At 37.4% G+C, this 144,179-nt stretch overlaps 3 protein-coding genes across 14 annotated transcripts; 2 read left to right on the top strand and 1 right to left on the bottom strand.

Annotated features, from left to right (window-relative positions):
• The first annotated feature begins 30,622 nt into the window (after positions 1-30,622).
• Positions 30,623-76,514, top strand: WDR17 (WD repeat domain 17). 7 transcript variants are annotated; one of them, XM_068137046.1, is made up of 30 exons: positions 30,623-30,674; positions 43,810-43,938; positions 45,016-45,199; positions 46,998-47,228; positions 48,381-48,632; positions 49,344-49,466; positions 49,810-49,997; positions 51,245-51,413; positions 52,618-52,709; positions 53,829-53,911; positions 54,780-54,866; positions 55,557-55,721; positions 57,214-57,416; positions 57,553-57,702; positions 57,794-57,924; positions 58,966-59,091; positions 60,360-60,515; positions 60,786-60,850; positions 61,235-61,367; positions 62,213-62,304; positions 63,141-63,240; positions 64,389-64,528; positions 65,729-65,749; positions 66,703-66,814; positions 67,770-67,911; positions 68,000-68,102; positions 68,822-68,923; positions 71,678-71,773; positions 71,945-72,128; positions 73,779-76,514. In XM_068137046.1, exons 2-30 carry the CDS (start codon positions 43,816-43,818, stop codon positions 73,896-73,898), a joined length of 3,873 nt encoding a protein of 1,290 aa, XP_067993147.1. In that variant the 5' UTR covers positions 30,623-30,674; positions 43,810-43,815; the 3' UTR covers positions 73,899-76,514. The 7 variants fall into 7 exon arrangements, with proteins under 7 accessions (XP_067993147.1, XP_067993148.1, XP_067993150.1 ...); XM_068137047.1 differs by lacking the exon at positions 30,623-30,674 and adding an exon at positions 30,688-30,742; XM_068137049.1 differs by lacking the exon at positions 30,623-30,674 and adding an exon at positions 33,642-33,646.
• A 4,777-nt stretch (positions 76,515-81,291) lies between these two features.
• On the bottom strand, positions 81,292-119,520 carry ASB5 (ankyrin repeat and SOCS box containing 5). 6 transcript variants are annotated; one of them, XM_068137038.1, is made up of 10 exons: positions 119,431-119,508; positions 115,857-116,047; positions 115,290-115,365; positions 108,928-109,220; positions 89,138-89,217; positions 87,953-88,060; positions 86,394-86,544; positions 86,124-86,258; positions 84,228-84,419; positions 81,292-82,850 (listed from the first exon to the last, which is right to left on the bottom strand). In XM_068137038.1, exons 4-10 carry the CDS (start codon positions 109,121-109,123, stop codon positions 82,723-82,725), a joined length of 990 nt encoding a protein of 329 aa, XP_067993139.1. In that variant the 5' UTR covers positions 109,124-109,220; positions 115,290-115,365; positions 115,857-116,047; positions 119,431-119,508; the 3' UTR covers positions 81,292-82,722. The 6 variants fall into 6 exon arrangements, with proteins under 6 accessions (XP_067993139.1, XP_067993140.1, XP_067993144.1 ...); XM_068137039.1 differs by lacking the exons at positions 115,290-115,365; positions 115,857-116,047 and having other exon boundaries at positions 119,431-119,520; XM_068137043.1 differs by lacking the exons at positions 108,928-109,220; positions 115,290-115,365; positions 115,857-116,047 and adding an exon at positions 91,701-91,768 and having other exon boundaries at positions 119,431-119,518.
• Positions 119,238-128,224, top strand: SPCS3 (signal peptidase complex subunit 3). Its single transcript, XM_068137044.1, has 5 exons — positions 119,238-119,505; positions 123,420-123,495; positions 125,928-126,002; positions 127,180-127,295; positions 127,762-128,224. The coding sequence occupies exons 1-5, from the start codon at positions 119,363-119,365 to the stop codon at positions 127,892-127,894; spliced, it is 543 nt and encodes a 180-aa protein (XP_067993145.1). The 5' UTR covers positions 119,238-119,362; the 3' UTR covers positions 127,895-128,224.
• Positions 128,225-144,179: the final 15,955 nt, after the last annotated feature.

Genomic DNA, 144,179 nt, shown 5'->3' with positions numbered 1-144,179 from the left:
ACTTCTTTTATTTGCTAAACAGGACAGTTGTATTCTAGAGCAGTACTAGATCCATAAACCTACAATCTCCAACAGCATTCTCATAAATGCAGAAGATTCCTACAGACCTCTTTAAAATATTGCCTAGGTTGCCACTAATTTACCAGTTCAGGCCCCCTATGAAATCTTTGTAATCTCTAGGATCACAAGAAAATAAAGCATTTAAACCTGGTTGTGAACAACTTTTAAGAACATTTTAGTGCTTTTTGAGGTGATCTTATTGGCAACACAGCTGTTATGTGACAGTTCTTGTTTTAGAAATATTTATTGCCAAGGGAAAAAAAGTCTGAAGCAGCAGCACCACCTCTTATTTGCAGTTTCAGGGAAATTTCAACAAATTTACTGCATTATGGAAATCTGAAACCATTAAAATAGTAACTAACAAAATTATTTTAAATAAAAGTTAATAGCCCTGTCTTCATTATCCACACTAGATGCAAGAAATTATGCTAGTTAAGAAAATGAAAGGGGAAAAAAGTCTACTTCTGCAAACACTGCAGTAGGCAGACAGGGAAAAGGCAGGTTATTTATAGCTTTGGTTATAGCACACTGGGATAGGGTTTATGAAAAAGGACTTCTGTCAACTACTTCTTCAAAATTATTTAGTATTTATAGAGGCAGAAATCTCCTACAGAGGGCTTTGTAGAGATTACAGAGATGCTTCAGGTGACAAAATACTAGGCCACAGAAATAATACCAATAACATTCAGTTATAAATAGCACTGAACTTTACTCTGACACACTCAGCACTGTTTTTATACTACTCTGATCTTATTGATTTCAGTAGGACAAGTCATGACTGACCTGGAGCAAATCAGATTTCATTTTACTCTCTGGACCACAGAGCAAAATACAGATATTCATTACCTTCAATTTCAAGTATAGAATTCAAATTTGAAAGCCAAGTCACCCTCAAAACAAAGTGAAATTAGCCACAATGAAAGTACCTCACTTTCCATTTCCCACAGAATAGTAGAAGTCTGTCACATACAAACTGCTGATCCAAGTACCACAGCCTTCAAATAAAATACCAATATTGTAGAATGCACATTTTGTAAAAGTATTCTGAGGCAAATGTATCAGGAAATGCACAGATCTTAGAAGATGAGAAGCCAAGCACACCAAATGACAATTAGAAATAAGTATTACTATGTAGAAAACATCTTTTCCTCTATTCAGTGCAGCACTGCATTTATCAGTCTTCTACTCACTGACCCTCTGAACTGATAACCTAGCAAGAAAATATTCCAGAGTGATATTTAAAAGTAAGAACAAACCAGAAGGCACAGGAATAAAACAGGAGATTATAATGAGAGGAAAAGTGAAAATAAGAAAATGTTATCAGGTTAGAAAAATCTACAACTTTCATGGTTATAAGTAGAAAATAATCTGGGCTATTAGCAGAATTAACCTTTCAATCTAAGCAATTCATGCACTGCTACTTTAAAAATCTGCCTAATCAATTAAGCCTAAAGATCTTCAAGCTCATTTAAAGTAAGAGTTCTGTCCCTAAAGGATCAACAAAGCTGGGGCACCCCAAACTAGAAAACAGCTTCCTGGGATGATAAACCTCTGTGCTGAATATGAATTTGCATGAGACCCATGCTACATGAACAGTCTAGTAGAGATTTTATTTAAAATCCACCACTTTGAACTCATCATCCACTAAGTCAAGGCAGAACTAAAATAACATGTTGTTTAATCAGAAGTTGTTGATCTTTCTTTTTTAGGCTTTCCTGGCTGTTAAGGGTGGGGAATTAAGAGTTTTACAATCCACAGCACATTTTCATCTTCAGCAAGGATTTGGATAAGAAAATCACAAAAAAACCCTTCTGTTAAACAGGATGAGAAGCAGTAGAACATTTAGAATATTTCTATAAATTTTTATTTTCTCTTTTGCAACCAGCCATCTCTTTTCCCTTAATTCAGCTACATAAAGCAGATACAGTCCAAAGGCTGTTCCTGGAATGGATAAGGCCTTCAGGCCAATGATACTGCTGCTAGAAGTCTAGTCAAGCACTAAAGACAGAAGGTTACCCTGCCATATGTTAAAAAGGAGATTTTCCTAATAGAAGGGGTTTGGAGATGGGTCAGAATTTGCTTATGATTTTTAATGAATATTTATATGTAGACAATATTTAAAGTAGAATATAATTATATTAAGGGGGGGAGGAATAACAAAATAAACAAATGTAGTGATATGGTTGCCACTCTTTAAAAAAATCATTAGACAGATTGAAGCAAGGAACAGGTTTTGTTTAACAGTATTGTCAAAACTCATGAGAGCATCTGTATTGAGAAGTCCCAGCAGATCATAGTGCTTTACCAGTTCCCCTTTAACACCACCATCACTGTTTAATGCCCATCAGCACCCAGAACCTTATCCATATGACTCTTGCAACAAAGCAACAGAACAAGAGTACACAGTCTCAGGCTGCACCAGGGGAGGTTTAGAGGAAGTTTTACACAGAAAGAGTGATTGCCCATTGGAATGGGCTGCCTGAGGAGGTGGTGGAGTCCCCATCACCGGATGTGTTCAGGAGGAGACTTGATAGGGTGCTTGGTGCCATGGTTTGGTTGACTAGGTGGTGTTGGATGATAGGTTGGACGTGATGATCTTGAAGGTCTCTTCCAACCTGGTGTAGTCTATTCTATTCTATTGTTTTATATGAGTTAATGTAGTGTGTATTTTAAGATGTCCTTATTACATACAGTCAGTAATGACAGAGAACAGAGCATAATCTGAAAGCTTCACCTTCTGACAAGAGACTGTCAGGCCTTTTTATTCGAAATTGGGAAATCTGGGCATTTGACACTCAGGCCATTTGTCCAGTGGAACTCTTAATCATGATTTCCAGTTCTCAGACTATCCACGTGAAAATTCAAAGCATAGATACAGTGTTAAAATGAAATAATAAATAAATTTCTAGTTCTGAATAGGTGCTATACATAAAAAAAAAAAATCTTCATCAAGGGTAAAAATAACTTAGCAAAACACACAAATAACTGAAATTTAGATTATACCTTTACAGAACTAGAACAGACCACAATGTGTTTGAAAGCCACACAAAATTCCAGATGTCCATATACCTAACAAACTACTTCTGCTCTCATTTAGATATATAACAAATTGCAATTGAAATAGAAAAGGGCACACCAAGTTTTTGATATTTATCCCAAAAAAAGGCAACTGGGACAATCACTGAAATGTAATTTAAGGTGTTTCTAGGAAACAATGGTGCTATTCAAAGGAGAATGAGGAAACATGTTTCTGTTAAACTTCAGAGTAGCAAAACCTTAAGAGTAATCATATTATGCTAATTAGTCACCACATCAGACTCCATGAGATATGACTGATAATGGAATACTTTACTCTTTCAGATATCCACTGAATCCAGTGAATTTAAAATATCAGAATACAGTGGACTCTGCTTCTAACAATGCTACAGGCAGTGCAGTGATGAAAAGAAATACTTAAAAAATGTAACATTTAAACAAAACAGTTTTGCCAGCATGGATCAGATATAAATAACACACACAAGACTCTTGGTATTCACAGATCTAAAAGAAATGGAGAATAAACTTTTGTTAGTATCCATGTCAGCCTAACTGGTCCAAGGCATTTGCCCAGTTATGTATTTAAAAAGAAAGTCATAGCTGTTGCATATTTACAATCAAAACCAGGCAAAACTATAACATACAGACAGACACCATAATAGGAACCACTGCATACTAAACCCATTTCTTCTTCCTTCTTTGTAACAGCATAAATATGTATCAGTATTTTCAAATAGTAAATGAATTGGTCTTACAATAAATATCTTTGTAGATTTCCTTCAGATTCAGAATGCAGCGGTAGTGGCAATTCCAAAATAGATGTACTTGGGAGGAAGAAAATTATTTTAGTTTGCCTGGCAGGCAGCATATAGTACATTAATAAAAAAAAAAATTCCATTTTACTTTTTGAATAAACTTAGTTGAGTGACTAGTTAAAATTAACATGCTTACATTCTTCCAAGGCAAGTAGTTTCTGAAATAGATTTTCCACTAAAAATATAATTCCAACTTAACTCACTGAATTTCACCAGAGATTATCTTTGCACTCTGGGGCAAAGTAAAATCTGCAAGCAAACACGCTAATTTTAAAGCTGTGTATTTTGACATATACTTACTCCTATTTATGTAGTGTGGAAAAGTACATAACATTTAAAAACATCTGTGGTGGGTTGAAGTTTCCCCCCCAGCATTAACTTTGCCAGACCAACTCAGTTAGAAGGAAATGAAAGCTGTATCTACAAGCAAAAACTACACTCTACAATGGAATGCAATGAATACTTACAAATATATACACTATTTACAATATTATACAGATATTTACAATTAGCAAAAAACACAAAACCCTCTTCCCCCAAGCAGAGACCAGGGATGATGTTTCACTGCCCCCCTCCCCCCTGTCCCACAAGAGAGAAAGGAGCAGAGAGAAAAGCAATGGTTTAGACTCAACTAAACAACGCAACCAAGGTCAGCCAAAATGCAGGTTAATCTCTCCCAAGCCAAGCAAGCAGAGATCAGAAAAGAAGAAAGAATTGTTTAGGTACAACCCATTTCATGGCAGATATTCCTCCAATGAATTTGTTTAGAATAATCTTTAGTTTTCATTTTTATACCCAATAGTGATTTATTTATATTTTTCTACTAAAAATCTATAAGTAAATTTTAAAGGCATAGCCTAAAACTACCACAACATCACACAGTGCAAACACCACTAAAAGAACTCCATTCTATTCCAAAAGCATCTCTTATATTTGCTGTCATTTGCCACTATGATTACTTTGTTTGCAGTACTGTTCTAGTGACAGGAATATTATTTTTCAAAAATCTCTGTTTAAAGAACTAAGAACTTAAGGTTCTAAAAAACTTCTAGTCTTTAAATAAAAGGAAAACCAGAAAGCATCCTTATTTTCAAAGTCACCTGAAAGCTGTTGTTATAGACTTTAACTGTTACATATTTAGAGTAATAAATACTGTTACCTTTAAAGCACCTAAGCAACTTTACAAAGACATGAGAGAACTAGGCACTCTGCAAAGTATTCCTGTTAATACGGGGAACACCTCAGAACTTGCCTACAAAGAGAGGGAAGATGATCTACTACAGTAAAAAAAAAAAAAAAACCAAAACAAAACAAAACCAACACACCACTAATCAAACAAACAAACAAAAAAAAAAGTCTGCCTCTGTAAGTCAAGGCAGGCTTTGTAGAATAAAACTGTAATGATTTTGATTCTTTTGTTGCTCAGACTCACAGATTACTTACTGCATAAACAATAGTGAGATTATGCTGTCAAAAGCACAGGCACATGCAGCCAAGAAAATCACAGAATCAACAAGTGGTTGGGTTGGAAGGGACCTTTAAAGGTCATCTAGTCCAACCCTAACACAGTTAGCAAGGACATCTTCAATTAGAATATGTGTGAAAACAAGCAAAGAGAGTAAGTTGTCCCAGCATATAAAATAAAACCACTGAAAATAGGTCTGGGAATAGAGTCTAAATCTCCCAGCATAAGCGAAGATAAACTTTGATTTTTCTGCTCTTTTAAAGATCTTACTGCAATGTATGTCTCGAAGATATTTAAAGACCAGTGAGGTATGCTCCTAGCTGTGGCAAGCATATCTTGTTTGTTCTAGGAAAAAAAAAAAAAAAAAAAAAAAACAACACCAAAAACCAGCAAGGTATGATTCAAGATAAATCATACATCAGAATTTTTAATCACGACTGGTGCATGTTCAGCATAGTAGGCTCTGCATACTCTGCAGAAAAATTACTCAGCAGCAAGTTCCACATTTGTCAGTCCAAGCAAGGGATACAACAAATAATTACAATCTTTAACATTGGTTGAGGAATAGAATAGAATAGACCAGACCAGACCGGAAGAGAACTTTCAGATCACTGAGTCCAACCTATCACCCAACACTATCTAATCAACTAAACCATGGCACCAAGCACCCCATCCAGTCTCTTCCTAAACACCTCCAGTGATGGTGACTCCACCAAGTCCCTGGGCAGCCCATTCCAATGGCAAATCACTCTTTCTGTGAAGAATTTCTTCCTAACATGCAGCCTAAACTTCCCCTCGTGCAGTTTGAGACTGTGTCCTCTTGTTCTGGTGCTGGTTGCCTGGGAGAAGAGACCAACCCCTTCCTGGCTACAACCACCCTTCAGGTAGTTGTAGACAGCAATAATGTCTCCCCTGAGCCCCCTCTTCTCCAGGCTAAGCAACCCCAGCTCCCTCAGCCTCTCCTCATAGGGCTGTGCTCCAAACCCCTCACCAACTTTGTTGCCCTTCTCTGGACACCTTCCAGCAACATCTTTCCTAAACTGAAGCGCCCAGAGCTAGACACAGCACTCAAGGTGTGGCCTAACCAGTGCTGAGTACAGGGGCACAATGACTTTCCTGCTCCTGCTGGCCACACTATTCTTGATACAGGCCAGGATGCCATTGGCCTTCTTGGCCACCTGGGCACACTGTTAGCTCATGTTCAGCATACTATCAACCAGTACCCCCAGGTCCCTTTCTGCTTGGCCGCTCTCCAGCCACTCTGACCCCAGCCTGAAAAAAAAAAAAAAAAACAAAGAAAACCCCAAAAAGACAAACTAACCCACTGCCTCAAGAGAAAAAAGCCTGGGATTTGCACTCAATAAACGGGATGCCATATTGAATTGCCTGTTGAAAACATGTTGAAATATTTCACCAACAGATGATGTTTGTTTGAGTGTTTGTTCTCTTGGAGTTGTTAAGGTATGCGGGCAGATGACAGGGCTCTGGCATGGGGTTTAGCTGTTTGAACACTACATAACTAAGGAACATGATATGAGAAATTGCCAGACATGTTGAATAACAGAGTGACAATCTGAAAAGAGCTGCAAATTGCACTGAGAATGGCCAGATTTTAGGGAGATTTGGGCAGGAATGAATGAACCTCATGGATAATTAAAAGAGAGAATAGGGAAGCTTTGGTGAGCAGGCTTTGTACTTAGGTACAAATGGGATTCATCAGGTAGAAATAATTATATGCCAGCTGTTAATTTTAGGGGATACAAGTGAGGATAAGGTGAGATCAGGATGGATCAATAAGGAACAAGACTAGCTAAGTGTAGAGGAGTCAGGGAATAAAAGAAACTTGAAATATGTAAGCAAGCTACTGGCCAGTATGCTTGTCTGACACATTTTCCTGTTTTTGGGCACTGTATGTGTTTATGTAGGTGTCCACAAAGTCTGGCTGTGTCTATAATATGTGTGTGTTCACTGTGGATTAACATGGCTACAGACTGCCTGGAAACAGAAAAGCTGCCACCTTGCATCTAGCAAAGTTAATTGGATTCAGCCACCTTTAAAATACGTCATGTTATTTTAAGTCTGAACTGGCTAACATAACATCTTCATAAGCTCAATTCACAATTTCCACATTACTAAATGAAGGGGGAAAATAATCAAAATACAATCTCATATTATCCATCAATTTGTGGGTATCTAGTTTGATCATCTAGTGATGCTGGACACCCATAAATCCTTGAGCCCTGATGGGATGCACCCATGAGTGCTGAAGGAGCTGCCTAATACTCTTGAGGACTGGAGGAAAGCCAATGACACAAGGAAGAAAAGAAGAATATGAGGAGTAGTCAGCACAGATTCACAAAGGGAAAATCACACTTGACCAACCCGATAGACTTCTTGCTGGGAAGATGAGGGAATGATCAGTAGGTGTTGCCTACTTTAAAGTTAGTAAAGCTTTTAACACTCTTTCGCATAACATCCTCATAGGTAAGCTCAAGAAGTGTGGGTTAGATGAGTGAGCAGCAAGATGGATTGAGAACTGGCTGATAACACGCTGAGGGTTATGATCAATACAAGACATGTAAAGTTATACTCAGCCCAGCAAAAGTGCAGCAGTCAAAATATCCAGGAAGGCAGTCCTCAAAAGCATGAAAAGGAAAATGACCAGCATGAGAAGAAGTCCCAGCAGAAGGCTGCCCTCTTTACAGCATACTTCCACCTGTATACTGATGTGTGGGAAACTCCTGGCTGATTCAGAACTGCTAATGGCCTGCAGCCTACGGCTTGCCTGGGATTCTTTTCCAGCAAAACTAGGATTCCATTTCATTCCAGCTCAAATCTCTAAAAATTCTGCAAATCTCTACCATTATCCTTTATCTACTACTCAAGTTTGTCACTTCTTGGAAAATTCAGCCTATTTTTTCCCCCTCCATTTGTGGGCTATCCTACAGTCACTGCACTTTAGTAACTTCTCACTGAATCATGTCTGCTTCACCTGCAGTTAGTTGTATACCCTGGGTCCTGTATATTGCAAACTCTTCAGAACACAAGATATGTCTATTAATTCCCTTCAATTTGTAAGAAAAAAATACATTTGCCTGAGACTTCACATTGATAAAAGCTAGGGAACAAAACTGGATGGTGTATTCAGTATGACAAGTCTTCTCTATATTTAAGCCTTCCCTTCCATTTACAATGTAAATGTAGATAATTTACAATACTCTAAAATTTGAAATTAATGCCTCAACCTCAGGTACAATACATTCTTTCTTAGTCTTTCCTCTTGGCATAGTTCTAAGCAGGTGTATATCTAAAGGTTTCTTTTAATAAAAATTAGGATTTTTGGTAATAAAATGCCAAAGAACAAACTGCAAACTGTTTGTTATTTAAGATACCCAAAGAATTAATTTTATGCTGGCATATACTGTAATTAGAAATAACTCTGCACATCATGATTAAACTAGTAGCTATGGAAACCAAAGCAGACTAGAATAAGTGTAAAAGGAGAATACTGAATAAGCCAATCATAAAACTCCTTTAATCTGTTTATTTTTAATCTTTTTCATAATGCAAATTAGAATAGTAAGGGTAGATATTACTTTATTTTTATTAATCTTTAAATGTTTACAAAGGACAGTAATCTTTCCAAAGTGATTCCTAGCAAAGGTATCAGATTTTGTTTTTACATCATAACTTCTCAGCACACACAATCTTAGGTGTTAAAAGCACAAAATTTTTAATAATCCATTTTGTCTTAATTATATATATTTATCCCTCTATAGAATTAGAGTGCTGTGGTTTCAAGAGTATAAAATCTCTCTTGTGCTTCATCCCTTTAAGCCATTCTGATAGCCATCTGCTGAACGTATTCCAGTTTAGCAATATCCTTGTGGGCAAGGGGGAAGGGATGGACATATCTTCATGCAGTATTTGATACAATCTCAAATCCTCAATGAGTGGGAAGAATCACTTCCCTTTCTGTGCTGGCTATACATACTGCGGCCACCAAGCTGGCAGATAGCATTCATGACAGTGCTGACTCATATTTAAATTTTCATTCCCCTCAAGTCCTTTACTAAATCACAGAAACATTCAGGTTGGAAAAAAACCTCAGGATCACCAAGTCCAACCAATAACCTTACTCTACAACCCCCTAAACCATATTCCCAAGCACCATGTCTAATGTGGTTCGTGGCCAGTCACCCACTAGCTTATGCTGTTGTATGTGGTTATGTGAGTCCAGCTGAAGGACTTCCTTCCAAATTTCACAAAATACCTTCTGGTCCATTCTACAGCTAGTTGAGGTCCCTTTGGATGATAGCCCCACGTGTAGCCCTATGTATAGATTGCCTCCCTCATTTCACCATCACACACAAATATAAGGGAACCTTCAATCCCATCCTTCAGGCCAATGATGAAAATGTTAAACAACATTTGCACCAGTACTAGACTCTAAAGAGCATCAGTTGTAAGCAGACACAATTGGGCTTCAAGATGTTCACCTCTGCTCTTTTGACACATACAACTTCTTTCCCACCCACACTATGTCCACCACTATATTATGCTGTGAGAAACTGTCAAAGACTTAAATCAAGGTAAATATCATCATTTACTTGTTCTCCCTTTGTCCACAGAGCCAGCTGTGTCATTACAGAATGTAATCAGGTTAGTCAGACATTATTTATCCTTGCAAAAGCTACGCTGGCTGGTCTCAACTTCCTAATTTACCTTCCTGTGCCTAGGAATGGCTAGTGACCAGAGGCCCACAAAGAGCCCTTTAAGATTTTCAAATCTTAAAATGGAAAAACATTAGGTATATTCACCATATTGAAGTTTCACAAACTGTACCTGCTTTCACAATGGGAAATTTTATGCCACTCTCTGCCAATATTTGATACATTATTGGGTCATTAATGTAAGAGACCTGTTCAGAAAACACACTTATCTCAGAAGAAAACTATGGCAGGGGACCTGGTGCAAATATATGCCATTCTTTGGGATGCGGAAAACAATGAATAAATATTTCAGATATAATGTTTAATATCAGTACTTTCAGACAAACTGTTTTCCAGTATGAAAGGCCAGAAAAGATTTTGTTGTTGATCAGGATCATGTTTTCAAATGGGAAAAAAACAAACCAAAACAAAAAAAAAAAAAAACACCACACCCACAAACATATAAACCGAATCACAGTATTTTTTCCTGACTGCAAAAAGTAATCAACGCAACTAAATACTGTACTTCCAAGTCTCTTTCAAAGAAAGCACTCAGTCCAAAAAGATTCAATCTCATGATTCTCAGTTAAGCCCTTTCCTGGTCTACTCCCTCTGCTGCCTCCCTCACCAGATGCAAATATTCATGAAACAAAAGATGCAGAGGAACAGTTTTAAGGACACAGACATTCCGCCACCTGCCGCCTCCCGCACCCACCGCCCACCCCCCCCCTTGCTACTTTTGCCTGAGTATTTTACTTCAAGAAGTGTTTCCTACCATTGTATCCCCTCTCCTTCATAGAAGCTAACCGCTGTGTGTCTCCTTGCTAAACAAGAGAAATCCAAGAGAACCAGAGATATGGAGAGGACTTTATCAACATTCACTTGAGTAAAGAAAATTGTCATATTCACCTCTAAATTAAAAACCTGTGTCCTGTGCAGTGACTACATTCAGCTTTTTTTTTTTTTTTCTTCTGCATTTTTAGTCACACCTTTATCAGTAGAAGTAGGCAATAATGCCCTTCTAACTTCTGGGGAAAAAAAAAAGGGGGGAGGGGGTCGGGGGGAGAGGGGGGGCAGAGTTACAAACATAAAATTAGTTTGGGGTTTGGTTTTTCAACTGTGTTTTTATAACTGAAAGAGAAAAGAATGTAGAAATCCATATCTAGATGAAACCATGCTGCTAAGTCATGCCTATTTCTCACAACCTATAAAAATTTTGCACTAGAGGTGAGGAGAAATCTCTAATGAATCTCTTTACTATGCCATTGGAATGATTATAGCTTTATACTTTGTTGAAACTTTACCTCTCAGAGCAAAGGGATGTTGCCAATTAATTTAAGTGGTTTGGGGAAAAGATGGAAATGTAACAGCTCTGGTAAAATGAATTAGTACTCAGGATAAAGAAATCATGTCTGGCTAGGATCCCTGTGAAATTTTACCTGACCTGTTAATGAAAATGCAAAGTCATAAACACACAAGCCAATAGCAAAATAGTCATTATTTTTTCTCACACTAGTATCAGTCTCTTCAATCATTTATGCTATCATCATCCTCTCTTTCTCCACATTAATAAATTCAATGACTGCACTAGAATTCTTATGCAGTATCAAAGCATATCTGGCAATACCCTCACTGGCTTCACTATTGGCAACAGGATTCTCACCAAAAGTCAAAATTGCTCAAAAATATGTCACAAAAAGGAAGGGGGGTGAAGGGGGTGGTGTCACACTTGATAGTGTTTCTTTTTTCAAAGATCAGGAAAATTCTGCATAATTCAGAAGCAATATTTTGGAACCATACTTCTTCAACATGCTCCCTCCTACTCACTACTAGCAGTACATTTTTACTTTCTTTAACAGAAAACTGATGACTGCAACTTTGTAGAACCTCTGTCTACCCACTCAACAACATCTGAAGCAACTTCTGGACTGCTTCATATGCCTAGAAAGACATATTCAATCATCTACCAGGACTAAATAAACATTTATCCTGGCAACAGTCCAGGTGAGCTAGTATGATGCCTCCAGCACCTACTAACCTGCAGCCAGTTTTGGGCCACAATAGCCAGTATCACCCGTAATATTTGTATCACCCTTACCATGGCTTTGTTTTTACTATGAACAGCTCTATGAGAAAACAAATTGCTAAATAAAGGAGCAGTAGTATTACATAGATGGCAGTTTAAAAACCTGTGCTCCAACACACAATAAACATCCATCCTATATGCAGAGCATGACGATGGTAATATATACATGGAACTGTGTTCAAGTTAAATGTGCCACACAAATCACTTCCACATTTTCAGATGTTTGTATGACGTGAATACAGACCACATACTGGCATTTTGCAATTTTCAGTGCATTCTGGCTGGCAGTGGCACAAACAGATCTACATGAAAGAAACCAGTTCAGAGGAGTCTAGTTTCAGAAGCTTTGCTTTTCTTGCAATACAAGGAAAGGATTTCAGAACAGGAAGAACTGTTATACAAGGTACTATTACATATTATTTTCTTTAGAAGAGCAGATTTTTGAGGGCTCTGACAGGGACAGAAATTTTTCACTCTTTCCTTGTGCAAGTATATAAACTATAAAAGCCCTAGCTCACAATACAACATTTCCAAATCAAACTGAAATCAGCAATACCTTTATTGAAAAATGAGGTTGCAACATTATAAGGAATCATCGCTAATTTATCAAAACTCTGTATCTTTACCCAGGTTGGTTACCAGTCATCACAGTCTGCATCACAACCTCATGCTGTACCACAATTAAAGTCATTATAATAAAAATTCCCTACATTTCCCTCATATAATTCTGTACCTTTTTATGCCAAGCATGACACCATAAAGCCTTCCTAAGCTTATATCTGTGTCTAAGTTTGCTGACTTGAAGAGCAATGGAAAAGAACAGAGGAAAATCTCAGAGGGACTGAGAATGAGAATCTGAGATGCTTCAAAAGACTTGCTAGGAAATCAAGGAAGCTGAAAAGAAGGACATAACAAGGACCCTCATAAGGTCTATCAAGAAACAATATCCCATTTCACAATATTGGGAGTATTTAGATAACCAAGCTCTGCTGCAAGCCAGCAGACACCTTAGCACACAATGCTTCAGTTTGCAGACCTAATAAAATAAAGACCAGCAAAACTTTTCAAAAAGGGCAGAAAATTATATAGGAAGTCACCCTTCAACAGCATGAATTTTATATCAATCCCTCCAGATCTTTTTCCCCTCTTGAAAAGCACAAGGCAATGTATAACAACTTGTAAAAACAAATGACAGACAGAACACATCTCTTAAGAAATCCTCTGAAAGCACTGTTTCAACTTAGAGGCAGAGATCAAGTGCCAGAGCCTTAGAAACTTCTGGTGGAGCCTAACTGGAAGAAGGATGAAAGTGATGAGTAGTAAATGTGATGTGATATACCATTTTTGCTCTCCTCTCCCCAGTTCCTTCCTCTCCTTCTCCACCTCTAAGCAGAGATAGATTATGCATACAGTTCCTAGATAGGGTTTAGTTTCCCCAACTTTTGGGGTTATGAGCAAATTCTGTTAGTGTTTTATTAAAAGTCTCCTGTATTTTAATTGAATTTGTTGTAATTAACAAAGACCTGACAGAAAGACTCTTTAAAAAAGCTTAAGCACAATTTCTTTTCTTTCAGAGATGGTTTTTTTCAAGGTGTATTTCTATAAAAAGAGGTCAGTCAACACAGTGCTCCTACCTCTCATACGCCTTCTGGATCCTTGCTTTACATTACCCTCACTTACCTAGCACTAGCTTTATATGTATTGGCTTCAATAGCAACTGCAAGCCGTTGTGAACCAAATCAGCTGTTATCAAGGAAAAAAAGAGTGGCTTGTTTTATGATGTAACAGTGACTTGACAAATTTGACTTCAAGAAATTCCTAAGATGCTGGCTTCTGTGTCCTCCCCCATGACGTGCTCTCTGTCAGACCTTAACTCATCCTTGAGTTCCCCACCTACAAGCAGGCAGGTGCATCCACTGGTGCATCCACACATCCACAGGTGTGTCCTGCTGGGGGAAAAACGCGATCCACCTGACTTCACTCTTTTTTTTTTTTTTTTTTTTTTTTTTTTTTTTTTTTTTAAATAAAGGGATTTCCACTCACTCTAAAAACGGATGATGTAGTCATTGCTTTTTCTGTACAGAACAGAGCTAACTACCACAGGCTACTGAAAAGGGAAAGATAGCATTAAATATTGTGAGGAAAAAGCAGGATGCCAAGACTAAAGCAGGATGCCAAGACTATTCCAGGTCATGCTCTCAACTTCCATTCTGTGCAACTGTTTTTAAATGCTTTCTAGTTAAAAATAGTGCTCTGCTCTCGATGAATTTTCATCGAAGGGAAGTTACAAGCAGCAGAGGATGGGAAACGGCGGCGCAGGGTTTACCGGAGCGCTCAGAATCCCGACCCGGAGCGCTGCTGCGCTCCCTCAGCCACCCGCGGCGGCAGCACACCGCCCCCTGCTGGGTTCCGGAGCGGAGCAGCTGGGACGCCCCGAGAAGCGGCGGTCTGAGCATCGGGAAGGGCTGGACACGGACTTGGTGTGGGCGACTTAAAATGTGCCATCAGTTGCCGTCAGAGAGTTTGTGTCACTAATGAGCAGCTCCTCGGAAAGACTCATTTTTGGCCAGATGCTGTTGTAAAAGCGGAGCTTGGCCTGAATTTGCTATTCATGCCTCCTTGCTGCTCTGCAAAGTACAAAGTGCTTCGGAGCATGGCTCCACGGGCAGCGCTCTGAGTTCACTGCATACATGGACGAGTCTCAAAACTGTAGAGGGACACCGCAAATAGCAACATTGCCACATTCCTGTGTTGGCAGTGATGGCTTTTGATTTCAACTTTGCACGGTGGTCATGGCAACAGAAGCAGCTCCTAGCTACTAACTTTCATTTTTTTAAAAAAATAATAAATCAAATAGATTTTTCTCTCTGCTCTTTTCTTAGTATGGCTTTGAAATAGCTGATAAATTGTATTATTAGTCATTACTATGCTGCAGAACCTTGTTCTCTACAACCTCATTGTCCTCTACAGCTACCTGAAAGGAGGTTGTAGAGAGGCTGGTGCTGGTCTCTTCTCACAGGTAATTAGTGACAGAACAAGAGGGAATAGGCTCAAGCTATGACTGGGTAGATTTAGACTGGACATCAGGAAAAAAAATCGCAGAAAGAGTGGTCAGGCATTGGAATGTGCTGCCCAGGGTGGTGGTTGAATCATCAGCCCTGGATGTATTTAAAGGTCGTTTGGATGTGGTGCTTGGGGTTATGCTTTAAGGGTGAACCTTTTAGAGTAGGGTTATAGGTTGGACATGGTGATCCTGAGGGTCCTTTCCAACCTGAATATTTCTGTGATTCTGTGACTGCAAAATTGTAAAGAAAGCCTTAAAGAAACACTCCCCTTTGGGCAACCATCAAGTCACGTTATTCAGCAGTGGCAAATGGAAGATGTCACTAGTATATGCTGAAATCCTAATGTAAGTTACCTCTGTGTTGTGCAATTAATGGACAAGCTTTAGTGAGTTACATAGCTGATTATACAGTCAGTCAGCAATACTACCAGTCTCCAGTATTTTACTGGACCAAGTACCATTGCTCAGAAAAATGCAACATTCTGTTATGCAGATAGCATAAGCAGCTTATAAAAAAAGCCAAACAAACCACAAACCCAACAAACAACAAAAAAACCCACCACCAACCAAACACACACACACAAAATAAAAAACAAAACCCCCCCAAAACTCCTAAGAAACAAAAAGCAGAAAACAAATAAATCTCCAAACGAATCGACAATTCTAATTGGTGCAGTGATTCCTCTGCAAACACCAACTCTGTATCACCATAATTTCCCAGTTAAATACTCCTGAAACAAGCACAACCTCATCCACAATGCCAACCTTGCTATTTGCTACATTTCTCAGTGGTGTTGAATGAAACCACCATCCTCAACAAACAGAGCTTGTAAAGTCAAGCTATGGGGGGACTTCTCAGCAACAAAGCAGAAGCTTTGTGCCTTCTGGAGACTAGTATTCTAAAAGCTGGAAGGTTAGTGATCAAAGAAAAAAAGTCACTTGGTTTATCATTTTCCACAACTGTCAGTAAAAATAGCACAGAATAAAAAATAATAAAGGGCGAGTAAGATATAAAAAGAAATTAGCAAGGAATTGAAAAACATTATCAACTACTTCATGTGAAATAATGAAAATTTAAATATCGCCCTAACTTGCCTCTTTTTCTTTTTCAGTTATGCAGAAAAGAGGATATTCTAATGAACTCAGAACTGACAAATCATCTGGTACAGAATAAGATTTGGCTTCTGTTGAAAGAAATGTAGTATTCTCTGACACTGCTTTATGAAATGTTCAATACTATGAAAGGTAAATTATTTTCCTGAAGAGTGCATTACTCATTTAGGCAAATCAAGCACATCTATGTCATTATTTAACAAACATAGCAGACCAAAGAGATGGTTTTGACTCTTTTCCAGTGTTGCATTATATTTTACGAATAATCTGTAATTTATTTTTAAAATAAAATCCTATTGTTGTCTTTCAAATTTTCTTCTATTTACACAAATATATTTTCTTGCTTAGAAATTCCAGAATGTAGGCACATTACCATGATTTTTTCCAACACTTCAATAATCTGAGCAAGACCCAGCCACAGAACATAGAACACAAATTTATAGCTATTTGGCTGCCAACTGTAAGGATTAGCAGTCTGTTTACAGCACAGAAGGCAAACCTATATACTATAGGCTACAGAAAACTACAGTCATCCTTGATCAGAAACACATGCTTTCTAATTGCTCCTAAAAGTAGATTTCCATTGGGCTAGGTCATGGGTTCATCCAGTTGAATCTGCTGATGAGTATTTAATACCAGGCTGGAGCAAAGGATGACGGGACTTGGAGTTCAAACTGTAACCTGAGATGCTTTCTGTTTCCAGGGCCTTATTCTGGCTTCTAGTTTGGCACGTTGGTTTCTTCCACTTTGCTGGCTCTGGGCTTAGATGATGCTGTTTTCCATTTGCTGGCTGCTTTGCTGATTGTTTTTTGCTGGCTTGGCCTGTTTTCTTGTTTGTGTGGCATTGTGCATTGCATTATTCCATTAAGCTCTCCTTATCTCAGCAGGGCTTTTTGTGCTACTTTTGCTCCCAGTCTGTGTGGGAGGCTTGCTTGTGTGAGGTGGCTGGTTTTGGAACTCAGACACTGGCTGGGTCAAAACCAGGATGCACTAACATATTTAAGGGGAAGAATTAGTATTCACCAGCATATTAAATTATTAACATTATAGAATCACTTATCCAAAAACTGATCAGGTGCTCAAAAAATGCATGACACAAGCTAGTGCAAAAAAATTATTTATTTTCTACTAAATGGCAGCAATAGGTAGGTTTTATTCTTTAAGCATTCCAGGTAAACTATCAATATTTAACAATACAAATTCCACCAGTGAAAAAACAAGACAATATTTTTATATGAAGCTGCTTTAATTTAAGGAGTTATTTGCCTGTCAGATGTTCAGTTTCTAGTTTTGATTTGCATTTCAGCAAAAACAGCTGCTTGCTTTTGTCAGTGCAGAAGATGGTAGAAACTTACAATGGGGCATCTACTTGGAAGGTATCTGATGAGAATTCACTGCCAAAGATCAATTCTTCTATTAACCCCCTTGACAGTAGACAGAAAGCCCCAGAACAAACCAAACTGAACAGCTTTCTAATTCCCACACAAATTCTTAATACTACCAGAGTTTTTCACTGCAACAGTTACACATTATCAACTGCTGGCTCTGAAGCATTGATACATACCATCATTTAATCCTAGTAGAATTTCAAGATAGTTATTAATAGAAATTAGTATACTGCTGATTTTAGTAAATTATGAAATAATGTACTTTTCAAAGGTAACAATTGTGTATTAACTCTAAAACTCACTGCTAAGTGACTGTGTATCATTTAATAGCTTGTACACATTCTATTTTGCTTCTGTTTATTTAATGGGATGAATATACACAGGCCCATAGTTAGGACAATCACATCTGCAGCTTTCCCAGGGGCAAGAGGGGCAAAGATTATTTGTCCTTGTTCCAATTAGGAGAGGAAATTAAAAGTAAATCAGTGCAGTTGTTCCTTTCAACACTCCATTTTATGCTGAAACTAGATGTATATTTTGAAACATCCACATCCATCTGAGGCTGGGTTTTCCAAGTCATTAAGATAAATTCAGTTTATGTTTTATTTTTTAATTTGGCCATTCATCCTGGAACCATAATTGTACTGAAGGCTACAAATATTAGAAATTATTACTCAAAACAGAAATATATAGATGCTGAAGTTATGGGATGCAATAGAAATATGCAGCTTAAAAGAAGTAAAAATGAAAACTCATGCTTGATGAATGAAGAATCATTTGTAGGCTGAAAGAAATTCACGTTCTTGGCCTAATATTAAATTCATGAAGTAATCATGATCTAATGTCAGTTAATTTTAATTAGTATCTCAAAATATTTTAAAACTTCCATCTATCCTCAGTAATATGTGAACTGTCATTTTCACTTGTACAGATGAATGACTTAAGACTGAGATTGTAGATGTGATTATGGAGACAGGGTACATAAGTTCTATGATTAACTGACTTTTGTTTCCTCATTTAAATAAAATATTTCAGATGAAAGCAACATTTCACTGAAAACCATAGAAGTCTAGAAGAGACATTTTCTTTTCTTGCAAAAGTTTTACAGAAAGGAATGAAGCTAGGCTTCCTATGCTTTTGAAGATTTCAGAGTTTTTATAAGAGCCAGTGGGAAGTTAAAAGATGATCTTTAACAAGGGTGATTAATGTGTCAGTCTGAACTGTCACCATGTATTTCTCTTTTGCCTCTTACTTAAGTAATTTAGAATCACATTCTTCAATAGTTTAGCACTACATCTGAAAACCCAAGAACTTATGATGACTACATAAAGGAAATTAATATAGCTAGATAATGTTCAGTATGCTTATACACAACTGAAACCATGCAAAAGATAGGAAATTAAACACACATTTACAGTAACTAGCTTGTGTCAAACAAGTTCTGAAAAAAAATCACCTTTTCTTTCCTCCACTTTGATTAAAATATAGAAAATTACGTGACAGATCAAAACAGTGATACCACCAGACACATTAGTCTAGATTATTAAAAATCTGAGCCACTGAAGCAGTTGTAAAAAATAGAGTTCATCAATTAGAGCTCAAAAATAGACAGCTGTTTCCCACAGCTTTGAAGTCAGCATGGAACAATGTATTTATTTACCACAATAATTCTGCTGTACTTTTCTAACAGTAGGTTTGATGTTTCAGTAAATTCTGAACTTTGACAGTACCTTCAAAACTGATCTTATCTCTCTGTTTCAAATATGTCCAAATAAAATCTTTCCCCCATGGAAATCAGTGGCAAAACTTTTGCTCGATAAAATGAAAGCCAAGATTCATTACCCCTGGCTCTTACTACCATAAAGTTCTTTAAAAGGCAGGTTTTATGAATGCATTGCTTCTATTAAAACAGTTACAGTACTCTTTTGATTTATGTGGATACCATAATTTTCCAGATTTGAAAACAACAAGATCTGTTCTGGAACTTGGTCCTGTTCCAGTTACATCCACTATGTTGCTTTCCTGGAAATCACTGATTTAGCCTCCAGAGATGAGTAAGCAAGCATGAACAAATTATACCTGCATGAAAGCACCTGACAAGAAATATGATATCCCATTTTATTCAATGAGAACTGAAGGATTTGAGTGGCACTGAGGTGGGGCCAAGGGCAAGGAAGAAAATGGAAAGAGATGTGAATTGTGTGAAATTGTTCTTTAATCTTCCATTCTTTTCATATGCAGGATTGATACTCATAACATCTTACTACAGACAAGAAGAGTGTGAGAATTCTGACTTTTTTAATTCTTCAGAATTAAAACCAGAACTGTCACAGCCTGACATCATGTTACTAGAGTATTGACTAATTTACCATCCCTCACTTGAAAGCTGTCAACTCTTAACTTGTGATCAAGAGATAATGGTAACAGAAGATGAAAGAAAAGCAGAGAGAAATTCTGACAAGAAGAAGCTACACTAAGGCAGATTTAAACATAGGAGAAAGCACAGTAAAGGAAGAGAACTAGAAGCAAATAATTAGCTGTGCAAATAGTCCTTGAAAGGCTACCCAAGGACAAAAGATGCAGATGAGGGACTGAAAGAAGTATGAACACAGAACAGGAGGGAAGGACAGAAGTTCATGGAACACGGTGAGAGCAGTAGAGATGATTTCACAAATTCACAAAGAAATCAGGCTGTAGTTCTACAGTCTAATGTACTAACAGTGGAAAGGATTACCTCAAAAACTAAGTTCCAGCATGAACAAAAAACCTGATTCCATACTATTTCCAGTCTCCTTCTCCCAAGGTAGTGAAGTACGCCCCTACATATGCCATACACTTTGTGGCATGCAGCACTATTGCATGGCCCCTTCCCACAGCACACAGCCCCAACACACATCCCTGTCCTACTGCACACCCCAGGTAGTTCCATAGCCATCAGCACTAGACAGAGAACTGTATTTGAACTCACACAATCCCACAGCACGTAGACCCACCCACAAACTGTTTGAGCATGACACAAAGACTTTCCTAGTCAAAGGGGTGATTTCAATCTTTGTGTCTCAAAGATGGCAGACCTGGGCCTAACTAGTGCTGTGACATACAGCTGCTGGAGACATGACCAAGGGGCACTCTCTGCAAACGAGTCTCTCATTTCCCAATACTAAAACATGCAGGTTTAGCCTTTACAAGCACACATAAAGAAGCACACAGAAATGGCCTTGCGTAAACATGTGCATGTTAAAAGTAAAGTTCCAAACACACAAAGGTGCCTCTGTGGCATTTTTTTATAGTGTCCAGATCTTTTCTGCTGAGTCTGACACTAGTTTAGAGCAAATGCTATCCTGCTCTGATGCCAGCCATGGCCTTGCTCAGCACCCTGAGGAGAGCTGTGGTGATGATCTCTAAGGGCAGCTGGCTGGCCTTCCACCCATCACAGAAGAGGATTTGCCCTTGGAGGCACACAGAGCAGCTTGTCCTCAGCAGTTCATCTACCATGATTTCTTTTCCTTCCAGTTACTTACACCACTGCTGAGACTCGCTTTACCTCACTGAGCATTACAACACCTCATCCTGGCCTGTGGCATCTCAGGTATGATGAGAATAATTACTTCAAGTTTAATTACAATTGTATGAAATAAAACATTTGAAAGAAAATATTATTACTATTTGTGAAATGAGACATGTTGTTAGTGGGATTGAATGATGGGACAGTTTATACCTGTCTCTGTCCTTATCTTTCCAAAGAATCATAGAATCATAGAATCAGTTAGGGTTGGAAGGGACCACAAGGATTATCTAGTTCCAACCCCCCTGCCATGGGCAGGGACACCTCACACTAGATCAGGCTGGCCAGAGCCTCATCCAGCCTGGTCTTAAACACCTCCAGGGATGGGGCTTCAACCACCTCCCTGGGCAACCAAGAAGGCTATAGAGGAGAAGAAGGAAGCAAGCAAGAGAGCAAATACAATGTACTCTTAAATCAGTAGGTCCATTGAGTACATTTTGTAACACTCAAGAGACAGAGATGTTGGTTCTCAGGTTTAACATCTTAGGTTTCTGCATTTGATATTTAATTATGGTTCTTGGGTTTAACATCTTAGGTTTCTGCATTTGATATTTAATTACGGAAGCTGCAGAAGACATTGTAACAAAGAGATAATGACTTCAATTAGAATCTCAATAGTTCAGTTGTAGGCCTTGGTTGTGGAGATTCATATATGGCCATCTGTTACCGCTATGAGACCTGAGCACATATCATGACATTAGTATCTACTATATATAACAAAAAGGCCTGTATGTACTGTTTGTAAGAGCTCTTTCCTATACATATGTGTAAAAACATCATGCTTTCATCAAATCTCTGTTCCAGTCTATAAAATTTATTTATTCTGGTCCTCTATAATAAAAGGAGTAACACATAATTACATTTGCCAGGTCTTTTGCTTTTTCCACCTTGAAGGAATTCTGTCAGGTCAGCTGGATCTGCATAATAACTGAAGAAGGAAACAAAATCAGCCTCAGCACTTTTTTGATTCTAAAATATTTTTTTTTACTAGCGTCAACAATAGGCCTCTAAAGTTGCTTGTTTGTTTGTTGTTAGACTAGAAATCCTACAAGCACTTACTGGAAAAAAATCAGAGAAAGGAGATATTTTTCATCAGGAGACGCTATTCCTTTATGATCCCAGTTAGAAAGGCACTGAGACACTGTAAGGTACCAGTTTAAATGCTCTTTATTATAGCTAACGATAAAAAGAATGAGAGAATAGTAGAGATAGTCTTACCTCCATTTAGATACTGGGAGCCTGAAGTTGCACATCAAATGAGCCTCTGATCAGCCTGCAGCATGCTGTGCAGAACCTGCTTGTAGAAAGGGTTACCCCATGTTGGTAATTTGAGCTACTATGGGATTTTCCTACAGGAAATAACTCTATTAATTTCTACTGATAAATGGGGAGTATTCCCAGGAGAAATTCTCGCTGCACTTTTAGGTAAAGACAAGGCCACTGAGGTTATACAACCACCAGTACCAAGTTGGAGCAGTGTCTTCTCTTACAGTGAGGTGGCTGAATTCATCCCAAGGCTATGGGACAAGTGCAGACATCTCAGGCCTGAGAGGCAGGTAGAAGCGCAGCGCAGCACAAGCCTGACAGCCAGATGGGGTGTACAGCACAGTACAGCACAGGCCTGACAGCCAGGCAGGATGTGCAGCACAGCAGCACAGCACAGCAGCACAGTCCTGGGCTTTTGTAGGCTCACTGCTCTCTGGGCAAACAGCTCTGCAGTATGTGATGGTCTTATGGTTAGGATCACTGCAGGAAGGTGGCATTACCTAGTCTAAAGGTCTGTTACCAATAAATACCTAGGGTGGGGATTCAAACAGCTCAAATTTAATTGTTTAAAATTCCTGTTATAATCAATAATCAATGCAGTCAATAGGTTCCAGCAAACAATTAATTTTACCCTAGACAGCCAGTCCTTAGTAAACTGAGCTACACTCCGTGAGGCTGTGAAATATCTTATGGGTATCCTGTGGGAAATTAATGGTAATAGCAGATAATATACCTACTGGTCCAGCACTTCAGTGCAAGCGCCTTAGTCTCAAAGTGAATCTCAGCCACATGACAGATTTTGTAACCAGACTCTCTACCAGACAGTTCAGAGTAGTGAGCATCCCATGTTGCTATAAAAAGAAGGTTTTTGAAAACTTCTGGTGATCATAAGCCAGGGAGTCTGTCACCTTGTACTTCCACAGATTCCACAGAAGCTCTGTGTTCAAAATCTACCCCATGAAAGTTACAAAGGACCTTTCTGATTTAGTCTGATCTCATTTGCAAATGTTTGACTCTGGCAGATACTCCATTTGCCAAAATTAATTCTAGGCTGTGGTGATGCTAAGTGGCAGTTCCTCCTCTTAAAATACCTTAGAAAAAGCTTTTTATTTTAATCACAGAAGAGACTGTATGCTTCTAATAAAACAACTGCATGAACTATGTGTAATGAATGAAACTTACACTGTTTTCTTTTGACACCTTTTAGTGAGCATTTCTCAGCAAGAATGCTGAAAAATAACCAATAGCCTGATTCCTACATTAAATTCTTCACTAGATGTAATTTGACAGTTAACAAGAGGTAGAAAGACATACAATCCCTGTCAGGTAGCAGGCTAATAGTATTATGGGAACACTGGTAGAAAAAAAAAAACCAAAAAACATTATTGGTGAGAAATTAAAATAAAATATTTGCTGACTCCCACCAGAGGAAAGTCACATTGTAAAAATAAAATGAAGTTACCAAATATATAAGTACCAATTGATTTTAGATATGATAGAAACAGAAAGTCCATTTTGGACCCAATTTAAAGTTCTTTTTCTACTATTTTTATTGTATTATTCATAGTTGTGGTAAATATATACTGCTTTAATAACAGGAAAAATACAGAGCTCTGGTAAGAAACAACTAGTTTCAGTTTACCTTTCAGCGGACTGAGAAAGAAGAAAACATTCTGTAGAAACCTAAGGCAATGAAAACTGTAACTATTGGTCTAGATAGGACTGTATATGGTGGGCATGGATGACAAGAAACTAACATATTCCACCACAATATTCATTTCTCAAGCTAAAAGTCACAGAGAAGTTAGATGTAGGATTTGTCCTTAGTAATATGGTAGAGCTAGACAGCTTGCATAGATGAGCTATTATGTATGCCTTAATCAAGAATTCTAGTAATTACTAAAAAGCATATTACTTTTCTAACTAGGAGAAAACACAACATAACAGAGACTACAGTTCTAAACATAATCTCAGAATCCACAGAAAATTATAACTTTATGGACTCAAATGTGAGTAGTCCTATCTAAAGAAAAGGTTTCTATCCTTCACATGTGAATGAGTAAATATGAAAACATTTTTCTGTTTTACATATTTAACTTTTTTTTCCTCTACTTGGTACTTCTTAGACAACATCTCTAACACTGCATCGTGTTTTGGTCCCCCAACACAAGAATGGAATCAATGAAATGGAGTAAGTTTAGCACACAACCACCAAGAGAAGGCCATGAGCAACTTGGTCTGACCTCATAGCTCACCGTGCTTTGAACAGGATGTTTGACTAGATTGTCTCAAAAGGACCCTTCTCATCTGAATAATCTTGTACTCTCTTAAGACCCTATGAACCTGCCCTGTGATCTACAGAGTTTCTCTTTTCCAGGAATAATCTTTAGGCATTCAAAAGAATGAAGCAGTATTACAAAATAAAAAGGAAACAATTATCATTTTAATTTATAGATTAGGTCTTAGGAAAAAAGACAAAGTAGGCTAGATGTCTTCAAGCTGGGAAAGGGATAGCTGAAAAGAAACATGATAGCATGAATGACACACAAATATTGAATAAAAAATTACTACTTCCTATCTATCATTAAAGAGAGGGCACATGGATTACCAGATGGATGTTTTTAAAGTAATGAATGCAGATGCTTTTGGAGAGCAAAAGCATAGAGAGCTGGATAAAAGCCAGGGGTACATATCAATTATGTGAATGTAACATTTAGTAGAAGACTGTCATAGTTTATAATTGCCAAAAGACATAACATCAAGAGGGAAAGAATACTTTTTTATTTCCTTATATCTTTTGCACCTACCTTTGCTAGAAGCTTTTGTTGGAGATGGAGTATAATGCTTGTGGACCTTTTTTTTATGGATCAAGTCCATAATTCATGATTGTCAAAAGGCATAGCATAATGAGCAAAAAGCCATATGACTTCATTCCTTACTCTCTCTGCACATACTCCTTGTACTAACCAATGCTGGACATGGAATGTAGTGCTTGTATTGCTGGTATGACCAAGTAGGACTGTTAAGGTTCTCAAGAAGAACATATAGGTTAAAATATGAGCAGGAATATAAAGAAATTGTGCAAGCAGCCAGGGATCAGCTTAGGAAAGATAAGGGCCAGACAGAATTAAATCTGGCTAGGGACATCAAGGGTAACAAGAAAAGGGTTTCTGTCTGTGACAAAAGGAAGAACAGGAAAAATGTGAGCCCTCTCTGGAAGGAGAGACCTGGTCACACAGGATATAGAGGAGGCTAAGGTACTCAACAACATTTCTGCCTTGGCCATCAATGGTAAGGGCTCTAACAACACCATCCAAGTTGCAGAAAGCAAGGACAGTGACTAGGAGAATGAAGATCATCCCACTGTAAGAGAAGACCAGGTTTGAGACTATCTAATGAACCTGAAGGTGCACGAGTCCATGTGACCAAATGAGATCCATCTATGGGCCCTGAGGGAACAGATGAAGTTGCACAGCTAATTTCCATTATATTTGAAAAGCTATGTCAGTCTGGTGAAGTTCCCACTGACTGGAAGATTGAGGAGATTGGACGTGGCACTTGGTGCTATGGTCAAGTCATGAGGTCTGTGTTGATAGGTTGGACTCAATGATCCTCGAGGTCTCTTCCAACCTTAGTTATACTGTGATACTGTGAAAAGAGGAAACATCATTCCCATTTTCAAAAGGAGAGATAAGAAAGACCTGGGGAACTGCAGGACAGTCAGTTTCACCTCAGTGCCTAATGGAGAAGATCCTCCTGAAGACTCTTCTATGGCACATGGAAAACAAGGGGGCAATTGGTGGCAACCAACATGGCTTCACCAAGGGCAAATTCTGCTTGACAAATTTGGTGGCTTTTTATGATAGGGATACAGCATCAGTGGATAAGGGAACATCAATGGGCATCATCTTCCTTGACTTGTGCAAAGAGTTCAATGCTGTCCCACATGACATCCTGGTCAATGAATTGGAAGGATATGAATTTGATGGATGGACCACTTGGTGGATAAGGAATTGGCTAGATGGCTGCTCTCAAAGCGTGGTGATCAATGGTTCAGTGCCCAAATACAAATCTATGATGAGTGGAGTCCCTCAGGAGTTGATACTGGGACCAGTGCTGTTTAACATCTTTGTCGGTAACTTGCACAGTGGGATTGAGTGCACCTTCAGCAAGTTTGGTGATGACACCAAGCTGTGTGATGTGGTTGACACGTTGGAGGGAAGGGATGCCATCCAGAGGGACACTGATAGTTTGGAGTGGTGGGCCCATGGCAACCTCATAAAGTTCAACATAGCAAAATGAAAGGTCCTGCACCTGGGTCAAGGCAATCCAAAGTACAAATACAGGGTGGGCTGAGAATGGATAGAAAGCAGCCCTGAAGAGGACTTGGGGGTGCTGGTTGATGAGACACTTCGATATAAGCTAGAAAGGTGCACTTGCAGCCCAAAAAACCAACCATATCCTGGTCTGCATTAAAAGATTTGTGCCCAGGAGGTCACACACAGAATCACACAGAATCAACAAGGTTGGAAAAGACCTCAAAGATCATCAAATCCAACCTGTTACCCAAGACCTCATGACTACTAAACCATGGCACCAAGTGCCACGTCCAATCCCCTCTTGAACACCTCCAGGGACGGTGACTCCACCACCTCCATGGGCAGCCCATTCCAATGCCTAGCAACTCTCTCTGTGAAGAACTTTCTCTTCACCTTAAGCCTAAACTTCCCCTGGTGCAGCTTGAGACTGTGTCCTCTTGTTCTGGTGCTGGGTGCCTGGGAGAAGAGACCAAACCCTTCCTGGCTACAATCACCCTTCAGGTAGTCGTAGACAGCAATAAGGTCTCCCCTGAACCTCCTCTTCTCCAGGCTAAACAATCCCAGCTCCCTCAGCCTCTCCTCGTAGGGCTTGTGCACAAGGCCTATCACCAGCCTCATTGCCCTTCTCTGGACACGTTCAAGAGTCTCAACGTCCTTCTTAAATTGAGGGGCCCAGAACTGGACACAGTACTCAAGGTGTGGCCTAACCAGTGCTGAGTACAGGGGCACAATGACTTCCCTCTTCTGATGCAGGCCAGGATGCCGTTGGCCTTCTTGACTGCCTGGGCAGACTGCTGGCTCATGTTCATCCAGCTGTCAACCAGTAGCCCCAGGTCCTTTTCTGCCTGGCCACTCTCCAGCCACTCTGACCCCAGCCTGTAGCACTGCATGGGGTTGTTGTGGCCAATGTGTAGAACCATGCACTTGGACTTGTTGAGTGGCATCATATTGGACTGTGCCTATCTGTCTAGCCTGTCAAGGTCCCTCTGCAAAGCCCTTCTACCCTCTAACAGATCAATACCTGCTCCCAGCTTGGTGTTGTCTGCAATTTATGGATGATGGATGCAATCCCCTCATCCAGATCATCAAAAAAGATATTGAATAGGATTGGGCCCAGCACTGATCCCTGGGGGACACCACTAGTGACTGGCCTCCAGCTGGATGTGGCACCATTCACCACCACTCTCTGGGCTCAGCCCTCCAGCCAGTTCCTAACCCAGCACAGACTGCTGCTGTCCAACTCATGAACTGACAGCTTGGCCAGGAGTTTGCTGTGGGGGACAGTGTCAAAGGCCTTGCTGAAGTCCAGGTAGACTACATCCACAGCCTTCCCCACATCCACCAGGCAGTCACCTGATCATAGAAGGAGATCAGGCTGGTCAGGCAGGACCTGCCCTTCCTAAATCCACACTTGGCTGGACCTGTTCCCTTGGCCATCCTGCAGGTGTGCTGTGATTGCCCCCAAGATGATCTGTTCCATAATTTTTCCTGGCACTGAGGTCAGGCTGACAGGCCTGTAGTTTGCAGGTTCCTCCATCCAGCCCTTCTTGTGGATGGGCACCACATTGGCCAGTTTCCAGTCATCTGGGACCTCTCCAGTGAGCCAGGACTGGTGGTAAATGATGGAGACCGGCTTGGCCAGCTCATCTGCCAGCTCTCTCAGAATCCTAGGATGGATCCCATCTGGTCCCATGGACTTGTGAGTATCCAAGTAGCTCATCAAGTCCCTGAGTACTTCCTCGTGGATTTCAGGGGGATTATACTGGTCCCTGACCCCATCTATCAGTTCAGAAGCCAGTTATCCTGAAGTCCTCCTGCCTTACTGTTGAAAATGGAGGCAAAGAAGGTATTTAGTACCTCAGTCTTTTCTTCATCTTTAGTTACAATGTTCCTCTCCAGGTCAAATAAAGAGTGGAGGCTCTTGCCCCTCTATTTAGCGTTAATACATTTATAAAAATGCTTTTTATTGTCTTTCACAGAAGTGGCCAGCTTAAGTTCTAACTGGGTTTTTGCCTCTAATTTTTATCCTACATGATCCAACAACATCCTTAAACATATCATGAGTTGCCTCCCCCACCTTGCCAAAGGCAATACATCCTCTTTTTTCCCCTTAATTCCTTCAAGAGATGCTTGCCCATCCAGGACAGTCACCTTCCCCAGCGGCTCCTCTTTCAGCACATGGGAATTGCCAGTTCCTGTGCCTTCAAGAGCTCCTGTTTGAAGTAGGTCCAACCATCCTGGACACCTTTGTTCTTAAGGGCTGCTACTCAGGGTACTCTCCAAATTAGTTTTTTATACAAATTGAAGTTTGCCCTCTGGAAGTCCAAAGTAAGGGTTCTGCTATTGCTCCTTCTTATTTCCCTGCATATTGAAAACTCCACTATCTCATGGTTGCTGCACCCTAGACAACCTTCCACATCTCTCACCAGCCCTACTCTATTTAAGAATAGCAGGTCAAGCAGAGCCTGACCCCTGGTAGGCTCACTTAAGAGCTGCATCAAGAAGGTGTCCTCCATACACTCTAAGAACCTTCTGGAGTGCTGGGAGTTGAGTTCCCAGCAGATGTCTGGCAGGTTAAAGTCACCCACAAGGAGAAGATCTGATGATCCTGAGACAGCCTCCAGTTGCTTATAGAATATTTCATCTGCCTCTTCATCCTGGTTGGGTGGTCTATAACAGACTCCAACCAGGATGTCAGTTTTGTTAGCCCTCCTTCCGATTTTAACCCACAGGCACTCAATCCTTTCATCCTCAACCTTATGTTCTGTGGTATCAGGAAATTCCCTAGTATACAGGGCCACCACTCCTCCTCTTCTCCCTTTCCTGTCTCTCCTAAAGAGCTTGTAACCATCCAGTGCAGTACTCCAACTGTGTGAATCATCCCACCATGTTTCTGCAATGGCAATTACATCATAGTTTTCCTGGTGAACCAAAACTTCACATTCCTCTTGTTTGTTACCCATACTGCATGCATTGGTGTACATGCACTTCAGCTGGGCTGCTGATTTCTCATCTAACTCTAGTTTATGTCCTTCCCCTCTCCAGAGAGACTGGTTTCCTCACCTACCCCCTTCAACCCTAGTTTAAAGCCCTTCCAATGAGCTCTGCCAACTCCAGTGCTAGAACCCTCTTGCCCTTTCTAGATAGATTCACCCCATCTAGGTCCAGCAGGTCAGGTGCGGTAAAAGTTGCCCCTTGATCAAAGAACCCAAAATTCCACTGCTGGCACCATCCCCTGAGCCATTTGTTGATGGCATGTGTTCTCCTGTTCCTTTCAGTGTAAATGTAAAGGGCTTCGTGGAGATATTTATGAATATGTATGTTTGATGTGTACATAAGCTCGTGTTGTTATGCAGCGCCTCTAGCAAATCTGCTGTGCGCCCAGCGCTGTTTTGCCTTTATTTCATAACAAGCTGTTTGTATTTAAAATTTAGCAGTGATCTCCTTTCTCACAGAAGGAAGCTTGGGAGCTGTCGAAAACCTCCCCTCTGCCAATTGCGGTTAATGGGTCGAAACCCGCACGGGAGAACAGACTTGGAGTCGGGTTTTGTCCCCTCAGTGTTCCCGGGGGCACGCTGATGCTGCCGTTAACGGGACCCTCCGGGGTTCGCTCCTCTAGCGCCCGCTCCGGCGGCCTCGTTACCAAGGGACGCGATGCCCGCTTCCGCCTGCAGGCCCCTCCCTCCAATGGGCGCGCGGTGGAGGCGGGCCGCCGGGTTGCCCGGGAGACGGGGTTGGTTAGTGGCAGCGGTGGCGGTCGCGCTGTCGTCGCTGCGAGCTGACAGGTGAGAACTGGCGGCTGTCGCCACTGGCAAGCAGCCCTGCACTCCGCAGCCGGGCCGAGCCAAGCCGGGTAGGGCAAGAGGTGTGCGTTACGCCGTGTATTGCATCGCCGTGTGTCGAGGGGCGGCTCGGTTTGGGGGGTTGGTTGAACCTGGTGGGTGCCCGATTGGCCTGCGGCGGCGATCCTGTGGGGTTCGGCCAGGCCGCGCCGCCCCGCCACGCTGCGGCCTGGGTACGGGGCGACTCGGGGGCTTTCGGGGCTTTGGGCAGTTATCTGAAGTATCCAGGAGCGGGCTGACGGCATTGTTGGGGTTTTGCACTGCTTTTGAGACTTTTCTACTGCATTCGTGTCTGTATCTGCGTGCTTGTGTGGAAATGTAAACTTGAAATCGAGTAAATACGTTGGCAGAAATATTTGGGAGAAGCCAACTGTGGAAAACGATTGCCTCCTTAGGGAGAGGGAAAGCTCTGGGCTTGTTTGTACTTCAGGTGCTTTTCCCAGCTGAGACAAGTGCGTGAGGGGTGGACGACGTATAGCTTAGAGAATGTAAAACAAACAAAAAAGTATTTATGTACAAAAGCAAACTATAGGGTAAGCAAAGTGTATGAAAATGAATTTAAGACATCAAATCTCAAAATGATGGAATGAGTATTTTTTAAAAATTCTGTTAAATAAACTCCTCTGAGCTCTTAAGAGATGCCTGAAAATGGTCATGCAACAATTTGAGAATGTTCTGAAAATGACCAGCATTAAATCTAAGTCTGAGATCTTTCAGTTATTTGGAATATTGTAGTAAAGATCATAATCCTGAATTTTAAAATCAATAAAGACCATAGTGCTTTTAAAAATTAGCTTAACCACTGAGTGATATCGAACAGAAATAGTCGGAAATTTCCTTTCAAGCACCAAAACTATTTGTTTCAAGAATATCTTTCTGATGGCCAAGTATTTGGTCTTTCAAAACCATCATGGGCTAGAAGTCCATTGTGTCTTTCTAACTAATTCTAGAGTTTAAATCCCTTCTTATGTTAGGAGTGCAGAACTTCCTGGTTTTGTATCTCCTTATAAAATTTTATCATGACATTATGCAGTGCCCTGCTATTTGTAAGCATTTGAGGGGAGGAATTCTGTTAATAAACTCATAGAGTAAACAATTATATGCTTTTCAAAGTTTAGCAGTGTTTTTCTTCTGAAGAGAATGGCGAGCCGTATTTCCCATTGTTTTAAGACAAGTTCAAGTTGCTAACCGTTGTGCTTCCTAATTTTTTTTAGTCTCAAAATAGGAGAAAATCACTTAGTTTATGTCACTTCTTTCCAGATTAAAGGCACAGCGGTATAGTTTACTGATACATTTTATGTTTTTTGTTAGCGAGTGTCTTGCAGAAGTTAGTCAAGCTTTGTTTTATCATTACTTATGTTTTGCCTGTCAGAACTGCTCAGAAGCTTCAGGTAACATTGTAGTAATCTTTGGCTAATTGTAATTCATATGGAGGCATGGTGATCTAAAGAACTTGCAAAGGTAATGTGGAGTATGAATGGAGAAATACAGATAATATCAAAATGTTAAAACACCATGGGAGCATTGTTTTACTTACTGATTTTTAATAGCTTATTAATTATTCTCCCTGACAAGGTATCTACTTCCATGTCTCTGTTTCAACAGAAGTGTCATTCTGTGCATTCTATTGCACTAAATCTCAGACTCCTTGAATAGCTCTGACTGTTTAAAGGATCCATAACACAATGCTAAACATCTGACTTGGCCATATGCTGTGAGGAAAATTTCCACATAGCAAAAACAATATACAAAAATCCTTGCTGAGTTTGACTAAGACAATTTAGCTCAGTGGGCCAGTATTTCATTTCTAACAGTTCTAATCTACTGAAGATGAAAACTTAGGGAAAGCTGTATTTCTTCTTTCTGCAGTTTGTGATTCAGAGCTCATGTGGAAAATAAGTTACTTCAGAAAATCCTGGTGAAGCTATTGTGTTATAACTCATAGATTTTGTTATATATGCAGAAGATACACAGCACAAGAGGATAAAGTAAATATCAATTTAACATTTGAATTAGAGCAACTGGAGATGAGAACTGAGAATTTACTGCAGGGTATAGCCAGTTCAGTAATATAGTGTTATTCAGCCTAGCAATGATGTATGTTAGCCACTGAGCTGTACTCTGGGTGCTAGACAAGGACAGAAGTTTTGTACAGTATTTTTCCCCCATTTAAGTTTTATAGTAACCATTCATTCTTGGATTGGTTGATGGGTTGGACGCGATGATCTTGAAGGTCTCTTCCAACCTGGTCTATCCTATCCTATCCTATCCTATCCTATCCTATCCTATCCTATCCTATCCTATCCTATCCTATCCTATCCTATCCTATCCTATCCTATCCTATCCTATCCTATTTATTCCTATATACCCCCTATTCCAACACAGATTGGAGATTCTGGGTTTGCTGGGATGGATGGAGATTTACTAGATTAGCAATATTGGCTTGTACAGTTTTGCTGACCTGTTTTTATGTTGTTGACAATATCACAGTCTAATTCTCAAGGCAGTTTCAAGTGTGAAAGCTCATCTCTTTCAGTTCTCTCTCTCATTTGGCAGTGTTTTCATTTATGTTGACCTTGACTGCGCCATTATCTCTGCTAAGACTTCTCTGATTTTTTCATTTGGGCTGCTTTGTTCAATTTTAGGTGTAAAGCTGTGGGTAATCAGACAAGTTGATAATTTGTAATTTCAAAAATACTCCACAGTGATGAATCTTTCTATTCAGTGTCCAGAGTCTAATTTAGTGTTTAATGATAGAGGATGCTCTTGGAAGCAGTGGAAAATTATTAATGTAATTTTTTTTTTTTCTTGGGCTGTATATTATAGGTCTTATACTGGTGAAGTTAATAATGCCTTTTCCCTAGTTAATGAAGTGGATATTTTTAATGCGTCTACTGATGAGAAGTCTGGTTCAGGTACACAAACCTTCATCTACTTTCCAGCCTGTGTGGCTAATATAAATTCAGATTCTTAGCCTGTATGATATCTCTGGTAATTACTTTCTCCTTACTTTGTTTTTTAAAACACTGTATTTGAAATCTTTAAATCCATCTCTCTTGAATATGCTAAACAAACATAATGCTGGTGTTAAGCTTCTTCCTGTTTTGAAAATAGCTTTCCTAACACATTGTACACCTCTTCTCATGGATTTATCCTGTTGATGGCTTATACTTTTCCCATGGTTTATCACATCCAATGTTGGATTTTGTGAGGGTTTTCTCCCTTCTTTTGAACTACCCTTTGTACTATAGTTGCATAGTTTGTACTCAGTTTCATGGTCAACTGAAACCCACCATCTCTACTTGCAGGTTTTTTTTTGAGTGATAGAGTTTATCTCATCCCTTCTATTCATATGTTTTAAGATGTCCTGTTTTGTTTCTATTTTGGACATTGTTGTTGGCATTTACTTGCACTGTTAGACAACCTGCTTGTGCTCTTACTTAGTAGCCTCTTCATTAATGAGGCATAAATCATCTAGTTTATTGATAACCTAAACCCTAATGTCTAGTTTTGACCTTCAGTATTTTCTTTTTCAACATTATTAAAGAGTCATTTGGGGGTTTTATGCCAGAGTTGATTAGCCTTATCTCTAAGTAGATCAAGCTGTAAAATCACTCTTTCAATTCTCTTAACTCCTTTTTCTACTTACTGCCTTTTGTTTGAAAACTGTAGTGGGAGACTGGTAATGATGGAATGAAAGAAAGTATGTCAGATCTTGGAGATCAATTTAATTTATAAATTCAGATGTCAGGAAAGAAAATTAAGATGACTTCAAGTGTGAGGTTACTGTTGAGAAGAGATCTGTAATCATTTTTTACTAATGTACAGTGTGGGGTTTTTTATACTTAACCTGCTGTCTATGAACATGCATGTGACTGTATCCCATTCAGTTTTTCAGAAAATGCAGTACAATCTTATTGCAGTTAAAGAGGCTTCTGGTTTTTGAGGTGCTTCTGGAGGGGTTTTCTTGGGGTTCTTCTTGCATTTGGCCCTCTAAGTGTCTGAATAGATCTATTAAATTGAATGCTTTGTAAAAATCCTTAGAACAGAAAATATTTTAGAAAGCTGTCTTGTAGACAAACTTTTCAAGAGCTGATCTATTTTTCTAATAAAATCAACTCTAGCTTTCCTTTGTCCAGCTTTAGTTAGTTTTCCAAATTTTGAAAATTAGTGTTAGCAGATGTGTGAGAGGGTACAGTTTGTATACGATGATATACAGCTGGATGTCATCCACACTTCAGCTAGTCAACCTCTCTTATTACAAATAGACATGGATGATGAATGGAAAAAGGACATCACCAAGATGTGAGGGATTTTAGTTATTACCTTGAGCTTTACAGCTTTACAGCTTTCAGAAAAAGAGGACACAGTCTCAAGCTGCGCCAGGGGAGGTTCAGACTGGATGTTAGGAAGAAATTCTTCACAGAGGGAGTGATTACCCATTGGAATGTGCTGTCCAGGGAGGTGGTGGAGTCACCATCATTCGAGATGTTTAGGAGGAGACTTGATAGGGTGCTTGATTGCATGGTTTAGTTGATTAGGTGGCATTGGATGATGGGTTGGACGCGATGATCTTGAAGGTCTCTTCCAACCTGGTTTATTCTATTCTATTCTGTTCTGTTCTAGAGAGAATTATTACTTACTTTTCCTTCTTTTCTTTTTTTTAAAATTTCCCCCCCTACATTCAATTTAATTTTTTTAAGGTTTATTTGTGCTTCAGATGCAGATTTGATTTTTCTGCATTGAGTGCATTGAGATAAATGTAGTGAGGAAATGTTTTTGTTCTTATATCTGCCTTTGAAATGTGCTTAAGTGTAAATTAAATACCAAGTTCTATTAAACATCTACATCATCAAAATATAGTTTAAAAAGTTATTATTATTAAACTGTTTATTTTCAAATGTGTTTGTTATCATTCCAGACTGGAATTTGCACTGTTACAATCTAAATTTACTATAATCTGTCTCTAAATAGCATGTTAGAATGCAATGACTGAGCTAGTCATAGATAAAAACTGTGAGCACACTTTTTTCGTTTTTTCTGAGGCACTTCAGCTTTGAATATTTTTTAATTTTATAGCAGTTGTGAAACTGAGACAAGCATTTCAGTACAGAAATAGCTTTATGAATAAGACTATGATTTTTCTCTATGCACACATATATCCTGTGTGCCCCTTTTTATCTCTTTTGACCAAGGAATTTGAAAGTGAAACACATTTATCTTCTCTTTCTTGAATGTTACGTGTATTCTTCACAGAATATGAATAGAGGCATCTGCGAGGCTATAGAATTCTGGTACTCTACATATGCATATGCATATATACATAGATGCATTTTATGATTTTTTTTTTTTTTTTTTTTTAAATAGAAGGACTATAAAAAATTTCATTGAATTTTTTTTTTCCAGATCCAATTATGAAACATCCTTAGGAAGATTGGTGATCAAGTCCTATCCACTGCTATTGTTGGCAGCTAGAGCCTAATCTCCTTCATAAACTGATAAAGCTCAATCTTAAAAGTAGCCATGTTTTTGTCCTTGTACTCTTGTGTGAAGGTTGTTTTAAAATCTCATCCCAGTGCAGATCTGGTGATGATGATGGTGTCCTGGTAAATCCATGCAGCTTGCTGGAAAAGGATAAATCAGCGGAAAACCAAAAAGGACAACCATTTAGAGTCCTGCTTATGTTTGTGCCTTTAGTAGCTTTTGGGGGAGTAGGGGAAATTTTAATTCTTAACTGACCACATATGACAGGATCATAGAGACACAGGTGTGCTCTGTCATTGTCATACAATTGCTTATTGCACAGCCTTACTTTAAACATTATATTTTAGACTTTATTTAAGGATATTTAGGATCATAACTTGCTTCATATTCTCAATGTAAATGTTCTTAAAGCACTAATTAATAAATAAGATGAAATACAGATGTCTGAGTTGCAGATTTTTTAAGAAACTGAGTGGGTTTTAGGTGTCCATAGTCGCTGTTGAGAATTTTATAGTTGCTGCAATCATGCAGTCAGGGAGACTTTGTACGATATCTCCAAAATACCACATTGATGAAGTGTGCTTCTGCAGTACTGAACTGTGTGAGGACTAGAACTTTTATTCCCTTTTTTACCTCTTGTTTTTGTTTGTATAATGCACTATGAAATCTGATGTGAAACTTGACTGGCTGGAGAAGGAATAATTACAGTCAGACACGTGAAACTCTCACAAGGGAGAGAAAAGGAACAGATGCATTCCCATGAATTAGTGAAAATTAGGCTTTTTAAATTTCCCAGCCCTGTGCTGGTGGCTGTAGCTGAGCCCTTCAGGCTCTGCTGGTTGTGAACAATGGAGATGCAGATCTTTTCTTTCTCTTTTTTCCCCCTCTTATTTAAAAATGTTAAACATAAGATGCTCAGCACTTGTGATAATTATGGCCCCTCCCACTGCGCCAGTTAAAACCACCCCCTACATAACCAAAACATATCACTTCCCATGATTCTGAAGATATTTTACATTTCTATACAAGTTTTTGTGCACACTTACTGCTTTTTGAGCCACATTTCTTGCAGACAGTACATTTGAAGAAAAAGGAAATAATTTTTTAGGAGACAAATAAGAATGACTTAAATAGCATCTCATTTTCAGAGCTCGGAGGCACTGTAAAATCAAGCTTGAAGCACTAACCTGCTTCAATTTAAAATACTGGAATATATACTGTAGTAATTGTTTTAGTGATAATTTCTGTTTTCCAGTTCAGAATCCAATAGATACAGTAATTGCTGCTAAAATTATTTCAGATTATATATTAATGAATGTAAAGATTATTGTAGGATTGTATCACAGAGTTGAGATCTGATCTTCAGGTAGCTTGTGTTGAGAAAATTTTAGTACAGGGCTCATTATATTTACGTGTCTTCAGGTTCTGTAATATTTTATTACAACTGTGCCTTCTGTTATGGCTTGGATGACTTATATTTCCCACTGGTTTGATGAAGATGATTGGTATGAAGGACAACAAAGAGTAAGAATGGCTTAATATTTTCTCTTTTATTTCCTTTATATTTTTCTTCCTGATGATTATTCTATTACCAGTATTAAAAATACTATTCCCACAGTGGCACTTACAAGGGATTTTTAGTAGTTTTAATAAGCTTTTGAATCACAGATAAGCACATCTAAACTTTTTTTTTTTTTAATTAATGTTGCTGAATAAAAGATACTACAAGTTTGGTGGCCACCTGCTTGCACATTCTCTAATATGTAATGAGATAGAAATCAAACATTTAATTTTATTGTATTAGGAGGAATTAATACACTGTGCATGGAGTAAATTAAAAGAATTATAAGCAGTAATTGAGTAATACAAAACTATTTGGGAGTAATTAAATTCACCTGAAGTAATTTCCAAGTTGTACCTTCAGTATCTATGTATTTTTATTATTATTTTTTCAGGAGAGGGAGTCATTACTGTAGCAATGTTTATTAACTGCATGCCTTGGGGATGCATGATCTGCTGCTGCTTTCACAGATTTATGATAGGAAGTGGATCTCTGTCACTTCTGTTTCACTGTATCAGGTTCCTTTATGTAATCATGTATTTCTGTTATTTTTGTCATTTTGACGGTATATTCTATGGTAAAGAGTTGGAATGCGGGAGATGCTACTGAAACATAAAAGACAGCATCTGCCTTAATTACATTACTGCATATTACTTGATAATTCCATAAATATTAAAAACTAGCTGATTTTAATAATTTTCTACTGTTCTCATTTTACATGTTTACATTTTTCATTATATTAATGTTTCAGATGTGGGGTTATTTTTTAATAGCTGCTCATCAGAGATTCAAGGGCTAGATATGTCAAGAAGTAAATGTAGCTGAAATCAGAAGTGTCTTGGCAATTTGCCAGCAGAAAAGCAACTGGTGATTTTGGTAGCTCTGAGTTAGAAGATGAGAACAAAATTCTAATGGAAACTCTTATGTGCTTTTTACTGAGCTGGATACTGTTGTATATATTTCTTTGTATTACATACAGTACCCAAAAATTAGCTTTCTGGTACTGTATCACTAGGCAGTTCTCTAGGGATGATGAAAAATATAATTGTCTCAGATTGATTAGGTATGTAGTCCAACAATGGTGATGATGCTAGAAATACCAGTGATTTTCCATGCCCTGTTTCAAACTCTAGTATTGTTCTTTAGACTATCTTGTTAAAGTTGTACAATAAACGGTAATCTAGTTAACCTGTACAAGTGGCATAGTCAAGACAGTCAAAAAATATTCCTTTGTAAGACTTACCCAAGTTATGATTTTTTTTTTTGTTTGTCTTAGGTTTTCTAAGCAGGATATCTATCTTGGATTAATATACTTCCTTTTAATTTCAAATAACTGTTTCAAATCCACACTTTTTCCAAACCAGCAAAAGGTTTACAACTTCTTGCGAAGACAGAGATACTGTGGTTAAATCACAGAATCACCAAGGTTGGAAGAGACCTGAAAGGTCAAGTCCAACCTGTCACCACAGACCTCCTGACTAAACCATGGCGCCAAATCCCACATCCAGTCCCCTCTTGTACACCTCCAGGGATGGTGACTCGAGCCTAAACTTCACCTGAATTATAGTAGGAATTCTCAGTTTATTGTAGAGGTTTAAAAGGCTGTGAACACTAGTAGTACACTTGTTCATTCAAAATAATTTTTTAAATAGTAGTGTTATTTTCCTAGTCAGTGTCTGGATAATTGAATGCACTAATTTTGAACACTTGCTAGGTTATCATAAGTTGGGGAATGTCATCTGCAAATACTGGTTACAAGAGTCTTCTGATGATTTTGAAGAACCTTGCTGAAATACAAAACCTAGTCTTTGGCACTCTTCCCTGCCTTTGGTCAATCTTCTGATACTCCAGGAGCCACAGTTGGTCTCTGTGCCATTAATTTTAGACAGAAGGAGGAAAAAAGTTTTCACAACTTCACCAAAGAACATACAGACTCTCTTGGTACTGCTCAGTGGTAAACTAGTAAACATCCTGACACATTTAACAAGCAGTAGACTTCTGTTTAAAGGCAGTGCTTCAACTGATATTGAGATATCCGGTTCTTAAGAAATTAGAACTGAAATACCACACTCACTGCCATCTATTCTTTGTTTCTAAACAATTTTTTTCTTATGCATCTCTTAAAATCCATAACAACTGATCTTTGACAATACAAATACTGCCATAGTTTTCATAGTGTAAGATTTCTTCTCATCTCTTGATGTGTTTACTTTTGATATTCCCCAGATTCATAAAGTAATAGATATAAATACATTTAATGTAACAGGTGGCATAGAATAAAATTTAGAAAATGCTCATTCTACAAACATTAATATTTTTGGAACTTTGCTCTGTTTAATCTTAGTAAATTTAGTTTGTCTATTGGCTTTTCAGCTGCATACGTACCAGAGTATGGATATAACATGCTTAGTGTATTCCAGCCCCATTGGAAGAAGGCTAGTACTAATTCTGCTTATGTTCGTACATGACAGTCTGCTGTTGAAGCAGGCACAGTTGGTTTTCTTGATGTTGTGCAGACATGCAGAGATTTCTTGGTAGTTTTGAAGACCTTCAATTTTTTTAGCAAGATAAATTCATTGCCTGTTATCTGTTGCTTCACGCCAGTTCCATTGGACAGGGTAATAAATTTGAAACTCTTTGGTTCGGTGGTCACATTTTCATCTGCAATGGATTTTTCCACAAAGGTGGGGAAAATATACCCAATGTCTTTAGGGGGGTGTTACTTCTATATAATTAAAGAAGATTTTTAATGAGTACATAGTGACAAAAATACTGGTACCTGGGGACAATAGTCTGAATGAAATAGTTTCATGTGTGAAACATACAGGAGTGACATCAGGCTTTACCCACAAGAAGCCATAGAAGTCTATCTGGAAGGTAGTGACAGAATGAACAGAACCAGAGGACACTAATACTTTACTGCATATAGCTGTTCAGAAACTAGGGGTTTGCACACAGAGAAGCATATTGATCTACACAAGGCTACTTTATTAATTTCTGTGTGCATGCCACACTGCATATGTGCTCATTTGGAAAGGTCAGACACCATCTGGACCACAATCACTAACAAGATAAGCCCATGTTACTGGTTGTGCTTGATGGTTATACATTTATGAATACTTAAAACATGCAAGCACACTGTTTGATAATTTGAGGGGGCTAAGTGATGGATTTAAAGAGCTACTATTATTCTATAAACACTATTGTAGTACAGTCAGGAAATACAAGAGCTATGAAATACACTGAGTAACTGAAGCAGAGGTTAAAATTAAAATGGTGCCTGTTAAGGAGCTGCAGTTGCCAGGTTACTGACACTGCCGTTTTGTGTGTGTATGCGACACAACGCTCAGTCTTTTCTCCTTCATCCTTTAGTAACTGCATTATTCTCTGAACATCAAGGTTTAGTTCTTTCATCTCTTGAGTAAAGTGATTTCATTCTACAACCTGAACAAGATTTTGCATTTTTGGGAGAAGCAAGGTACTGGAATGAATACGGAAATTCCTAAGTGGTTTACAAATAATGATGCCTATGCTAAGGTAGGGATTATTAGGCATTTATCTTTAAGTTACTGATATATAGCTATGTCTATGTATCTAGTCTGTTCAGTTGTTGTTTTTAAATATCACTAACTTAATGGTATACAACATTTTAGTTTAATCCTTTCCCCCCCCCTATATTTAGAAACAAGAAAGGGCTTAGAGTGTTGTTGCTCATGCCAATAGAAAATAAAGGGTTTTCTTATCCTCCCTTATCTGTCCATCTCCTTGGAAACTGTGGGCTTCCTTTGGTAGCTTTCCTAGTGTGGTATACATTTTTACATGCACAGGTTTTTTTTTAGTGTAGATGTAAGAGTCCAATATGTTTACTTATACCTCGCTTACTTTGAAATAAAATGCTTTTTTAACAAAGTAACAAAAATCTCCATTGTATAAAATTGTAAGGTGTGAAATCATACAGCTATTTATTCAGTTATACTGCGTTTCTAGTTTTCTGCCATTTTACTCAGGCTATTCTGATAAATGCTGCTTTCTCCCTTGTTAGTATATTCAATAGAACATGATGTCTGAAAAGATCTGCAGAAAACTGCTTAAATGCATGGTACTTAAAAGAGAATAACAGTATGCCACACAGTTGTAACTTCCTCTAGGTGTTATTTTATGAATTTACAAGAACAGGAACTATTAGCAAGTTTAAAGTAGCACATATTAGTAAATAAAGTGCATTCTTTTCTGTAATGCAATTCAGAATATTTTATATTTATTGTTCTTTTTTTTTTAGGTACACTTAAATAGGAAAAAAATCTATATGAAGAATCATCTTAATAATGCTTCTTAAGCATGTATTACTAACTCAGAGAAATAATGATGTATTTAAAGGCAGTAGTTTTCTTCTAAATGTTGCTCCTCTGTAGGATACATTTCTATTTTAGTATCATACTGAAAAATAGTACATTATTTAACCAAAAAAAATATTGTTTTAAATTAAACTGGGGAATAGGATTTTTATTTGTAAATTTCTCCCAAACCCAGATTAAAGTTACCTTTTGTCTTTAATGTAAATGTAGAACAAAGAGCAGAAAAATGTGTTCTTCTGTTTCATATACAGTACTTAGTATGACATAGCCAGTAATGCTTACAGAGAGATACATTTAGAACTAGACTGAAATAAGTTTATAGCCATTTGATAGCAATGATTTTTGGTCATAGTTAATCTAGTCTGAGTTCTAATCAGTGACGTATGCATTTGGAAACTATTAAAAATATCTTAAACTATGCAGGTTTCCTAATGACATGAAAAAGAAATAAGTTAAAGCCTCATCATTGTACGTCAGCTTCATGGAAAACATGGAAATAATAGTCCTAATAGTGGAATTATCTTCAAGACCAAAGCACTAACCTGTTTTGTGTAATCATAGTAATTGCAAAACCAATGTAGAGAACCTTTTTCTGTTCTAGATTTCAGCACTTACGCTTGGAATCCTTCTTAGACACTTAGAACCAAGTTTTTTTCTACAGACTAGATTTCACATAGCCAAGAATAACTTCTTTCCCTCATAACAAGGCAAAAGGAACTATCTATTGAATATATTAACAGGAATTTTTACATGCAGATTACTGCAGAATCCTACGAGACAATTCTGTTGTTCTGAAAGAACCATTTGGAATTCTGTTTTGGCATCTGTAAGTCATCATAACTTGTAATCAAGCCACAAAGATAAATCTTCATTCTAGACAATTGTCACACTGTGGTGTTGCTGATGATGAGTCTTTAAATAATAAGGTAAACTTTGTGTGGGATTCATGTCCTTTGTAACATGAGATGGATTGCAGATGAGCTGCAATCTATAGAGGTATCCTTCCTGCAGAAGTCAGAAGTTGAGTATTGCTGGCAGAGACAGAAAGGAAGTCTAATAGCCAAAGCACTAGTCTGGAGCAGAGCTCTATCTTGTAACTCATTTTTCCTGTGTATTTCTCCTTTACCAAAATTTTCACTGGCTAAACATTTTATTTTCTTCACCCATTTAGCACTCTGTCATAGTCTTTAAGCACAACAGTTTGAAGACCTTTCAAGACATATTGCATAACTTACTTATGCACAACCATATTAGCATATGATTTATTTTGTCCAGCTGTCTTTATGGAGGATGAAAGGGAAAAGAGAGCACTGTAATATAGAAAGTGTTGAACCAGCCTGCAGAAGAAAATGAAAGTGATGAACAGCTTCAGCTAGTATAAATTAAGAACTATCTTGAGTTTTCATGTGCTGTGCCTTTTTTTTTCCCAAATTGATTCCTGTGAATGATATTAAAATCCCTTTCCTGTGTAGCACTGAGGCCTCTGAACATCTGCTTGACTTTATTTTGGATACATTCATTTGTACCTCATCAACACAAGATGCTGCTGTTAAATCATAAAGGCTGGCTATACTTTTAAGGCACATATGTATACACTATTTATGGGAACAAAAATGTATTATTCAGTTCTTCAGCATTCCACTGCCTTGTTGTAGTCTAATAAATTTCTGTTTTAAAGGCAAAAATGTCACAAGTTAAACAAGTGGGACTTTTAGCTGCTGGATGCCAGCCATGGAACAAGGATGTATGTGCTGCTAGTGGGGACAGATTTGCCTACTGTGCTACCCTTGCTATTTATATTTATCAGGTAAGATTATTTTTGCATTTTTACATTGTCTGTTTCATTTTTAACCTTGTCAATAAGTGTTTCTACAATGCTTTTGGAAATATGATTGCTGCTGAGAAGATGTCTATGTAAAGCTCAGTCTTCCATTCAAGATACCCCTTACAAATTATTTTTCCTCCTTACAGCTAGTGCAGAAGATTGATGTAAAATTTGTATTTGAAGTTATATATGTCAAATATTATTCTTAAAAGATAGGCTCTGAATCTAACAAACATGTGAGATGAATGAAGTGCAGCAACAGAAGAGAGGGATCTAAGAAAGAAATGAATTCCACAGTTTCCTTTGAAGCTGAGAATGGTCTTGTGAAGTAGTTTCATTCACTGTGCAAAGTTGTGGGTTCAGTGACCCACCTTTCTTTGATTTGGAACAAGTTACTGCTTTTTACATTTCTGGACTGCTTGGCTCCATGGTCTTCTAAAGTTAGCAGTTACTATTCATCAACACCTAACAAAAAAGTAGAAATTATGTGGAATTTTCAGACTGGAATATATGTCAGGAAACAAAGGATTTTCTTATTTTAACTCCATGAGTTATACTGCTAGTAGGATTATAAGAAACAAAATTCACTGTGTCAGGTTTGGGCTTTTTTTTTTGTTTCCCCCATTGTGCTAAGTGATACAAGAAATGAGAAAAATTTTAAACTGATTTTCATATTCTACCATGTTTGACCCCTTGTAGATTGCTAAATGATTGTTACCATGTTCATAAATAAAACATTTTAGAACCATGTTTGACTGCTGTTACTAATATACAACAGATTTTATATACAGCTTACCATATATGTAATAGTTTACAAGTGGAAAGAGGAAAGGCCGTTAATACTGGCTGGGCTAATTGAGTATTTGACAACTTTTCAGTCTGAATCAAAATGCTTAAGAATGTAATATACTGAGATGTCAGGGACTGATAATTATTAAAGCCACTATAAATTCATCTGTAAGTCTGATATGCTTATATGAGCTTTCTCCAACCTAACAGTACGTAAAGTGGGTTTACAAAATACGTATCTTTTTTTAATGGATCTTACTTTTTGTTTAGCTGGATCACCGATACAATGAATTCAAGCTCCAAGCAATTATGTCTGAGCATAAGAAGACAATCACAGCCATATCGTGGTGTCCCCACAATCCTGACATGTTTGCAAGTGCCAGTGCAGATAGTTTAGTGATCATTTGGAATGTCACTGAACAGAAAGTTGTGGCCAAGTTGGACAATACAAAAGGTATTTCAGACATGGAGATTTATTTGATCTATTTGATCCATACAGCTTTTTCATCCAATGGTATCAGAAATACTTGATAGAGAATAAACTCTAAGCAGTTAGTAATCCAGAGGTTTGACTATTGCATAATGCAATATTCTTGCCAGATTCGTTGCAGTTCATTTTAGAAAATAATGATAATGTGTTTGAGTAAATTGCTGAACTATTATAACTGATAAATTTAGGAATTTTCTTTGCCACTGATTTCTTTTTGAGCAGGAAAACTTTTTAATTTTTTTTTTACTGTGTAAAAGGATAAATAATAATGATTTAAACATTCAGTGTTTTCATGAAGACTTTACAGAAGTGAAATCAAGTAAAATGTAGCCTTCAGCAGATTCAAATCTAAGTTACCAGTGAAAACCAGCTTTTGTTTAAACACCCTAATGCTTTTCTACCTGCATCTTGAAACTGGTGATTTGGCTTTTGTAATAGAAGTCTAGGGTGTTAAAAGTCTTTGTCTGACACTTTTCCTTGACAGCTTTTGATTCATACTCTTAACTCAAAACTAGTACCTGTATTTCTGTTCTTACAGTCTCTGTCAGGTGTCATAGAATAGAATCACAGAATCATAGATTGGTTTGGGTTGGAAGGAACCTACAAAGGTCATCTAGTCCAACCCACCTGTAGTGAGCAGGAACACCCTCCACTAGATCAGGTTGTCCAGAACCCTGTTGAGTGTGGCCTTGAAGATCTCCAAGGATGGGGCCTCCGTGACTCCTACGTTTGCATTCTTGGAAAACAGATGCAACACAAGAGCAGTCAATATTTGATGACATAGGGAGACATTTTGTGACGCCCTCCTCTGTTCTTTCCGGAGCACATAGGATATCTCTGAAAAACTTATACATCTTGCATTTTCTACAAAAGGAATAAGTAGGAGAAAACCCATGCTGATTTAATGGATTCTAGAAGGAGTATTGTCTTAGTTTATGCATTAATATAAAACCTTACACTTCTTTTTTGATACATTGCTTGTTTAAAAAATACTTTAGCCAATGGCTACCAGTGAAAAAGTGTTATTATTATTTTAAACTTTTAAAAAGTTCATTTCCTTTTAGAATAATATGTTTAAGCCTCCTATTAATGCTGTTTTTACTTTCTTTGACATTTCCATATTAAAATGTCTAAATACAAACAGTTTTGAAATTGCAGCTTGAGGAGTTTGTCATTTTTTCTTTCAGATACTTACTATTAAGTTAGGTTACTGAGAGTTGGAGAATTGGAGATCAAAATCCTTATACTAGAATGCTTACAGTTAAGTGTTAGGCAACTGAGTTTAAACTGTCATATGTCCAGAAGGAAGCTACCAAGTGTTCCCTCTGATTACAGAGCTAGCTTTCCAATTTTGTCACAAATACCTACCTCTGTTACATTTATCTCTAAATTAAATTCCATGTTGTTTTGCAAAATTAGACACTGTAAAGATTTTAGTATCAGCTTAGTAGCAAATAGCTTACAGTAAAATGTTAACAGTGAATGAGGAAAGTATTGTGATTTGCTTTAGCATTAACAGAGTATAGGTATCATAAAATACATCCCATAAAAGTAGTAGTTAAATAATTTGGGAAACAGTCTACTTCCTACCTATAGATCTATGTAGTTTAATTCTGCACTGTAAGATGTTCACCACAGCTGTCTAATATTTGTTTTTTGTTGAGTACTAATTTATATAGCTTTTAAAGACAATTACTGAGTCAAGCAATAATGCACTGAATTTCATATCCTGGTTCTTACAAGGTTTACCTATATGTTTCAGGAATTCCTGCATCACTTAGCTGGTGCTGGAATGCTGGTGATGCAGTTGCATTTGTGTCCCACAGAGGTCCATTGTACATCTGGACTATCTCAGGACCCGACAGCGGGGTAACTGTACATAGAGAAGCACATAGTTTTTTGTCAGATATCAGTCTATTTAGATGGCATCCAAAGAAAAAAGGAAAAGTAGTATTTGGCCATACTGATGGAAGCCTCTCTATTTTTCAGCCAGGTAAAAACTGCTATGGTAAAATATTTATTTTTATGTAGATATATCTCTTGTCTCAGTATATGCATGTAATTCTGCACTTCTGTCATTTAGGTTTTATAATATATGCACTTTGCAATTGTCTTGTATACAAACATAAATGGAGATACCAGTTTATGTTATTAATTGTTGTGCAGTCTTAAATTATTTCCCCTATGTCTGGTAATAGATTTATAAAATTAGTCTAGATATAATGTGCACTAAACAGCACTTTCCCTAGAAAATAATAATGAGAGTTATTTTCAGACTGTTCCCCAGTGACCAAATACTTTTCAGCATTTTTTTCAGTATGTATCACAATAGGCTTAGTTGTACATCAATCATTAAGGAATATAGGTGGGTCATGGAATTTATCGTAACAAATTAATTGTATTCTTCATTACCAAAATTGAAAATTAGATCACAACTTCAGAACTACGGATCTAAGTTAATTATTCTTTTGGACTGTACACTTTCTTACAAAAATGAGAGCCAGTTCTTGATAATAAGAAAAAGTGAGGAAAAAAACATCTTCTTAGAAACTTTGACTCTCAATAATACAGATCATAAAGTGAAATAAGTCTTCTGTTTTGCAGGTGTCAAATTAGATATTTAATGGCTTGTTCTGGCTTCAAAATCTGTCACCATTTCATAAGTGCACACCTGAGTTTGGGGGAGCACAAGTCTAAAGGCAATTGTTCATAAAGAGTTTTTTGACTGCCACAATTATTTTTCCTAGGTTATGCTGCCTTTATTTTTGCCTGTATTTGCTGTGGTATGCAGACATTCTTAAATGACTGGATATTTTAGGCTGCGCTGCAAACCTTTACTCGTGGAAAATGTTATAACAATGTATATGATTTAATGTACTTTTCATTAGTATGAACTTATGTTAATAAACCTGACAGCTGTTTTTGTTTTTTGATGAGTTAAAAAGAAAGTTGTATCTGATAGAGCCGGAAATACTTTAAGTCAAATATTACTAAACCAGCTTCATTAATTTCACTGGTGCATACAGTAGAGCAGGCTACTAAAAAATCCAGGGAGAGACAAAATTGATATTTGCAAATCTTGTAACTATTGAAAGGATATACTTATTTTTATATTGAAATTATCTGTTTTCTTGTGCCCCTAAAGGCTCTAAAAATCAGAAACATGTCTTAAGACCCGAGTCTCTTGAAGGAACAGATGAAGAGGATCCAGTTACAGCACTGGAGTGGGACCCTTTGTCAACCGACTACCTTCTTGTTGCTAATTTACATAATGGTATTCGATTAGTTGATTCTGAGTCTCTGTCCTGTATCACAACTTTTAATTTTCCCAGTGCGGCAGCATCTGTTCAGTGTTTAGCCTGGGTTTCCAGTGCACCTGGAATGTTTATAACTGGAGGTAAGCCTTGTATTTCCTGATTTATACAAAGGTGATAAATACAGGACTGAGTCTTCAAAATTGATACTTCAAATATTATCTGTGTCATAAAATTTCTATAAACAAAAGCATACCTGCATTGTACAAAATAATTAAAATGAAACTGTAGAAAAAGAAACAGAAAACTACACTGAGGAGTTTTTGCTTATTTTGTATTTGTTGTGTACGTAAAGAAGTTACTTTGAACTATTTTTTATACCGAATATTTTCCTCATGCACACTTCAGCAACAAATGACAGTTACTTTGGGAATGGGAAGGAAAATGCATTGTACTGGTGGATGTCACTTCTTGAGCCCCTGCTTTTTTTCCCTCTGCTTTCAGAATAATTAAAAAAAAAATAATTACCTATTTTCTGCCTCATTTCTACACCATAGATGTTACTGCTGAGGTTGAACTAATGAATAAGGAAAGAGGGACTGTGGGAATATTTCATAACAAAAGAGGTTCCGTAGTTTATCTACTAAGGTTTAAATAACTAATGTTGTTAATAGTGGTATTACCATGGAGATGACAGTGCCTGCTTATAAAATTCTTCTTAGAATTCTAAATTAATACATTAATTTTTAAATTTATGCTTACATTAGTCCACAAATTGCACACCTCTGTGTATAGCAAAAAGAGAGTGATAAATTAATTTTTATTATTTTTTTTTATGTTTTCTTGAACCTCAGATTCTCAGGTTGGTGTGTTACGTGTTTGGAATGTTTCACGTACAACACCTATAGATAATTTTAAATTGAAGAAAACCGGTTTCCATGGTTTACATGTGCTAAGTTCTCCTCCAAAGAAAAAGTGTAAGTGTAACTTTGACTGTTATTCATTGCAGTGTCTGCAATCTAAGGAAATCTTGTTTGTGAACCTTGTTATATTCAAGTTGGTCTCTGTAAGTTTGTGTAGACTGTAGTTCTAAAGTAAACAAAATACCCTCTGGTACCGGTGGACTAGAAAATGCATAAAGGATCAAGTACTTTATAAAGTCCTTCTTTAGCAGGCAATGCTTCATACAGTAGTTCTCCATTTCTTTTGTTTTTAATCTCATTGGAATACAAAGCATTTTACTCTTTGTTATTTATTACTAAATTTTAAAAGTATAAAATAATCTTACCTATTTATATCTTTTGCTTTTATTTTGTTAAGCATATTCATCACAGTATCCTACTAAAAATCACCATACATCCTCAACAAGTGAGGCTGTTCCTCCTCCAACTTTAACCCAAAACCAAGCATTTTCTCTTCCTCCTGGTCATGCTGTCTGTTGCTTCATGGATGGTGGAGTGGGGCTGTATGACATGGGAGCCAAAAAGTGGGATTTCCTTAGAGATTTGGTATGTTTCATTTCTGTCTTTAGAATGAGAGTTTATTTGGCTTACATGCTTTCTTCTAACAGCAAAAAATTGAGAATGAAGTCTTCATAGCACTGCAAAACAGTTTCTATGATTAAAAGGAGTCTAAATTTCTAGGAAACAAAATGACACTTCTGAAGTTAAAATTAACTCTTCATTTCAAAAGACTAAATCTTGTTGGTTGTGTTCTGTCAGTTTGATTTTATCTAGAAATAAAGATATAAGGCCTTGGGTTTGGTAGCTGCTTTTTTTAGGGTTTGAACTGAAATTTTAGTTTGATGGCCTTCTCAGAAATGGTATCAAGATAATTTACTCTAAACCAGAATCAAAGTTCTAGTCAAATCACAGAGGAAAATATATGCAACTCAGATGATCAGGTCACTCAGTTTAAAATGACAAATACTGAATTAGTGAATCTTTCTTGAAGCAGAAATTCAAAACTGGGTTTGTCAGATATTAGGTGAGCCTCTTCTTCATTCCGCTTTTGGTTATTCTTGAAGATTTTTCATTTTTCACTCTTCCCTTTGTATGAGAGAAACTTGAATCTATCCCCATATGCATTTGAATAGAGACTGCTGGTTAGTTTTTTTTCCCCATTTTTAATGGTTTTGGTCCTGCAAAGCATCTGAGGCATAAAAAATTTGCATATTATGTTTCTCATGTGTGTACCAAATTAAATTCTACAAATGCATGTCTTAGCAAAGGAGAAACTGATGTGAAATTTTTAATGGATTGAAGTTTAAACTGCAGTAGAGCATAGACGCATAGACTGTAGAAACATGTAAAACTCAGTGGAATAGTAGAAAACTTGTAGAACATGATCAATATACTAAGCTTTATTTTTTTCAGTCACATAATTTTGCCCTTCAATTAAATAGGTATTGGGGTTTTTTGCAAATATTATTCCCTTTTTTTTTTAGGTTGACTCTTCATTCTACCTTTTATAAACTCAGTTCCAACAGGAAATACGAGCAAGTCCCTGGCACTGCATGACTTTGTTGTTTCAGGGTAGAATTTTGTTGTCATTAGCAATGATCTATGAAATGGAGGAGTGTTGTAGTCCAAGCTATTTTATGCCTTTTAATTCTGACTGAGCCATAACATATAGGTGTTTATTGAACTCAGACCTAACAGATTATAATACAGTGTATTTTAGAGTATGCTAGAGTTGGACTTTTGACAAAAAATCAAATTTAATAAAAATGGATTAAATATTTGTTTCATTTAAGGGACATGTTGAGACCATCTTTGATTGCAAATTCAAACCCGATAACCCTGATCTTCTTGCTACAGCTTCATTTGATGGCACAATAAAAGTTTGGGACATAAATACTTTAACAGCGGTTTACACATCTCCTGGTAATGAGGGGGTTATTTATTCCATTTCTTGGGCTCCAGGTGAGAATATTTTGCTTTAGGTCTAAATATTTTTTGAATCAGCATTGACTAGCAGAATTTGTGTTATACAAGTGTGAGATAGGAGGGTGTCTTGTAAGATTTAAACATAACCAAAGTGTTATCAGTGAAACTTAGGGAATTCAATGCTTCAGACCTTGTTGACAACTACTCATACTTTTCCTGCTTCTTTCACATCCCTTACTCTTAGGAGTTCCTCTCTGCCTTGTACTTTATTCCTAATGTATAACTGAATGGATACCACCATTTGTATTTAGTCTCAAAAGATCTTTGAACTTAGTGATTACTCTATGTTTTTCCCCCTATTATTCTCTTGCCTCAATTTTTCCATCTTATATCTGTACCTCTCAAGATTCTTCCTGCATGTATTGACTTTTCCACCTCTGAAGTGTGGTATAAAATAAGTTACAACTTTCATATATTTGTGCCATATGGATACTTGGAAAAGTGTAACAATATTGGGGTTATTATGGTAATGAATGTTCAGCTGCTTTTGGATTAGCCTTTCATTCAGTTTTCAGGGTCTCCCTATGGAATCATATATTAAGATTTTCCACCATGGATCATGTGATTAGAGAGTCAGCTACATAGTTGATGGGCTTAGGTACTGCACTGGTGCAAGATTAAGAAAAAAATACTGTTAGATGTTCTGTCATGGTCTTCCTGATATGTCTTTGTATGTAGGGAACTTGAAAAGAATATGCTTTAGCTGCTAGAACTTTAAGCTTGAAACATTAAGATTATACCTCTTTCTTCAGTTTGAGACATATGTATTGTGGACATTATTTCATAGAGTCATAGAATGGTAGGGGTTGGAAGAGTCCTCCAAAGATCACTGAATCCAATGTCTCTGCCAAAGCATGATCACCTAGGGATCTCTTTTTTTTCCCTTTCTTGCCACCTTAACTTTGAGCAGATCTTAAGAATACTTTTTACAACAATACTTTTATTTTGCCCTTTCCTCAGAATAAGAATGTAGAAAAGCAGGTTTTTGGGCTTTTGTTGAAATTAATATTTGTGATTTAGTATCAAATGCTGTCCTTAAACTGTGAAAAACTCTTGTTTATGTACCATTCATGACTTCTGTTTATGTTACATTTCTTGAAGTTACAGTGTAAACTCACTAGTCAAATGATACTGTGATCTTATATTTATTGTGAGATCTTACAAATGTCTTTCTCTAAAGGAGATCTGAACTGCATAGCAGGTGCAACATCTAGAAATGGTGGTTTCATCTGGGATGTCAGAAAAGGCAAAATGATAACCAGATTCAGTGAGGTAAGCTGAGATTACTTCTTTTTTTATGTCTATATGAATGTAATTCAGGTGTTGCCTTTATTGCCTATAAATAAAATGATTCAGAGTTCATATTTTTGTAAAAGGTTGCTAATATATAAAGATTATGTGGATGCCAGCTTATCTCTGAAGCAGAAGCATTTTTACCTCCTCAGACTGAGTTTGTGATGTGAGGATGATGAAGCACCAAATTATCTCCTTTCTTAAAACTGGTCCTGTAATGATACACAGCAAAAGCATAGCGGATTCTGTCTTAAACATGTAAATATACATGGATATATAGACTTGGTATCAAAATGTAAAATTATCTTCTGTATTTTCATACATAAGACCCAGAAAAAAAATTCAGTCCCTGAAGTCTGGACCCATAAAGCTGTACTTTGCAGCACAGTGAACAGCTGGCCTTATTTAGAATCTTGTCTTTTGTTACCTGAAATCTGTGCAAATCCTGAAACTGTAACATAATTGTTAATAGCAGAAGAAGCTATCTAATACTATGTTGTGTATTAGTATACAGCTGTAATAATCAGATAATGCAAACATAATTAACTGTAGCACCTGTTGCTAGGACATTTTTTAAGAAGACAAGGATGGTGTAGGGGGTATGGAGAGCTGGGGAGGTGGGAATAAAACATTCAGGAGTTATTCAGTTTTAGCACCCACAAGATTAGCACTTGTGCTACTAAGCTTCCTTTCTCAAACACTCATCCTAATATGTGTCCCACTAAAGTTTTCACATACCATAATTATTCATGCCCAGTAACTTCATTATTCCAGCAAGCAGCTAACCCCTTTTTTTCAGTCTTCAGGTTTATATAGTTATGTGCTTCTCATTCTTCAACTTGACCCAGTTCTGTCTGTTAGATCCTAAAGAATATGATATTTTTACTGTGTGTCTGTCCTCAGCCCAAATTTTTGGACTTGGATTCTCAAATGTCATAGCTGTATTTGGGACTGATTACAATGTGATTTTGCATAGTATGCATTGCTGGGAAAAAAGGGCTGAAACACATAGGAGAATAAAACAAAAAGATGAGTCAATAGATGAGAGAAAAAGGGGTGAATTATTTCTTATTGATAGGTATTTTGCATTTTTTGAAGCATGGAAAGAATGGAATCTTCTGCATTGCCTGGAGTCATAAAGATTCCAAAAGAATAGCAACCTGCAGCAGTGATGGATTTTGGTAAGTTACTGAAAGAGAAAACCTAACTGCTAAGTGCACTTGTCAAGTCATTAAACTTTGACAGTTGTATCAGTGATTAATGGTAATTTTTTTCTTATTAGAAAAATATTGATTATATTATTCTCATGTATTTGTTAGGATATATTTCTCATGATTTAGAAAAAGAAATAGTTGCAAAAAGAAGAGTATGTAAGACATTGATAGTGAAACTGAATATTGATTTTTATTTAACCAGGAATTTTCTAGATTTCTTCCCTTGTAGATATGAAGGACACATCCAAAGCTATCCCACTTGACTTGTCTTCATTTAACAAAAAATTTGTGTCTGTTGTTTGAATGACTTAGGAATCACTATTTTAGAAGAAAGTAATTGCAACGGTACTATTGCAGGAGTGTAATAGCTTATTTGTAAATAACTGCAAATGCCCATTGTGAACAACTTTGAAGGTAGTATGTTTCAGTAGATTTTTAAATGTACATTCTTTTCTTTTGCTACCCATGTTATTGCAGCTCAAACACAATAAGCATGAATTCTAGAAAACAAACAGCTTTAAAAAAAAAAATTAAAAAAAAGGTCCCTAAAGGTCTGCTTGTACCTTAAAGCTATAGCTACAGCTTGGATTTGGGGCTAGGAAGATCCTTTCGGTGGGCGTCTTTACAGCATTTCTGAAAGAACAGTGACTCTAAAGTCAAATCTTTTGTTGGGACATGTATAGTTAAGCTTGTAGTTGAGAGGCTGTAGGATTAAAAATTTCTTATTTGCTACACATTTTGCTACCTGGCTTATTTGCACAGAATCAAACTTGATTTTGGGTAGCTTACTCAGAATGCATTTTTCCTCACAATATTACATTGTAATTGCTTTCAGTATCATTCGAACCATCGATGGCAAGATCCTTCACAAGTACAAACATCCAGCTGCAGTGTTTGGTTGTGACTGGAGTCAGAATAACAAGTAAGTAAAAATTAACCCAACAAATTGATACTATTTACGTTTAAATTGATTTAACAATAAAGTAACACAAAGTTACTCATAGTGTGCTATTTACTGTGATGTTAGAGCTCTGAAATGTTTCCTTTTCCACAGTAGGATATGTCTGTAGCAGCTTTTTATTCCCAACAGTGTACTTTATTGCCCTGAATGAACTTACTTAACTTTCAAAGGAGGATCTTTTCCTGTTGATGAGAGAAAAAGGAAAAGTTCTCTGGCTAAATATGTAATGGGGAACAGGAGGGATGGGGAAAGCATTCAATACCATTTACATTGGTTTCCTTCTAATGACTGCCAAACTGAAGATGTAGCAGGCCACTAAATACATCTTTGATGTATGTTAATAGAACTTTTTGTCAAAAAAAATAATTGTACAGTAATTCAGTCTGTTTTGTGTTGATGCTTGATCATACTAGTGCAAATACTATTGTCTTTTGTAACTAATAGATCTTTGTCACTTTTTTTCTGATGTAGTATATTTAATTGGGTTATCAATAATTATAAAGAGGCAAAGGAGAAGCAAAAATGCTTCTTTAAAAAACACACTTTTAAAAAGTAAATTGTGAAATACATACCATATTTATTTTAAACTAAAAAAGCATAAGTATTTTTGATATCTCTGTGACCAAAGATTTCACCATTTTTATTTTGTAGAGATATGATTGCTACTGGTTGTGAGGATAAAAATGTTCGTGTTTACTACTTGGCAACGAGCTCTGATCAGCCATTGAAAGTTTTTTCAGGGCATACTGCAAAGGTGTTTCATGTACGATGGTCTCCTCTGAGAGAAGGAATCCTCTGCAGTGGCTCTGATGATGGGTGTGTATTTCTGATCTGTTAGAAAACTTAAAACCTCAAGCAAGCCTATGAGAAAAATTTTATATTTTAGTTATGCTGGTACTGGCACCTTTGAAAAGCCTGTCAATAATATAATAATCTAAATCTCTGCCTTGTTAAGATTCAGGCTGTAGATTTATTGTTAGCTTAATATAATATTCGGCAGCAGGATCGTTATCTTAAATTGTCACAACTGCTGGAGCAGTGCAACTTCAGAGATACTTTACCAAGAGTAGAGTTAGTGACTCATACTTGTTACTCCTATTAATGATACAAGGGGGATACTACATGCATACATTATGTATTTAAGATGTGAGTGCAACACCTGCTTTATTTGATGTCTTTCAAATATATAATTAAGTATAATCTGTGGAGATTTTTAATAAGTGCTAAGTACTTCACTTTGGTTTTGATGACATTTCCTGAGGGAGAGCACATTAATCTATGGTATAAGCAGAAGGATTTTCTTACGACTTTCTGCAGAACATGCAAACTTCATTGTAAAGGATCACAGGTTTGGAGTATTGTCTTCTCTTGCTTTCCCCAGTATCATTCATTAGATGTCTATGCTTGGAGCAAAATCTGTACTGGAATGACTCCTGAAAAAACCAAACCTGACTAAAGAATTCTTTTACATGTAAATCCTATTTCACATGTGTATGTAGTGAATACAAAATGTTGTCATAGTGTCATTATGAGATACTCTGATTTTATTACTTACCATGGCTATGTATTAAGACTTGATTACAGAGGGATTGCCAGAATGTAGTCACACTTTCATTTTCAGGGCTAGTTCTTGACCCAGTGCACCATGAACCTGCTTATCCCACCATTGGAGAACTGCTCTAAAAGGATGCTGTGAAGGACAGTATCAAAGCCTTATTAAAATACACTGACTAGGCATGCAACCTTACCATGGAAGAATATCAAATTAGTTAACATTCCTTTTGTGAACTCACATTGACTGCCTGTGCCTGATGGTTTCATTATTCTTTAAATGTCTTTCAGTAGTACCCTGCATGATCATCATAATTTCCCCAGGAACTGCAGGTTGGACTAGCAGATCTGTAGTTCCCAGTGTCTGTCAGAAAGCTCTTAGGAGAGATAGAACTTACAGTTTTGCTTTGCTTTCTTTCATTTTTTTTCCTATTGACTGTTCTAACGTAATTTTATTATGTATGCAGGCATACAGGCAACCTGTCTCTCACTGACATGTAAGATAAGGAGCATGTGAGATTTTTCAAAGACTATGGTAGATGGAATAGTTTCTTACCCTGGTGAAATGTCTTTGGTATGTTTTGTACCCTGTCCAAAACATGAAAGTCATTGGCTTCAAGCTCTCCAATTAAAACTTCTGTAAACATACTGCAAATAATTATTCTGATGAATTTGCTTACAATATTGGTGAAGTAGAGAGAAGATGATATTTCAGTAGGTGACTTGATGGACATAGGTCTTTTTAATCCTGTTTCAGTACTGTTCGGATATGGGATTATACACAGGATGCTTGCATAAATATTCTTAGTGGACATACAGCTCCAGTACGGGGACTGATGTGGAACCCAGAAATTCCTTACCTTCTAATATCTGGCAGTTGGGACTATACAATTCGAGCCTGGGACACAAGAGATGGAACATGTTTGGACACAGTTTATGATCATGGTGCAGATGTATATGGTAATACTTTAAAATTTTGTTTTATTTTGGTATTGAAATGTATTTTAAAACATTTTAAAATGCATAAAATAGCTTGAACTAGTTATTAGATAAACTTAGTTGTTTGACTACATTTTAAAATGCCTTTCTCTACTAGGATTAACATGTCATCCTAGTCGTCCGTTTACTATGGCATCTTGTTCTCGTGACTCCACTGTGAGACTCTGGTCATTGGCACCTCTTATAAACCCTCTACAAATAAATGTCTTAGTGGATAGATGTTGGGATGAGATAATAGGTAATACAGGTAAGTAAGTTGTATATACTCTCATTTTAATTTTCTGCATGTTACTTTATTTCTTTTTTCGTTCTGATGTATAAATCTTTGTGTATGTTAGATCGGGCTGTAGAATCTGGTGCTCCTCCTTTGCTGTGCGGTAAAGTTTCCAAGGACATTAAACAAGAAGTGGAAAAATTGACAGGAAATCCTCAAGGAAAAAAACTAAGGTGGTTTTCAGAATGTTTTTCAGTAAGTATTCTGCAAACTTAAGGATGTTGTCACTGAGCATGACTTTCTTTTCTGAAGTTAATCTTCAAAAATTAAATTTCTTCTCTACAATAATCTTTGTCTCTCTTTCTAAAGGGAGCTCAGAAAATAGGCACAAATCAATTCTGTCCCTTAGCAGTTCTGCATGTAAAAATTTCATGACTAATATGTCAGTACAGCAGTCTACAAAGAGTTGGTTCACCCGAAGCATTGGGTTTGATTTCTAACTAAATTGAAATGTGTGATTTGTAAAATACTAAAAAAAATCTTCCTCAGTTCTGTGAATTACAAATACTGACATTTCCTGGTTTATTCTTAATCTTTTTAAATATAATTCCTTGATTTACAGAAGTTATATATGTTGACATCCTGTGTTAATTCAAAAGTAAAACTATTATAAGAATTTTAACATTTTCTAGAAACAAAAGCTTATTTTGATCATCTGTGTTCAGTGCTGTTTTGAGTCCAGAAAATTAAATGTATTGTGCTTAAAGTATGGGGAGTCAAGTATGAGCTCTAAGGGACTGAAAATACAGAGAATGGTCTGTCTTTTTATTTTTTAACTGCTTGTAGGATCTCCTGGTTTTTGTCTGCTCAGAACTAATTTGTAATCCTTAGACAAGGATTGTAATTCTTAGAGAAGTTTCTCTGGGTCAAAGGTTTAATGATTTTTTTTCTTTTTTAATGCTTTTTATTACATGCTCCTGCATCCCAGCTTTTTTATGCCAGCAGTAACCACCAGATAGCTTGTATACCTTTGGAGCAAAAGGCAAGCTCTCAACTATGTGCACATGTAACCAAATACTTGCATGGATCTTGCTGTATCTTCACAGCCTTCAATACTGAAGGAGTTACACTGTTTTGAACTAGTTTATGTCTTCTTAGTATAGCCTGTAATATTGAAATGGACTGAAATTTTATTTCTTATAATTGACTGACAAATGTTTTCCAATGGTGTATAATTTCAAGTTTCTCTTTTGGACATTGCTGTAATATAGCTCTTTTCTTCTGTAATAAATTTAGCCTCCAGGAGGCAGCCAAAATTTATGGGACTTGGTTGATGTAATAAATGGACAGGATGACAGTTTGCTTCCACAAAACTATTCCAAAGGAATTATGCATATGAAACATCTTGTTAGATTTAGAACGGTAAGTGAAGCATGAACAGTATGTGAAAATGGTTGTTAATCCATATAGTAATTCATTCTTTAAAAATAACATTCAGTGCTATACAAAAGGGTTACTAATTCAATTGCAATTGTGCATTATCAGTTGTCTTTACATGATTAGTATGCCAGAACAATGGCATCTAGTTAAGTGCACACATACTCTCTTAAAACGCTAGGTTATAATTATTAATGAGGAAAGCAGTTTTCAAAATAGAGAAAAGAAATTGCAAAGCAAGCATCACTGCAGCTTGACTGATGAAGTGATTTTATCTGGCCCATTATATATTCTGTACTTTTATATTCAATGAAGTCAGTCATATTTGGTTGTATAAACAAGAAGTTTGTAGTTATGTTCAGATGCAGGTACAGGGGAACTCAGGTCTGAAAATGGAGGAGAGTCAGCAGAAATATGTTATCTGGCTGTCTGGAAGAAGGAATGAAAAAATGAGAAACCACCATTAATACAGATAATGCAGCTGAAGAGTGAGTCAGATGTAAATATGAAATTCAAGTACTAGGCCATAAATTTATTAGTAGCTACATAAATAAATATGCAACCAGACATAAAATTTGTGCAGAATATGGGGAACTGTGGTTCTGTTGGGGAATTAGGGATACTAAAAACTCCCATACTCTAATGGCTGGGTTGGAAATACAGTAATATTTGTATGCAGTAATATTTGTAGATATGGAATATCCATATCTATTGTATAGATCTGGAAATGCATCTATTGGTCATAAAGGTAATGGAGTATGACAGATCAGGACACAGGTTGAACCTCTTGTCTTTATTCTTTCTTTATGTGGGCATCATTATAATGGTAATAAGTACAATTTCCAGCTCTGTGGTTTATATTCACATACTCTTTAATTTCAAAAGAATCACGATTTTGACAGTGAACATCTGGATGAATTACTACTACATATGAGAAAATGGGCTAAAAAAAAATATACATAAAAGATTAAAGGAAGATAGTCAAGAAAAATGTATGTGTGCAATAAAACACACAGTTACTTTAACAAGTTCACTTTAATATCATTGTAAAGTCTTCTAATTACTTCACTATACTCTCATAGTAACATCTTTTGATTAGCCTCAAAAGGATTTTTTTTTCTTAAATTACATCCTTTGTATGCCATTGTAATGTTTGGCACTAGATAATTCTTAAGAAAACTTGTTTTCATCAGAGAAGATTGTAATTGGTAAAAAAAAATATTACATTTATCTTTTTTTTCTTTCTTTCTCAGTCCAAGGCACAAGAACTGACAACAGTAAAAATGTCCAAGTTTGGAGGTGGTATTGGTGCACCAAGCAAAGAAGAGAGACTCAAAGAAGCTGCAGACATACATCTAAGATTAGGACAAATTCAGCGATATTGTGAACTAATGGTAGAACTTGGAGAGGTATAATACCAGATGTTGTTAAAGAATAATGAAATAGGAAGATGTTTGAAAACCAGATACCCTAGCAAAGATGGGGTAGCAATCAAATGGGTCCCAAATCCAGAAAAGAATAATTTTGTTACATTTTTAACATATGTAGTCTAGTGCATAGATAATTCCTTATTTTACCTCTTAACAAATTTATTTTTAATGGAAGACACATGAAGCTAGTTAGAAAATAGAGCTGCTTCGCAAAATAATCAGGTTAAATGTATTGCTGCTTTCTTCTAGTGGGACAAAGCTCTCTCAGTAGCACCTGGTGTATCAATGAAATACTGGAGGAAGTTAATGCAAAGGTAAAATAATAAAAATGTGCTGAATTGTAGCTTCTGTCCTTAAAAAGACACAGACAAGTAGGAAGGATGAACGTTAGTATCACTTGTACTTGGCTTTTGTTACAGCAGTCTAGAGATGTTACTTTTTGTTCACTAAGCTTTGGAATGGAACTGTGGAGGATTTCAATAAGTATTTTATGTACAGGAATCGAAGGGTTAATCATAAATTACAACTTTTACTGCAAACTCATTAGTGCAGTATCCAGATTATTCTGACACCTGGAAAGGCAGACGGGTTTCATTGAAATTTATCTGGTTTCATTTAGAACCTATGCTATAGGGATGAGTTTGTTGATCAATTAAATATGTAAGTTCTCTTGTTTATTTATCAATTTGTTTAATTAGGAGAGCTGATCAGTTAATTCAGGAAGAAAATGATGATGTCATCCCATACTGTATAGCTGTTGGAGATGTTAAAAAAATAGTTTCTTTCTTTACTTCAAGAGGCCAGCTTAAAGATGCTCTTCTTATTGCACAGGTATTATATATAACAGTGTGGGGAATGTATTTAGCTATTTGTTTTCACCTCTGAAGATGACAAACATACTTGTCCTTTAGAAATGTCTATCTGTATGTCATTTTCTAATAGCAGCTGGATAGAGCACAGAGTGGAACTTTGAGATATGTTTAAATTTCACAAGCTCTAATGTTTGAACCCTAAAGCACCTTAAAGCTTCAGAAAGATCTTCATTTTTCTTGTAGGAGACACGATGTAAGGGTTATTCTTACTGCAATTCATAGACTAGCCTTTGTCTCAAAGTTTTACTCAGATAATATTAAACAACAAAATAGCAGGACTTTCTTTCCCTTTTAACTGAGCCCAGAGTTTTAATGTTGTTTCTCTAGATACACCTTAAAGCACATGAGAGAATTTCCTTTCAACCCACACTGATCTCATTTAATGTTAGAAATAATTTATTGCCAGACATAAAAAAGGTTCAGCTTATGCCACCTTTCCAGATTCGCTGCTATACCTACTGAGAAGTATCTATTGAGTTTATCTTTCATTCACAACCACTTGCTCCTTGGTGTGTAAAAAAGAAGGTTGTGGCCGTCACTGTCCATTTTAAGCATGTTCAGATGCCAGAAAAATCCTGTACAAATGCATAGGAAGGAAGAGATCTCTGGCTTCTGTAGAATTTCTTGTATGCTTGGATGAAACTAGGCTAAGATTCAGGTATGAATAACTTCATTGGTTTTAAACATTTCCTTTCTTATAAGTGAGCTTTAGAAGAAAATATGTAGATCTTACTTTTTTTGTTGTTGAAAATTCATATGCCATATCCAGTATCATTCATTCATCATTTTTTTATTCACTTCTAGGCAGCTTGTGAGGGAAATATACAGACGTCACCACTCTCCACAACGAGTGTATCTTCAAATTCTGGTGGAAACAATACAGATTGTTACAACGAGTATGTTATTCTAGTTTATATCTAAAGCCTCACTTCAGTGGACAATGTAAAGTCTTAAATAAACCTTAGTGACTTAATTTGACAATCAGCAATGTAGAATTTGACAACAAAACATTACTCTCCTGTTACTTAGTTGACAGACTTACTAACTAATGCTCCACTGAATAGTTCTGCCATTGTGGCACCTTCTGGTACCAAAAGAATTTTTCATATGTATATATTATAAATGTTCTTTTAATTTACTTGCTGTTTAAGGTACATTCATATGTATGTAAATGTATTTAAATATCTGGAATGCTAACTTAGAAATTTTGGTGAGCATAGTAATATTTAGCATTAACAAGTATCTGTGAGACTCTCTTTTATGCATGTTTTCTTCCTGAAGCCTCACTTTATTAGTGAAGTTTCTGACAATGTACACTAATAGCCATATTTCCATTGTGTGTCCATAAAAAAGTCTTCTTGTTGAGAACAGTGCTTAAAAACATAAATTACATTATTAAGTTATATGTGTCATAACAAAAGAAGCTTGGAGGCTGTGTAGTTACTTCATTTACATGTGCAATTTTTGAGCAATTAAAGATATTTATGCAGAGTTCACAGGTACAGAGTGAATACCCAAATACTTGAATTTTTTTCTGTCAGTCTGGAGAGACATTCCCAGACTGACTCACCTGAATATGCATCAACCTAAGCAGTGGATTGCATTTTGAAACCTGGTGGTGTTATTAAGTCACATACACAAATTTTAGGGTACAGAAGCAAATGTGGTGAGTTGTACACAAGAGTCAAAGAACTCAGAATGACCTTGCAGAATTCATTTTTTGTTCCTGCAGGCTCCTGCACGAGGTCAGTAAAGAACTAGCAGAATGGTATTTCCAGAATGGCCATGCAGTGCTTGCAGCATGTTGCCATCTGGCTGTTGAAAACATAGAGGTAATTTTTAAATTGTTTTCCTCTTTAACTATGCAAAGTCCAACATTTACTTCCTTTTTACATCTCCACATGTTAATTGGTTTTTAAAATCTATGTATCACATGCCAAAATGTGTTACTATATTTTAACATTTGCCTGTATATAACAATGTAGTTTGATCCTTACAATAGTATTAAATTTAGTAGCAAAACTCCTGATTCTATTAAGTTTAAGATTTCTTTCACACACAGAAGCTATTATGTTGTTATTATTTATTAATATTTTAATATATCTTGTTATATTAAAAAATACAAAGTAGCTAAGTATCTTGTATATACATATTCATATAAATACTACATTTTACTGTTCTTTGTGACTCAAGAGACCCATTCAGAACTGGAATTTTATTGTGCTACAAAAGACCAGATCTCTCCCTTGAGGAATTTGCAGTCTAAGTGATGAAGTAAATAAGAAAAAAATCACCCTCAGTACAAAAATAAGGCTGACATTTAGGAAACATTTTACTACTTTTTTATCATTTGTAGTTTAACACATTTTGTCTTTTTCTCATTCTCTCTGCATTTTGTTCTTGCTGATGAACATGTTCTTCCTCCTCTATCCCCCCCAAAATGAGTAAAATTCTACTAGAGAGGAAGCAATAATCAGTTAATGTCTGTATTTCCAAACAGACATATTTCAAGCTGTTGTGTAGTCTCTTACTGCAGTCTCTTATCTTCTGCTGCACCTGTCAGCAACTCCAGATGCCCATAGACAGTAAGAACATGATTGGTTTGGAGTAAGATCATTATTGGTTTGGAATTAAGTCTCCTTTTATTGAGAGAGGGGAAATGCATACTCTGAAAGCTAGTGTCCTTACTTAAGAGGGGAAGGAACCATTATACTTTTTAGCCATGATTTTTATATAATCTCTTTGGTTGAACAAAGGAAGATTCTGCTAAAGGATATCTATTAGGTTATTTAAAAACTGATTAACATGTGGTGTACAAATATAGTTATTCAAGAGACCCAAATTATATATACAGCTACTTTAATTAATAGATATTTTGTCCTGTGAAAAGCAGTCTCATAAATGAATGTCATATACTCAACATGGTGAATCCCCAAAAATGCTTGTGTCCCTTAATGATATAATTTTTTCATTGAGCAAGCTTGCGATGGCAAACCTGATTCGTGGAAATGAACTGGAGTTGGCAATCAGTGTGGGTACTGTCTTAGGAGAAAGTGCAGCACAAGCAACACATTATGCCCTAGAATTGCTAGCAAGAAAATGTATGACAGTAACAACATGGTAAGAATTTAATGAAAAGAATTAAATTTAAATCGGTGTACTGCATATTGCCCAAGTAAACATCTGGATTTGTCAGTGGGTTTCCTGTGCTATACCGAGCCCTGATTACAGTTGCACACTGTAATCGCAGATTCTGATTTGCAGCCATTACAATGTATTTTGTTTATTCTGTAGGAAATGATCAGAGATTCCTGGATCTCCTCATATTTTGTTGTAAAGAATTACTGGCACAGCATAACACCCCTTGGCCCACTGCATGTTGTGGTGGGTTGAAGAATGTATAAGATCAAGTAGGGAGAATCTGATAGTCAAGGGGCTCTGATATTTCAAGGCTTCCCTTTTTGTTTTTACTGGGTGTGATGCTTCAGGATGTCCATCAATTGGAAACATTTCATTGTGGAGACACACTCAATTGTAGACACCTCAAGGAATACAGAAAGGACCTTGATGGGTTAAAAATGACATTATTTATTGGTGCAATGTTTTTTGGGGGTTGGTTGTTTGCTTTCTGTTGTTTGTGTTTTTATAAAGTGTGCTAAAATATAAAAAGTCAAAACTAAATATTCATGCTCTTCCTCATCTTCTCAAATCTACAGCTTTGGGGAAATTTCCATTTTATTTGTGTTTAGCACCCAAATAGTGTTAAAAGCAAACTTGTGCTATTGGAAAGGCTGGTGGTATTTTACTTGAGATACTCAATTCCACATATGCAGACTCAGCCACCAGATTTTGTTGTATATACTGACAGTGTTTTCAGTTTGATGCTTTAAAAACTGTTCCAGGTAGCATGATTTGTAGGCCATTTTATGAGGGCTTCTTTGGATTTTTTAAAATAAGCATTTGATTTCACTTTTTTGAGCCATTTCTATTCACTTTGAAAAAAATGGTTAAATTGCTTTTGAAGATGAGTATGTGTGAGTAACTGATCTTGAAAATAGTTGAAGAACTTGTGAAATGTCCTACATCCTGAAAAAGCCTTTCTGTAACTTGGAAAAGTGGATATTGCATGGTAATAATACAACAGATTTTCCAAGGACCTTCTTTAGGTTGTTAAAGGCTATTATTTTGTTGTTGAAATTGGTTACCTTGACCCTTAGATTTGCTGTTGTAGTTTAATAACTTTCTATTAGATTTTTCCTCTGTAAAGTAAGAACACAAACAAAAGTTTTGTTCATTACTGTTTCAATGTCTTCTTTATAGCCTTCCATCACTTGGATACAGGTATTTTGTTTGTTTATAGAAAGAGATTTGAAAAGCATGTGACTTTACTAATGCTAAAAATAAGCTTAAACTGAGCACTCTACTTTTAAAATTGTCATCAACATCTTAAAGCAGGATAGAAAGCGGTTGCAAATTTTGGACAGCAGCTTACTCCAAATGTTTGAAAGCCCAGGACTGCATTCTGAAAATGCAGGGGAACTCAGTAGGACTTTTTGCCATACACAGGGGCAAGTCAGTCTGTGGGTCACAGGAGAAATGGTTTCTGCATTAATCAAGAGTCACCAAACAAAACAGAATAATAAGTTATTAAAAGCTTAATTGAATAATCATTTCAAAATAATTTCTTAATATGTGTTTGCTGCTTGTTAAGGAGGGGGTAGCAAATGGTAAAAAGTTAGGAATATTTCCAACACGTCAGTTTGCTAAAACACCGTTTTCCTTTCAGAAGGATGAAAATAGGTATTACATTCTTTTCTTCCATGGTTTCTCCTTTGTAATGTCACAGAAACACTAGCCATTCTGAATCACTGAGAAATGCTTTACGCTGATGTCATGGAGCTCCAGAAGACTGGAAGTTTGAGGATGATTTAGTGACACAGGGACACATTAACGTGTTTCAAATTGGATAGATCCTACTCTTCCTTCTCATACCTGCTCACTTATCTTCCATCTCACTTTGAGGTCATTCTGATGCTCTAGGATTGCACAGCTGTTTAACTCAACAAACTAAAGCAACAGAAAATTAACACAAAATTCCCCCAAAAGATTAATTAATAGCTTAAGCCTCATTTATTGTACCAAGATACTCTTAGAGACTGAAGCTGCTTGTTCTTCTGTGGATATAGTATTTTTTTCAGTAAATGCTTCTTTATAAAAGTAATGTAAAAGGGATAACAGTTTTCTCCTATCACAAACCATCAAGAGTAACTATGTGTCATCTTTTGTTTGTGCAGGGATTTAGCAGCTGATCTTCTTATGATGATTCCTGATAATAAACTGCATTTAGTAAAACTATGTGCATTTTATCCTGGATGTGTAGCAGAAATAAATGACCTGCATGAAAAGGTACAGTGAAAAAGAATTTACCCAAATGATTACAAGAGGTTATGTATTGATTTGTTTACTAATTTCAAAAACACTTCAGGCCACATAAATCTGTAGGATGAATTTGTCACTAACAGTCTTATATGTTACATATCCTTTTTTGCACTTTTAGTCTTCCTTGACTTTATTTTCAGTACTGCGCAAAAATAACTCTCTGTATTTCCTTGGCATGGGTTACTTCCTGAAGTAGCTTATTATCTACAGAATTACCTGTCTGTATGATTTATAACCTCCTCATAATGGAAGTGCAGCCTAATCATGTCTTCACATATCAGCCTCCTGTAGTACCCTGAATTTTGTTTCACATTTTATGTGTGTAATCTCCTTAAATCCCCCCATTTACCCTTCAGTAGCAGAAGGGTCTCCTCCAATAAATTCCTTAACATTCAACTCAGACTGCACATCTATTAAACAGTAGTAAAAGTTCACAACAACATTGATAATGGAAACTGATACTGCTTAAATCAAAAGTTAGGGATTTTTTTTTCTGCTGTGTTGTTCTCTGGTCTAGATAGCTTTCTTAATGTGCATTACATGCACATATGTCCTTTCAAATGATGACTCATCTTTCTGAGAGAGTTTGAGATTTTTATGTAACTAGTGATAGAACAAGACGCAATGGCCTCAAGCGGCAGCCGGGAGGTTTAGACCAGACATTAGGGAACAGGCTGCCCAGGCAGGTGGTTGAGTCACCATCCCTGGATGTGTTTAAAACCTGTGTAGATGCAGTGCCTGGAAATAGGGCTTAGTGGTGGACTTGGCAGAGTAAGGTTAATAGTTGGAGTCTGTGATCTTTTAGGTCTTTTCCAACCTAAAATGATTCCAATTGTACGACTCTGTGCAAACTTCAGAATTTCTCTGCATCATATGGAACTGAACTTTACAGTCATCCTTTGGCATAATCTTTGTTTTCCAGTGTAATCTTCCTGATGTAGAAGAGTGCATGCGGTTGGCAGAAACAATTCAGGCAGGTGGGGATATATTCGAAACTATAAAGTACTACCTTTTAAGCACAGAACCTGAAAAGGCTCTCCCGATTGGCATTCAGTATGTGAAAGGTAAACACTTGAATGAAAAAACATTTTAAAGCCTAAATGATTTCTGAAGCTTGCCTCTTGAGATAACTTTGTTTCTGATTTTCAACAGAACAACTTTGTGGCTCAGATTGGACTTTAGATTCAGTGTGTCCATACCTTGATCTTCTAAGTTACATACGCACCGAACGACTAGTGTTGCATAAATGTAGTGAGTGAGTATATTTTCCATTAAAATGGAATTTTAATGAAAGGAAACTTTTGGAATTTTAAATAAATAAATTAATAATCCAGGTATTTTACTGCTTCTTTCTTTATGGGACATTTACAATGGAACAATCAATGTTGAGCCCATTTGAAGAATCTCACTTTGATCAGCTCTGGTTTCAGTTTCCTGAAGGAAAAGAGCAGTGGTGCTACGTGATACGGGTTTTTATATCAAAGTATTAAGGAAATTTAAGCTGAGGGCGATAGCTCTCAGAATTAACTCTGAAATAGTTGAATAGCTGTGGTTCACCTTTATCAGAGATGGCTGAGGCTAGGCCTGGATGCATGCACAGGTGTACATGTGAAGGACTAAAAAGAGCAAAAAGCTTAACTTGTATCTGTGGCCTGTGGGAAAACTTGGTGAAAGTCAAGTCCATGCTAATATAAGTGTCTTAGTGATGTTAGTTTTTGTAATTCTGCATGATTGTGCTTCATAACTATGTGCTGTACATGCTATTAAAAAATTAATAATTGAGATCAATATAAAGTAGATGGAGTCTGTTTAACAATTACATCGCACGGAAAGTAAGCATAAGCAGTAAACATTTATTCTCCACAGAAGATGGATGGCTAAGTTAGGTTTTGAAGTTGTAATTTGAAAATTAGTTTGTTAAATCTTTTTGCAGATGCTTGTAATTCTTCATGATTAATACTTGTCCATTTATAGATTTCGGAATGAGTTGTTGATTTTGTGTGGTTACATTGGAGCTTTACTTGCTATCAGAAGACAGTACAACAGCATTGTACCTGCACTTTATGAGTATACAAGGTAATATTATGCCTTCAGTAACACTGAGAAATCTCAGTCTCTATTATGACTTATGATGTACATTATCTGCACTTCCCCCTGTACCCTCCCCTCCCCTTCTGCCCCCAGCCACCTGGAAAAAAAAGTAAATCTGAGTTCTCAGCTCTGTCAAAGGGTATGCCCATGCCTGCATATAGAACCTTTCTTACTTTAAACAGAAGTTTCTGAGGTTATGCAACAAATTGTGAATCCAGGATTTCAGTCAAACTCTTAAGTCTGTAAGGAAAAGAATTTTTAGAAGTAGATGGGTATTCAGCATTACATCCATGTATGATTATATGTTGACAGTAAGAGTTCTAATTTTTTATCTGTGTGTAGACCATTTGTCAAAACTTGCTTAGTAGCAACAAGTATGCTTTGAATTTTGAGTTCATGATTGGGCACTAGCTTGATTCCCACCCAGAAACCTGTCTTAACCTTCTGTTACTCAGAGAGCTAATATTCCATTAGTACACTTGAGCTGGCCCACTCGATCTGACCTGGCGTGGTCCTGCCCACATAACCTAGGTCAATCCCAAACAGTCACCTGACTTGACTTGACCTGACTACACCTGCCTGATTAGACTTGAGTGACTTGCACCAGCTCAACTCAACCATTGAGTCAGAATAGTTTGGGTTGGAAGGGACCTCAAAGGTCATCTAGTCCAACCCACCTGGAGTGAGCAGGGACATCCTCCATTAGATCAGGTTGCCCAAAGCCCTGTCGAGCCTGACCTTGAATATCTCTAAGGATTAGACCTCAAATACTTCCCTGGGCAACCTGTTCCAGTGTTCCATTACCCTCATGGTAAAGAACTTCCTCCTAATGCCCAACCTAAAACTACGCTTCTCTGATTTCAAACCATTGGCCCTTGTCCTATCACTACAGGCCTTTGTAAATAGTCCCTCTCCAGCCTTCTTGTAGGCCCCCTTCAGGTACTGGAAGCCTTCTATTAGATTTCCCCTGAGTTTTCTCTTCTCCAAGATGAACAACCTTATCTCCCTTAAACTGTCCTCATAGGAGAGATGTTTCCAGTGCCCTGATCATTTTTGTGGCCCTCCTCTGGACCTGCTCCATCAGATCCACGTCCTTTTTGGTGTTGAGGGCACCACTTCACCTCACTCACTTTATGTCACCTAATTTGGCCCCCTTGTCATGACTGGATTTGACTTGGTTTTACCCAACCCACTTGACATGATCCAACTTGACCCACTTGCCTTGACCCAGCTCACTAGACCAGACTTGGCTTCACCCAATCCAGCTTGGCCCAACCCACTTCACCTTAGTCAATCTGATCCCACTTCGACTTGAACCAACCAACTTGGACATGAAAGGAGAAACATTAAGATCAGTCTTTTCTTATCTAACCTGGTAAATAAAATAGGCTTACATACAATACTTCAGTATTCCTTCCTCAGAGTATAACCATGATTGTTTAGTCTTCATGTCTGGTTTAGTAATGATACTACTACCTAGCTGACTGATTTCCATTTCTGCTTCACAATTTGAAACTCTCATATCCTTTTGGTTTTGTCACCCAACTTGCTGAGTAGCAAGGACAGCTTTGAGGTACAACTGTGAGACTTCATAGTGCAAGCTATGTTGGCAATTTCAGCTCATTTATCTTCTCATCAAGAATAAATGTTGCATATATGTTGTCCAGTCCTTTCACATCTTACTACAACTGTAAGCTTTCTCTACACCTCCTGATACTTTATCAGAATTCTCTCCAAGGATAATTAAACAACATGAATTTAACATGTCTTGGAGCTATGTGTTTCTCCCTTTTCTTTGACTTCTCTCCATCAGATGTTTCAATAGCACTCCTTTCTTATTCTGCAACTTGCTGAGAGGATAGGAAAAAGGATTATTTGGATTTGTTGGCTTTTTTTCAGTTCTCAGCTTGGAAAACAAGATTAAATAGAAGCTTCTACAGAAGGGCTATTTTGATCTGAAAATTAATAGACCAATAACAAGCAGTCTTCGAGACTCAGTTTGTGATACTTTGGCTGTTAGTCTTTAAATTTCCCAGGGATTTAAAAAGCCACAGAACAATACTGTATTTTTTTCCCCTTAGATTAATCAATATTTTCAGGATTCATAGAGTTTTCAGATTCCAGATCACATTAAACTGGGCACTTACAAGCTTAAGATGGACATTTTTAAGGTATCCCACCACAAATGAGAATTTGGTGAATTAGGTCAAGTAATAACTGTGCCTTGAATTATGATTTGATAAATAAAAGTGCATCTACTGCAAGGCTTCTGAAATTGGTTTCTGCAAGAAATCAGGTGAAACAATGCTGTCCTAGAGCATATAGTGAACCATGCTACTCTATTTTTACCATACCTACTATGTATATAGGCAAAATGGGCCCTTACAAAATAAAAATGGGTCGTTGCAAAATAAAAATGTGCACAGCCCAAAAATCTAGAATGGTCTCAAAGGAAAAAAAAAAGGCAAAAACACCAGAGTGAATTAAAGGCAAGCTTAAATGAGAAAGTGTACATATGGATAATTAAATCCTGACTTAAATTAAGAGCTTTACTTTTATATCTAGAAATTTAATATTTCTAAGGTTTAATATAGTGATTACTGTGATGGACCAAGTTATTTCCATAAAGTTATTTTCATATCTTGTCAAAAATAGTTTTATATTATTACAGTCTGTCTTGTTTTAAGTACTTAATTGTTAGAATTAATTTGGACTTTAATTAATTGCATTCCTTTTCAGTCAGCTTTTAAAAAGACGGGAAGTGTCTGTACCTTTGAAAATTGAACAGCTTTCTGAGGAGCTAGATGCCTGGAGAGCTTGTACTCAATTAAACAAGTAGGTGGAAAAACACAAAATAACCATGAAGTATTTATGAACTAAACAGTATTTAACTGTTTAGTTTTAAAACCAGCATTTATTTTCTTTATAAAACCTGAGTATGAATGTGAGAGAAAAGAGTACTTTGTGAAGATGTATGGTTGAAAACCAAGTGTCTTTTGTTTGTAGGCCCACCGATGACTTGCCATGCACTCCACCATCTGAGTCACAAAGAACAGTGTATTCATTACTCATGTCCCGAATACAGGAGGAGCCGCTGAAAGGAATGGTTGGGCCAGATTATGTCACTGGATCAAATCTTCCTAGTCATTCAGATGCTCACATCTCTTGTTTGACAGGGCTAAGGATACAGGTATGTTTTCAGAGAGTTGATAATCTTCTGTCCTGATGATAGCATTGACTAGTTGTGAGATTGCCATAAATCTAAGGCCCCTCTTGTCATTTGAGAGGACAAACATTTTCCCTGTGCTTTGATGTCTCTTCCAACCTTGGTGATTCTGTGTGTGATTCTGTGAGAGCTGCAGAAGTTAAAAGCGCACAGGGACTGACTTTTGTTGTATAAGAAAGGCCTAGTTTCCTAATACAAATTTTTTCATTTCCATGGGAAAGGCATATTTTCATTGCCAAATGTTCTGTCTAAAGTGAGCACAACATTGCTACAGACTAAAATCATTCTATTGTTGGTACACATTTCCATAATGATGGATACCATAAAACTTGTAATTTGTGATTGATTAAAACCAGGTATTAGAAGACTAAATATTGAAATATATTTATTCATCACTCACATAAAGATTTATGATCAAAACATAACAGTCCTTTTATCACCTCTTTGGTATATGTTATGTCCATAAAGGGAAAATTGTCTGACTCTGGAAACACTGCTCTTAGGTTCCTGTTTCCAGACAGTGCCTCAGTGAATATACTCTTCTATGAGGCCAAATCTGTTTTCTCTGTCCAGTGCAAGATGCAAGCTCAAAAAGTATCAGGGATAGTTTTGCTTTGGAAATGGTTGGTTGCAGAATGTTACTAGGATTTTTGAGGTAAACAATTCACAACATTTTTTGAGGTAAACAATTCACATCATCAAATTTAGAAGTAACTTGCTGCCAACACTTGCACATTAGATCAATGGTCTCTGGCTGTGGATGTACTCTCAATATTGGCTAACATGTAAAGCTGCCATTGTTAAAATCTGTTCTACACGAATAGCAAATGCAGTCTCACCAGCTTGTCTCTACAGTGCCATTATTTCTGGATTAGTGACCATGACAAGTCATTGTTTTAGGCATGCAGATCAGCTCACAAATCACTCAGTTAATATTAAGGTAGAGTAGCCTAATTGCATGGGGTTTACAAGTTTTAAGTACCAAATTCAGAGAGCTTGTCTTTAAGAATTCACTTGAAATGCAGCCTTGAGACCATGTGTTGTCAAATGAAGAAATTAAGAAATAGCTCTTCTTCCATCAGATAAATTAATATTTTGTTTTTTTCATAGTGAATATTTGAAATTATTCTTTTGGCCTGCATGTAGACTCCATGTTTTCAAACAGTTCATGAAGGTATTACAGTGTTTTTTTTGTAGATGGGAAAGCACTCAAGATCAGCACAGATAATGACAGACACAATTAAATCAGTAAGGTATTCTGAAGGAAAAAAAACACCTTGATTCCTCATTTTCTAATTCAGGCTAAATTTAACGCTAGAATAATTGCCAAACATATATAAAATACTGCAGTTACTAAAAATCAAACTAAAATGTTAAGGATTATGAAATAAGAGGTCTCCAAGTTTTGGAGCATAACAAGTTCACTCAATTTATAGTGTGTAACTATTATTAAAGCTTTAAGGTGGCAAAGTACAGTTCTTGTACAATCGTAGACAATAGATGTAAATCAGGTTTGGATGTTCTTCTCCGATAACATTGTTTTCTGTTGTGGTAGCCTTTACCTAATATCTATATACTTTTTCTTCCCCTTCTCAAATAATTTTTGGTGTACAGGGTCCAGTGTTTTTCCTTGAAGATGGAAAATCTGCTGTTTCACTGAATGATGCTTTGATGTGGGCCAAAGTGAATCCTTTTTCACCACTAGGAACAGGAATACGACTTAACCCATTTTGATGAAGTGTTTTCTTCTGTAAATTGTAGTGCTTAAAAATAAAACTTTGGAGGTTAATACTGATTTAACTTTGATCGTCAAATGACAGATAGATGGCAGTTGACTCCTCCTGAAGGGCAGTTACTTGGACTTTTAAAATTGCAAAATGAGAACAAGATTTCTATCCAAATGTTTGTTGATATTCCAAAGAAAAAAATTATTTGAGAATCCAAAGAAAATAAAAGTCTTAACTTCATAGACAGCCATGTTTTTTTTTAAATAAGAATAGCATTGTCAGACAATATAGACATATTTGTCAACTCTGTGTAAATAGATGCCTTGCAAAGAAAGCAACTATCTGCACATTATCAAAATACGGATAACGAACTGTGAAATCCATAAACACACCTTCAAATGCATAATAACAGAATGACTTTATTGATAGCCACTCCAACCTGTTTTCTAGAATGATTAGAATCCTGCAGCTGTTCCATGTGCTGTGTCCCCCTTTTTAATTGTAACAAATTTTTACACGCAGGATTCTATAGCAAAAGAAAGGTTTTAAAAGTACTTAGATGATTTTCTTTTTGTTCATTAGTCATTGTACTTAAAAGCAGTACAAAGATGTTTATTAACATTTTGGTTATATAAGTAGATGACAGAATTCTGTTTTCTTCTAAGTTCATTTTTGGCAGCTGTTCCCCTTATACTTTCTCTGGAAGCTAAAATCTATTTATAAAATGTTTGGTTGTTTTGTTGGTTTTTTTTTCCTTAAAATAACAAAGGGTTTCTAAAGAGCAAACACCAAATGTATTGAATTTATTTAAATGCATTATGTACATTTTAAATACTTGTTTTCTTTTTATGTTCTTTATTAATTACAAATACACATATAGTATGAGAGACCAGAAGTAAATACTTTTGCATATATTTTTATTTATTAAATCTGTGCTCAAATGGGAAGAAAATTTTAGCAATAGCATACTAAGAATGCTTACATTTTAAAGCTGTGTATATTATGGAATTTAATCATAAGGCAAATCTTACTAATAATTCCCATCAGAATTGATGGCACACAAGCAGAAATCTGCTTCATCTGTTGTTACATTTTTTGCTGCTATTTAAAAATCAATTGTACAATCCCAATAGTTACATAAAATGTAAAGAAATTCTGGTTAAAAATTGGCAGAACTATTTCTGGAAAATTTGTTGTAGAACTGGAAATAACACAATGTCTGTTGTAGCAGACTATGGAACAAAATCCTTAATGCATAGATAAGCAATGCCTTCATCTAATGAGATGTAACAATGCCACCACACCAGAGAGGTAGGATGGAGATTAAAAACAAATAAAACATCCCATGTTTTGTGTTTTGTTGGTTTTGCTGGGTTTTTTTTTCTCTTTAAAAAGTTTCACTCTGCCAGTGTATTACTACAAGGTTTCTGGTGCCAGAATATATTGGAGGTTTAAGCTAAACTGGTATATAACCTGCACAAAAAAAGATTTGTACATACTTAGATGCTGGAACAGAATGTTTTCCTTTGTACATTTACTGTTTGGAACATGCTTTCCTTTGTTTAACCCTGTGGAGCTTGGGGACTTAGAGCTGGATTTGAGAAATAAATTCATAGTTTTTGAAAGAATTTTCCAGCAGTCAGTGTCTGATGTGTTGCTTCTGACAAATGAAAGGCTATCTGCCTTAGCACATAAATTACACAACCTTGTCTTTAGCAGTTTTTAATACAAAGTTAGAGAGCAAAGTTAAGAACAGAACATGCAGACTCGTGATTTATGACTGAGAGCTGAAGGATTGACGCAGCTGCCACTCTGCTATATTTTAAATATTTTGATGTGTCCTAAGGATTTTGATCAATATTTCAGAGTTGCATAACTGCATCAATTTCTTGCACTTAAGTTGTGCCTAAACTTGGAACCTTAAATAAATCTACTCCCTCTTTAAATTACAGTGAGCGTTACTCACTTTAAGGGACTCACAGCAATGAACTCTTTTGCTGCTGAAGCACAAAAATGGAGGCAAAGGGTTTGTTTTTTTTTTTTTTATATTGGGAATCTATCAAGTAAAAGTCAGTGTGAATAAAATGATGTTGAATTTTCTTTAAGGTTGTTGTACCCCATGAGGTAGTGAGGGGAACATGCAGAAAAGATTTTAAGTGTGTACTGCTACAACTGCGATTGCAACTGTCAGAATATAGATTCATCATTTAAGAATCCTTTTGTCTTCAAATTATTGTTTGAGTCTTCTGTAAAAGTCATATTTCTATTTGAATGAAGACATTTATCAAGCTCCACAGCTAATGCTTTCCAATTACTGTCAAATCTCAGTTACCTTCACTTTATCCCCACAAAATCAAATTCATTGTTCCATTGAAGAAATCCGATCAACATTACTGACATATTTATAAACTTCAGAGACTGCAGTCACATCTGAGACTTGCCTAGGTGAGTTCTACAACAACAATAACAACAACAGAAAATAATCTGTCATGCTGTAAACTCCTCACATTTCAAGTACTGCCTTGAAAATGGGCTGACACTTTTTAAATCCATGTAGATGAATTTCTTCATTGTTTACAATTCATTTAAATCCAGAATTAAAACAATTTAAGATTAATGCAAGAAACTCCTTTCTTTATACAGAAAACTAAACTATTGAGTTTAGATACCTTTTTCAGAATAGGCATTAGGGTTTTTGAAGGCTTGAAGACAAGTTGCAGTATTTCTACCATAGGTATAATGATCCAGCTCAGAAGGGCTAAGGAATGCCGCAGCTTCAGTAATACAGAGTTAGCAGAGGGGAGTATTTAACATGTGAATGGTGTAAGGGCTATTTATTAAGAGTAGATTGTATTCCAGCAGCAGAACACTACCCAAGGAATGCTGAATGTAGCCATGCAGCAGCCATCAAATGTTATGAAAAGCCAGGCAAAATTCAGAAGATTGTACACTTAACCCAATTCCTGTTACCATCCACATGGTTCCAATGGCACTGCTCAACCATGTTCAGGCAAGCAAGACAAAGGCAACCAAAGGAGACCTGCTGCTTACTGCCTTCAGTTGTCATTTTGCCACAGCACTGTATCTGTGGTAAAGTGTGAGTGTACCAAGCTCTGGTCCTGCTCTTCTACTTTTTAAGAAAATAAACACCAACAACTAAAGCACTCATGTGGATCCTCTTCACTCTCTTGCATTCTCATTCTCCTGTACACATTAATGTTGGCATTAACCTTCCATCTGTTTATGTTAATACAGGCCTCCACCATTATTTCTGGTAACTTGATGTTAACTCTTCAATAGCTTTGAAGCTGTTCTGGTAATCGTAGATAACTATGACTGGTATAGTAGTAAAAATCTGCCTCCCTGCCTTGAAGATTCTAAAGGAGAGAATAGAATAGAATAGAATAGAATAGAATAGAATAGAATAGAATAGAATAGAATAGAATAGAATAGAATAGAATAGAATAGAATAGAATAGAATAGAATAGAATAGAATAGAATAGAATAGAATAGAATAGAATAGAATAGAATGGAAATGGAATGGAAATGGAATGGAATGGAATGGAATGGAAATGAAATGGAATGGAATAGATCAGGTTGGAAAATACCTTCAAGATCATCGCATCCAACCTATCAACTAACCCATGGCACCAAGCACCCCATCAAGTCTCCTCCTGAACACCTCCAATGATGGTGACTCCACCACCTCCCCGGGCAGCCCATTCCAATGGCCAATCACTCTCTCTGTGTAGAACTTCTTCCTAACATCCAGCCTAAACCTCCCCTGGTGCAGCCTGAGACTGTGTCCTCTTGTTCTGGTGCTGGTTGCCTGGGAGAAGAGACCAACCCCCAACTGGCTACAACCTCCCTTCAGGTAGTTGTAGAGAGCAATAAGGTCACCTCTGAATCTCCTCTTCATTAACAACCTCACTCAATATTACTTAGTTTTTACAGTTTTGCAACATGCAATTACTTTCACTTTGAAAACAGGGAAATCGATAAATACGCATCTTAACTAGCCTGACCAAAGCTAGTAGCCAAGCTGAAGGGAATCAAGCAGTAGTCAATATCCAGGTTCATGAGGTCAACAGGTAGGTTAAAGTGTCATCAAGTTTCACTTCAAAACACATTTTGTACTTGTGACTGTGCTATTTCTTATCAAATCAGGATAGAATAGATACTGAGTAGTCATCAGTGAGTGATGATGATCAGCCATTAAATCTCCTGTAGGCATTAGAGATTTGCCGTTTATGAGTTAAGATCACACAGATGCCCCGTATCAGAGATTCTGGTGGTTTGCAGTGCATTGTTCCCTCCACCCGGGTGCGTTTCAGTTTCTCTTCCACAAATAAAAACAGTAGTAATAATAATAAAATAATTTTTAAAAAGGCAACGGGAAAAAAAAGCTTTAGGCATGCGCAGGTGTGAGGAAGATGCCTGTATGAATCTGTTACCCAAACTGAGATTCCTTGTTGCTCCCAAAAGCCTTTTAATTCACCCAAAAAGGCTTTCAGCACTGAGATGTAATTTGCGCTGACAGAAAAATAAGCCAGATACTGCCAAAAGCAGCTGCGTTAGCCTGGCTTTTCTCGCTGGAACCACCTCGTTCTTGTGCAGGCAGACCTCCAAATGATAGACTTTAAGCTGGCACCTCGCCTGCTGCTGCCCCACGCAGCAGCGGCTTTGTAGTGGCTCTGGGCCTCGGTGGGCTGGCGGTCCGGCGGGATCTCCACGTCCAGGTAGCCTTTGGCCACGTCCCAGCCGACACAGCACACCGAGGTGCCCGCACCGGCGGCAATGCCTGGGGAAGAGGAAGGGGTGGAGTCTCTGCAGCCAGCGGAGCACAGCGAGGAGCAGCCCTAGCTGTGGAAAGCCCATGGCGGGGCAGAGCTACCCTCCCCGCTGCCCGGCAGGCGCCGTGGCAAGGCCGCCGGCGGCTTGGCTCGGCTCGGCTCGGCTCCTCCCTGCGGCCGGCTGTCAGGCTCGCTGCTCGGGTGAGCCTCTGCTCGGGCAGCTGTAAAGCACAAGGAGCCCCGCTCGTCGTACCGTATCCGAGGGAGCCAGTGTGGTGTCGCCCATGTATGTCGACCGTTTCTATCTCGAGTGTTTCTTCAGCAAGCCTGCAGGATTTCACACCTGGATTTCTTTGCAGCACCGTGATGCTACACTACAGCAGTTGTTTTGGTAATACCTTGTGATGCTGTTTTGCAGATACAGTAATTCATATAATAAGAGATACTTCAGCCAATAAAGAATCGTAGCATCATAGTATCATTAGGATTGGAAAAGACCTCCAAGATCATCAAGTTCAGTCGTCAACACTACCGTGACTACTAAACCATGTCCTGAAGTGGCGTGTGTACACATTTTTTTAACACATCCAGGGATGGGGATGCCACCAGTTCCCTGGTCAGCCTGTTCCAATGCCTGACCACTAAGTAAGGAAATTTTCCATAATATCCATACCAAACCTCCCCTGGATCAACTTCAGGTCATTTCCTCTCATCCTGTCACTAGCTGCTTGGGACAAGAGACCAACACACACCTTCCTACCACCTCCTTTCAGGTACTTGTAGAGAGCAATAAGGTCTCCCATCAGCCATCTCCAGACTAAACAATCCCAACTCCCTCAACCACTCCTCAATAAGACATGTTCTTCAGACCCCTTGCCAGCTTCATTGCCCTTTCCTGGATCTTTTTCAGCACCCCACTGACTTATACTGTGGTGCCTCAAACTAGGCACAGTAATCAAGTTGCAGCCTCACAAGTCCCAAGCACAGAGGCACTATCACTTCCTACTCCTGCAGGCCACACCATTTTTGATACAGACCAAGATGCTCTTGGTCTTATTGGCTACCTGAGCACATTACTGGTTCATACTGCTCATACTGTGACTGAAGTGCAGGACCCAGCACTTGGCCTTGTTAAACCTCATACAACTGATCTCAGCCCATCAATTCAGTCTGTCCAGATCCTTCTGCAGTCTTCCTACCCTCAAGCAGACCAACAGTCCCTCCCCATTTAGTGTCATCTGCAAACTTACTGTGGGTGCGATCAATCTGCTCATGCAGATGATTGATAAACACATTAAACATGGCTAGTTCCAAACTTGAGTACTGGGGAACACCACTTATGACCAGCCACCAACCAGATTCAACGCCATCAAAACTACTCTCTGAGCTCAGCCATCCAGATGCTTTTTAACCTAGTGAAGAGTCCACCTGTCAAAGCCACAAACCACCAGCTTTTCTAGCAGAATACCTTCTAAGCTTGAGCGTGCTGTACTAGTCTTTAACAGTGCTCTAATATGGTTCAATGTTTGCATCAGATCCTGGTTCCAAATATTTTAATACATTGTTTAAAATTCATATCATACTAAGAATCCAGCCCATCAGAAACCCCTTTGTAATGGTACCCTACATAATGAGAACAAAACCATTTTCATTTCTGGATAAACAGGAGATCATTCTTTGGAAAGTACTTTACCAAACAGTAATGTCAGGTATTTCATTGCTATGTATTTTTGGTATGTGGCATTAGCATGGTTTGATCTCCCAGAGACCTGTTCCAGCACACGTTGCCCTGGCAGGATTAACATCTATTCCCTATTTTGTTTGTTCCTGTTACATAGTAACAGATGGAATGCCCATCCAACTTGGCTCAGCTTGCCAAGTCATGCTATTTTCATATAGCTACCTCAAGCAAACGATTAAAGAGTATATTGAGAGCTGCATCTTGCATGAGATTGAAGTAAATGGTAAACTACTTCTGGATTACTCTTCGGGCTAATCTACCATTCTAGTGAATGTAGTGTGTTCTAGTAGTACCAGATATCTGTAAACTCATTTGCTCAATGGCCACATGGTCTTGGATGATGGCAATTATCAGTGGGAAAGGTGGGAACAGACATTGCAAATGCCACAAGAGCATGAACACACCTATTTGAGGTGAGATGGCTTGGACTTTGATGTGACTTTCAGCAAAACTTCTAATTTAGTTTCAAACAGGTGTTTAGCAGAGTAGCCATGCTTGCTGAACACTAATCTTATTGTATAGAACACGGGTGAGCTTTTTTTTCCTATGACACTTTTCCTGTGTCAAACTTGAAAAGTGCTGTGCACACTTGAAGGTGTGGGTCTAAATTATCTCATTCTACACAGAAAAGTTCAACAGTGCCATAGCTGGCTTCGCACTTCCTTGTTTCTTGAAGTAATACACAGTAAAGGTATTGTACATAAAATTACTAGTTTCTGGATCAAAACCAAAACCACCCAACTTGCTCCATTACAGAATATGTACTTTAGGGACTCCTAAGCAGTTCCTCTTTCTTGCATCTGGCTTGACTCAAGAAGAGGCCCTCACTAGAGTTTTTGCAAGCAACAAAGGCAAATCCAAGATGATTTTAACATGGGCAAGTGTCAGAGAGCTGCAGTTTTATTAAGTGGATACAATTTAGCAACTGAGTATGCATTCTTCTTTGTGAAAACTTCCCCTGTAGTTACATCCTTAGCATCTTTCCAGTAGGAACATACATACTGAAAATAGTCACTGAAAAGGAATGGGTGAATCACCAAGGGCAAGTGGCGATTTTTCATGTCTCTCATGCTTTGGTTTGCAGGAACTGACTAACAGCAACTGAAGAAGTGATCTGTTCTCAAAGAATGACCAAGCAAAAAGACTGAGAGAAGAAGCACTATATTCCAATGAAGTAGTCAAATCACCTTTTTTTTGACATCATGGAAGGGCATGAGTGAGGCAGAAATCCTTTGGGGTTTCTACTGTTTCCGGAAGAATTCAGCTTTCCTTCTCTGGCTAGAGAGCTGAACAATAAAATTCCAACCTCATCACAGAAATGTCTGCTAGAGCATTCTGGGATTCTGCAATGTGAGTTTTGGAGCTGGAAAACTGTTTATAAAACTAGCCTTCAAGAGAAACAATGTCTTTATTCAGGGAACATTAGTCTGGAGTCTTGCATCCACCTCCTGAACTTGAGGTTGAAGATACAGCATCCACATCTCCAGGATATGCCTTCAAAAACCTCACAAATACCATACAATTATATATGCCTTTTTCTGAGGCAAATAATTATATAATATGCCCATGAGTTGTGATGCATCATTGTTAGGAAAAAATAAAGAGCCCAGATAATTCTGTTTTACAAGAGGAGATTAAAAGTATTTCAGTATTAAGTTTTTTTGGGGAATATTCCTCTGAAATTGTAAAAGTTATGAATTGTACTAATCAACAGAGCAACTACAACCTGTGCTGAAAAAAATTGTGATTATGTTCACAGCAGCATAATTCTGATTCACAGCACTGACAGTGGGGAATAACAAAGAGATCCTCTTGCTGTCGTTAAATAAATTCTCTATATAAACAAAAAGAAAACTGACATTTAGTTGTTTTATTTTTTTTCAATGTATATAGTGTACCTATCACCACACATTTTTAGGTACACCATAGAAATTTAAAAACACATAAAATAATGACCTGAAATGGACAAACTTAACAAAGAAACTCTTTGTGGTTCAGGTGTGTCAAACAGATTTTAAAAGTATAAATACAATTAACAGCACTAAAGCTATTTAGTAAGTGTTAAGCTAAAGCTATACAATCATTTTCCATTCTAGTCAGCCTTATGAGCACCTTGGTACCAGTTGCTGAATGGCTCCCAATTATTAATATATATCAACACCAGGTGTCAAAAACTTAAGTAATATGCAAAAGGCTTTTTTTAGTTTTCCGCCCAGCAGTTCTTTTGATAAAACGTATAATAAACAGAAAGGAGAAAAAGTAGTTGCTATTCAAGTTTCCGAAGGTTAATTACTTTGTTATCTATACTGTAAGAAATTCTTCAGTATTGTTGGCAGCTGGAGTTGTGGGACAAGATGCAGCCTTGCTCTTCCTATGCAATTTCTGATACATAGTCGGCAGAGCTGACAAAGAGAAGATGGTGTGGCTGCAAACAAAAAAGAAAGGAGTTTAATTACACAACAATAAAAGCTAGTTAGTACTTTTATTCTATAACAGTCTTTCACAATTATGAGATTTAAAAAAAAATTAAAAATCATATTTTTGCAAATTTGTCCTTTTCCTTCCTTCTTTTTCTTTCCTTGTTTTTTTTTCCTCCCCTCAAAGATGAAGGCTGGGGCTGCTGAAATCAAGGAAAAACTCAAAAAAGAGAAGTCAGGCCAGCAGGTTATTTGTGTTTTGAAATTAAAACCCTACTCCCAGACAATGTTTGATGTCCATGACATGACTTAAAACTGCAGGTTGTTTTTTCTTTATTCATAGAAAAGGTGAAGACGTGCTACAGCACCACAAGATCAACGCATCACTGCAACAAGAATAAACAGAAAAAATATCGTAAGATCCTGGACCACATTGGTGGTCTGACTAGCTCATAAGAATGCCTTTGTCCCTCTATGTCCCTTCCTTCCCTCAAAACAAACATGTTGCTGTTTCTCTGAGCAATAAAATCATACAAGTTTCATACCAATTCTTTTTGTCTTTATATCTTTGCTGTGACTTTTAGAAAAATCCTATTAACCTTAGCAATTTTGTGATAACCAACTGTTTTCAGAGGGGTTCAACAGCAGTCTGACTACAGAGATGTCTTCTGCAGCAGAAAATTAATCAACGCTGTTTGTCAGTTCACCTCCAAAGAGATGCCAGTGGTTATTGCAATAGTTTCTCTGCTTCTTTCCCACCTATGTCTAGTGGCTCATTTTAATGCCATTTGTATAAACAAATCCTGTTCCCTTTGGGATATTCTCTCTCTGAGGCAACAGACATTTAAGAGTTTTAAGGGACTCTGAAGTGTCGACTCCTATTTCTCAGGTTGTTATAATTCAGTAAAGAAAATTTAGAAAATTAAACTTATCATAGTTTTTGCTTACAATCAAAACAAAGTGTTTTATACGCACTTAAAAATATATTTTCTTAAAAATATTGGGACAGCTGGCCAAAACCAAACATATTTTTAATCTGAAATTGAAATACTCTCTTTCTTTTTAATAAGGTCTGTAACAGCAAATAAAATGTAGCTTTAATGGCTAATGGTGTAAACACCCAATAAACATAAGATGATACTTTTTCACCTTGTATGAATTCAGATGCTGCTTGGTCAACAGGCTTTGGCCTGAGACTAAATATTACTGGGTGTTTTTATAGTTAGAAAGGAATTTACCTGACTATTAATACACACATTTCACAAAGCACAATGTTAGTTTATATAAGATGGGTTGTTTGGAATTACTTTTGGGGGGTGGGGTGAGGTGTGGGGTTTTTTTAAGAATACAAGTTATAGCTGCAAAAGCATTCATGTAAAACTTACCTTCATGGAGGAGCAGCAGTCTCTCTACTGAACTGCTTGGAGCAGCTAAATCAACAGGCCTCTCAAAATCTGTATTTTTGGCATTTATATCTGCCCCAAATTCAAGAAGTAAGTTTACAATCTCTGTACTAGAATGTTGAGCAGCAGCGTGGAGTGGAGTTTCTAAATACTTTCCTTTCTGCACATTGGCACCTGGTAGGTAGATGTGCATAATGAAAACGTAAGAAAAGATTCATCAAAACTGTCATTGAGTAAAGATGATGTTATAAAATGAACAGAAAGAAATACACTGTTCTAGAATGTGAATTTAGCCACTTTATTAAATTCATGGCATAGCACTATAGCAAATGATATCAGTGTTTCTTTTTGAACCCATACACTTATCCTAGGTTTTAATACCTAAGCACAGCTTTATAAAAAGAAAAGTAAAATAAAACTAGGTTATGTGAGCATCACCATTGCCCTAATTTATAAAGTACATTTGGTACATGTTTAAGATAATTTGCACTACATGAAAACATACTTTCCTTATATATAATCTCATTGTAACCATTAATTCTCCAAATCCACAGAACTCTAATTATGTGTGTTAATAAGGAATTGCTAATTTAAATTTAAATGGACTAAACAAACTTGCAATAATGCATTCATATTCAAGAAAAAAATATCCACACAAGAGCTAAACAAAACTAGTTAGTATGGAAGAATCCCCCTTTTAAGTAAGCTGTTAGCCCCCCTAAAACTGAGTTTGCCTTAGTTTTCTAGAGTATTGAAGCAGAAGAAAACACAGACTTCTTAAGAGAGCTTTACTGATCTTGTGAGACCAAAAATTGGCTTCTGTACCAACTCTTGTCCCTGAATCAACAATTTTTGTATTTTAATTCCCAGTTAAGTAAAATAATTTAATATTATCACAGGCCTAGCAATTAGATTTTAAGTCCAAATAACTTACTGTTCTGAGTATTAACAATTTTAGAACACTTCCACAATATCATCCTCTTGCCTATTTGATTGTTTATTTGCTTTTCAACTTCTAATACATTCTCATAAAGTGATAAAATATGAAAAAAGTTCAGACTGATAGAAGTAGTGACTTATATTCTCAATTTATATACCCTTTTCTACCTTTTCTACTTTAGGACATCAACAATAAAAATCATGACATAGGAGAGTTAATCGCACAATGAGACTGACTCAACAAGAAACGTAACTGCTTAAACTCCAAATAACCTGCAATTAACTAGAAAAACAATTCTGGTGCAATCATGACAGCAATTACTCATTTAAACATTTTAATTTACTGTGCTGCAGGATACCGAAGCCCTGTACGTCATTACCTGAAAGAGAGTAAATAATTCTCTAAATCAGTTATGTCCCTGGACTTGTGCTGAAACAGACAGCATCCAATGTCTCATGTTGATTAAATAAATAACATGAATTTTAGGTTCAAATGCCTTTTCCCTTACCTCTTCCTTTTGCAACTTAGCCTCTATACCTTGTAAAATATCAATCAGGACATGCTGAAGAATGAAAAAGCGTGGGAATACCTTGCTATAAATTTCTGTTGAAATAACAATAATCACTATATAATGTTTTTTCCTCAAGGTTGATTTTTTATCTTTGTTTTTACTACAGAAAATTAACATCTACAAAGCTGTAGTAAATACTAAACATTTTGAACATCCATTTTTACTGGTCTTGCTTCCTTTTTACCCTCATATGCTTGCTATACCACACAAAAATGAAAAGCATGGGAAGTTTTTGTAAGAAAATATGCATCACAAGTAGAGCCCTGCATGCAAGGCTTCTAGGTTCACTGATGGGGCACAGCTCACTTCAAAGATGAGAACAGCATGCTTGTTTCATACACTAGTAAATCTTTAAGTCATGACATACCTGCATAAAGAAGCTTTCGAATACAATGGATCTGCTGTGAAACACATGCTACATACAGAGGTGTTCCTAAATGAGGAAGATCTTGGTCAACATCTATACCCCAGGATATCAGTACTTCCAGACATTCACTGTGACCTGCCAGTACAAAGCACAACAGAGTTTGCTTGACTTCAGTAGGCTGTCTCATAGAGAAAACTGGACACATTTCTTAACAGTATCATTGAGACATTCGTTGACTGCTCCATGTTTGTTCAGCAGGAAACTTTTTACCTCTGCTGGCTGCTTCATGAGTTGGTGAGGGAAGACAGGTCTCCCACTGAGCTTTGGCACCATACTCTAACAGGAGCTCAGCACATGCCGCACTGCCTCTTGAACAGGCGTTAAATAAAGGTGTGACTCCATCAATTGTTGTAGCATTCACCTAGAATATATAAAATCTATTTAAGAACAGAATCGAAAGGTCAATTTCTTAACAGGATATGGTTAGAATTTACATTAAAATACCAATACATAGCTTCGGTGATCAGTCCCTGTCCTCCCACCACACTCCTCAGCTGAAATGAGTTTAAAATTCTTGTTAAACTAAGTTGAATAAACCAAAATACAGCCGGAGTACTCAAAAGCACCCATTCACTTTTGGGCAGCAAATAATTTTCAAAAGTCACTGCACTTAGCTTATTTCATTGATACAAAACCCCTACATTTTGTGTAGTAACGGGATGCTAGGGATCTTCTTTCCACAGCACTGTCAAGACTGCAAAATCCATATTAAATCTGATCATTATTTGCCACTTTTTTCTGTAGTTTTAATCTCCAGGTCGGAGTGATACTCACAGGATGGAGACAAAGCTGATAGTACAGGCTCACTGTTTTCAAACCAACCTCGCCACATCACTGGTTAACTCAGTATGAGAGAATGAGGAGAGAAACTAGGCAAATTTGTGAGGGCTAATACTAAAGTGGCACAGGTATTAGGAGGGAGTTCCTTCCAGGACTCTGGCCTGTCCTCTTCCATGCACTCTCCCACAAACCCATCAGAACAACTAAAAGTACTAAAATATTTCAGACGGAAAAATGAGATTTGTTCTTCCATTTATAGTATCTACGGTTTTGTATCTTTAGAATTCTTGTGCTAGCTGATGTGGAGAGGAATTTGGTTTGGAAACTTTTTTGTTGTTGTTGTTTTTTCTTTCTGTAGTAACACAGACATATCCCACATGGTTCTCAAAACAGAACTGTAAGGACAATAAATATTTCCATCACAAAGATGAGAGATTTGGGAAACTATGCATTTTAACTCTGATGTCAATAGAAATGGTTCTGAAAGTGACCTGTAAACTCCTATTTTTGGGTCCCAGCCTGTGTGAGGAGCAGAGAAGAGCCAGTGCATTTTTGTACTCAGACTGAAGAACCTTAAAAGCACACAGGTGCAGTGTAACTAAAGGCATTATGGAGGTAAAATGAACAGGCTCCTGCAGGCCACTTAAAGCAAAATGAAACCAGTAGAGGGATGCATTCCATTATTTTGAAGAGAAATAATGTAATGAAATTTAGAGATAAGGCTGGTGACACACTGCAAGCAGATTCTCTGCAAGTCATTACTCTGTCCCAGTAGCTACCCATCACTTTTCTTTCACAGCTTTCAATCGACAGCTTATTGTAATTAAATAAGACCAATGCAATTGCAAGCAACAGGGCAATAGAGAGAAATACCAATTAAAAAAACCCCAAACTAATAATTAAGCAATATATTCTTCTCACTTAAACCAAGGTGAATGCTGTAATTCATATATACACACACATAAAAAAAAAAATCCCCAATCCCTTACATTTGCTCCTGCTTCAAGAAGAATTCTTGCACATCCTACATGATCTCCCAGGCAGGCTTCATGAAGTGGAGTTACTTGGTCAATTGTTAGTGTGTCTACATTGTACCCCTAAACAAGACATGAATTACACAAAGATCATACAAAAGCTATTAAGAGTAATTTCCTCATACTACTGTTTGAATTACTTACAACACAATAAACAGGCTTTAAATTCTGTTTGCAATGAATAAGCCTCCAGTGAGTATAAAAAGAATCTTTCATCAATCAATGTATGTAAGTGGCAAGCTTTTTTTTTTTTAAATCAGGAAAAGGAATAGGATTTACAGACTATAAAGATGGAAACAGACAGATGAAATGCATGCTGATAGCACAACAGACATAGAAACAATATGGAATATGGTGAATTCCAATTAGTTATATAGAAAAAGATTTCATTGTGTGGATAGTGAAAACCTGGAACAGGCTCCAGAGACGTTGGTACATCTGCAATCTTTGTGGTCTTTAGAACTCAGCAAGGCCCAAAGTCTGAACCGTCTTGTGATTCTATGATTCCCTAATTTAAGGTCTGAAAGACCTAAATCCCTGAATTTTGAAAAGAAGACAACACTTCTTAAATAGATAAAATCATCAAACTTTTGAATTTCCAATTTTCTGCAGTAGATGTTTGATGCTTAAGAAGTAATAAACTTTGGCTTTCATCAAATGTATTCTGTAGTAAAATTTTTCATTATTGTAGTAGCCAATATGAAAATACTGTAATATTGAAATTTAGTGGTTTACAGTCTCTGCCTTTTGCTATTAACAAAATACATACTTTAAAAAAAAAAAATACCTGGAATCTTTCCAGAATCTTTCCCTCAGCAAGTATCTTCCTGACAGTTCTATTTACCTGAGGGTTAAAGCTACACTGACTTACACCATGCAAGATGGGAAGACTCATACACATTTAGATACAAGTTTGGTAAAAATCTTTTTTGAGGATGGAAGCTTTAAAACATACAGAGCAAATAGTTTAAATATTGACTCATGTTGTATCATATAAATCAAAACTCCTAAATGTGTATTGCTCTGAAAAAAATCAAGTGAAAAAAGCATAGCAAAGCATGCTAAATCTGCATTAATAATCTATGATGACAAATTAAGTAACATTAAAATTGAAAGCAATATTAAGAATACAGCCTTCACCTGTGACAATAAAGTCTTTAGAGACAGAAGACGTCCTTGACTGGCTGCCTCATGCAGAGGTGAGCGATCTGCCCATGAACCTATATAATAACAACATTTATTGAGTAAACCATATGAAGTAGAAGGATTTTGGAATGCATAGAGCAAAGCAGAAAATATGATGCACAGAATGAAGTCCACTGTCCTATGAAGTTAAGTCTTCCTCTTTAGAGACTGTATTTCAAGTTTCTAGACAATAAAAACTGGTCTATTGTTACCTGTAAACATCTATAATAAATGATTATGTGGTACAGAGAAAACAAATATTCATTTTAGCAATCTGGTTTCATGCATCCATCAATTGTCACAGTTCCCACTATTTTTTTTTTGTGTTGTACAATTACTTTGCAAAATTATATAACTTATTTTTGCAGCTGGCATATAGACATTTATAGACCTCAACACATTGGTATTTGAACTTAAACCAGACATTAATCTGCCTGAAAAAGCTGATGTGTATGAAAACCAATATGGAAATCCTTATGCATCATGAGATTAATCTGCAGCTGGTACACAAGTGCAAGGAAAGAAATACAGTGAGGATCATACTTTAAAAAATTGCTATAGCAAAATACAATATTTAGTCCAAGTTCTCGTTCAAATAGGCTATTAGGGCTAAAAATAGTTAGATCTGCTTGTTGTAAAGGTTTGGCATTTATTTTCATTTATCACCCCCAAAAATAGGGGGGAAGGGAAAAGAAAAAGAAAACCATAAAATCCACAAATTCACACACATAACTTCCCCATTCCTTAACTCCCAACCCAGGTTCCAGAGTCATCCTATGTCTCCTGATGAAGAACCAGCCCTTTCCTCCAGAACTAGCCACTGGCAGGTCCCTTCTAGCTAGACTTCCCCCTCCAGGCATAGCTGATACCAATTTTTAGCATGCATTTTACAAATGAAGTTTTGAGAGATTGTGCAAGGAAGAACCATCTTCAAAATGTGTTAGGAATTATCAACATTTATTCTTGTTAGAAGAAAATCACAATAACTGTAAAATGCTAATCAGTCATGTGAGTTATATCCAGCCCTCCAACATCCCTGAAGAAGTGTAGAGAGAAATAGCTAAGTATGATGAATTGTTAACAATGGTAGATGAATTTCCAATGTTTGACTTTGTCAGTTGCAACAAGCTAGGACTGCCTGCAAAACAAGTTACTGCATGTTTATTTTATGTATGTGCACACACTGTTCCCTGTTGTTTTACTTAACCTTTTTACTTTACGTATATTGAACATAATATTTTGCAATTCTTATTGCTAGCCAGAATAACAGTTAAAACAAACAAACAACAAAACCACAAGAACACAAAACAAAGTGATTGGGTTTTCAAGGGGCGTTATACTACAAAAACCGAGCTGAGAAATATTAAAGTGCCCTGATTTAGATACAACATCAGTATTTTCTCTGTCATCTCAATAAGAATTATCCTATTGTAGGCTGGATTTGTACAATCACAATGAAGATTTTGACCACTGTTTACTTCCCTGATATCTGAACCAAAACTCAAGTCATTCTAATTCAAATTAATTAGATCACTGAAGTTTTCCTGGCAGCTGCAAAGTTCTTCAAAAATAAGGCTGCTTTTGAAGTACTTTTCCCCCCCCACTGTCTCTACAGATGACGACTCCTCTCTCTTGACAGTATCCTACTCCTAAATTAACAGGAGAAAAATATGTAATAGAATTGTTAAGTGTCATAAAGTTTTTAGGCTCATTAAATACTCTGGACATTTTTGTAGCTATGTATTGCTCTAAATAAAATAATTTCAATTCCCTCTTGTATTGTTCAGAAAAATATCTGTTAATGTTATTATTCCAGTGATATTTGAGAACAAAATGTGTTGTGTCTGTTTGTGAGCTCTGTTTTACACCTAGACATACCTTTATGCCCCCCATCTTCATGTAGAAACATCCAGCAGCAGTTTCTGCTCAATCCATTAAATACAAAATAATTGCATCATCTCTACTAGAAATTAAATCTGAATGTAAGATGCTGTAAAAATATTTTGTGCATACCGAGTTTGGGAAAAAACTTTCACATTCCAACTGATTTATCAGTAAGGACAGTAATTCATTGTAAGATACCACAAGGATGAGAATATGTTCAAAATAAATACATATCATAAATAAACATCAAAGGTGTCTTAAAACAAATTCTGTCTAGATTGCTGCCTTCTGTTAATCTCCAAACTTGCTATGTCTTCCTCCAAGCAAGCATTAACAAGAATCTAAATGAGGAACTTTTTTCATTCACTGTTGTGTGTAACAGCAGTATTAGCAAACAAGTCTGTTCCAAAACTGTTAATGCATTAATTCCCTACTAATGTTGTCTCTGACAGATACTGAATACAAAGTATCTCTAAATATATTTAGAAGCCACATTAGTTCCAAGTTCCCTAGTGTATAGTTCGCCAGAAAGTGCAACCTACATTGCTTTGTAAACACTAACTAAAGAATGCAGAAATGTATTCGCTGTATTAAGAGGCAAAGTTAAAACAAATTACAAAGTAGCATACAATACCTAAATCTCCATCTCCCCATGGCACTTCCAGCCAATTGCAATTATAAATTCTACTCATTTCTTTCACTCTGGAAAATAAAAATAAAAAAAAAAGTAAAAAAAAAAATAATAAATCTGTTCTTGCTAGTTGGGCCTGTGCTTAATATAGACCAGCTGTGTTTGGAAGGGCATCAGCAGCTCACTGTAATATGAACTTTCATTCTTCAACAAGCACAACTTTGAAGATACAAGTATAAACAAATCGCCAGTAATTTTTCTTATGCTAAAGGACTGTAGGCCTTTTTATTAATTTTTCACAGTTCTTTCTTTAACATAAAATCTTCAAAGTGCTGCCAGTATCCATGCATTTACCTCCCAGGACAGATGAACTGGAATTTCAACACACGAGAAACTCGGTGACATCAAGAGTACCTCAAGTGAACAAGAACTCAGGGCAAACTCCTTAATTTTTAACCTTGTGCAATGAGGCAAATTATTTTTATCTTTCAAAATCATTATTAGTACATAGATTTGTAAGGGAAGCATTGCCAAATGTTTCTATGTTATTTTACTACTTACTCAAAATAGACTTAGAAAAGAAATATGCTTAGATATTCTGAACATATTTCAAATGTTATTTGATCCATAGGCTGAACTGTGCTTCTTTTAGCAGTTCACTATTGCTTCAGTTACCCTCTAAACATTTCTTTGGTTGTTAAATTGGGGTTTTGACAACAACTCTCAAAAGTGAAAATCCCCCAAAATGGAGATTTTCAATTCTTACTTGGATCCATCTCTAAGTCATTAATATTTTCTTCATATTTTACTACAGACTTCACTCCTTTACATCCATCTGCAATTACCTGCAAGTCATTCTTGCAGTTATGATAGCAGTCAAATACTAAGTAAAAATATTTTCTTGAAAGTCACTAATTCCAGCTATCCCATCCTTTTGTTTTCATTTCTAAAAATTTGTGTAGTCTTAGACAGCGCCTCCCCACCCCACAAACAAACAAACAATCCACAAAACCAAACCAAACCAACCAACCAACCAACAATATAAAAGGTAGATTAAGAAGTTGGATTTTCATAACAAGGAGGGCTGGAAATAAAGTCTTCTCACTCAGTTCACTAGGGGAAGATTTGTGCCAGTGATTAGCATTATAAAGGTACTGCTCTAAGAGTAAATAGATGACAGCGCCATCCTCAGAAGAAGCAGTATTATGAGACAAGAACTGAAAATAGAAGCCTGCCACAGTTCATTATTGGGAGACGAGGAACAGACTATTTGGAAAGTGTTGTAGCTAATATTATTTCTGCAAAACTAACAAATGCTCTGTATTTAGCTCATTAGTGTTACCTTTTATTCCGTTAAGACATATTTTGAGTGGTAGCTGAAGCAGAAAAGCTGTGCTACATTATAGTCCCAAGATCACCAGGCTCATTTCACTCCGGTTATTAAAACTTCATGATATTTTGTATATATAATTGAGCTCTAACAGATTTTTACTGTGGCACTATAAAATGACCCATTTGTCTAAAGCCCTTGCACTATAAATAAGTGTGTCATCTACTTAATCGATGTTTGATGTTAAAAGCTATTGAAAAGAATCTTAAGGATTTAAAAGTTAGCAGATATGATTAGATATGACCAACAAAATAGAAGCCACTTCTTCTTCACAAGTGAAATTCCAAAGCAACAACACTGATGAACCCAAAAAGAATCAGAATTTAAGCTAGAAATCGTTAACATTTCTGAGAGCGAAAATGTAGTTCAAGTGGCTTTAAAATAAATTTCAACACTTCAAATAATCTTTAAAGAAAATTATATAATATATAAATATATACACCTATGCATGCAAAATATGAAACCTTGATTGGCTCAAACCAATCTTCCTTCCATGGTCTGTCATCATTAGACTTTCAAAATTTGGTGATTTAATTTCAAGTGCAAGTGTCAATGCCTTCCTAGACTTGAAAAGCATACAAAACAATTTATTTTACCACACAGCTCTGTTTACAGTGCACCACAATACATGACCACACATTAGTTTTGTCAGCCCAGTGTCATATTCTATGGAGTTAGCATGAAAATTATTTTGTGCCTGTGTATCTAGCACCATCTCTCACTCTTAGCTATGCAAACTACAAACTCACTATGACACTGTTTACATTCTTAATTATTTTTTTCTCCATGATATTCTCCCAGTAACAAAAGAGTGCTCCAAACACTTTGCTGAGTCTATCTTCACAAAATAGTGTGGATAGATGCTACTGTAACTAAGGAACCAAAAGACGAAAAGTTTTAATGCTCAAATTGTAAACCCAATCTCATACCCTATTTTTTTCCAGGACACTCAAACATTTGAGTGTACACTGAAAGCTTAGTTTAATTATGGTTATGAGAACTTTCAGCTTCTGAAATTTCAACCCCTAGGTAATAATAACCATGATGAGTCAAGGAAATTTTAAGTTAGGTGATAGGTCTTAAAACATGCAGGTGCCACAGCAAAGGCAAGAACTGAATTTTCCATTAGGGATGTTAAAACATCAACCCTTTTTCTCACTATCCAATAAATGCATTCTAATCTTTGCAGCATACAAAAAAACATAGGATGTATTTTTTCTAAGTATAAACATAACACATCCTCAGAACAATTCTATCATGTACATCAAAGGAAGAAAGGCATTTGTAAAAAGTACAGCATGTGGCTGTGTTGTCAGATACTGCGTTATAATGCATAAGAAGGTCAAATCAGCATGGCGGAGGCAACATTACTTTTAACAGTTCCTAAATGTTGAGTACTTTGGCATGGCAGTTTAACATACTTTTCTCACAGAAACATGGTCATTAAATGGTATTAAAAATCCTTTTAAAAAGCCCATAACAGTAATATCCAAGTATAGCTTGCTTGGTTCCCAACAGAAGTAGCATTATGCTATGAGCAGGCAATGGCAATGATGATGGCAGTGGCAGCAGCAGTTGCTGCTGGCCCTGTGCCAGGCCTTGCACACACAGCAGTGTGTCAGACCCCTTCATCACATGAAAGCACAGCAACCACTCTCCTGTCCATTGCTCATGCATGGTTCCATTTTTCCATCTTCTTGAAAGATCAACAACTGGCTGGATATTTTTCTATCTGAATGTAGGTTACAAACTCTGTGTGCCATAGTTAGAGTGCCAAGGTCTAAAATCATCTTCTAAATTCAGTAATCCATCAGACCCACATCAAATTTGATATGAGTACATGGAGCAGCTGGTAGTACTCTTAGGCTGTTATTTCCTTGGACAAGTCACTAGAAAAAAAGTAAAGGATTTTCAGTGGCCTTCCCAACTAGAAGGTGACAGAAAAGACATATGAACATTATTGGCTGGGTTCAGCCTCCAGATGACATCTGCCTGGAATAATGTTTCTCAAATGCAGTCTCAACAAGCAATTTTCCTCAAGGTGTGCCCAGAAGTCTCACTATTTTCCCAGTCTGCCAAAGACTAAATGCATCACATGGCCTAACCCTTAGCCTTCAAAGCAAGACCCAGCTGGGCAGCAAAGCTGGGCCTAGCATGCCTATCCTTGCCACATCCAGGAGACTTTGATCAAATAGCCCAGTGGATGACCCTCAAGTCAGTAGGCTGAAGGCCTTTTCCTAGTCTGACTCTATCCTTTTGCCCTTCTACTAAAGCTTACCACGACATACTCCATCTCCAGCATCACTTTTAGGCCATTTTCCATTTCATTATATACTCCATCGCAGAACAACTTTCTCACTGCTCTGCAAGGGCACCTAAGTAGCAACCCCTGGTTTGGATTCCTCCACAGCTGGGAACAGAGAGGGAAGATAGGAGCCTCCTTCCAACTGGATATTAGATATACCTGTTATTCAAGGGAACTGCAACAATCAGAAGCCTCAGCTGTAACAGAGATCTGTATCAGTAAATACACATGCCCAATTTGGCAATCACAACGAGGCCGTAAGTAGCAGAAGTGTGTTAAGATGGATTCTTCAGAAAATGTTACTTTTTGTATTTTAATGTGATTTGGAAAGTTTAAAAGTCTAACTCTGGCTATTCCTTTGTAAGTGGCAAAAGAGCACACTGAACCACATCAAGGGGTGGCTATTGTTAACATGGATAAAATTTCAGTATAGATTAGAAAATCTTAGGCCAAAGAGTGAACAGTATGAGGGCAAAAGACACACCGCTTATTAAAGCTGATGAATAAATACAGCCTTACAATACTACTGCATTTAATTACCTGGGAAGCTATGCTAACTGTTGCTCCAATTATTAAATATTGCTTAATTCTAGAACTAGCAATACTGGAAATGAGCAAAGGTATTTGAAGAGTAACCCTGGTTCCTAGAACATATAGCTTCATTTCACATGGTAAATTCATAATTATTTTTATGCACAATATATTTAATCTCTCTTTCCTTTCTCCTCCTTTCCTTGACTATGTTAACATTTCCAGCTTTAAATTTGATATTATATTATCCTGATTTTCAAGTTTTATTTCCTTTTTAGTTTTTTGGTTTCACATTGATGCCTTATGATGTGCAATATTAATTGGAATAACCAAAAAAAAAGTAAAAAATTATCAGACCCTTACAAACTGGTATTATGAAAATAATTGGAAAATATGGCACAGACAATAGCAGTCCAAAACATTTCTCATATAATAGAATTTGTTCCTCATTGCTGAATATGACAGTGTCCAGCAACTTAAATACCTCCTAAGTACTTCTCTATGCAATTACATCTGTCTTCAGTATTTTAATACAAGACAACAATTCCATCACTTGTAGTTTCTCCACTGCTTCCTGTTACAATTACATATCAAATTTTCTTTACATACGGAGTTATACATGAAGCTTACTCCCCCCTCCTTTTATTCCCCGTTGTAAACAATTAGCCTTCCGTATCCAGTTACCTTGTAACAGGAGAGAAAAAGTCAGGGAAGCCAAGCCTTAAACACTTGCATAAAACAAATAGGGCAGATAAGCATGAAAAAGGCATTTCAGAACAGATGATAAGAGTGTATAAAGAACAAAAATAGCTTCAACACACTTATGTTAACCCATGCAATACAATAAAGTGCCACTAACATAGCCATGCTATGCTATAGCCATTACAGCTAGGAAAAAGAAAACAAACAAACAAACAAAAACAACCACCCACAAACACACATAACAAAAACCAGTTTAGAGCTAGAACATCGTAAGCTGCATCGGTTTAGCATATTTCTGTACTTGGTTTCCGAAATGGCTGCTATACTAACCTTGGCTGGTCAGAATACCCCAGCTAGCTTTTCGTTTCACAGGACACTCCCCTATACTTTCTAGGCGTCTTTTGGGGAGATTCTGGCTTTGGTTTGTTGTCATTATTTCTTCATTTCTTGAAGAAAGCCTGTCTTTCATTGGTGCAGGTACTCTGCTCTGACGAACATCCACAGACTGATTGCTACCACCTTTTTTTTCCTCCTCTCGATTTTTCACAGAGAATCTTGCTGTACTTAGTGTAGAATGCCTATAACACTGAAATCCATTCAGTAACATTTACTAGCTTGGACTAGTGAGTACATGGTGGGGGAAGGGAAGAACTGCTCTAGCATTTTCTATTTTTAAAACAGAGAAAGAATCAGCTTAGCTACAGCATGAGTCTTAACTATTTACATGATTTAAATGGAAAAGTGTTGATTTTTTAATCATTTATCAACAAAAACAAATCAGATTCTTAAAGCATAAGTATTCAATGCATTGTTACTTGAATAACAAGCAACCTAAAAAAAAAAGAAAAATTAAAACTGCTTTATGAGAATGCAAAATTATTTTATTAATAGAAGGGATAATTATTACTGCATCAAGCTTTACTCATAAGTAACTTGCAGTAAAAAGAGATTTTGGAATTCAGAAGGATCCATGAAACTGTGAAATATTTCTGTGGGGGGTTTTTATTGTTGTTTTTCATGATGGTGGTTGGTTGCTTGTTTTGGGGAAGGGGGTTGTGTGGGTTTTTTTGTGTGTGCATGTTGGGGTTTTTTATGGCTTTTTGGTTTTGGGTTGTTTTTGTTTGTGGCTTTTCTATTTGTCTTCCTGTTTGTGGGGGTTTGTTTGTTTTGGTGGTTTTTTTCTTCATTGGTTGGTTAGTTGCTTTGGAGGGTTGTTTTTTTTTACATAGGGGACAATGTACTGTACAGCCACCAACTAGAAACTACATCTTCAATATATAAAAGCATAGTTTGACTAACAAAAAAAACTAACCAAACAAAAAAGATTAAAATATTTCACTGGTTACTTTGAAAGTGTGATCCAACTCTGCAAGTAAGGCTTTAGAGTCTTGTCAGAAAGAGGACAAGTAAGTTTGGTTTTTTTTTCTGTATAACAGCAAAAAAGAAGGCAAAAGATTAGCAGCAAAACAATTTTCTTTGTTATTAAGTATTACACTGATGCTACACAACAGAAGCCTGCAGGGATAAACAAGCCATGATAAAATTCCAGCATGAATTCCATAAAGAGGACAGTGATTTCTCTGCATCAGTAACATGTTAACATGCCACCTTTGCCTCCCTGCCACTTCTTTCTAGAATTTCCTCACTATCCTCTTCTACTGATATAAAAACTATCTCTTGCAGTTTTTTAAAAAATGAAATTAACATTTCTGGGGTTCATTAGTACTATTCCTTTCAGATACCTGTCAAAAAATTAAACCCTAAGATACTGAAATAATACATAGTTATTTAATGAAATGTTTTGCATCCTTGTTGTTTTTCATAAAGAGAAAAAACAGATGCAAGCTTATAGTTGTGTAGGGCAAGGGGTAGAAAGAAGCAAGAGCAGCTGCAAATTTCACCTTGAAATTACAGCACACGAGAACTGCCCTACTGGAATGGCACTCTTTACAGAACAGAAGCAGGTGGGCTACTGCTATTCTCACGAAAGAGAACAAGATGGCACTCTCACAGACTTTCTGCTGCTTTCAGAAAACTGTTCTGCTCAGGCTTTATCTAGCTGAATGAAATAGAGTATCTCAGAGACTGAAATAAACACTTCTACACATCCAGCAATCAGACTCTGAAACTTGAACAGAACTTTTGATAAAGGGCTTTTATAAAAAGTCCATTATAAATGTATCACTTTAATGCTAGAATTACTTGTTAAATTCTAGTGTTTTCTTCAAGTAAACAAATACTGGAAAATTAATTAACAGGCAAGCTTACTAACAATATGCATACACATGTCTGTGTCAGGAAGACAAGAGCACTGTTCTCCAAGTGAGAAATAACTGATGACAACATGCCACCCTCAAGGTAAAGGTACTAGTGAAAGATTGTCTATTCCAGAGACACTTGCCACTCACTATTATTAAGTTACTGTGAATATTTTCAAGGACATCAGAATGCAATATATAAAAATGTGCACTTCCCCCCCCCCCCCCAATGCTTTAAGCCAAAGATCATCCCATTCAGGACTCCACAAGCAACTTTTCACTAAATTCTGCTAGGCACAACCATTCATCCACCAGGCAAAAGCCATTAAAAAAAACCAAACCTCTATTGAAACAGTACATAAGTAAAACCAAAACACTAAAACCCAGAAACAACAAACCACAAAACCAAACCCAACCAAACAAAAAAAACCCAAATCAAACACAAACCAAAAAACCCCAGACAACGACCAAAAAACCCACAACAACCAACCAACCAAAACAAACAAATCCATGAAGTCAACAGCAGAAATCCTAAAATGTATTCAAAATATACTTGAGATGTGATATGCAGTTAAAACTGTGGAACAATACTGAAAAACCTGCTATTTTGCTTCCACCTCAAACGTGGAATTTCTGGATGATCTTCTGCAAGTCAGCCATCCATGCACTGGGTTGCATCAACCACAAAAATAAAAATCAGTATCTCTCAATCTCATTAGATAGTGAAACTATTAATATTTGAAACTACCTGGGCTTGGTAGTCAGATTCTGTTCTTCAGATTTTTCTCTGCAGAACACACTGAAACATGCCCAAAATCCACCATAAAACCCTCTAACAGAAATTTAAGTATCATAGTATGTAGAAAATACAGTAAGTCACTACTTTTTCTGTCTTGCCACACAAGCAATCAGGGACAGTATTTAATTACTCATAGAAGCCGTGCAGCTACCTGAGGGAAAGCAGGCAGGGGAAGGGCAGGATACTAGTCTGAGACTTAAGGAAAACTGGAAGATTTTACTGATGAGTTTGTAATTCTGAATTCATTTAGCAGACAAGCTTTAAATAAACCACTATGTTGCACATCAGTTCATAATTAGTTCTATTCAACTTTTACAGTGTAGGGGAGAAATTATGAATGGAAACTTTCAAGTGATTTTCTTCACAATCTTTTTTTCCCCCCAGATCTTTATTTTTAAAAACGTCAGTACAGTTTCAACCTTTCCATGTCAGCAAATAGCTCTACGTTTACTCTACAGAGGCAGCAGTTCTTAACAGGTAGGAATGAAAATGGAAAATTTTTGTTCCTCCCTTTCAATGGTAAATTCATTCCATTTTGAAGACTGTTCTTAAGGCAATAACAATGCAATTTGGGTAGCACCAAAAAAAGTCTTAATGAAAACAAGCCAAAAAACCCCAGACATGTTTCAATACATGATACAGGCCAAAGCACAACATTATGAACTCTAATAACAACCATTTATCTTTGGGAAAAACAGACAAAATTGTACTGTTTTTAAATGTCTCAGCTCAGCATTTGCGTGCAACTTTCCTCAAGCCAACTAACTGGCGAGGTGACTCACTTCCCCAATTCTTCTGTACTTTCAGATTCACTCTACTTTTATGACCAGGATTATTATGGAGTCGCAACAATTGCACAGAGTATGCCACACCAAATTCTGGGACAGGACTAGAAACTGCCTCTTCCTGCTGATGTCATCCACAAACTAAAACCATGAAGCTGAAATGGTCTCAGTCCCAGTACCCCAAGAGCTGCCTGTCGTTTGACATTTCCAGACATGAACAAGCAGAGGTCTTTAACGTTCCTCCCTGCTACAAGACAAGATAAAGCAAGTTTTAGAAATAATTATAGAAATGTGGTTACTGACAACATCAGAGCACCCTAAAAGGCTACAGTAGCCACTCTTACACCCCGCAGTGCCAACTCAGTGACAAGGAACTTAAATGCACCACAAAAGCACAGCGATAAAGCTCTAGGACCAGGACAGAGAAAGGACTGGAACAATTTAATTATTTTTTTTTTTCCCAAACATATTCATGCATAAAGACATACTTCATGGCCAATACAATGAAAAATCATCAGCAAACAGAAACTTGGGCATTAGCCAGGTGTCACCAGCCGAGTACTCAGTGCTCCACATCTTGACAAATGCCAGCAGATATGTACACAATATTTAAAATGTAATTAGTTATTAAGCATAAAATGACATTTCCCTATGCCACTATAAAGCACTAAAAAAGCCTAATACATACTCCTGCTCTTTATACAGTATCATCACTGTCCTTTAGCTGGAAAGACAAATTATTATTACCAGTACTACTACTAGGGTAGCAACAGCATGGATGGCTAGTACTTCCCCTGCCTCTTCCCCTGAGATGTTTCACAGTTGCTAGGCCTTGTGTCTATGGATGTTGGGAATCAGAATGGTAAGTTAAGAAAATATTAAAAATTCTGATACGATACAGGCATCTGCCAGCTCCCAGGGAAGTCAAATATGGAACAATGACACATCTACTACATTTCTTGGCTTGTGGATTTGCAACGTGTGCCCGCCAAACCTCTTCATGCAGACAGGCAGTGGTAACAGTTATTTGCTGGTGGTGGACTAAAGTAAAACAAATCACAGCAGTCAAGCTGATGAATCCAACCAAATCAGCTACCAAGTATACCTGGGCTTCAGATAGAGACAGAGAAGAAAGACACAAGGCATGAGACCAGAGGTCAGTATGGGAGTGGTATAGAGAACCATGAAGTGAATCTTCAGACAATTGGCATGAGACAACAGCTGTAAAGAGAGAGATCATATCTATTGCAAGAAAGACTAGACATAGCAAAGAGTAACATCCATTAGTGCAACAGATGCAGCATACCATAATGGATTTATGACCAACCAGCCAGCACTGCTGCAGTCATGAATAGAGTTCTGTACTTAGGCACGCAGTGCATTCCCCCGAAGCCATCATCACTGGCAGAAGTTCAGTCACAGCTTGCCTGCATTGCAAATGTTTGAAAACATTCTTTACAGGGAGTATGAATAGCAGAACCCTGGCCATAATAAATCTATGGCTGAGAGAAGGTACAGCATCTTCTGGGAGCTGTGCTATTTTGGTTTTGCCCTGTTGCCTTATATCCCACTGCTGATAAAAACCCAAACAAACAAAAAACCCCAAACCAAACAACAAAAACCCAACCAACCCCCCCACACACACACCACCAAAACAGGGCAGATTGTATGTTTGAGCTTTCCCCAGTACTGGAGTTTCCTAAAGGCTTTTCTTCAAGAATAGTTGTATTTAAGACTTTGCAATCAGATTGCTGCAGGATTAGCTTTTAAATCTTATCACAATGCATCTTTAAAAATCCAGCTTTTAATTTCGTGCTTGTTTGTAGTTCAAAAGTTTATTATTCATTTAATCCAGAAAAATAAAGACATCAATTGAAGGGGATTTCTGTGGTAGTAAACTTCAAAATGTGCACATTGAGCAAGCCAATAGGACCTAGGTTGGTGACAAAGTCCATCTTCAGAAAAGGCACATTGTTCAAGGAGGCACACAGTACTGACTGTAAAATATAGCTTGTGGTAAATGGTCTTTTTAAGGAGCATCTGACATACAAATACAGATATAAGTATAAAAACAAACAAGCAAATAAAAAACCCAAAACAAACAAAAAACCCAAACCACAGAGAAATACACATGACAGGGTATCTCAGTTCCTTTCAAATAAGCAAGTATGCAAACAGGCTTTATCAGATATATTCACTAGAAGTTCCCGTGGCCTCAGAGATTTTCTTTAAGTTAAGGGAAGATTCAGTGCTTGGGTTTTGTTGCTGGAAATAGGTCAGGGCTCTGGCCATGTCAGACTAGTTGCATCATATAACTCTCACCAAAATCCCCTTAAGATAGATTATGTTCTTCAGAGGAGAATGGTTCTGGTATCTTGTTAACATGTGGTGTCACCTACTTCGTTCTAAGCAAGTGTCCTCATGAGATTTTGAAGTGTAACTCTTCCTTGGCAGTTATTTGTCATAGTAGGCAAAGTTAGCATAGGAGAGAAGGTGATGAGCTCCATCAAAAAACATCCCTTCTGAACTTTCAAAAAGGAACATGCAGACTATCTTAACTATTTCTTCACCATTAGCTTATGTGCTGCATATTAAAATAAAAGCTAAATGTGGCACCTTACACAAGTGGTATGGTGAGTAAGTATGCCATACAATATTCCTGTCATTACTAAATGAATCTCCATTGTATCCAGGAAGCTAGTAAAGGTCTTATATGTTTTTTATTAATAGAACTGTGATCTCTGTGGAATGCAAGTTGAGAAAATGCCTCATGCCCTATCTTCTCTACCTAACAACTGTTGCTGAGTGACATTATCAATTGCAACTTGTTAGAATAAAATAATAGGAAAACCTTCCTCTAATTATTCACTACGACTCAAAATGTAACCAAGCTTTCCAAACAGCAGATCTCTAAGACTGAAACATAGTATTATTTCTCATTTAGGGGCTACATTTAATGGACTGGTTTCTTGGGTTCACCATAGCAGTGTTCAGTGTACATGAAAAAGAAGGCAACACAAGGCATCATGCTATCTACAAGCCTTGCAATCCTGAGAGGACATGGGGACTCCAGTCTTGAACTACCACAACCCCATGAATGGCTTAATTTAGAGTAACAAGGAATAACTAGTGTACTGAACATTCCTACCATGCCATAGATCATAGATGAGTAGCTTACAACTTGCTATGTTCTTTCAGAAATAGGCATTTTTATATATATATATATATATATACACACACATACTTAGAAGAAGCGAGGACATATTCATCTCTCTGGTTCTGCAAAAAACAGAGTATTATATGTTTTGTGAAGCTGTACCTGGATACTATAAATACAAATTACAAATACACATTTTTGCCTTCAAATAACTTTCAAGCAATACTTTGAAATAGTAGTTATGCATAAAGTAGTATTCCATGAAAAAAAATCTGCAAAGAGTTGACAAAATTAAAAACTAGGATATTAATCAAAAACACGTTGTCAAAACTACCTAGCTTGCACATCAAATCCCAAGTACCCATAGAAGTACACAAGTAGTCATTTGTTATTTATGCTGTAGTAACTTATGTAAAGTTATTCTTTCATAAGAAAGTTCCTCTATACCACCTTCTGCTTGTATCTAAAAGCATTTTGACAGTCAGGGGCTATCAAATTTAATTTTGATAAAATTGACTTTTTGCCTTATAAAAAGTATATGAACAAGAACTATACCTCCTTATATAAAAGTTGTCTGTATTATCAAAGTATGAACAAACCAAACTCTTAGCAGTATTTGTAAGCAGAGTTTATATTTTTCAGACCCAAACCACCTGACAATGAATTAACTTTTAAGATTTGTTACACTTTTAAAGTCACTTCACACCACAGCACTACTACCTCATTCTAAAGCAACAACTATAAAACTCAGCTGAAGCTCCAACTCAGCACTTGTTTTTACAGAGCACTTTCATGATGTGACCAGCTAGGTGGTAAAGGAGGAACAGTCTAAAGGTTTCTTTGCTGGTTTGTAGCCAGCAAACCCCATATAAAGGGCTGAATTATTAACACTTCACAGGTCTGGAAACACAGTGAAAAAAGAAACCTTACTGTGCAGATCACTGTCACTCCAGATAGACTACTATGGAGCTAATTATACCCAAAGATAATTTGCAATGGAGTTCATTTTTACAGGTCAGTTTGTAGGACACAGAATTTTAAAACTAAATAACTATGTATGTGGTGTGACTTTTTCTATAAAGAGAGAAATTAATAGAATGTTGACTTTGAATTCTCTAGCATAATGAATAAATATATGCTCACTTCAACACAGTAAAAAAAGAAAAGCTAGGCACCATAACATTTTTAGAACACAGATATAGTCCCTGATTGCAAAGCACTTAGCTCTAAACAAATAATCAGTCTTTTTCAATTCAGTGGGGCAAGGATTCATAAATGTTTACAAAATCAATGCCAAAGCTAAAAATAATCCTGTCAATAGTAGAATGACTGTATTTTTTCCCCCCATTTAATTATTTTATTGTAGCAATATCACTCACTTTACTGAAGAAAGAATTCAATTGTGATAATTTATTAAGATATGGGTCTTTTAAACACTTTAAACAAATGTAAAAGGCCACTGAGTTCTGTTCTACATGTGATGCTGTTCAGTTTTTTAATGCTGTGGATGACAGGTTGTCATACTTATTTTCATAAAATCAGTAGATGACACTAAGCTGCAGGTGCTGCAACTGCTCAGAAGGAAATAATTCAATACAGACTTGAGAAAAATGGAAAAACTGTCCAATATAAAAAGCATGAAGATAGTTGAAGGCCTGTACACAAAGGGTTACACTTAGAAAGAAAAAAAGCAATTGTGTAGTACAGTGATTCTGTTTTAACATGGTGTTTACAGTAGACTACAGACTGTATCCTTAGTAGTTTACCAATTGGGGGCAAGGGGAAAGATACCAAAAAAGCATCATGCCAGAAGGTACTACATAGGGTATCACATATATGACATGACATAACTGTTCCAGTTTTATACAACTAATGCTTCCACTAGTTGCACTAATGAAGTCTCAGCTGGAGCACTCTGTTTAATATAGGGAATTAGACATCCATAAAGATGTCTACAAACTGTATATGAGCTGGCACAAGTCCAAAGGAGAGCAACTACAGTAATTCCAGGTCTAGAAAACAAGATGTAGGAGGACAGACTAAGTTAAATCCTTCTTTCTTTATTCTAGAAAAGATAAGAACAGTAGTGTTAGGAAGATGCATGATAATAGTCTTGAAATTGATTACTTTATATACATGGAAAAAAAATTATAAATACCATAAGCATATCTTATGTATTTAGTTTGCAGAAATAAAGATTTAGGTAGATCTTGGGGGGAGTGGGAAGCATTCCAGTGATAGAATAGCAAAAATTGCAACTGGTTGCACAGAGACATGGCAGAAATCACTATTACTAAGCACTTTAAAAACTGGTTGGATGCTGAACACTGATCCAGCTCTTCTACTTCAATGCCATATACACAGTGTAGTAATTTCTAATTAATTTTTGGGATACTATCCCTATCCAGTTGTTCACATATGAGAGATCTAAAGGAGAGATTTAACACAGCAGATTGGTGACTATCCATACCAGAGAGAAAATATTCCTGAAATATTGAAGAACAAAATATAACCTGTTTCCTCACTAATACCTAGCAACAGGACCCCAGTAGGCAGGTAACACTGGTAAAGCCACCTCTGTATTCAATGAAGAACAAGTCATGAAACACAGTCATGAAATGTGTCATCCTGGGCCTCAAATTTTGTACTGATCTATGTATGATAAAAGGAGTTCTACCAAGTACTGCTACTCAGTACCTAAAAGGTCCTCAGTTACACAAGACCTTAGTCATGTATACAGTCACAGAGGAAAGGCTTATTTTAACTCAAGCGCTCAGTTCAGTAAACATGAAATAATGCCTATGTCTAATAGAACATTATTTCCAACAGCTCTTCTTCAAAATTACTCTATCCTTGCCAAGCCACTACAACAGCAAAAAGGTAATTTTGCAGTATTTCAAGCAAACTGAAACACCAGCACTACCAGAATTTTAAGACATTGTAATCAGGTTAAAACTAAAAAAATGAGCATTTCCTCTAAGTAGAATTAGTTCTTGAAACACTACAAACTTCAATTAGGCAACGACAGGCTGCTCTCTTCTCTGCTGAGGCTTCTCTATTGCTTAATAAAAACACACAACATGATCACTAAATAGGAGGACCCTCAAAGTTTAATTTTGTCATCTAATGTTACAAGCTGTAACTTCAGATTACTTATTGTACATCTTCTAGATACTACACTGAACAGGATTTTGTTATATGATATTGTATGAACTCTACTGAGGTATCTCTGCACTGCATTTCACAAACCAACTAAATCCCACAACATGGCGTGAGTTGAGCCAGTATCTGGCTCCCTTACATAAACATAGAACAAAGATATAGAAAAGATGAGATAAGAGTCATTTTGAGGACCCTTGTGTGCATCCCAAATAGCAAGGGCAGGTCCTGTTAATCATGCCAGCTGGCTGAATTTGCAGATAATGTCACATTAGCTGAACTTGTCCTTAAGCCTGTTCCAAATCCAAACACTGTGAGCTGGGCAGTGAAAAAATTAAGACACATTGGTGCCGAATTGGAAGAAGTACAGTTTAAGCATAAAACAGTTGTATCAACTATTTTCTTTCAAAAAACCTAGCAGAAAATCAGAAACTCTACCATATGTTTGAGTCTTTAAATCAGCATACACCTCTACTAGCTGAGCAAAACACTAATCTATATAAAAGTGATTGTTTTTCAAATTTTGTATGGGCCAGCTACTAGAATGCTGAATATACCTTCATTCAGATGTAATAGTTCAGACATTTGAAAAATGACCAAACTAAAGACTTCTGGATTCACCAACAGGTAACACCGTAGAGACTATTCTGCTTTCCAACCTGATTCACATTATTCGCTTCCTTCTAGTTTTTCCCATTTTTATCCCTCCTTACTCAGATTCTGTGTCAGTCTCTCCAGAACAAGCTGCCTAAGAGCTAACCAGTAGTTTTTGACCATAAAAACCCCAACAATACAAAAAAAAAAAACCCAAACCCAACAAACCCTTGATTCCAAATGAGAGCTACCACATTCACTGCAAGTGTTTCTGCCTATGGGACAGACAGTCCATCCCATTGTACTGTGGTTGAATACACACACAGTAAGAGACCCCTACATACGTACATATATATACACAATCTGTACACATACACACAAACACAGGTGAAGTATTTCAAATGATGCGATCAACATATTCAGATGTAAAAATCCTGGGTTTCAGAACAATTATGCAGAGAACACATAATATAAATCCTGAAGCAGTTAATACCTGGTTCAGGATCTAAGCCTCTGTTTGATTTACAGATTGAAATACACACAAAATGTCTAATTTTTGTCTCAACGTTGAACTGAAAAGATATCTACATTTGAAACTGGGTCTGTCTTGTTTCTACAGTTTTCCCTTAGTACTTACCCAAGGACAAGTGGTAAAAGTGGTGAAAGGCAAGACAAGTCTTCCTGTTCCTTCACCTAATTTGATGTTATCCCAGAATACAAGGAACATCAAAGACAAGAGAGGAAGCAAGGATCCCAATCTGAGCAAAAACAGGCTCAGTCATGCACTAGTATACCATAAGTGAGAAGAGAGAGTTTTCTGCATTCTGTGACCCAGAAAAAAAATTGAATGAAAATGGTACTGGTTCATCACAGATGAGATGGGGGAACAGTCATGCCTAGCTCTGCCAAAGTTCTGCTTCAGCAAAAAGAAAAAGGAATTTTCACAGGAGCTTTCAACCTAGTAAAATTTGATGGGTTTATTCTACATAGATGTCAATAGCTCACCCTGAAAAACAGCAAGCTTCCTGATATATACTGTCACACTAATTCAAAGTACATAGGGACTGTATCTTCTCTGATAAATTATTATACAAAAGTTTTAATTCAATTAAGAAATAATTCTCGGAAATATCTAGAAAAGTTTTGTAAAGTAAACACATCTAGTGTGGAAAATTTCAACTACAAATGTGTAAGCTGGGGAACCTTAGAAGCAATTTGGAAAACTGTCTAAGATTCAGAAGTACTGGCAATCTTAAATACAGCCATCTGAAGCATAAGCCTCTCTCTTAACAGGACATTGGCTGCAATATTTCCGTTATATTTTGAGCTCAATAATCTATAAAGAACCCAAAAAGCCACAGCAACAAACAAAAAAAACCCCAAAACAAAACAAAACCAACAAACTAACAGAAGGAAAAAAATACTCACATATGTCATTTGACAAGCTGAATATAAATGATGCTAGCAGACAAATAATTACCTGGGGGGGAAAAAAACAGTAACAACAAAACCCCCAAACAGTAGTGATAAGATAGTAAGTACAAACATACCTTGTCCTTGAGGAACCCCATAAAACTCAGCAGCAATCCTTGCTGCTTCCTTACGGTTTCCTTTCACAATGTAGAAATGACTAAGTATAGCAAGGCTGATTTTCACAAAAAGTTTAAAACAAAAAAGGCAAAGTATAGTAAAGTAGACATTGGATAGCTGCTGGGCAAAAGGGCGACTCTCTTCTATGACAGTCATTGCTGCAGCAAAATCTCTCTCAGTGTTTGGGCAGGGCTCTCAAATGTGTTGATAAGATCATATGGCTCCAGCCACGCACTCATGGGAACAACTGGTCCTGAGGAAAGAAAATATCAGCTGGTCATGATGCTAGCTGCTCAAAATATGACGATTATTTATACTGTACATAGTCTCGAGTTCACTACCACTCCTGCTAGCCTGGTGATATTCAAGTGAGACGGAATATAGCAGACACAGGCTCCTTGGTACTTGGTCCACTTTAAAGGTCTGTTTCATTCCAAATTCTGCATTTCTAATTAATTTATTTAAGCTATTGATGTATGTTTAAAAATACACTGTCAAAAGTATTAAGAACTAAACCACATACTAAACCAGGTAACTCTGATAATCAGGTTTTGGTAAGTTCTCCTGCTTCTTAAGTACAATTGGTCCTTTGCGTTACTTCATTTTATGTTAAACCACTATTTTTTTCTTACAAAACTAAACCCACATCAGTAAATACTTGAAATACATATTAACAAAGAAACAGAGACTTAACATATATCAGCTTTGACAGTCTCACAACATTTTATTCAGGCTGAATGTGTACCACATTATGGCTTATGGCATTGTACTAAAAACAGACTATAACAATTAAATGTCTAGGTATTTTTATAAATAAGATCACAGAACTTCTAAAATTAAATTAATTAAAATGTAATTAAAATAAATGCAATAGTAAATACAAAATATGGAAGCTTTATAATGCTTATGATACACATTTTGTTGCTGTACCATATTAGTTTAAATCTATGACGTGACAGGCTTTATTTCTTGGCCAATTTTAAAGAGGGGCAGTCTGAATTCCTCAGATTATTTTATTTTTTTTTAATTAATTTGCTTATGTACCATAAAGTTGTTATTCATAGCCAGGCAGAAATTGTTCCATTAGTGTAATTGCTGAGTAAATAACTGTGCCTGAAAAGGTACAAACGGAGATGCTGCAGGACAGAACTAGATTCCTAAGTAAGCTATAACCCTAAATAAATGATTCTGGCAGCACAGGAAGAAATCACTGGTTTTAACTACATTTTTAAATAGTCTAGCCACAGTAATCTTGAACTGAAACATCCTTTCTATTCTACCCTGGATTCTTTTGTTTAATGGTCAGAAAAAAACATTTTAGAATGTTCACAACCGCCTATTGGAAACAGAGGGTATGACCCAAATGCCACTGCATCCACAGGCTCCCGACTTCAATGAACAGGATAGCAGACATTAAGGATATAATACAAAAGCATATTTCTTAAGGGAAAGTGGCAAAATAAAGAACATTTTATCATCTGGCTCCAGGAGTAATTTATTAGTGTAAGAGAGTGTAATGTGCTCTAAAAACTGCCTTCAAATAAACTTATATAAATGAAAAAATACATTAATAAAATGAAATGTGCTTGGAAATATCAAGATTTTTGACAGACAGAAATTGAACTGTGCTTAAGATAAACAGATATTCAGTCTTTTTCTTTGAAAAGTAAAAAAAAATCCACATAAAAATCAGAAAAGAAACCAGAAAATTCAATTGAAATGCAGTTTAAACTGTAAACTCTATTAGCCTATGAAAAAAACATACACATTTTCTGCTAAATTTCATTTATAGACATTTACTCATCCAGCCAGAATAGGAACTGCTCTCCACATACCATCGTTAGAAACAAGAGTACTTAAAATACCAAATGAAAATCCCTTTTTATATTTGGCACATTGTTATCTGACACTGAATTGGGGTGTCATGCTTTCCGTAAGGATAAATAGGCATTATGTTCTCAGCCATCCCTGCCAATTTCCGTTTCAATCATTAATACAAATTGTATTTTCATAACACATCCAGTGTTGGAATTCCTTCATCCACATTTATACTAGTGTTATCAAGCTTAATTCAATCAGTCCAGAGAATTCCCCATTTATCTTAAGTACCTGCTTTGCAAATTTACTATGCAGAATATGCAAGAATCATAATTATCTCATGGAAAACATTTTTCTTCTTAGAATGTTTTCCCTAACTGTTTTTCATTTCTGACTCCACACTATGCCATCCAGTAACTGTGCTTTCTCATCTGGACTTCTCCCACATTTTGCTAATTAACAAAACAGTCTTTGTAAAAAAATCCAAATAGCAATTACTACAACTAACAGCTGGAGTTAGCAGCGCGCAGAGTCAATCTTCCTCTTAAAAATACTGTTTCCTGCTTGCAACTGCAGTAGATAAATCACTGAAATTTCTCAGTTGTTACATTGTCTTCTTCACATTGGCTTTTTCTCTAAAGGGTCAACAAAAATAACAGAAACCTGTTCAAAATTAAGGCTGGGGATGCATGTAATATTTTCTATGTGAGCTTTCAAATTTGTCATTGATCCATAAAAGTTCTACTTTTAGAAACAAGAAAACTGAGCAGGAGGTTATTCCTTTATTAAAGTTTGTCTGCTGTCCCCTCAAAATTTTCCCTTCTTAGCTGTAAACTACATACAAATAAAATAAATAATGAGTTTTGAGAATTTAATTTCACATATGTTCGTAAGAAGCTGACAAAATTATGCCCTAATGATATTTTTGCTTCTTTAAAGCTCTCTAATTTACATGTGCCAGCTCAGCTGGAAACTCCCAACTGCACAGAACAACCTAGTTTATCTTAATCCAAGGCTCTGCTGTACTAAAGCCCTGCCTATAATTGCCATTACAGAGTGTTGGCATACCCATGCTACCAGGCACCCAGTCATGGAAACACAACTGTTCAGGTATTAACACTCACAGGGCATTTTGGAAGAATCAACAATGTGAATACTGAGACTTGCACACAAAATTGCTGAAGCAAGCCCATGCAGACTAGAACCAGGAACAGAAAGCTAAAGATGTTGCAAGAGAAATCAGAAAGTAGAAGCATAAGTAAATTATACTGATTTGAGAGTCAATGTGACACCATTAAAGAGTGTAAAAAAACTGACATGATATGCATTGCAAATTTTCTATTGCATGGCAACATAAAGCAATTGGAGTCTGGTCTAGCAGCAGCATAGAATACCAAGAGCCTCCAAATAGAAATGTATTAGCAGTATCTTACAACAGATAACATTAGAAAAATATCAGATCACTGAAAAGAACAGTGGCTTAATCCAGACATTTATATTTTCTCTATAGTTTTGACTTTGGGAGATGAAATTCTCCATCTCATTTTCTCATTTGTAAAATGGGTTTGAGTAGACCATTCAAGAGGAGTATTCTGAGTATTTCATTACTATTAACAGAACACAATACCGAAACTAATTAGGTAGCTAATAATTTTAATACAAAATTTGGATATACCTAAACAAAATACTGACCATTCATTCAATGGCTCCGAAATGGACAGCATATAAAATTACTGTAACATTTCAGGCTTTATCATAGCACATAGCAAAATGGCATGAACCACACTGCAGATAAACATTAGGGTTTTTTTGTTTTAAGAATACAGCAGTACTTAAACATAGTGAACACTAAGAGCACAGTAAGACAGCTTAATATACTAGCATATTCCCTGCAAATAAAACAATACACTCATTTCTCTGGTATGCATTCCCCATTTCTGGCAATTAGCTATTTTAATACTAAAACCATTTTTAAAACTACAAATGCTGAAAATTTATGGTCTTGAATCCTGGTTTTGTGCAGCTTGGTCAGTTACCACTCCTAAAGAACATAACCAGTACACTCCAGATAGAAATACTGTAATTTATAATTACTATAAAAGTGGTTTATTTCATTTCCAGTGCTCAAAGTAGCCTGCCTTTCAGTGTTTTACTGTGTAGTGGCCAAGTGCAGAAAGAAAGCACTCAGTGGCTGAATTTGCTAATTCAAAACCATTTGCCTATAACCTAAGTAACTTTAAAAAAAAATAAAAAATACATTCTATCTTCTGTGTTCAATTATATAACCACATTAATAAACTATTTTCTTCTGTCAGATTTCCCTCAACACTCTAGAAGATCAGAGTGCTTCATTTTAAGTAAGCCAAGAGACAAGAAACGTACCACAACAGATATATAGTCTTTGAAAACAGTTTTTATTACTAAAGACTTAAAAACCCTTACAAATATTATTTCTTTATAGCATATACTGTGTTAAGTTCTGGAAAATATACTTCTAATTAAATCTTTTAAAGTAATATCCTTAAATTCGACTAATACAGGTTGTAGAAGAGTAACTATACTCACAGCACAAATTCTGTTACAGTTAGTCTCAATAGTTTTCATCAGTATTTTGCAAATGCATTTAAATGTCTGAAAGTAAAAATGGGTTTTTTTTTAAGACAAGCTATGTAATGCCGTATAAGGAATTATTTGGATGGCATTTCATCTGCCTGTCTTTCTCCACATGTAAGAGATTTGGCTAAAAATACCAAGAAGTTAAGATAGTTGTCCTGGTTTTTAAACTTCTGCCTAATAACAAATATAACAGAAGATCATTTAAGGAAATGGGATGCCAGGCAGAGGAACTGGAAGAATTAGGTGCTCTGAAGAATAAATTATTTTATAAAACCTACCTAGAGAAACTTCTGGAAGAAGGACTTCAAAACGGAGAGAGTTTAAAAATCAGGAAGATGCCACTAGTTTTAGTAACTTATTTTTGATGTAGGCACATAATGCTTGATAAAGGCCTAAAAAATTCTGAGAAGCCTGAGCTACTAAAAAGGCCATGACTTATTCAGCATGAATAATGACATGCAGACTTGTATTTTAATAGGTGGATGGGATGCTAATATTCAACACTTCAACTTTCATCTGCTTCATACACAGTTAGTGAATGCCGTTTATGTTATTTCCTCCTCACGTATGTTCTTTAAGCAGTTTTTTCTACCACTTTCTAGCCAAAGCATTTAAACTGAATAAATCTCAACATAGAGCAACTATTTCAATACATTCAACTACAAGTCTAATATAAAAAAGTCCCTGCTACCAGCAACACTATCGTAGGAGTATGCTTGATCTGCTTTGCCAGTTGATCTAATCACAGACATTAAAGTTCTGTACAGAAGGAATGCAGGTGTAACTGACCTGCTTACAAGTAAATTCAATCTAAGTTCTGCTAAGAAACACAGCAAGTCTGTCGTGCAGTATTGTTGCAGTCCTCTTTGGATATCTAGTATAACCCAATTTTTAAGAGTACTATAGAAAGAGATTCCAAAATAAGTCATGTGCATACTTGGAGACAGGTCTAAAACTAGAAACATGTCAGACAGCAGGCACACACAGCCTGCTGACAGACAAACTTTAGCAAGTCTTGCCCCCTTGTTAGTTTTAAAAGTTACCACCTCCAGTTGCCCATTCCATTCCCCAGCTAAAGGCTCCTGACCCTTTTTCTCCCTTCCTGGCAATCAACAGAAAGGAATGTGTACTGATATTCAGCCACTTCACAATCTGGCAATGTAAACTTTTAGATGAGTTTAAACTAAACTGCTAGACTTTACAATGAAAAAACCCCATTCACATCCCCTACTACTCATTCTGTTACACAGATAGTAACCTCTTGTTAAAAAATAATAACAAACTATAAGAGAGGTCAGGCTGCCTCTTAATAAGGGTATTTGTGTAATTTTTGATGGTTCAGTGTACTGGTATACAACTGTATCTGTGAAACTTTGGAGTCTCCCCATTCTGCATTTCTTTGGATAGCTCCTTTCTTGGGTCCAAACAAATGTATTCATCACAAACCACATTTACAGAACTTAATAGATTCCTTTTCCATCAACTAACTCACCCTCTTGCTTAGGTATGTGGTATTACAGCTACTATGCTTTCAAAATTTAAGCTAGCTTTACAGAACTGACTTTGCTATTTCTCATTCCTCTAGTACAGTGCAGCCATCTTTTCAATCAAAATTCTTGTAAATGAACTTGGTATTTTTGTATTTTTTACAATTAACCTTCTCTTGAATGAACTGCAAGTCAAGATGAGACATGTCAACTATTCTGAAGTGAAAAGTCTGCTCAAAGTGATATCTGAGTTCTGAATATTTTCAGCCACCAATTTGAATTCCTTCCAAAATTGCTTATTTTATTCTACATTGCAGTCTGCCTTTTAATTCTTTAATTGATTTAATTGCAAACTCTTTCTAAAAACAGTTAAATCTTATCTGTTGCCTTCTACTTTATACCTCCTTTTTTCAGACTTTTGCCAGGTCTTCTGTTTGTCTTCTTATCCTCCATACTTTGTAGATCCAAACTGAAAAACTGGAGGTGAGAAGACGGTTAGAAAAAACCCCTTCAATGCAGTTCAGAAAGATTATTTCTCTTAGCCACAGCCTTTCCACACAAGAGGTGAAAACGCACGACCCAGAAAGACTGCTAAAAAAATAGAGAGAAAAAAATTCTGCAAGATGCTCATGACCATATTTATTTTATTCATCTGCACACCCAGAGCTGTTCAAGAGGCTCTAAGTTGCCACTGTCTCTTTAAGAGTGAGTATTTCAGTAATTACAGAGAAATTCAGTGAAGGATTTAGACATTTATGGTAAAATTTAGGAAGTATATAAATGGCCTTAGACCCAAAAAAAGTTATCTATATAGTAGTCATATAACTAGGCAGGCATCATAGATGCCACAGGCACCTAAATTTTCATCTGTAAAATCAGCTAGAAACTTAAGCCCCAAGAAAGCCAAAGGTGCTACCTCCTGAGCTGAATTTAACACCATCCCTTTGCCTGGAATTCACAAACCATACCTCAAAACATCATCTCCTCTGTTGATGGTCAGTGTCAACACTTGTGATTTTGTTTATAGATGAATAAAGGAATCTCTCAGTAACTTGAACAATAGAGCAGAAACATCTCAACCAAAGAAAGCAGGCTACTTCTTCTCAGAAGACTACATCATCAGCTGCTGACTGGTATCAATTCTGTTGAAGTGCTGACACTATAAAAAAGAACACGATTAAGAGATCAAAGAGTGCACAAGACCACAAGTCAGATAACTTGAGGAAGGACAGAAGAAGGGAAAATTCTACCTTTCACACATGCTCTTAATCCCATCTCTGCATTTTGTTCAATGAGTTCATAATGAAAAAATACAACATTTCTTGAAGTAAGAACCAGCCTGAGCAGTGCCAAGCCTTAGGTGCTCTGCTGCTCTAGGCCTGAGAACATTGATAAGGAATAGTGACATTTACTTAGGGGTTATACCTAAATAAATTCAGAATTATGTGAGCAGAAGTCACATTTGTTTATTTTTCTTAAAAACATGTGCTAAACCTTTTAACTTTGATCTTTAGGTACTTGACTGCTGCTTTGGGAATTTCACTACTTTATTCATACAAGTTCCACCTTAGTTAAGTTTTCCCCAAGAGTAGAGTTGTTTAACATCCAATGAAAAAGTAAATAGCAACTTTAAGAGATAAAAGCAAGAGCAAAGGCAAATGAGCCTTTTGTTTGTAGGCATAAAAAAGAATTGTATTAAGAAGGGTGTCACCAGCAGGTCGACGGAGGTTCTCACACCCATCTATTCTGCCCTAGTGAGGCTGCATCTGGAATATTATGTTCAATTCTGGGTTCTCCAGTTCAGGAGAGACAGGGAACAACTGTAGAGTCCATGTCATGGGGTGAGTTGAATCTGCTGCTGATATTCAATACCATGACGCTGTCATGCCAGCTTCAAAATGAAAGTGCTGGTAGAAGCAAAGTACTATGGGGCTTGATGTTCAGATTGTAACATGAGAGGCCTCTTGTTCTGATTGCTGCTTTCCATTTACAGGTTTGGGGTATTGGTATTTTCCAGTGTGTGGGCTGCATATTTTCTGCAAACAGGCTATGGCAATTTTGCATCTTATCATATCACTAAACTCTTTTTATCTCAGCTCCAATGGTTTTGTTTGGTTTGGTTGGTTGGTTGGTGTTGTGTTTGTTTGTTTTGGTTTGGGTTTTTTGGTGTTCCTGTCTGTATAGGGAAAGAGGTGGGGGCTTGTGAGAGTGGGCTGTGTTAATGCAGGACAGTCCATATTTGGCACCAAACACTGGTCTTGAAAAACAGCTGTCTTAACTAAGACAGTCTATTTTGGCAGGAGACAAAAGGGTTGAGATAAGAAGACGATAATGAGAAGATTCAATTAAGTCTTGAGACTTGTTAAGAGAGTTTTATGTAAGTTTGGGTGTTGGTTTTTTTTTTCCCTATGGTGTATTTGCTATATTGATCCATTTGTTTTCTGGGAGCAGCTGCAGGTGACGTGCTGGGGTCCTCTGTGTGCTCTCTCTGGTGCTGTTGTCACCTTGGGGAAATTGCTTAGAGCTGTGCTGTTGCTCTGCTGGTTACTAGCAGGTTATTATATAGTTATTCCACTGGCCACTTAGTTTAGGTGTAATCTCATTTGATGGGCCAGATTTTGTCCAGAGCAATACAGAATACTACCTGGAGAGCTGCCCTGGGGCTAGATAACTAAGCGTGGCAGGATGTGTGGGAGAGTATGGGCAAGTGGAGCAGAGGTTCCCAGATGCAAGACCTGTTCCCATACACAAATTCACATCTTATATTTAACAATAGGGCTAAGCAGAAACGTACCACAGATACTCAAACTGGGTGGAAATAAAGACCATTAGTATGATCTTTTTGCTTTTCCATTCCCTACCTTTACCTGTTTTTTCTTCCCTGAATTACAGGCCTGATTCTCAGTTACAGGAGAAAAAAAAAAAGAAACGCATCATCACTATAGAACATATGCATTTCAAAAGGGCCTGACAGTCCACACCTTCTTGTTCCTATTCTTTCAGTTACCATGAAGCCATCGACATTTTTAGACCCCTCTGAGCTCCTGCTCCTACTCCCCATACTTACAGGACTGGAAACAAAGATAAGTGAACCACTGCTGACACCTGTTGCCCACTCTGATAAATGTGTGCTAATCGGCCTGGGGTACTTGATACAGGGAAATACGGAAAAAACCCACCACCGTATAGGCTGTCTCTCACCCTGTTATCAGACTCATAATGTTGCAGGCCCAGGGAGCAGGAACAGGAACCAAGTGGGGACCTAGAAAGAGGTGTTAGCAAGCCACTTAACTACATAAGCTATGGTTTGCTTGCCCAGACCTAAACTGAAATTTCAACCAATCTGGAGAAGTAAGATGAATGACTATCTCATTCTGCACTGTGGGATCACAGAACCATCCAACAAAGAAGTATTCTGATGACATGCCGAGCTACTAAATGTTTCCAGAAAAGGTTATTTACCTACTATGTATGGAACAAAGTGAAAACGAACAGGAACATCTTATAGGAAACAAGGTACCATACCAGTGAAAGCAAAATATATGCATGAAGAGAAAAAACAAACCTTCCCTTCAAATAGTATTTTTATGTCATTATATGCAAAAATCCATCAGAACTACAAACGCTAACCTTTTTGTAAAAATAAATGCCTAAAAAAATAAAAGAAAAAAATAGCACGGGGCAAACAATGAATTCACACAAGAATGCCCAAACACAGACCAACCCATTTTTCCCCCCGAACTTAGGAAAGAACTAGAACAAGAACATACACCGCTAGTATTCATGGTGAGAGCACCAAACAGACCCCCCAGGAAACCCTTCATCGGGCACCACTCGCAGGGGGATACAGAAGTGTCTCCACCACGCGCGGCTCAGAGAGGCCGCAGATGTGAGCAAGCACCTTCTCACAGCCATGCAGGAAACCGACAAGCCGCTGCACACAGAAGGGAAACAAACCACCCACAGCTAAACAGGGCGCAACCAAACAGGTACATCTTCAGGCATTTTTCCTTCAACAAACCAGGCGGACGCAGACACACTGTACAGGCTCTTTCTTGAGTGCAAATGACCTTTGCCACACGGCAACCAAACAGGACAACGCGGGTCTCAGTAAGCATCATGTCTTAAGGCTAACGACTAGCCAGTTAACAGCAGGCACTTGGGACGGCAGAGGAACGGCGCGACAAACAGCCGTGCGCTAGGACCACAGGGCCAAACCACAGCCACCGCCGGGCGGAAGCAGTACGAACCCGAGCCCGCCGCGGGCGCAGGCGCGGTGCGGGCGGAGCGTGGCCCCGCCCCGGGTGGGCGGGCTCCGGGCCATGCCCCGCCCCCCCCTCAGGCCGCGCGCGCGCCCCTTCCGCCGCTTCCTGCCGTGCCCTAGCGCCGCCGGGCCCGCTGGAACCGCCGCCCCTTCGAGCGGCGGCTGGAGCCTGGGAGTCTGTGCGGCGCGGCGGCCGGACCGAGCGGGGAGATGAACACCGTGCTGTCCCGGGCCAACTCGCTCTTCGCCTTTTCTTTGAGCGTGATGGCGGCGCTCACCTTCGGTTGTTTCATCACCACCGCCTTCAAAGAGCGGAGCGTGCCCGTCAGCATCGCCGTGTCCCGGGTCACGCTGTGAGTGCGGCCGGGAAAAGGAAGGGAGTGGCGGAGGAGGGCCGGGCCGGGCGGTGGCTGCCCGCTAGGGAGTGGGTTTGTCTGGGAGCTGCGGATCTTCCCCGGCTGCCTGCCGAGGAGTCGCTGCGGGGCGGGTAAGGGCCGAGGCGCCTGAGGGGACGCTAACTCCTGGCTGCGGAGCGGTGCTGACGCGAGCAGAGGCCCACCGCTGCGCCGCCGGCTTGCTTCGGCTGAGGCCGCGGAGATCTCCCGTTTCCTGCCCGCTCCCTCGCCCGCCGCCTGGGCCAATGAGGGAGCCCCACGGCGGCGCTCCGCAGCCACACGCCCCGACCGGGGGGCGGTGCCTCCTGCCTTGGGCGTTTCGCTGCTGGGCAGCGTGTTAAGGGGCTGACCCGCTGCTGAAGGTGGCGATGAGGGGCCGTGGCCTTAAGGCAGGCTTGTGTGCCAGCACCAGCCGCGTTCAGTGGTAAGGGTATGGCGAATTGCAAGGAAACAAGTGTGAGCTGCTTTTAACGATTTTGGGGATGAAATTATCTAAATGAACATACGGTTTATTGCCCTAGTGTTTTTCTATTTGTTGTTGTTTCAGTTATCATAGAATCATAGAATTCTTAGGGTTGGAAGAGACCTCAAGGATCATCTAGTTCCAACCCCCCTGCCATGGGCAGGGTCACCTCACACTACATCAGGTTGCCCAGAGCCACATCCAGCTTGGCCTTAAAAACCTCCAGGGATGGGGCCTACACCACCTCCCTGGGCAACCTGCTCCAGTGTCTCACCGTCCTCATGGTGAAGAACTTCATATGGACATCCAATTTGAATCTACCCATTTCTATTTGTGTTCCATTCCCCCTAGTCCTATCACTGCCCAACACCCTAAAAAGTTCCTCACCAGCTATCTTTTAGGCCCCCTTAAGATACTGGAAGGCCACAATAAGGTCTCCTTGGAGCCTTCTCTTCTCTAGACTGAATAGCCCCAACTCCCTCAGTCTATCCTCATAGGAGAGGTGCTCCAGCCCTCTAATCATCCTTGTGGCCCTTCTCAGGACACCTTCCAGTATCTCCCGATCCTTCTTGTAATAGGGGCTCCAGAACTGGACACACTACTCCAGGTGGGGTCTCACCAGAGTGGAGTAGAGGGGGAGAATCACCTCCCTTGACCTGCTGGCTGTGCTTCTCTTGATGCAGCCCAGGATGTGATTGGCTTTCTGGGCTGCAAGTGCACACTGCTAGCTCATGTTGAGCTTCTCATCTACTGGCACCCCCAAGTCCTTTTCTTCAAGGCTGCTCTCAAGCCAGTCACTGCCCACCCTATGTCGGTGCTTGGCATTGCCCTGACCCAGATGCAGGACCTTGCATTTGGTTTTGTTGAACCTCATGAGGTTGTCATGGGCCCACTTACCCAACCTGTCAAAGTTCCTCAGGATGGCATTCCTTCCCTCCAGCATGTCTGCTGCACCACACAGCTTGGTGTTGTCAGCAAACTTGTTGAGGGTGCACTCAGTGCCACTGTCCATTTTTCTGCTGGTAGCATATTTTTCAGTATTTTTTACAAGCTCTATGACAGTGAGATGACCAGGATGTGAAACATACCAGCTGTAGATTTAGTAATACCACATCATGTTGCTCATAAGACACAATGTGCTGATGCAAACCTGTGCAGGGGGAGTGGATTTTTTTCAGTTCTTCCCCCGCAGTCACCCTTCAAAAAGAAAAGTGTCACAGAAAAAAAACCATCAAGTAAATTATGTGTAATGTGGAGGGCTGTACTGTTCTGAACATTTGAGCAGCTGCGACTGCCACCAAAAATTGGACATGGTGGTTATTCTGACATGGTCTTGCACTAGAGCTGCATAGGTGACTCTGGCTCACAGGGTACTAAGCTGTTTTAAATCAACATTGCCCCTTGTCCTATCGCAGGGCACAAGTGAGAAGAGGCTGTCCCTTCCTGCTTGACACCCAGCCCTCATATTTATATACATTTTGTAGTATCATTAAGGTTGGAAAAGACCTCAAGGATCATCAAGTCCAACCTGTCACCCAAGACCTCATGACTAGCAAACCATGGCACCAAGTACCACGTCCAGTCCCCTCTTGAACACCTTCAGGGACAGTGACTTAACCACCTCCCTGGGCAACCCATTCCAACAGCTAACAACTCTGTGAAGAACTTTCTCCTCACCTTGACCCTAAACTTCCCCTGGTGCAGTTTGAGACTGTGTCCTCTTGTTCTGGTGCTGAATGCCTGGGGGAACAGACCAACCCCCTCCTGGCTACAACCTCCCTTCAGGTAGTTGTACGCCCCATCTCAGTATTCTCCTCTCCAGTCAAAAAGCCCCAGGTCTCTCAGACTTCCTTCATAAGGCACAAGCTCCTTAATCCCTTAATCATCCTTGTAGTCCTCCATTGGACTGTCTCTTGTAGATTCCTGTCCCTCTTGATCTGGGAAGCCCAGAACTGGATGCAGTATTCCAGGTGGGGCTTCACTAGGGCAGAATAGAGGGGGAGGAGAACCTTCCTCAATCTGCTGGACATATTCTTTTTAATGCACCCCAGGATCCCATTGGCTTTCTTGTCCGCAAGAGCACATTTCTGTCCCATGGATAAATTCTTGTCCACCAGGACTCCCAGGTCCTTCTCTATGGGGCTGCTATCTAGCAGATCCCCTCCTAATCTATACTAACAATTCTACGATTCTGTGATTATTCCTTCCCAGGTGCAGGACTCTGCATTTATCGTTGTTGAACCTCATTAGGTTCCTCTTCACGCAGCTCTCCAGTCTGTCCAAGTCTTGCTGAATGGTTGCACAGCATTCAGGTGTATCAGCTAAGCCTCCCAGTTTCATATTGTGAGCAAACTTGCTGAGCAGAAACTGTCCTGTCATCAATGTCATTGATAAAGATGTTGAACAGGGCTGGACACAGTACTGATCCCTGGGGTACTCCATTACTTGCAGGCCTCCAGCTGGTCTTGGCACCATTGATCACCATTCTTTGCACTCCATTGTTTTTCCAGAGAAGGAGGTGAGGCTGACTGGTCTACAGTTTTCTGGAACCTCTTTACTGCCCCTTTTGAAGACTGGAGTGACATTGGCTTTCCTCCAGTCCTCAGGCACCTCTCCTGTGTGCCGCGATTTTGCAAAAAATGATGGGAGAGTGGTAGAGCAGCAGTGTCTGCCAGCTCTTTCATCACTCTTGGGTACACCTCATCAGGCCTCATGGTTTTCTTAATCATTGTCTCCAAAGGGCCTTTTTTTTTTTTTTCCCATGCTGTTATTTTTCAGTTTCTAATGTAGTTTAGTGTGGCAGTGTCAGATATTTGTCCAGATATAGCTCTGTAATAAATTATTCCAAAATTATACCGTTTTCCATCATGTAGGAGAAAAGAGGCATTTCTTCATACTGTTAATTAAATACATTCCAGTGGGAAATTTTGTAAGTCACTACAAACATAAACTATTTTATCAGACTGTCTGGAGTGTCTTCTATGAGACTTGAGCGCTAGAGGCTTTTTTAGTGGAAACTGAAAACGGTTGCCAGCAGACAACTGTGCTACAGATGTTCTGATCAGATTTATATATTTGGGGATGGCTAACACATTTTACTAAAATGAAATGTAATGCAGTTTAAGCACAGACAGATGCAGATTTTTGTTAACAGGAAAAAAATTTATAGGCTGTTTGTGTAACTTTGTAACTTGGACTATTGTGGTGACAAAGCCTGTCATTTAAAACTGAGACTGTAATTTCTGGAAGGCGGGTTTTATTTTGTAATACAGATTATGCTCTAGCCAAAAGTATTTCAAAGAAAGCACAGAAAATGGATGAGGGAAATATGTAGTAAGACTAATAATTTATGTAATGCATGAAAAAGAAATAATAAGAAAGGATAATCATCTGTTTTGTTTTATTTTAGAAAAAATGTGGAAGATTTCACTGGACCCAGAGAAAGAAGTGATCTGGGATTCATCACATTTGACATCACTGCAGATATCCTTAATGAAAAAAGTTATTTGGAAACATTTTGAAATAGGAACATCTTGACATGTGCTCTGTTACCTTATACTCTTCAGACGCTCAGGATTTGAGGGAGAACTAGCTATTTGTGTTAAAATACAAATTTAAAGCTGTAAAAAGTAGCATTTCACATATCTAGGGCAGTAAAATAGACCTTGAAATAGCTGTTCTGTAGTGAATGACACTACAATAGTGTCAATAGGGCAAATAGTTTTCTCTCTCTTTGTAATGCCTTTTAAAAAAATCAGGCTTTAATGAGATGCACTGTATCTAATAGTGGGAAGTACAGTTCAACATCTAGATGATACTGCCATTAATGGGTGTTTTGAAGTATGAATTAATTACATGGGTTTTATAACATACTATTTTTTCTGTTGTACTGACTCTGGAAACTGATACACCTTTCAGATTTGTTTTGTTGTGACGCTCTCAAAGTTCTGGCCATGTGATCGTATACAAATACCTGTCTTTAAAAATAAAAATACATTATAACCCTTTACTTGTTTAAACCTATCAAACCTTTAACATTGAATGGTAAGAACTTCCTTTGGAAGCATATGAAGTACTGCACAATTTATGACATTACTTTTTTGCCTGTTTTTAATTGCTGTTACCTTTTGGCAACTTCCGTATTTTTTCTACTTCCATCTTAGTTTGGTTTTTACTATGGGAAGAGGGTTGTGGGTGGGTGTATTTTGTTTGGTTTTGGTTTTGGTAGGCTTTTTGACAGTTGAAAGCAATAGGATTTAGGATTTTGCTTAATAAATTACTAGTGTTTTTTATTGCAGAATTTGGTAACAAATATGAGGCAGCAGGCATTACCTCAGGTGATTACAATAAGCCTTGCTTAGCAGCCAGGCTTAGATTCCTGGGATTTTTCCCTGTGTGATCTTTTTTTGTCAATGTTTGGAGAATGATACATTGTGTAAGCAAACCAAACAAAATACAGTTCTTGAATTCATGTGATTGCTGGATAAACAGGTTAATCTGATTTTTTGCAGGTGTGTATTTCACAGGGATAAGAGGGATTTTTTTTTTGTCAGATGGAAGCTGGAGAGCGGTAGTTTTAATTTTTAATTTATTCTTTTTTGATACAGAAACTCTGACTTAGCCTTTCATGCCTGCCATAAATAAACTTTGCAGAATGTAGAGTTGTAAAATACAACTTTCATGTAGGGTTGTTGGGGTTTTTTTGAGTACATTTGTAAAGAGATACTGGTACATAGGCTGTCTTAACTAACAGAAACAAGTTATTAGTCCTAGGAAGAATTAAATAAAATGACATTTAGGAAAAAAAATAGGGAAGGAAAAGGGGAGGCGACAGTTTTCACAAACTCTTTAGCTTATTTAATTTGTGGCTAAAAAGGAGATTTTCAGGAATCTAGTCAGTTGTTTTGAGTTAGATAATGAATAATGGTCAAGTAAAATAGCTCCAGCTATTCTTGCAGCAGCAGTTAGTTACTTAATTCTTGAAATACTTGCCTTTTGAATTAATGTCTTAAAAACATTTAGTCTTGAGATGAGTGGAAGATGACAAAGCAGACTTTGAGCCTGGTTGGGGAATCAGTTTAATTTATTCTTTGAGACAGTGGCAAATAGAATAAAAAAAGAGGACGGAATTAAAAGGTTACAGCTAATCTTTATTGCGAATTGGGAGGCCTTTTCCTTATCAGTCACACATGCTGCATTTTATTGCTAAATAAGCAGACAATAATTAGTATATTGGCTTTATTATACTAACAGTCTCAAATGGCAGTCATCAGTTCCTTACTGTTGATCAAAAATCTGCGAGGAATTTTGTTTCAGTCTAACAAGTTGACTTTCTTTGTAGTAAGTAGGTAATTAAATTTACTAATCCCTGGTGTCTCATCCAGCAGGAAATACTGACCGTCCACTAACTTCTTTACTGTATTACAGACTCTGAACTCTACACTGTGCCAATTTTATGTTTATGCCTTATTTAATGCTATTGAAACTGTGATCCACAATTGTATAACAGGGTTCTTTGACAGTATAAATAACCACTTCGAAGATATTTGCCGAAGGGTTCTGTCTTTCCTTTTGTTTAGGGTTTTATAATACATTGTGTAGCAGTGGATTACAGTTACTAGGTTGCAGTGTCAAAAAGAGAAGAAATAGCTGTTAGATTGCTTAAATACTAAAGTTAAAAAACAAACAGAAATACAAAAATAACCCAAACACAAAACCAAAAGAAACAAACAACAACTTGTTGCTTTAATATGGTTAAAATAGGTTAGAACTCCTGGAATTACTCTGATTTATAAATGAGTTATTTTGAAAGGTAAAAATAAAACCTCACTGTAGTTAGTTTACCCTACTTAGATCTAGTAAAAATAAAGCAAGGTTATGTAAGTACAATATGGTATTTTTCTTAACTCACCTACATCTGCAGAGTATATTTGACTGGAACGTTAAACAATTGTTTCTATATTTGTCTGCAGAATATTCAACAAAAAACAATGTAAGTATCAAAAAGAAAGTTGAAGCAATTACCCATTTTGTATTGCAGTTATTTTTAACATTCTGAAGTTCTGCTGGAAAGAGTTAAGGCACCAACATTTCCTAGTTTGAACTGTTTTTGCTGGCCTTTGTGATTGTTATTTTCTTGACAGTTTTAACTGCAGGGTATGAAGTTCACCCTCGTGAAGCCTAACGACATATGTTCCCAAAAGAACAGAAGAAAAGTACCACATGCCTTGTTATTAACTCACAATAGTGGACTGTAAATGAGTTTTTTCTACTTACTTGCTCTGTTTTACTTTTCCCTAATGTTCTGTGGTACTAGAAACAGGATATAGTGGCATTTGGTCCCACCAGGTGTGATGTATCTTTATAGATCACAGGTGAACAGACTGTATGAGCAATTCAAAAGATGCATCCCAAATTCTTGAATGTTTCAGTCTTTATACTGTTCTTCTAAGTAATTAGGTGTGCTAAGCAGTCTTATTTAGTACCTTACAGAGCAATTTAGGGAAACATATTCTCAATATTTGTGTGAAGAGTGGTTTATGTGGAGAGGAAAAAAACCCAACAAACAAATGTACAGGGTGAAGCAAGACAAAATTTTAGTACGAACACATTATCCAGCAGCATGTATAAAACAATCAGGATGCTTTAGGGGATAAAAAAAATAAAAAGTAGGGCAATAGCTTTGTGTAGCAAGTTAAGAAAAACCCCCAAGCATTCACTATATCCTTGCAATGTGACCAGTTAAATTTGCAGTTCAAGGAGAGGTTTTTTTCCATTGGAATTGGAAAAATTTTACATACCTAGACAGTCACATTATAGCTCAGTTTATGTCCTGTATCTGAAATGAAGTCTAAATACTGTTTATAAGTGACTTAACCTTTGTAGTTCAAGAGGAAAATCCATCATACTTTGTAAGTCTTTGATAGCTTGTGACTTTTCTAAATGGCTTTCTCGTGTCTTATTGAGCTATTCTTTGTTTCCATTTATTCTGTGCTTCAGTATATAGTAGTAGTCTTCCCTGCTGTAAAGTATTATTTTGTTAAATTAGTTACAAATTGCAAGCATGTTCTTCACTTCAGGGTTTTTAGATGAACAGTTCTATGAAATTTCGGTGACTGAATCTGATCTTGTAAGGTAGCATGCTGACTTAATTACAATTACCTTTGTAGGCTCTGAACCAGGTGGTTCTTTGGGACAAGATTATGTTGAGAGGAGATAACCCAAGATTATTCTTAAAAGACATGAAGTCAAAGTACTTTTTCTTTGATGATGGAAATGGTCTCAAGTAAGTAAATCCTTTTGTTGTATTATTCATGGTGTCTTGATTTACTTGCATACTTTGCATTTGATATGTGTTTTTATTGCTGTGGTTTTACATTCTGTGTGACACGTTTTATGTGACACTCTCTTCACTCTACTGCATCTTTGCAGTTTGATTGTTAGAAGATACTTTGGGATACAAGATACCCTGTTTCTTCTGATACTATGAGCAATAGGCTTCTGGGTTTCCGCTTCCAGTATCCTTGTCTACATAGAATTTGTTCTGTGATGCATTCAACTCCAAAGTTGAGTAACTTAAAACAAGTTACATCTTGAAAATGGGTAAAATACTTCACAAAGTAACTATGTAAAATTAAAACATTGCTTCTGTATTGGGAAAACAATTTGTGTCTAATTTATTACTCTTAGCTATAATTAATTAAATTGGTTAACTTGAGAATTTGTACTAATACTCTTTGTTGCTTTTGCAGGGGGAACAGGAACATCACTTTGACTCTTTCCTGGAATGTTGTTCCAAATGCTGGCATTCTACCTCTTGTAACAGGATCAGGACATGTGTCTGTACCTTTCCCAGATACCTATGAAACAACAAAAAGTTATTAAATTATAATACTGAATCCTAAGCAAGATATTTTTATACTTGTATATTGTGAATAAGTTTTATTGCAGTTTCTTCTCACACCCCATGCAACCCTTCAGTGAAAGGTACTTCATTTTCTCAGGTCTGACAGCATAGGGAAAGGAAATGAAAGTTCGTGAGTTTTTATTTTGTTTTTCTGTTTGTTTTTTTTTAATAAAACTTTAAAGCTGAAACTTAAGTGAAAGGCAAATTGCAGAGTAACGGTTTTGGAGGGAAGACTGAAGAATTTCATTTTTTTCCCCCCGCTGGTCATCTAGGTATTCCTTTTCTTTTAAATAAACATTTTAAAACCAGAGGGTAGTCTTTACTGAGTTTTTTTGGGGGTTGGGGGTTTTTGTTTGGTTGGTTGGGGGGTTTTTGTGCCATAGTTACTGAATCTGTGTAAAGCTCAAATACACCCTCTGGAGTCAGTTTCTGTGATTTTTTTCTTTGTGTCTGAAGGAAGTTTGTTATACAGCATTTTGCTAAATGCATGCTTAGCATACTGCAGTAAGGTAAGCTTGGTCCTTGCTAGAACTGCCAACAGCTACTGATAGGTTTCTGTTATAAAATCTCAGATCTTGTTTTGAGTGCCATTGATGTAGCCCACATACAATTTTGTAAGATCATATTTTAATAACTATTTATAATGCAGCTAACTGTAAGAATAAAAAAACCTTTTCAGTGTATTAAGTCAGTAAGGAAAGTAAAAGGTTTAGGTAAAGAAATGCTGTCTACAAAGCAACCACTTGATTTTTGTTGGGATCTGCTCAGTAGGATGAATTAAGACACTTGTTCCAGAGGCGGCTGGGACAATTAATATTAGAGAGGCCCTTCCATAGCAAAGTATGGGACAGATGTTATCCAAAACACTGAGAAAATATGTAAGAAATAGAGGATTTCCCATGGGAACATAAAGGCATTTAGGCAGATTTACTAGCATGAAAATGAGTGAGTCTACCTGCAAGTCTTCCTGATTTGCATCAACTGGGAAAGGTAGCAAGCTGTGGGTGGCAGTTCCAGTCAGCAGTTCTGCTGAAGTGGCCTCTCTCTGTCTGCATATCCTCTTTGTGTCCTGTTTCACTCAGCTACAGTCTCAAACTCTTGTCATAGTTGGAAGAACAGAAAGAAGGAATGGTATCAAGATTGCCTCTTGATGATAACAGTGGTTTATACTAACTGACTAGTTTCATGCTTGTCATGCATCTAGAAGAGGAAGCACTTGCCACCTTCCTTACATAGTTTCTAATATACATGTATCTGTTCAAAGTATGGTAGAAGTTTATTTTCAGACTTCTGATGTCCTACATGTTCTGGGGACTTTCAAAAAGAGCAGTCATTGATTAAAATTAAAACTGTGAGCTTTTTGGTACTGCAAATAAAAAAAAAAACCCAGGAAAAATGATGAGAATTCCAGTGTGACAAGCCTTTCACAAGAAGAAATGCAAAAGATTGGTTCAGAGTTGTCCTCTTTGTTGCACGTTCACCTAAGAGCTGATTTTTAGGAAGTTAACTTGCTTTAAAAAAGGGATCTTTAGTATTTGTGAATTATCCCCTAAGTAACTAGTTAGGATCTGCTGTCAAAAAATGTCAGAGAAAAATCTACCTTCTTTCCTCCAAAATGGTATGCTCCTCCCAGTAGAGAGTAGCAGAGTTTTAAGACACTAGAATTGTCATTTCAAATATGATGCATGAATATTTTATAGCTTAGAATCATAGCTTTCACAGTGAAGAGAAATTATGTTAGAGGTGAGTCTTCTAGAGGGATGAGGAGGAAACCATCACTGTCTTTATGTTCAAGTTCTTAGAGAGAACATGGTTCTATCTTGCAGGAAAGGCCAGGATAGAGAAGCACTTAAATCACAGAATCACAAAATGGTAGGAGAGTTGGAAGAGACCTCAAGAGACCATCTAGTCCAACCCCAACTGTTTAAAGCAGGTTTGCCTACATCAGGTCACTCAGGAACGTGACCAAGCAGATTTTGACTGTCTCCAAATAAGAAACCACAACCTCTCTGGGCAGCCTGTTCCAGTGTTTCTATCTCCCTCCGTGTATAGTTTTTCCATATATTTAGGTGGAACTTGTGTTCCAGTTTGTGCCCATTGCCACTTGTCCTATAATTGGACACCACTGAAAAAAAGTCTCTCCCAAATCTCTTGATGCTCACCCTTTAGATGTGTATAAGCATTGATAAGGTCACCTCTCAGTCTTCTCCAAGCTTGAAAGCTGTAGGTCTCTCAGCCTGTCCTCATCAGAGAGATGCTTCAGTCTCCCAATCACCTCAGGACTCTCCAGTAGTTCCCTATCTCTTGAACTGGGGATCCCAGAATTCCAGACATAGCCTCACTAGGGCAGAGCAGAGAGGGAGAGGTCCTTTGAGCTAGCCACCCCAGAATACCATTAGCCTTCTTGGGCACAGGTATGTCTCCTGGTGATGTTGTCCACCAGGACTCCCAGGTTTTTCTGTACAGAGCTGCTTTCCGGCAGATCAGCCCCTAACCTGTACTGGTGCATGGAGTTAGTCCTCCCCAGGTGCAGGACCCTACACTTGTCCATGTTGAGCTTCATTAGGTTCCCCTCTGTCCAGCTCTCCAGTCTATCTGGGTCTCATGGAATTGCAGCATTCTGGTGTGTCTGCCACTCTTCCCATTCTTCCGAGAGTGCACTCTCTTCCACCATCTGGATCATGAACAAAGTTGTTGAAAAAAGTGGACCCACTACTTACCCCTGGGAGTACATTTCTAACTACAGGCCTACTCAGCTACTGAGCAGGACATCATGCTCTCTGTTCTCTTCTTAGCTCTGGGAGTAAGAAGGCAGATGCCTCATTTGGGACTCTTCAAAGTGTTTCAGTTCTCAAACCACCAACAGAATGCACTTCTATGGAAACAACATTCACTTGTACATCCTTTAAAAATAAGCATTGCTGGCAGCTGATTGTTTTCTTGGGTGTGATGTTAACTAAATCATGGCTTATCTAGTGATATGTACAAAAAACGTAATCACTAGAAACTCATTCTTTTGTGGGAATTTTGAACTGCAAAAACATCTGATGCGTTTCAGATAGGTATTGATGGTCTGGAGTTCTTGTGTGAGGACTGAAAAATACAAATTCCTAAGGTTTACTCTTCATTGAGAACATGCAGCATGACACGGAAAGCCCTATACAGGAAAGTTACTTTCCTTCCTTTAATCTGTATTTATAGCTCTGCTCCCCTGCACGTATAGTTACTTATGGACTTGCACTACAGATCCTGAAAATAGACATTGAGGAAATAAATTGCCTTATAACTATTGGCTATTTATTGTTTTAATACATTTCTTCTGAACAACGAAATGACAGCTAGCTATTACGGTGCTTAACATCCCAATTCAAGTAGAGTTACACAGAATCACAGAATACATCCAGTTGGAAGAGATTTCATAGATCACCCAGTCCAACATCAACCCAGCACTGGAGGGTCAACACTAAACCATGTCACTAAGCGCCAGGTCCACATGATGCTTAAATACCTCCAGAGATGGTTCCTGCACTTTTTGGATTACAAATAATGGAGATATTATGCTTGTGAAAATTGTTTCAAGACAGATTTTGCAGCAAGAGTTCTGTAAAATGAAAACTATTTCAGTGGAAAATTCTGGTATTGGAGCAATCTTGCTCCAAATTTCTGTCAGCAAAAATAGAGGAAATAAGTATTTGTAAAGCTGGTATTTAAAGAATGTTCTGGTTTATTTGGCTTCTTTATTTTGGAAGCAAATGGAGATTTTTCTCCATTAAAAATAGCTAAAACCTTTTTTAAAAAAAGTTGATGCAAAGAAGCAAACAGGCATATAGATTTAGCATGAAGAGTCCTAAGCACACATCTAGGTGCTTGTATTACAGTAGTCAGCCAGGTATATTTTTATTAAGCAAAATAAAATCCAAAGTTTAGCTTGAATATGCCAAACTGCTCCTGCTGGACCTTTTTCTGGCACCCTGCAACCACTACCCTGAGACCATTTTTTCTGAATGCACTTTCTTGAAGAAATATGGCACAGGTAAAGATAGATATTCCATTGTTAAAGCTTCCTTTCCTGTTAATATTGTCACAGTAATAAATCTTTTTATACAAGTTATTTAGTTTATGAACTAATAATTGTTCTTAATTAACAATTCTTAATTCCAATTTGTTTTACTTTGAATATTTTTGCTCTCTCATCTTTTTACTATGAGCTCCAGCAGAGGTGCATTTATGATTTTTCTCAAAATATTAATGATCTAAAAATGAAATTCTATATCTTCTATTCCTAAGACACTGAGAAAACAAAACAGAAAAAAAAAAAACACCCTATGAATTGACATAGATACATTATTTAGACTTACAAGCTTTTGATTGAAAATAAATATAATGGAGCCATATATCTTTAAGACAACATTTCAAAACTCAGATATGGTCAAAAAGGAGTCTCTGACCTCCTAACTGCTTTCCCTCCCTCAGCTCAGTGCTAATGAAGCCCACCAAAGATTCTATCTTTCTATCCCCGGTTTCCAGCTGTATCCCCTTGTGCTTGTTAGCTGTGCTCCAGACCATCAATTCTGAAGAAATAGCTGTCACTCCTCTAAAATCCTGGAACTGGCAGAAATTAATTGGAGAGAATATACGCAGCTTTCCGGCACTGGTGAGCTATGGCAGCGAGCAAGCCTTTTTGTAATTTGAAGACACATTTTTAGTATATCTGTAACATTGTTAACAACAATTGTCATTTATTCTGCAGTTGTAATCCAATGACATCCAAGTGCTTTACAAGAAACATCCATATTTATTTCCAAAAAGAGAATGGCATTCTTAAACTATACTGGAAGAGCTTTTTGAAAGCAATTGTCAAAAAATCTGGTGGTAGCTAGAGGTACCCAGGACACTGTACTACCACCTGTGTGTGCTTGTGGTGTACAGGCAAAAGGGGTAATTGGAGATCCCCTTTATCAGAACTAGCTTTGAATTTCACATGTGGGATATTGCTTCTGTGGTGCAGCAAGCACCAGTCTGCTTTCTTGCTTACTGTTTCCTCAGACTTTATCAGGTAGGAACTTTTTTTTATTGTTCCTTTGGAAGGGACATGCAAAGGTCATATAGTGCAATCCCCCTTCAGTGATTTGGGACATCCTTGTTTTACCAAATCATTGTGTTACATATTTGCTTCCTTCATAAAATCACAGATGTTTAGATACTGTAAAATCAAGTCCTACTTACTAGTCAGCAATTTTTTTGAGAAAGAATTGAGCAGCTCATGAAAGACTGAAACCTTCAGTTCATCAATTTTGGGGCAGTCCCCTCTTGCTATATTTTTTTTTTATTAAATACATTTATTTTTTTTTTTAATATTGCAATATCTTTTATTTTCTCCTAAGTCTTTGCTGGCTCCTGAGAAGTTTTCTTCAACAAAAACATATTCTATCCTTCAGCACCTGGAGGACTTTTTAAAGTCAATTTTTTAATGGACATTTCTGCACTCATGTTGTTTCTGTTAGCATGACTGTTAACATTCTGGTAGCATGACTGACATATTCCAGAACAGTGTAGAAACAGCTTTCTAACAAATGTTCAGCCCTGAAAAAAAAAAAAAAAAACACCAACAAAGGGAAGGGGAAGTAAAATAGCACTAGAATTACTTCTGCTAATTTATTAAATATAATGTTCACAGAAAGTATATTGGGGAAAAACTGGATTTAGTCAATTCCGCATTAAAACTTTGTAGGAAGTTCTAAGACACTATTTTGCATCTAACAAAGGCCACGTAGATGCAGTTTTGGTACAAAAATACATTGCATCATGATTGCAATAATTAAATCTTTTATTTAAAAATTGTATGTATTCTAAAGCACCTTCCTTAGAATAAAACCTGAATTCAAGACAGTTTGTCTAATTACCAGCAGATGTCAGGCATTCACTTTACAAAGCAACTGAGCTTGAAAAGTGCCCCTTTTCACAGTAGGATGTAAGAAGCTTCAGTTTTTAAATTTAAGTGTATACTGGTATTGTGCAGCTTCTTACACATTAGAGTTGAGTTGTTGATGTAATTAATTACTTTTAAGGGTAGTGATAGGACTAGGGGGAATGGAATGAAGCTGGAGGTGGGGAGATTCAGGCTGGATGTGAGGAGGAGGTTCTTCACCATGAGAGTGGTGAAACCCTGGAATGGGTTGTCCAGGGAGGTGGTCGAGGCCCCGTCCCTGGGGGTGTTTAAGAGCAGGCTGGATGAGGCTCTGTCCAGCCTGATCTAGTGTGGGGTGTCCCTGCCCATGGCAGGGGGGTTGGAACTAGATGATCCTTGTGGTCCCTTCCAACCCTGAATGAAACTATGTATTTTGTGTGAGGTTAATCTAAATTGGATGTCTTTTGGGATATTTGACCTATTTATGAATACCTTATTATATAAGGTAAAAAAAAATGAGTCAAAATTATGTACATGTGTATGTAAGTGACATCCTCATATTTGTCTTCTCTAGACACTACATGTCTGGTGACATTTAAGGTAGTAGTGTTTTGTTTCCCTGGAATTTGACTGGCCATCTGTTAAAAGTGAAAGAATCCTTACAATTAATGTCCTTGACAAAGTCAGGACTCTATGATACTCCTGGCCCCTCTACAGGCCTTTTATGGACCAAAGAAGAAGTTGCAGATGACAAAACTATGTACAGAATTTTAAAGTGTATAGGAGCAATGGTTGGTTCAATGTTTTGAAACCTAATTCATTGTGAATATAAATCATATTTTTCAGCTTTGAATTGTATGGGTAGGGGTTGTAGAGAATTACAAGTTTGAACTTCTTTGTGATACTCCACTGTTGTTGTGAATATATTTAAGTCCATTTTCAGTGCATTTATTAGCTGCCTGTTAAATGTTTCCTGTAGGAAACAAAATAAAAATATTCTTCAACATTTGGGTAGTGGAGCACAAATAGCTGTCCTTTGAAGTGGGTGATGTTTCTATACAGATAACTGCACTGACCCTATGCTTTAAGGTAAATGTCTGTGTTCTGAGCGTCTCCCCCAGCTAAGTGGGAACAGCTGCTTCTGAAGGAGTCAAGATACAAGTCAGTTGCTAGTGCTAGAGACAACAAGAGTCTCAAAGCAGTCTTGGTTAAAAACAACCGAAAGGATTGAGCATGAAAGAATTGCTGCCTTGGCAGTTCCCATTGTATTGGAAACAAACCACTATTTTTACACTCTCCCTTCTCAAATTTAGCCATTGCAAATAAAAAGGACCAAAATAGTTGGCATAAAAATTATTCTGTATATATGAAAAAGAGAGAGAACTACACCTACTGGGCTTTTTCATTTGTTTCAGAATGTTGAGGGGTTTTCCTTCACTCACGAGTATTAGGAAAGTCTTTTTTGATCAAAATTAAAATGGAAATACAAACATTAGACCCCCTACAAATGCGGATCAATAGTGTTCATAAGGCATGTTGAAACTGCCCAGATAAGAAATGACAGAGGATGACTTTGTATGAAAGTAGCTGACTTGAAAGAAAATCTTAAACACACCGCCTCTTACGCTCTGGCTCAAGAGCTGATGCCTCTATCTGCAGAGCTGATTAGTATCTGCTTAAGACTGCACTTAGCAGTTTGTGGTGCTCAGTATTTCTTTCTTGCAAGATCACCAAGGTTAGGTTTCCATTCCTTTAATTTGGACCTCCTTCACTCACTCATCTCCGAACCTCAGAAAGTTCAGCCAGTTGGTCACTTCAGTGGCTGGGTCCACAGCCAGTTCAGACGAGACATGCCACCCTGCCAAAAAGTGAGCAAAATAACTTCTGCTAAGTAGCAGTATTTCAAAGGTCCTTTGGAACAAATAATACATTAAGAGAAGGGTAATAGTAAACTTGTCAGACAATTAATCTATGTAATCTATGACAGGCCCTTTGGAACTGTCCTCTATTTGTGGGACTGTTGGCTATAAACCTGTCATGAAAAGTGGCCAGAGGCAGTGCAGTGAAATCTCCACAGGGCTTGTAAAGCTGAAGTGAACATGCCAGGGTTCGACTGTGGCTTCCTAGAGCTTATATTGTTTTAGCAGGACTGCACTGGAGCAGCTTCTGCTGCTGCTCAGTTGCAGGGAATTTGCACTGTCTCAGTGAGCGGGCCTGTGACACTGTAGCTCACCTCGTCTGCTGGGACTAGCTGCTAACCAAGAGAAGGCTGTAAGCCAGCAGTGGCTCTATGATGCTGATCTTCACTGCAAAACTTTTCAGTTTTGGCTGAAAGTCTGTTTTTTCCACTTAAGCTTTCTATTATAGTGTTATAGTGTTTCTGCTTTTGAAAATACCTTGTACTGATTAAAATGATAGCATATAAGACATCAGAAAAAGGTTCATCATTAAATGTAAAACAAGTAAAAGTGCATATGAGTTTTCACAGTGCTAATGACAAGTTCTGCAACGAGATCTGCCCTACCTCTTCTTTCCAAAGGAGAAAATACTACCTTCCATATCCTACTTATAAGGTCTTCTTCATTAGCAATATTGAAAGATACCACCCAGACTTCTGAAGAGCTAATCATGGAAATGCAAACACACAGTAAGAAATGTTCTAAAATCAAATAACAAAATTTCCTCTCTTGTTAAATCACATTGATAGTTTGAATAACCTTGTAATTATATTAAACTAATACACTGAGGTAGGTTTCATTAGGTAAAAAAGTGATTGAGGATAGTTCATCAGAAGAAAGCACCCTTGCAGTGTGTCACTAGATGGCAATGTTATACACAGCATCAGGGGCTTTTGGCTTAACTGATTTTAGTATCAGGAGAAAGCAGCTTTTGGAGATGCTTTTCATGCATCAAAGCACAGCTAATGAGAAGAGAGGTAATCTTGTCACAAGGCTGTTATTTATAATTGTGAAAGGAGAGAAATGTTAGCAATGTTTGTGTTCAGTTGTGTTTAAGGACCATCAGCAGTTACAGCAAAATAGGAATTGCACTTAGATATCTATCCGGACAGAGTTTGTGTCATTGTGCTGCTGAAAAGGCAATTTGAAAGACTTTGGCATCTGCTGGCCTTCTTTGTAGCCAAGTAGCTAATTAACATTGTTAAAGGTTGCACATGTATAGTAAAACTAGACTATTTTCATGTTTTTCTGGGTTTTTTTGGTGGGGTTTTATTTGTTTGCTTTTTAACCACCAGCCCCAATATTAAAAGAGAAGAAATAGCTAGAGGACCTCTGCAGGAAAATAGCACTTCACAGAGCCAGATGTGATGGTACTGCACCCTTGTCATGTTCAGAAATTCCAGTGATATCAAAGGGAGTTCCACAGGCATAACACATGAAGGGCCCACAACACAAAGATTGCATGCAATGAATTATAGAGGGCAAACTAAGCTTTTCGGTCTCCTTTGCTTATCCCAGTGTGCCTGGCTATTGCACAACAGATGGGGTCGACTGACCTCTTAATGTACGTACAGACTAGTGCCTATTAATCTTGAAGGGAGGTAAGATTTCATGGTATGTAAGGATGGTGTTTTTGCCCCTTGTGCTGAAGCACAGAGATGCTATGGGGAAATTAAGTCTTGATGATGCATTGGCTTTACGCAAATGGCATATTATTTTAAGATTAAAATCATATCCCCTTTCTTTTTTACCGTAATGGATCATAAAACAATGTTGCACAAGATGGGTGCATTTTATTTGATGTTGAGAAGCCACATGGCTGCAGAGTTTAAATAAGTTTGTATTCAACAAGGAAACACATTTCTCAATTCCTACATATAATCCTGAAAGTTATCAGCTAGAATAAAATGTTAACTTTTTGTTGACAGGGCATTTTAGAATCTATCACAATAGGTTTCTCAGTTTTTCTTACCAATGGATGTGTTTCCATTACTGTTGTTCATTCATGAGAACTAGGGAAGTGATGCAGGATGAGCTGGTGGGAAAATTTAAAGGAAACAATAGTAATGACTCACAGCTGAAGTCTGTGCTTTAGAAATTCCCACCTTTCAAAGAAGGTCTGCTAAAGAAAACTCAAAGCACTGTTCTCACCGAATCAAAATTATATTGAAGAAATACTATGACATGCACAGTATTGTTTTCAGAGAGACAACCCAATCCGCTTGTACTTCTGTTTGGAACTTTTTTGTTAATGGCATGCTAAAAATTGCTTGCCTGATCCATTGTGTTCAGAGACTGCCCTTTCTTTGAAGACCCTTTTAAGGCTTACAGGATTTGAAATCTGCAACGAACTGACTTTCTCTGGTGTTAAGTTTCTCTGCTCTTTGGAGCTGTCTTTCAAAGTCTTTAGCAGAATGTGTGTAATACTTCACAGGCTTCTGTCCTTAAAATGTTAAAGTCAGTGTAAAAATATTGTGAAAACTATCACTTAAACAGAAACACGGTGACCATCATAGACTGTGATGGACATGCGTGTTTCAATTTTTTTATGCTCTGATTTAATCTGTAATGAGGGAGTGATGTTTTCAAACACAACTTGCTCTCCTTTTCAAGTTCTTCTGCAAATGTGTTTTCCTAGCTGGTGTGTACAACTCTACTTGAGTTTCCCAAATGCTCCTTTTTAATTGCACTTGGGATCAAACTAAGTCACGTACCTGATTTTTTACCACATGAGAAGCATGTTTCTATGAATAGTGGTTCTTCTGTGTTGGAAAAGAGAACAGAACTATATCTTGAGGAAATTGAGTGCAGTGTAGTAAGATTTTTATCTGCTGCTGGTATGTGTTTCTGCATATGGCTTCTGTTACATGACTGCTTAAGAGACTTATTTTCTTATGAATACTTGTAGCTGTCATGTTAAAAGAGTTGTTTATCTGGGAGTTGAAGTTAAAATTACAGAAGTTGTATTTTTAGTGGTTTGATGTGTGTAGAGCACTGAGAACACTAATAGGTTACAGTTGTCTGTTAATCCACTAAACAGAAAACATACTGTGTCATATACAGTCATTTTCATGTTCATTTATCAGTGTTCCTTAACTATGTTTGGCAGATGCTTTAAACTGTTATCTAAAAGAGTTGCTCCTAAATGTGTCTGTGTTCTGAATTTTTATTTTTATAGTGGAGAACACATTAAGCTTTTTTTTTGTTTGCCTCTTTTGCTTCTGCTGTTTGGTTACATTAATGTCATCAAGTTACTACACATTTTAGTCTTTGTCTGCTGAATACCTTTTCAGTATCTCAGAGTATGTAAGAGAGTAAGCAATTTCATAAAATTAAAGTTTTAATTTTATTCAGACCATGCACAGATGTAGTTAAATATGAAAGGCAAGATGTTAAAATTTACGGAGCAATATTGCTGAAATCTGTTGACATACCACCATATTTATTATGTGTGCAGTGGATCACTAAGATGAGATAACATTTGAGAGAGTGGCTACATGGTTGACTTCTGTGGATGTTTTGCTTATTAGTATACTTCTGGGGATTTTTAGCTTTTGCTTTAATCATCCTGATATGTCCATTTCTTTACAAATTCTTTACCCTGCCCTTGACAGCTATTCCTATGAGCCAAGCTCCCATGGGACTAGCGCAATTTTTCAAAGGTGATGTAACCTTCAAAGAGGAGCATCAATGTCTTCCATTGTCCCCATGCATGTCTATGGCCTACATACCTATTCTTGGAAATTTTGTCCATTACACAACAAAGTTTTTTGTTAAAAAAGGAAGATTCATTGCTTTGAATTGTCAGTTCAGTCTTGAAAAATTGTTTCATATTAATGAGCTGTAAACAGAATTTCAAGTGGATAGCTATAAATTAATCAAGGTGCTATGTCATTCTTGAATTTCTACTAGAAAAATGCAGTAGCAAGAACAAAACACTTCTTGGAAAGATGCCAATTTTAAGAAAAATCTTCTGGAAAGTAAGTCTTACTGTAAACCAATTAAAATTCAAATGCTTTAAAACAGGACACTGTTGAATACAGCAGCAGTACTTTTCCTGCTTTGTGTGTTATGAGTTTTCATTTTGAATGTTTTGTTATAAGAGAGACATGGAATGTCAAAGGCCAGGATGACTGATGTTTCTTAATTCCAAATTACACAAATGAAGTAAGAGAAAACCCTAATTTTCTGCCTCTCTGTGAAATAAAAGATTGGCCTTTTCCCTTTTCTCAGTTGCAGTGCCCTAGTCACCCAGTTTTTATTTTTAAAGATGATGTACCTCCCTTTCCATTTCTATATGCCATACGTTATGGCATGTAGCCATCCTTATCAAGCAGCCTCCCATGATTCCACCAAGCTTTTTTGACTGGTCGTGTCCTACTGATAAAGAGCTTAATTGATCAGATTATTTTTCTTTCTGCTTGGCCATGAAGCAGGGAAACATTACACCCATCTATAAAAGGGGTAAAAAGGAGGACCCTGGAAACTACTGGCCTGTCAGCCTCACTTCTGTGCCTGGGTGGATCATGGAACAGATCCTCCTGGAAGCTATACTGGTACACATGGAGGAGAGGGAGGTGATTTGAGACAGCCAGCATTGCTTCATCAAGGGCAGGTCCTGCCTGACCAACCTGGTGGCTTTCTATGATAATGTAACTACATCAGTAAACAAGGGAAGACCAACAGATGTCATCTATGTGGCCTTTTGTAAAGCCTTTGACAAAGTATCACAGTACCACAGTATAACTTAGGTTGGAAAGGGCCTCAAGGATCATCGAGTCCAACCTATCAACACAGACCTCATGACTAGATCATGGCACCAAGTGCCACATCCAATCTCCTCTTGAACGCCTCCAGGGACGGTGACTCAACCACCTCCCTGGGCAGCCTGTTCCAATGACGAATGACTCTCGGTGAAGAACTTTCTCCTCACCTCGAGTCTAAACCTCCCCTGGTGCAGCTTGAGACTGTGTCCCCTTGTTCTGGTGCTGGTTCCCCACAACATCCTTCTCTCAAACACCTCTCCTAGAAGGACAGGCTAATGGAGCTGTGGTTGTTCAGACTGGAGAAGAGAAAGCTCAGGGGAGACCTAATAGCAGCCTCCCAGTACCTGAAGAGGGCCTACAAGAAGGCTGGAGAGGGACTGATTACAAAGGCCTGTAGCAATAGGACAAGGGACAATGGTTTGAAGTTAGAGAAAAGTAGATTTAAGTTGGATGTTAGGAACAAGTACCTTATCATGAGAGTGGTGAAATACTGGAACAGGTTGCCCAGGGAGGTAGTTGAGGCCCCATAGAATCATAGAATCAATAAGGTTGGAAAAGACCTCAAAGATCATCAAGTCCAACCTGTCACCCAAGACCTCATGGCTACTAGACCATGGCACCAAGTGCCACGTCCCATCCCTGGAGATACTCAAGTTCAAGCTCGATAAGGCTCTGAGCAACCTGATCTAATGAAGGATATGTCTGCTTACTGAAGGGCAGTTGGACTACATGACCTTTGAATGTCCTTTCCAACTCAAACCATTTTATGATTCTGTGATTTGCTCCTGACAGTTATACTCTTTCTCACATACATCGTTTTTATGCTACTTCTATAGTGCTGCTGTTCTTTAATAACCTGGAATACAGAGCTATTTCATCTCTAGAGATGTAATACTAAGGCTTCCATTTCTAGATAATAGTGCAGCGTGTAAACCCAGCCCCCTGTTACAGCATCTCAGTTAGTTGCTCTTTTCTACTCCTCTCACATTGTTTCTTTTTTTTTTTTTTTTTCCAAAAAGATTAATCAGCAGTCATTCTGAAGCCTGTACTGAACTTCTGGTTCATGTGGATGTAATTAAGCAGCATGAAAGCTCATCTATCAGACAATGTACTGCTACAGTCTAAATAACTTGGGCTGGAATTTCACAATAGAAATAGGTGTTAAACTCCTAATGAAGTAAGTTACTTATTGCCTGTAGTGGATAGTGGAAAGATGCTTGTGTTGCAAATACAGAATAGAATACAGAGAGAATTATCCAGGTTGGAAAAGAGCTTTGAGATTGTTGAATTCAACCTATTACCCAACACTCAGATGAGATGGTTGATGCTGTCACAGCATATAAACTGACCTCTGCAAGAACAATTGTTTTGGGTCTTCCCTCTCCTAATAAATTGGTTTTTGCTGATGTGCTTGTCCTGCTGTTCAGGAATCCCTATGCTGTATTACACTGTACAATGTCTGTTCCCCTGTGAGGTTTTTTCTGTGAATTTGAGCTAAGTGTGCTAGCTGGAAGCACACAGACTGATCATCAGTCTGAACCAAAAATCAGAGCAGGAAAGAAGCTCTTAAAAGGGAATACATAAATATGGGAAGGAGTATTCTGTTTCTGGACCTACTGAATTCTCTCTGTGGCTGTAGGCCATCTATTTATTTACTATCTTTATTTACTCATCTGTGAAAGAAGGATGATAATTATTTACCTCACTGGAAGTTTTAGTGGTTCATTAGTTTCTTTTCAAAGAGCTTCATGACAGCTGAAGCAGACCAGCATACACACACACACAAATTCCCAGTGGCCAGGACCTAGCAGCTCAGTTATGTTGATCCTTGCCCAAACAGCTGTCTCCACTTCAACAGGGAAGCTAAGGCTGGCTTCAAGATGTGCTTTTTTTTTTTTTTTTTTTTTCTTTCCTCTCATGCTTGCCTCAGATTTTTATAATTATATACATTTTTTCTCCCTTGAATATGTTCCATGGTATCCTTTATGTGGGCTCTCAAAAACCTAACTAGCTAAACAAAACATGCACATAGTCTTGTAATCACTATGGGAGGGTGGTTCTGTGTCCAAACTACTTTTAAAGCTGTTAAAGACCTGGCATTTTCAGGAGACTTATGATTCAGGTTTTGTAGGAAAAACATACGAGTTTGATCAAGTTTCAAGGAGATTACAAGTGATGGCAAAAAGAAGGTAAAAAGTGAACAGAATGAAAATAGCAGCGACGCATTCTGGCAAAAGTGAAGAGAAAATCACAAAAAAGGGTAGATAGGTCTTGTTTCACTGCCTGTGTAAATGAAAATGTAATCTGTGCTGTGTTAGCAAACTGGTCAGTGTTTGCGTGGCACTTGGAAATGAGGTTTTTGCAAGTAAGATATGTAAGTTCTACTGATGCCTTAAAAAGGCCTGCTCCTGGCTTGTCAGGGATTACCAACAAGCTTTGGGGCTACTAAATTAAATTTGCCTTTGATTATCAAATATTGCACATGCATTGTATCTCAAAATGTACAAAGTTACACAAGATCTGAAATAATGCTTTGTGCATTTTTGTTATGGGTTGAGTTTTTCCTCAGTACAAACAGGACTTCAGGCTATAAAACAAGAAAATAACCACTGATGGATATTTGTCCTGCTACAAACAAGTTAGCAATGCCAGAAAGCTATTTTTGAAACTAAACATATTGAGTTTTGCCAGTAAATTGACAAAACACACCCCGGGGAATTAGATATCTGTCTATATGGAAAACTCAATTCTCAGAGTATGCAATAAATTATGATATATACAGTATCGATTAAATTGTGGGATCAAAGTGAAGCTGACTTGAGATAAATAGGAGAAATTGCTACCCATTTCTGATGTAATGAGCAAGATACTTGGTTGTCCCATGACGATTATTTAATGAAATATTTGTGGTTGCAAACAAGCTAAAAGCTGCTGAAATGTTTGTATACAACGGGCAATGTTTTAATTTAATTCTCCTATTCAATTTCCGCAGACATGAGAAAGTTATAAATCAGTGTTGCTAATTCTTGCAATCAAGACTGCTGCAGCTTTTCATACAAAAGCTAAAAATGATTCCCTTTAACTCAATTGTCTTTAACCCAGGTAATGTGACACAACGTTTCATCCTGCTTCCTTACCTTTTATTTCCCCTTGGGTTTTAAGGTCTTGCTATTAATTCCAAAACAGAATGGTAGAAATGTGCCTCAGGATCAGCTCTGCCATGCTGGACCTGACTCTTCTATGTGGTTTTTCACTTCTGGAGTATTTTGAAAGTATTTTTGTATTCTTGATAGCAGCAGCAGGAAAAACAGTTAGATATATATACAAATTATGGGGTTTGTTAGTTTGTTTTTTAAAAAAGGCTGTTTGGAAAGTAAGTTTTGTATAGAACCCAATTTTAAATTATTTTTAAATAGCAGGTTTCTGGGTGCCATTTCTGTAGGGAATAGATTTGGGATGCTATCTGCAATTTACTCTGTATGAAATTAACAGAAAGGTCTGTAGTGACAACACACATATTTAAAATAATGAAAAATCTTCATACTGAGGCAAATGGTAACTGTTTTTTTTAAACTGCAAGGCATTAATAATTATCTGTCTCCTCTCTAAGACCAAAGCTAAAATTTTAGCT

The sequence above is a fragment of the Melanerpes formicivorus genome, unplaced genomic scaffold (genome assembly GCF_026170545.1).
Source record: "Melanerpes formicivorus ecotype bairdi unplaced genomic scaffold, bMelFor1.0.p_v2 SCAF_4, whole genome shotgun sequence".
NCBI lineage: Eukaryota > Metazoa > Chordata > Aves > Piciformes > Picidae > Melanerpes > Melanerpes formicivorus.
Note: the sequence above shows the minus strand (reverse complement) of the source record. Positions and strands in the feature narration are given on the sequence as shown.

What these genes read in the sequence shown, in the direction of transcription:
- ASB5 (XM_068137037.1), bottom strand. Translation starts at nt 97,232, where the DNA reads ATGTTACTGAATGGATTTCAGTGTTATAGGCATTCTACACTAAGTACA. An exon ending in GGGTATTCTGACCAGCCAAG is followed by an intron (nt 89,218 to 96,955) that starts GTTAGTATAGCA and finishes GTTATTATATAG; the next exon opens with GTTCATGGGCAGATCGCTCA. An exon ending in TCGAAAGCTTCTTTATGCAG is followed by an intron (nt 84,420 to 86,123) that starts GTATGTCATGAC and finishes TCTACCTACCAG; the next exon opens with GTGCCAATGTGCAGAAAGGA.
- WDR17 (XM_068137051.1), top strand. Translation starts at nt 37,674, where the DNA reads ATGGCTTGGATGACTTATATTTCCCACTGGTTTGATGAAGATGATTGG. An exon ending in TGTATGACAGTAACAACATG is followed by an intron (nt 64,529 to 65,728) that starts GTAAGAATTTAA and finishes TCTTCTTTATAG; the next exon opens with CCTTCCATCACTTGGATACA. An exon ending in CTTCCATCACTTGGATACAG is followed by an intron (nt 65,750 to 66,702) that starts GTATTTTGTTTG and finishes TTGTTTGTGCAG; the next exon opens with GGATTTAGCAGCTGATCTTC.
- SPCS3 (XM_068137044.1), top strand. Translation starts at nt 119,363, where the DNA reads ATGAACACCGTGCTGTCCCGGGCCAACTCGCTCTTCGCCTTTTCTTTG. An exon ending in CATTTGACATCACTGCAGAT is followed by an intron (nt 123,496 to 125,927) that starts ATCCTTAATGAA and finishes ACTCACCTACAT; the next exon opens with CTGCAGAGTATATTTGACTG. An exon ending in AATATTCAACAAAAAACAAT is followed by an intron (nt 126,003 to 127,179) that starts GTAAGTATCAAA and finishes TTACCTTTGTAG; the next exon opens with GCTCTGAACCAGGTGGTTCT.